This window comes from Fundulus heteroclitus, chromosome 11, assembly GCF_011125445.2.
Source record: "Fundulus heteroclitus isolate FHET01 chromosome 11, MU-UCD_Fhet_4.1, whole genome shotgun sequence".
Classification (NCBI taxonomy): domain Eukaryota; kingdom Metazoa; phylum Chordata; class Actinopteri; order Cyprinodontiformes; family Fundulidae; genus Fundulus; species Fundulus heteroclitus.
In genome coordinates, this window is record NC_046371.1 from 538,037 (window position 1) to 678,723 (window position 140,687).

At 46.9% G+C, this 140,687-nt stretch overlaps 7 protein-coding genes and 3 non-coding genes across 14 annotated transcripts in view; 7 read left to right on the forward strand and 3 right to left on the reverse strand.

Moving 5' to 3' along the window:
- Window positions 1–3,753: 3,753 nt before the first annotated feature.
- On the reverse strand, window positions 3,754–4,647 carry LOC105920832 (odorant receptor 131-2-like). The gene is made up of 3 exons (XM_036143498.1): window positions 4,612–4,647; window positions 3,907–4,495; window positions 3,754–3,770 (listed from the first exon to the last, which is right to left on the reverse strand). The coding sequence occupies exons 2-3, from the start codon at window positions 4,472–4,474 to the stop codon at window positions 3,754–3,756; spliced, it is 585 nt and encodes a 194-aa protein (XP_035999391.1). The 5' UTR covers window positions 4,475–4,495; window positions 4,612–4,647.
- Window positions 4,648–16,441: 11,794 nt separating this feature from the next.
- On the forward strand, window positions 16,442–18,416 carry LOC105920831 (odorant receptor 131-2). The gene has a single exon (XM_012856472.3). It carries the CDS (start codon window positions 16,745–16,747, stop codon window positions 17,687–17,689), a length of 945 nt encoding a protein of 314 aa, XP_012711926.2. The 5' UTR covers window positions 16,442–16,744; the 3' UTR covers window positions 17,690–18,416.
- Window positions 18,417–21,286: 2,870 nt separating this feature from the next.
- map11 (microtubule associated protein 1) lies at window positions 21,287–41,517 on the forward strand. Of its 2 annotated transcripts, none has more exons than XM_012856466.3 (13): window positions 21,287–21,577; window positions 23,145–23,470; window positions 24,639–24,734; window positions 24,817–24,946; window positions 25,148–25,234; window positions 35,613–35,733; window positions 35,863–36,010; window positions 37,057–37,139; window positions 38,051–38,202; window positions 39,178–39,314; window positions 39,764–39,842; window positions 40,749–40,863; window positions 40,937–41,517. In XM_012856466.3, exons 1-13 carry the CDS (start codon window positions 21,382–21,384, stop codon window positions 41,091–41,093), a joined length of 1,827 nt encoding a protein of 608 aa, XP_012711920.2. In that variant the 5' UTR covers window positions 21,287–21,381; the 3' UTR covers window positions 41,094–41,517. The 2 variants fall into 2 exon arrangements, with proteins under 2 accessions (XP_012711920.2, XP_012711921.2); XM_012856467.3 differs by having other exon boundaries at window positions 23,148–23,470.
- A 5,532-nt stretch (window positions 41,518–47,049) lies between these two features.
- zgc:152891 (uncharacterized protein LOC767741 homolog) lies at window positions 47,050–63,347 on the reverse strand. Its single transcript, XM_021312863.2, has 16 exons — window positions 63,275–63,347; window positions 57,364–57,453; window positions 55,349–55,502; window positions 55,030–55,249; window positions 54,817–54,898; window positions 54,397–54,486; window positions 54,206–54,321; window positions 50,857–51,029; window positions 50,639–50,782; window positions 50,370–50,573; window positions 50,000–50,086; window positions 49,560–49,729; window positions 49,361–49,476; window positions 48,946–49,046; window positions 47,391–47,561; window positions 47,050–47,255 (listed from the first exon to the last, which is right to left on the reverse strand). Exons 3-16 carry the CDS (start codon window positions 55,499–55,501, stop codon window positions 47,076–47,078), a joined length of 2,007 nt encoding a protein of 668 aa, XP_021168538.2. The 5' UTR covers window position 55,502; window positions 57,364–57,453; window positions 63,275–63,347; the 3' UTR covers window positions 47,050–47,075.
- trnav-uac lies at window positions 59,837–59,909 on the forward strand. The gene has a single exon. It is a non-coding gene; the product is annotated as a tRNA-Val (tRNA).
- Window positions 60,182–60,253, reverse strand: trnaa-cgc. The gene has a single exon. It is a non-coding gene; the product is annotated as a tRNA-Ala (tRNA).
- trnas-uga lies at window positions 62,951–63,032 on the forward strand. The gene has a single exon. It is a non-coding gene; the product is annotated as a tRNA-Ser (tRNA).
- Window positions 63,348–78,918: 15,571 nt separating the features above from the next.
- LOC105920830 (rap1 GTPase-activating protein 2) lies at window positions 78,919–115,688 on the forward strand. Its single transcript, XM_036142662.1, is given in 25 exon segments — window positions 78,919–78,981; window positions 78,984–79,036; window positions 91,231–91,315; window positions 92,039–92,074; window positions 93,030–93,077; window positions 97,963–97,995; window positions 103,431–103,679; window positions 103,749–103,852; window positions 104,550–104,628; window positions 104,935–104,988; window positions 105,080–105,163; window positions 105,924–106,024; window positions 106,212–106,341; window positions 107,575–107,730; window positions 107,908–107,979; window positions 108,057–108,143; window positions 109,119–109,265; window positions 109,651–109,755; window positions 109,832–109,923; window positions 110,864–110,968; window positions 111,039–111,126; window positions 111,960–112,005; window positions 112,085–112,155; window positions 112,885–112,926; window positions 113,751–115,688. Coding segments are annotated over 24 exon segments (2,100 nt in total). The 3' UTR covers window positions 112,897–112,926; window positions 113,751–115,688.
- A 4,057-nt stretch (window positions 115,689–119,745) lies between these two features.
- Window positions 119,746–132,878, forward strand: ncbp3 (nuclear cap binding subunit 3). 4 transcript variants are annotated; one of them, XM_036142664.1, is made up of 13 exons: window positions 119,746–120,087; window positions 120,451–120,516; window positions 121,235–121,340; window positions 121,428–121,553; window positions 122,917–123,042; window positions 123,131–123,252; window positions 123,320–123,428; window positions 123,546–123,645; window positions 124,714–124,823; window positions 124,903–125,212; window positions 125,507–125,655; window positions 125,735–125,917; window positions 131,921–132,878. In XM_036142664.1, the coding sequence occupies exons 1-13, from the start codon at window positions 119,914–119,916 to the stop codon at window positions 132,229–132,231; spliced, it is 1,992 nt and encodes a 663-aa protein (XP_035998557.1). In that variant the 5' UTR covers window positions 119,746–119,913; the 3' UTR covers window positions 132,232–132,878. The 4 variants fall into 4 exon arrangements, with proteins under 4 accessions (XP_035998557.1, XP_035998559.1, XP_035998556.1 ...); XM_036142666.1 differs by having other exon boundaries at window positions 123,131–123,237; XM_036142663.1 differs by having other exon boundaries at window positions 119,748–120,087; window positions 123,122–123,252.
- Window positions 132,879–134,759: 1,881 nt separating this feature from the next.
- The window catches only part of pcf11 (PCF11 cleavage and polyadenylation factor subunit), a 10,970-nt gene continuing 5,042 nt past the window's right edge, over window positions 134,760–140,687 (forward strand). The window contains exons 1-5 of the mRNA XM_012856470.3: window positions 134,760–135,136; window positions 137,144–137,269; window positions 137,423–137,605; window positions 138,983–139,186; window positions 139,321–140,303. Coding sequence (XP_012711924.2) covers window positions 134,894–135,136; window positions 137,144–137,269; window positions 137,423–137,605; window positions 138,983–139,186; window positions 139,321–140,303 — 1,739 coding nt within the window. The 5' untranslated portion in view covers window positions 134,760–134,893. The remainder of the gene's footprint in view (window positions 135,137–137,143; window positions 137,270–137,422; window positions 137,606–138,982; window positions 139,187–139,320; window positions 140,304–140,687) is intronic.

A 140,687-nucleotide genomic window follows, 5' to 3' on the forward strand; every position in this document is an offset into this window, starting at 1 on the left:
CGTCTCTTCGTTCAACAACGTTATGTCAGAGGTATTTTAACGTTGCGTTGCCGTCAATATGGCCGCCACGATCCCAAGCCCTATTGAGAATAATTTGTAGCGTCTTTCATATCCAATTATTTGAAGTGCGTGGTCATGTGGCCCTCCAATGGTCGTGCTGAAAAAAATGTGGCCCTCTTTATCATGGAAGTTGCCCATCCCTGCTTTAGACTATGTGCTGACATATGGCATTGATTGTGAAGAATTAACAGTATTTCGTCACAACCCTGTCCTATCTGATCATTTTTTAATAACATTTGAGTTTAATCTAACTGAGTTCTCCACCCCCGAAAGAGGGTTCCATTATAGTAGATCTTTATCGAATAATGCTGTATCAAAACTTAAAGAGTCTGTCCCCTTTTTAATATCCTCCGTATTGCAGAAATTCCCTGTAGATGGCAGCAATGTTGTTTCTTCCAATTCACAAATAGATGTCTTTGTAAACGGTATGACTTCCTCATTGCGTTCTGCATTAGATAATGTAGCTCCCTTGAAAAAGAAGGTGATTATTCACAGGAAGCTGGCTCCTTGGTTTAATTCAGAGCTGCGTTCCTTGAAGCACAATGTTAGGAAATTGGAGAGAAAATGGCGCTCTTCACACCAAGAGGAATCCTACCTAATCTGGAGGGACAGTCTATTGTTGTATAAAAAGACCCTTCGCAGACTTAGAGCAGCATATTTTTCATCATTAATTGAGGAGAATAAGAATAATCCTAGATTTCTCTTCAGCACAGTTGCCAAACTTACCCAGAGCCACAGCTCTGTTGATCCATCCATTCCCTTAGCTCTTAGCAGTAATGATTTTATGGGATTCTTCATAAATAAAATTGATTCCATTAAAAATAAAATAATTGGCATCCTCCCAAACATGATTACCTCGTCCTCAGTAAGTGAGGCAGCATTGGAAGAATCCTTAGAACCTGCGCAGTGTTTGAACTGTTTAAAAGCAGTAGAGCTTTCTGAGCTATCTAAAATTTTAGCTTCATCTAAACCTTCTACCTGTATGTTAGACCCAATCCCAACCAAGTTGTTTAAGGAGGTATTCCCTCTGATCAGTGGTCCTATTTTAGACATGATTAATCTATTCTTGGTAAATGGATATGTAAAACAGGCTTTTAAAGTAGCTGTTATTAAACCTTTACTTAAGAAACCATCTCTTGATCAAGATGAGTTAGTAAATTACAGACCTATATCTAATCTTCTTTTCTTATGTAAAATTCTTGAGAAAGTAGTTGCTAATCAACTATGTGAACATTTACAAAGTAATGACCTACTTGAGGGGTTTCAGTCAGGTTTTAGAGCTCATCATAGCACTGAAACAGCTCTGGTGAAGGTCACTAATGATATTCTCATGGCCTCAGATAATGGACTTGTGTCTATACTTGTCCTGTTAGATCTCAGTGCTGCATTTGATACAGTTGATCACAATATTCTCCTACAAAGACTTGAGCATACTGTAGGGATTAAGGGAAAAGCATTAGGCTGGTTTAAATGTTATCTGTCGGACAGATTCCAGTTTATTCATGTTAATAATAAATCTTCCTCAAACTCTAGGGTCACCTGTGGAGTACCACAGGGTTCAGTCCTTGGACCAATTCTATTTACTATATATATGCTTCCGATTGGCAAAATTATCAGACAGCATGGGATTAATTTCCACTGTTATGCTGATGACACTCAGCTATATTTATCCATAAATCCTGATGAATCCAATCAGTTACTTCGACTGCAGTCATGTCTTGATGACATCAAAAGCTGGATGACTTTAAATTTCCTGCATTTAAATTCTGACAAGACAGAAGTTGTAATCTTTGGGCCAGAGTCCTCAAAAAATAAAGTTCTTAACCAATCACTTAATCTTGATGACATTAACTTGGCCTCTGGTAATAAAGTTAAAAATCTTGGTGTTGTTTTCGACCAAGACATGTAATTTAAATCCCATTTTAAACAGGTTTCCAGAGTTTCCTTGTTTCACCTCCGGAATATCGCCAAAATTAGAAACATTCTGTCCAGGAGTGATGCTGAAAAACTAGTCCATGCATTTGTTACTTACAGGCTGGACTATTGTAATTCTTTACTATCAGGAAGTCCACAAAATGCAGTTCAAAGCCTTCAGCTGATCCAAAATGCTGCGGCAAAAGTTCTGATGAAAATCAACAAGAGGGATCATATTTCTCCAATTTCTCAGAATAGAATTTAAAATTCTCCTTCTAACGTATAAAGCCCTTAATAATCAAGCTCCATCATATATCAGAGCTCTGATTACCCCGTATGTTCCTAACAGAGCACTTCGCTCTCAGACTGCAGGTCTGCTGGTGGTTCCTAGAGTCTCTAAAAGTAGAATGGGAGGCAGATCCTTTAGCTATCAGGCTCCTCTCCTGTGGAACCAACTCCCAGTTTTGGTCCGTGAGGCCAAAACTATTTTTAAGACTAATCTTAAAACTTTCCTTTTTGACAAAGCTTATAGTTAGAGTGGCTCATGTTACCCTGAGCTACCTCTATAGTTGTGCTGTGATAGGCCTAGGCTGCTGGAGGACATCAGGGTCTAATTTTCTCACTCTACTGAGTTCTACTGTTCTCCAGTTTTGCATTGTATTACATTGAAATGACTATCATCATTTCAGCTTTTAACTTTTTGCTCTCTATCTTTTTCTTCATAGTAGGTACACCTGGTCTGGCGTTCTGTTAACTGTGACATCATCCAGAGAAGACGGCTCACCCGCTATTACCATCTAATGTAGAACAGATTACTAGATCAATGTGTGCTTCTGTGCTTTTTTGTCTCTCTTGTTGTGTCTCTGCTCTGTCCTCTGTAACCCCCAGTCGGTCGAGGCAGATGACCGTTCATATTGAGCCCGGTTCTGCCGGAGGTTTTCCTTCCCGTTAATGGGGAGTTTTTCTTCCCACTGTCGCTTCATGCTTGCTCAGTATGAGGGATTGCAGCAAAGCCATGTACAATGCAGACGACTCTCCCTGTGGCTCTACGGTTCCCCAGGAGTGAATGCTGCTTGTCGGGACTTTGATGCAATCAACTGGTTCCCTTATATAGGAAATTTTTGACCAATCTGTATAATCTGATTGATTATGACTTTGTAAAGTGCCTCGAGATGACATGTTTCATGAATTGGCGCTATATAAGTAAAATTGAATTGAATTGAATTGAATTTACTTGAATTGACATGGAAAAAGAAGCAGAATGTATGGAAGTTTAAAGAAAGCTTTTAAATTGATCCCAATGAGATTTGATCTTAACTCTGTTCAATGTGCATCATGTTCTTAAGATTTCCAATTATCCTTATGGGTTTTAAGTAAGTAAGTAAACTTTATTTATACAGCACATTTCACAGATAAAAATCACAAACTGCTTTACAGAGTGTAACAATACCAAATATCACAAGAACAGCTACCAAGGATAACATCAAAAATACATATATTTAAGTAAACGCTTGTCCAAATAAAATGTCTTCAGCTGCTGTTTAAAGGATTTAACAGATTTTAACTTAAAGTTAGAGTGGGTGATTTTTACCGAAGTTTCGGCAAAGTTTCCCAAAGTCCCTTTTGAATAACTGCGCATGCCCAAGTCCGTCTTACCTGCTCTTCGCTTCTCAGGGGGATTGCATGAAAAAAAATCTTCCAAATCCACTCTGGTCTTATTTCTTTCTACTGAGGCCTTCCTCCTCTTCTAATAAAAATGAATGTGGTTCATTACTACTCTCAGCCATGTTCAAAGTCTACGATGAGAGCAATGGAGCTACCATGAACGGCTAACACTGAAGCTAGCCGCTAAACTAGCCGCTAAGCTAGCCGCTAAGCTAGCCGCTAAGCTAGCCGCTAAGCTAGCCGCTAAGCTAGCCGCTAAGCTAGCACCAAGCACCAACGCCAGGTTAGAACAAAGGTCCTTCATGTGCCAGATCTCCATTCTGTCTAAAGTGAAGTCCACAAACAACAGAACACGAGTGAGGTTGTTCAATGAACTGACAGCCCAGATTGCAACGACCGCCACAGTTGTGTTTCTGATGGTGATGATGGCAGAGTGCCTCAGTGGGAAGCACACAGCCACGTATCTCTCTAAAGGCATCACCACCAGGGTTAGGGGAGAAATCCCAGTCGTGAGATTGGCTAGCATACTGAGAACGGTGCACAGCGAATACGCCAGTTTTACTCTGCAGACAGACAGCAGGAACTGCACCTGACTCTGCGCCAGCTGGACAGTGTCTGCCAGAAGGAGGTTGTACAGAAGAACGTAGCGACACGTGTCCCGGAACACAGCTTTGCTCCTCAGAGTGAACAGGATGGTGCCATTAATGTAGAGAAAAATGACGGACGGGACCGTAGACAGGGTGGAAATCAGAACTACCCGTAATAGATTCTGACTCTCAGTCACTGCAGTCATGTTAGACTCCGACTGGGACGCATTCAACATGCTGAAACTCATTAAAACTAGTAAAAATTGTACCTGTTGGTAAACAGAAACACTCAGTTAGAATTAAAAGGTTTAGATGCAAACGTTGATTCACACAGGAATGGCTGGTGGTGAACAGAAACCCTGTAAATGATGAATAGACCGTTTACCTGTGCAGAGCCGAGCCTTAGGTCAGGTGTGCTGCCCACCTGGCTTTGCTTTACTTTAGTGGAAATTAGTTCAGCTCAATAAATGTTCACCTGACACGTCACATGTCAGCATTGAGCCAATGAGCCAATCCCTCTGGTGCCACAGAGCTCACCTGTGCTTTTATTTCTCTATGCTTTTGGTGCTGATTTAACTCAAGTTAAAAACTAAAACATCTTTGCTAATCTGAAATTCATTCATTTTTCTATAGAAAATTGAATGAATGTAATTTTCTTCCATTCACACACAGCATCAGACAACCAGTTCAATCAAAGAAAACCATCTGAATAGATTAAGATGTTAATTAAGTTGTTAATTAATTAAAATGTTAATTTAAATGGATTAAGTTAAATCCATTTAAATTCAGTTGCACTTATATTTCCTATACTGTGGTCTACCAAACAATGGCATTATGATCTAACTTTGAGAGGTGGCAGGTTTTGGTAGACAGCCTGTTCCTGTAGTGTCTTATGAAGTCCTGAGGACCCCAAACCGCTTTACACCGGGCCCTCTGACCCCCACCAACAGGTAAAGTGGGACATGACGACTGAGACGGTCGGAGCGTGCGGTAGAACCGACAACCCGCCGGTTACAGAATGAACTTCATAGCGCTGCTGTCGACCCGTTTGGTATAAACGGATTGGGGTTGGGTGTCAGAGCCACCGGGGTCTCTTGTGTTTCCTTCACCTCTTAAATTTCATTGTGACCTTCAGGTGACTCTGCACTGCAGCACCCGTCAAGGCCAGTTAAGCCGGGCGTACACTGTACTAGTTTTTCCCCTTTTCGGGACGATTCTTAAGTCGTGCGAGCATTTTTTGAATCGGGCCGAATTTCAGCTTGATTGTACAGGGGGGGAGGAGGGGCGACTGGCTTCTCACGACTACCTCCTGATCAGGAATCGGTTGTAAATCAAACATGTTTGAAATTCAGTCGGCAGTGGTGAGGTTTTCGTGAGCGCATCCTGCTGTTCACCCACCGAAGGCGCCTCTTCCCCACGGTTCCGTCGCACAGTTTGAGATGTATATAAGTACCACGACTGAAAAACTCGTACAGTGTATGCCCGGCTTAAGGAGACACTTAAGAGGAGCAGGCTGCCCTGAGGCAGATGCCCGGTCGTTGCTACTCACAGAGTGATTGTCCTTTGTTCCCCGCTCACCTCACCTTTTAAATATCCTTGTCTACGGTCCCTGGCGTCATCCAGGATGTCTGTCCACTACCATCTTATCCTCAGAGTCCTTTAAAGAATTCACTATGAAAATCCTTTATTCCACCAACACCATTCACCTGCCAGCTCAGCCTCCAACACTCCACCACAATCATTAATCTCAGCCCTGCATCCACCTGCATTCAGCTCCCTCCTGGGTCTTCCCCATGTCCACAAACAGAAAGAATCAGTTTTCTCTTCGTTATCATCATGGTTAAGCTTCTAGTCAGAGTGGCTCATGTTACCCTGAGCTACCTATATAGTTATCAGTGGCGTAGGAATAGGGGGGGCAAGGGGGGCAAGTGCCCCCTCACTTTTTGGACAGGGGGGGCAAACGGTATGTTTAGCCCCCCCCCCCCCCACTTTTGAGTTAAAATTTCCTTTTAATCTGGCTACCTAATTAATTGATAGTGTGATAGTGTTACTGTCATTGAATTCCATTTTTATTAATAATTAATTTGTTTTCTCTTAATTCAATTTTTAATTACTTGAAGTCTACTGGTTATTTCATTATCTTTTTAATGTTCAAATTCATTATTATTATTTTGTTTAATATGGGTTAAGCTTCAGTACTCTTAGTATGTGTAAATTGTTTACATCTTGTATGACTATGTACTGTTTACTGGGACCTATAAGTAACGTGTGTGGGCATCTTCTCGGTATCCAACTTTTATGAGTCTGTCCACTTAATGACCTCTTGACTCATGCGCTATAGTCACTTCCTTTAAAACCATTAAGACAAAGAAGACAAGATTTAAACCAAGACCTAGTATAACCCACCAATTCCCAGTGTAGTAAGTTATATTATTTTTATTATCAATAATTGCACATTTGTTATGTTAAAACCATTTTACTCTGAAATCAATATTAGTAACTTTAAAGGGGAAGTCCGTTCAACAAGGAAAAATCAGGGGATCATTAGCTATACCCAAGACTAATACGTTTGTGGTTATTTAATGAATTTAGTGTTAATCAATAAGAAAAAAAAAACATAAATTGTCGTCTGGATCACTGTGTATGGGGGTGGCCATTACTGCCCAAATATGGGCAGTAATGGCCACCTGACATCACATCCTGCGACGTGGATAAGCGGAGAGCCGACGGCAGTTGGCCGCGCATTAGCAGCTGTAGGAGCTGTTGGACAGCACCTCACCACTTACCATCCAATGTCAAAGAATACTTTCGTACTCAATACTTTGAGGTCCTGGATTTGATCAAACGTGAGCTGATTGATCGCTTCCAGTGTAGAAGTTATTCTGTACTCCATGATTTGAAAAATATGATCATAGAATCTAGGGCTGCACAGTGGGGCAAGTGGGTAGCGCTGTTGCCTTGCAGCAAGAAGGTTTAGGGTTCAAATCCAACCCTGGGTATTTCTGCATGGAGTTTGCATGTTCTCCCTGTGCATGCGTGGGTTCTCTCCGGGTACTCCGGCTTCCTCCCACAGTCCAAAAACATCACTGTTAGGTTAACTGGCTTCTCTAAATTGTCCTTAGGTGTGTGAGTGTGTGCAAGAATGGTTGTTTGTCCTGTTTGTCTCTCTGTGTTGCCCTGTGACAGACTGGCGACCTGTCCAGGGTGTACCCCGCCTCTCGCCCAGTGAACACTGGAGATAGGCACCAGCAACCCCCACGACCCCATGAGGGATTAAGTGGGTCAGAAAATGGATGGATGGAATGATTGCTTCTTTAATCAGCATGCTCATTAAGCATATTAAATAGGGGTGCATTTCACTTTTCCTTGCCTATGGACCCAAAAGATTTTTTGGTTTGCTCCGCTCGCCATTTGGCTATAATACCTTATCTATCTTATTTGCCCCCCCCCCCCCCCCCCCACACACACACACACACACACACACACATTTTAAAACCTTCCTACGCCCCTGGTTATGCTGCTATAGGCTTAGGCTGCTGGAGGACATCAGGGTCTATTTCTCTCACTCTGCTGAGTTCTCCTACTGCTCTCCAATCTGCATTGCTTGTTGTTATTTCAGCTTTTAACTTTTTGTTTGAGAAAATTTTAGCTTCATCTAAAACTTCTACCTGCATGTTAAACCCAATTGTTTAAGGAGGTATTCCCTCTGATCAGTGGTCCTATTTTAGACATGATTAATCTATCCTTAGTAAATGGATATGTACCACAGGTTTTTAAAGTAGTTGTTATTAAACCTGTACTTAAGAAACCATCTCTTGATCAAGATGAGTTAGTAAATTACAGACCTATATCTAATCTTCTTTTCGTATCTAAAATTCTTGAGAAAGTAGTTGCTAATCAACTTTGTGAACATTTACAAAGTAATGACCTACTTGAGGAGTTTCAGTCAGGCTTCAGAGCTCATCATAGCACTGAAACAGCTCTGGTGAAGGTCACTAATGATATTCTCATGGCCTCAGATAATGGACTTATCTCTCTCACTCTGACTAATTTCTCTCTCTCTGCTGAGTTCTCCTACTGCTCTCCAATCTGCATTGTTTGTTGTTATTTCAGCTTTTAACTTTTGTTTGCAGTGAAATGTTAGGAGATGGTTGTGTTTAGTAAAGTGCTGAAATAAGTTGAAGGAAAGCTTAGAATCAGAAGTTCTGAAACTTATTTGCTAATCCATGAACTGATTCTATAAAAATGGTATTAAAACATTTTCTATGGACTCGTTGTCATTTGTAAGGTTTCCCTGAGATTTACGGCATTCAATAGTTGATCTTTTCTATTACTGGAATTTGTTAATCTATTTATGTGTTCCCAAAGGCTTAAACAACTCACATCGGCGCCCTCCATCATTTTAGTATAATACGTAGTTTTTTGCCTTTGTGACTTGATTTACTGTAAGAGTAGTTCTATGTGATAGAAAAGTTAAAGGTTAAATTGCTACTTTATGCTGAGGCCTGTAAGTTTAAGCGTTGTTTAAAGTTTTAGAACTGATCTGTAATTAACTTGTTTTTGTCAAAGTTTTTCCTCAGAAGTGCCCTTCATCTACGCCTCATTAGGAACACAGAGCAAGTCCGATGGGAATAATGTAGCGTGTCAATATTTACAGTCAATTAGGGTCTGAATATTTAATTAGTCTTAATGACTTCTCAGGAGGCCGGGCCTCTGTTACACCACAGGAGCATTAAATCAGAAAAGGTTTCCATAATAACAAAAACAAAGTTTAGCAGAACCTTTGACTTTTTCCCCTTTTGAAAATAAAAGAAATATTTAAAAATTAAAAATCTGTTTTTGGACAGGTTATGTAAAACGTATGTGCAAAGAAGGTTGGACCAGTTTAACACAAACGCCTCTGAACAGTTTTAAGGCTTTAGGTGAAATCAGCAGGTTTGCCGTATTTGACCCAAATAACCGCTCAGGTTTCTCAGGCAGCAACATCCAGATCACATGACACGGTAATCTCTGCTAGATCTGGGCTACATGTGGGATAAATGTGGCACGTATGTTCTGTACTCAGAAAAGTTCTTCCATTTGAAAACGGTCAGACGTATGAATAATCCTCTGGGTGCTAGAGGACCTTGGTTTATGTATAAATAGATGATACTCCGTTAACGTGTTACTAAAGCTGGACGCACACAGGAAGTTTGGGTAATTGCACATTTATACGTCAGTACTAAACACCAAGACTGCATCTGAGGTCTTTGTCCCGTGTTTACTACACACTTTAGTTAGACTTTAGATAATGTTTTAATGCTCATAAAACTGCATCAAATCAAAATGCAGCACAAATGTAAAGCCTTGAGAACAAAACCACAGAACTTCAGTACGGTGTGATTCCATGAGGCGGACTGTAAATGAACAGGTGAAATATCTTCCTTTTGTTTTCAGTCATTCTGCTTTTAAATTGCTTTTACAATTAGTATTTTAAAGCATAAAATGCTAGTAATAGTATTTTAAAGCATAAAATGCTAGTAATAGTATTTTAAAGCATAAAATGCTAGTAATAGTATTTTAAAGCATAAAATACTAGTAATAGTATTTTATGCTTTAAAATACTAATTAGTTCCTGGAGAACTTAAGGCAGCAAAAGGCCCAGTTGCTACCAAACAAGCAGAAACGCTCAGCTTGAATTCCAGCATCAGAGGTTTGCACTGATATATTTATCTTTATTTTAAACATGGTGCCGTTCTTTGGAGCCAAACATGTCTGCTAAGGTCCGTCTGCAGGACATCGTTCCGCAACTGTTTTCATTTATTCAACAGTGGGAGTTTATCCTGTACCCGGTGGGTTGCCAGTTAGAACCGCCCCTTCAGTCGTTGTGTCCTTGGGCAAGGCACTTCACCCTCTTTGCCTGCTGGCGATGGTCGCAGGTCCGGTTCTGTCAGTCTGCCCGAGGGCAGCTGTGGCTACGATGCAGCTCAGCACCATCAGTGAATGGATGAATGGATGAACGAATGAACGAACAAACAAATGAATAAATGAATGAACGAACAAACGAATGAATGAATAAACAAACAAATTAACGAACGAACGAACAAACGAACGAATGAATGAATGAATGTGAAGTGCTTCGGGATCCTCAGACTTGATAAAGCGCTTCACAAATGCAGGAGATCAGCTGAAACGGCAAAGGAAATCTGAAGCACACAAGGTAGAAAATATAAAATCCGAAAATAAAGGAGCGATAAATAAGAGACTGGTCAGTAAGGGCGAATTAACAATATAAGAAAAGTAACACTCTGCAGTTATAGTATATTCAGATTTGGAGACATTTGCAACTGTGTGGGCTGATTTAAAAGCTGTTCTAAATGTGTAAAAAACAAAAACAGCAAACTATTAATTAATAAACAGAGAAAACTGCAAAACCAGCAGGGATGTGAAAACTTGTGGAGTTTCTGAAGTCTGTCAGGCGCTGGGAGGAAGGATCTGTGATAACGCTCCTTTGCGCTGAGGATGCAGCTTCTGCAGCTCTGCAGCAGCTCCATGCATGCATGCTGGTAAATGTCATTCTACCACCATTGCTTTTTTATTTCCATTGCTTTTTTATACGCCATAACAGACGTGCTTCTGTAGTTTTTGGACCTTGTTACCGTTTTAGTTTGAACCTTATTTCATTTTATGTTTCAGCTGTTTCTCCCATGAGCCTGCTGCATCTGTCCTAGTTTAAAAATGATTTACTCTCAGCAGCAGTGTTAAAGTTAATCTGAAATAATATGGAGAAGTTCTGCAGGATGTTGGGTTTTGGTGAATTGTCCTGGTCGTGATCATCTGGGTCCATTTCCTAGAAAGTCAGACCTTTTTGATGTTTTTAATGCTTTTTAAAGGTTTTTAATCAAACAACATGTGAAAGCAGCACAACATGTAAATATTATTCTAATAGCTCTGTATAGGAGGAGTCCTAGTTCCATCCCTATTGTTGTATTTCATTCATTTTACCTTACTTCCTCTTTTAATCCCACTTTAAATCTGTCGTCTTGGTTAATAATCTGGTGTGGGAGTATGTTCACCTTTGATGTTAAATTAATTTGCTGCCTCTTGGTCAGGACTGCCTTAGAAAGAGGTTCTTAATCTCTTTCCTGGTTGAATAAAGGTTAAATAAAAAAAAATACAATAGTGTTTTATCTATATTTTAGTTTCTCCTCTTATTGGCAGGCATTAATTACTGTTTACATCTTTTTTTAAAGTTATAAAGAGAAGAGGGCACCCAAAGGGCTGTAACTGTAACATCGTGGCCATCCAGTCTTTGTGATAAAATAATAAAGGTCAAAGGTCAGGCTACAGCATCTGAACCAGAGACTTTAGGCCACGGTGCGGGACTGAGACGCTGGATTTAGTCACATTCAGTTTATTATTTCAGTTGATAAAATGATTGCATCAGGACGCTGACTTTGCAGCAATCCCTTGTCCAACGGTCCATTGCATGGTGTTGTTACTTTTAGCAGAAGAAATGTTGTTTAACTTTCCACCACAGAAACACAAACAGGCTCAGAGCTGCTGTTAATTAATCTGATGTCATCAGGTCAACATTTACTGACAACATGAAAGTGCGGGGGTTTGAATATTTAATGCATCTAAATGAGCTATCATGGGGATTGGAGGCAAAGAGCTCACCTCAGAGAATTACTTCACACTAAACACCAAACGAAACAACAACTTCAGTCTGGAAGTTTTTGTTTCAAAGTAAATCAAAATAAAGAAGAACTGATGCAACGCAGCAACGTACAGATGATATCCTGAAACACAATGAGCCAGTGGACAACTCAGGCTGAAAAATGGTTTAAACTTTGTTTTTCTGACGCTGGCAACAAGTCCAGGTGAGAGACGTCCCCGAGGTCCCATCAGGACGGCCTGGACTCACTGGAGGAGAACGTGCAGGAACATCTTCACGTCCAGCAGGAGGCAGAGCTGCAGACTAAAGCTACGTTCACACTGCAGGCCTATTCCGTTTTTTTTCACGTGTTCGTTCACACTTTATCATAAATTACTGCTGCACCTTATCCTGAAACTTACTGCAATTTATTGTGTTTTTCAAGCTGTATGCAAACTAATATCCGTTCTGTACGCGCTCTGTGCATACAAAATGACAAATAAAGTGTCTAAGTCAAATATATGCGACTTGTATGTGATCTCCTGTGTGACCTGCATTCATACGCCTAAGTGTCTCACATGCGCGATAACGTCATACGTATCAAAGCGTGGTCATTGTTTGCGGAAGTAAACATGGATCGTAACGCTGCAGCGTATCTTGCGTTCTTTACGTTATTCTCCAACCGGAGCAGCACTTTACCAATGAGATCTTTTTAAGAAGATCGAAAAGGAAGAGAGCCAAATTTATGTGCGTCTGAACGGATCTCTTTAGTGCTCTCATGTAAAACCTCTCATGTAAAAACACACATCTTAGCAGCCATAGCAGCGAGTAAACGCGTTGCTGTGGGGCTGTATGGACTTGCAACAGGTGCTTGTTACCGAACAATAGCCAACCTGTTTTTTTTTTTAGCCAACCTCTTTGGCATAGCCAGGTCCACCGTTAGTGGCGTTTGTCAAGTATAAATGACGTACAGGTCGGATGAATGCGACCCGGCCGTACAGACACAGGTCTGTCGTTCAGACTGTCATGAAAAGATCAGATCCAGGTCACATATGGGCAAAAAAATCTGAATTGGGTCACTTCAGGCTGCAGTGTGAACGTAGCCTGAGCCTGTGGAGCAGGCGCCTCCTCTGGCCGACATGACCAACTACAGGGATGCTGATTGGTCCGGCCAATCAGATGTCAGCTTTTATGCTGAGCCAGGAGCAGCTGTAGATCTCTAACTGACGTTATAACAGGGCAGTAGGAGGCTGATTTAGATGGTTTCAATACGAGGCACCAAGCCTCAGCACAGTTGGTCCTGCAACGCTGAACCCAGACGGTCAACACGTCTGTCGTAGCTACCGTCACGTTTCCTTTAAGGGAGGATTAAAGTCTGTTTCTCTGCTGGACACGTCCAAACCGTCTCAGTCTGGCCTCTCCGCCTTCATCTCCTGCACTCCTACCTGACCTGAGATTGAAAATAATTTTAATTCAGTCAAGAAGTTTGTTTCTCATTGGAAATGAGACATCTGAAAAAACACATTAAGCAATCAGTTTATTTGAGCCAGGAGTGTCCAAAGCTTCAGTTTCTAATCCCAGATGTTCAGTTAAACTGTGCATTCTAACTAGTTTTATCTTCTACATTAAGCCTGAGGCAGCGGGCAGCTCTGGCCTAACCGGAGCGGTCTGGGGTTAGGGGCCTTTCTCAGAGACCAGGCTGCAGCCTCCTCAGAGCGCTGCTCCATCCTCTGCACCTCCTCTCCTCGCAGGAAGCTCCTCTGCCCTGATGACGCTGCCTGTTATGAAAGTCTGCTGGTGGTTTTCAGGTAAGGCTGTCAACGTTTTGTTCAACAGGCAGCAGACAGCCGAGGCCGGGTGACGGCACCGAGCCCCCGGGTCACAACCAGCCCGTCTGATCTGATCAGTAGAAGCTGTGACAGCTCTGCCCCAAGCAGCAGAAAAGTGGCCGTGAAGCGGAGGTGAAGCGGAGGTGAAGATCCGCAGGAAACGACCCAGATGTTGATCCGTTCTTCCTGACTGTTCCTCTGCAGGTCCTGGTTCTGATCTGCCAGCTGTGGGCCATCCAGAACCTGCTGCTGAACAGAAGGTAAACCTGCTAATGAAGGTGCTCTGCCTTGGAGAATCGGTCCTCAACAGCGAGGAAGGTTTCCAGACGGTCCACCAGCAGAACCTTCGTCACAAAGTCCAGCCCAACGTCTGCCACTGAGGAACTGGTGGTCCATCTGCAGATGTTTGGTCCAGATGTTCAGTCAGAGGTCCTGGTGGAGATGTCACAAGCAGGAAGAAACTCATAGTCATCCTCCACTAGAGGTCAGAGCTGGTTAGGAATTATTTACTCAGTTACATTTCCTTCAGTAAGTTTTTCAACAAAATGTACTTTTAGGAGTAGTTTTACTGCACGGTACTTTTTACTTTTACTGGAGTCACATTATTTCTAAAGTATCGCTGCTCTAACTAGAGTAAAATCTCTGGCTCCTCTACCTGCTCTGAGTAACTTCATGAATAAAGAACAAACTAGTTTTTACCATAAATGCACCGCAGATAAAACCTGGAGTTTATGTTAAAGTGAGACCTCTTGTGACTATTACACGTTTGATGCATCAAAAAGTAACAAAAGTAGCAGAAAAATTAGCCCTGGAGTCCCAAAAGTTGGCCTCTTCAGTGCACATAAGTTCAGAATACCAGATACGGTATTCACTAATATTTAAAACACTATAAAGAAGAGAAAGTAGGAAAAGGAAGGACGGAGCCGAGGTGACTGGCTGCTGGCAGCGCAGCGCCATTTTAATAATAATAGCAAAAAAAAATGCAATGAGAATGAATGATATATAATATATATCACACTGAGGTTAGAACATTTTACAGGTGGCCTTCTCTCATAAACCACACTGAAGTTCTCTGAGCTCCTGAGAGCCACACATTATGTTTGTAGCAACAGTCTGCATACCTGCTGTTTCATATTAGACACATTTGGCCATGAAAATGGTTAGAACGTCTGATTTCCTTTATTTAGATGGGTGGGGGATACTTTTCGCCACATATGTCTAGTTTTTTGGCCAAATTGTGGACTCATTTGCATGTGACATCTTGACTTTTATGGTGGGCTTTTAACAGTTTTTAGTAATGTGCAAGCAGATATATCCCAAAATCATCTTTTACCCGTACTAGGCCAACTTATTAGCTGGTAATCCTGTTCAGAAACACTTTGTTATTCTGGGTGAAACGGTCCTTCCACCCTGAAAATAGTCAATACATTATGTATTCAGAAAAAGGAGGTTAAACATATTTCTCTGTGGAAGCTGCAGGCCTGTAAAATCTCTGACCGATCCCTGCCGTTCAGTATGAATAGCAGGGATTGGTCAGAGTTCTGGTTCTGCTCCCCCTGCCCCCCTCTGTCCCCCAGGTTCTGGGTTTATCACCTCATCTACTGGTTCTCCCACATACCATCATTCTGACGTGCTCATGTAACACCAGCGTGCTCGTTCCTTCTGAGTTTCTGCTTGCTGTCTGCACACTTTTAGTGTTTATGTATCTGGTTAGCTTAGCGGCTACCTTAGCAGTTAGCTTAGCGGCTACCTTAGCAGTTAGCTTAGTGGTTAGCTTAGCGGTTAGCCATTCATTGTAGCTCCACTGCTCTCTCCTAGCCTTTGAACATGGCGGAGAGTCACAAGAAGAGAACTGTGTTAATTTTTATGAGAAGAAGAGGAAGGCCTCAGTAGAAAGAAATAAGACCAGAGTGGATTTAGGAGATTTTTTTTTCATGTGACCCTCCTGAGGAGCGGAACAGCAGGTAAGACGGTCTTGTGCATGTGCCGTTATTAAAAAAGGGACCTGGGGAAACTTCAGGAAGAAATTTACGACTCTACTTTTAAGACACAAGTTCTCATTTACAAGAGAAACTTGTTACCATACCACACCATACCAATTTTATTTATAAAGCACTTTAAACAGCCACAGGACCAAAGAGCTACACAATCATAAAATACAAATGATCAATCATAAAACAATAAGCAAAATGGTGTATAAAGTCATTCCCCATATCTACCAAAAGAAGATATTAGACACTTTACAGCAGACTGGACATATTCCCTTTTCTCCTGAAATCATAAACCATCTCCTCTGTTTGGTTCACATACAGCTTAACGGAAGGCATCTGCAGGCGATGGAAGGATGACGATGAGTTTCTCCTCAATCCGCTCTCCATGTCGTCCTCATGAGGCCATGGTTTGGTCTTCTTCTTCTCTTTCTGCTGTGTGCCCACTTTACATTTGAGCTTTTGAAAAGCTGCTCCTGATTGTACAAAACAATCCAGCTGCTGTAGTTACAAATGTCCAGAAGTAAATAACAGGAAGAATCCTTCCACCGGCACAGCATCCTAAACCAAAATCTGTCATATTTCAACCAGAGAAGCAAAGAACGTTTTTGATTATTGTTTTTAACTCACAATTTAAAACAAACTTGTTGGTGATGTGCTTTTTAATGATTTTATGCTTTTTTTAAAAAAAATAATGTTTTATTAAATTTATCTATGCAATGTTACCCCTGTCTGACACAAATGTCTCCCAAATAACCAGACTTTGACTTTAAATTTAACAAAGCTACTCTTAAGGTGCTTTATTGTGGAGCAGAATTGGTAATAAAAGTAAGAAATAAAAGTCTGAGACTGAAATCAAGCTGAAAAGTGCAACACTCGAGGGAAATGAGCCGAGTGCAGCAGCATTGGCTGCTCAGCGTGTCCCAGCCAGCGGGACCCATCAGATAAATATCAGGAGAGGAGAGCCGTTCTGTTAAACACATAAACTCAGTAATAATAATAAGCTTCTGGATTCTACAGCTGTTTTCTCTCTAGGTTTCCATGTAGGTGTTTTCTCTCTTTAACATGTCGTTTGTTAATGGAAGCGAGTCAAACGGCAGCGTGGCTCTGCAGCGTCAGGGCGTTCTGGGGCTGGTCCTCTTTGGCACCGTCACCACGCTGCCCTGCTGCGTCTTCCTCTTCATCAACCTCACCATGCTGGTCACCCTGAGGAGCAAGGCGGTGTTTCGGGACACGTCCCGCTACGCGCTGCTGTTCGGCCTCCTGTGTGCGGACACCGTGCAGCTGGCCCACAGCCAGTCCATGTTCCTGCTGTCCACCCTCAGGGTGACGCTGCCGTATCCCGTCTGCGCGGCGCTCACCGTGCTCAACCACCTGACCCTCAGCGTGTCCCTCATCACGCTGGTGCTCATGTGCCTGGAGAGGTACGTGGCCGTGTGCTTCCCATTCAGGCACGGCGCTTTCATCACCGCCAAAACCACCGGCGTGGCCATTTGCATGGTCTGGTGTTTCAGCGCCATAAAGGACATCACGCAGCTGAGTCTAATTTTAAGTTTTCATTTTCAGAATGTAAAGCAGGTGCAGATGCTTGACTTCTGTGGAAGAGAGAGCGTGTTTGTGGATGCGGTGTCTGAAACCTTTAACAGAGCCTTCACCTACTTCCTGCTGGTGTTAGGAGGACTGACCGTCTCCTTCTCCTACGCCGGCATCATAGTGGCGGCTCGCTCCGCCTCCACGGACGCAGCCTCGGCCGGCAGGGCCCGCAGGACGCTGCTGCTGCACCTGCTGCAGATGGGCCTCACCTTGTCCTCCACGGTGCACAACGCGCTGCTCATAGTCATCTCCACCAGGCTGGACAGGGTGGTGGCTCTGCGTGTGCAGGTTGTCCTCTACGTCTGTGTGATCATCCTGCCTAAGTGTCTGAGCTCGCTGATCTACGGCCTCAGAGACAGAACCATCAGGCCCGTCCTCTTACTCAACCTCACCTGTCAGTGGAGACGGCCTTTCTGAGTCCTGCTGTCTGACAATTAAACCAGAACTGGGAATAATTGCTAATAAAAAGGATTTTGTTCATGATTTCTGGTAGAATCTGGATTACATTTTATAGCGTTGTCAAATAAACCTTACATCCAGTCCGTGCGTTCTCCTCAGTTTGTCACAGTTTAATGTGAAATCATTGTTTTAGAGGCTTTTACGTCTGAACGCGTCATCTGGGGGACAGAAACGTACGCAACACCAAGTCAGACGTTTAAAAATGTAAATACTTCTGTGTAAAAATGTCAAACAAACTGAAAACAGTTTATTTGTTTTACATTTTTTGAACAGCATAAATATTGTCTACTGTGCCAAATGGTTTATCAACTAAAAGATTTTCCACATGCATGTTTTTACTGCAAGGTTAGAGCTGGAATAATAGAGACGCTGTGTTTTATTATTAGTCTGGAGGAGGCGAAGCGGTTGGTTGTCTTCCTGCAGGAGAACACATTTCATCTCAATAATGCCAGCTTTTTAATAATGAATAAAGTATTCACCCTCCATTGGCTTTTTACCTACTTTATTACATTACAACCTGCATTTTAAATGTTTTTTATCTTATTTTATGTGATGGATTTGCTCAAAATAGTCGAAGTTGATGAAGTGAAATGAGAAACAGAAATATGAGTGAGCGAGGAAGACCCCCCACCTCACTCACCTGTGAACATCCAGGGGCAGGACATAGAAACTGTGGAGAGTTCCAATTGCCATCAGATTATACAATGCTGCACTATAACTGTGACCATAACTGTAATAATTAATGTGCAATAACTAATGTGCAATAATCTAATTAATACACTGGGCCACAACCCGTGCAATAATCCTGATGTAGTGACTTCTGCTGCTATCACCACCTGAACATAAGTCAGTACACATGTATGTATGTATGTATGTATGTATGTACAAATGTATACAATGTATATGCACATATATACGCGTAGGTACGTATGAATGTAGGCGTATCGATATATGTATATATATAAGTATATATATGTGTTATATAGACCACTATGAATGTAAATAAGACACCATATGCCCATTCCTATTTCTTTTTGTATTTTTATTTATTTTTTGGTATTCTTTTTGATCCATTGTATATATGAAGATTCACTGTATATAACTGAATGCACCTTCTTGTATGAGCCGATGTGACGAGTGAATTTCTCCATTGTGAGATCAATAAAGCCTATCTTATCTTATATTATCTTATCTTATCTTATGTAAAAAAGAATAAAAAAATAACCTGAAAATATGCATGTGAATATCATGTCTGCTTTGTTGTGAAGTCCCTGAAAAGTTCTGGTTCAACCCGATCCAAGGTCATATCACCTGTCGGGACAGACACACCTTTCCTGAAAGGCTCCAGAGGGCCTTAATCAGAGGAGCAGAGGAGGCCAGAGAAAAGCTGCTAGTGTTAGAATAAGAAGGCAGATTTTAAGTTTGCTTAAAGGCACGTGGGCAGCTCCCCAGATGTTTGGAGGAAGGAGCTCTTTATCATCCTCTACACATTACAATGAGCTGGGATGTGTGAACGTTGGTGATGTCGGCCATTTTTCTAACATATCAGTCTGTGTTTCAGGCCGGGGTGTTCATTTGGTCATGTGACCGTGATGCAGCAAAGCATTGTGGGGGTTTGGTTGAAGCAGAGTAGCCAGGTCATTTTCTTCATGGTGTAGAAGGAGCTGAGACTCAGAGTCCTTCTAAAAACCAGGATAAGAAAGCAGGCGCCGCCCGGAGCTTCACTAAGGCGGCCATGATGATCTTATCCACAGATTAATTCAGGTGACACATAAACGACACGCACACATTTATGAGAGAACGTTTGCCTGAGACGACACGGCCTGCTGAGCTCATCATCATCTGTCAGCTCTTCTGCAATAAATTAGCAAAACGTCTCAGTTTGTTACACCATTGCTGCTGTCTGACAGGTTCTCTAGTGATTCTATCTCCCCTCTAAGGTTCTGTGTCTGATGTCATCACTGCTTGGCAGAAGCTCAGCTCTGTTACAGAGAACTATTGTTCAACGTCTGTTCAGCTACACACGTCTAGACTCGCTTTCTAACAAATGCGTTAGAGGCAAGAAAAACAAGTTTAAATGCAATAATGAGAACCAGAGGAGAACCAGAGGAGAACCAGGGGGGTTCTGAAGATCTGTTTGGTCAGGAAGGAAAAACATGTTGAGAAAAACAGCATAGACCCCTAAGGCAGAGTAGAACTACACCTCAACGTTTTAGCTCAGTTTCAGTTAAATTTTATTTATATATCACCAATTCACATCACATCATCAAGGCTCTTTCCAAAGTCAGCTTCCATCAGATCCTCCAGGTTGGTGAGAAAGTTTCTCTCTAAGGAAACCCAGCAGGTTGCATCAAGTCTCTCCAAGCAGCATTCACTCCTCCTGAAAGAGCGTAGAGCTACAGTGGACAGTCGTCTGCATTGTTGATGGCTTTGCAGCAATCCCTCATACTGAGCATGCATGAAGCGACAGTGGAGAGGAAAACTCCCCTTTAACAGGGAGGAGAACCTCCAGCAGAGGCCTGTTCTTCACCAAAACCTTCTGAACAAGACCGGGAAGCATCACTGGGGTTTATTATGGTGCTGGGGTGTAACTGAAGTGTAAAAGATCTAATAAATAGTGAAATGGATCTATTTAAGACGTATGTGTTTATAGATTGAACACTGAATCTGTTACACACACCGTGTTAAATTACACATTCTAATGACTCATTGTTTATTGGAAGTTTGGTTTCCCGCGCCACACGCCAGCCTGATCACTGCAGACCCGGAGGATCAGAATCCCGTCTGGGAGCATCATGTAGGGTAAAACCGATTCACGTCTGGCCCGATCTCAGGGACACATGAGCAACAAAATCAGTTTAGAAAGGTTATGGGTCCATTTCTAAGGCTTTGGCCCTCCAGAGAACCAAGGTGGACCATTATCTGCTCATGGAGAGAACCTGGAACCGTGGAGAACCTTCTCAGGAGAGATCATCCTACTAAAGTTACCCCAAGACTTCAGCAACGACTCATCCAGGAGGTCAGAGAAGAACCCAGAACATCTAAAGCTCTACAGGCCTGGCTGGTTTTGGGGGGCCTAGTCAAAGTCTGGGCTGAGATGCTGCAAAGATGAGCCAGAATACATCCACATTGGTGTTAAAGCATCATTGCCCGTTACATAAAGACTTCTTGTAGTCGTTAGGTTTAGGGTAATTACTTTTTCACACATGTTCAGGTTGGTTTAGATAGATATTACATTTATGATAATGATAATAATAATAATAATAATAATAATAATAATAATAATAATAATAATAATAATAATAATAATAATAATAATAATAATAATAATAATAATAAGTATTTATTTACTCGGATTTTCTTTTCCTGCTTTAAAGCCAGCAGCGTTTGACAGAAACCCGGGATTCTGTGTGTGTGTGTGTGGGGGGGGGGGGGGGGGGGGGGTGAATACTTTCTGCTGTTGCGGTGTTTTAGTTTCCGCAGCTGTAGTTGATGGACGCGGCCGCTGGGGGCGCAGCGGAGTCAGCTTCCGGCTTCCTGTTCCGCTGACTGGGCTCTTACTCTGAAAGAACCCGGAAGCGGGCGCGTTGATTGTTCTGGACGGCCCGTTGACTCCTGGTCCCGGTCCCGCTCAGCCTCCGGTCGTCGCCATGGTGCAGATGATGGAGTCGCAGTGCGAGTACTTCATGTATTTCCCGGCGGTGCCCATCACCGACCTGTCGGACCCGGCCCGGTACCGGAGCCTGCCCCGCCGCAGCCACCTCTACCTGGGCGAGACGGTCCGCTTCCTGCTGGTGCTGCGCTGCCGGGACGCGGCGGCGGCGACACCGAGCGAGCAGGGCCCCGGTAAGCAGGGGGGGGGGGGGGCGGAACCGGTCCGGATCAGAACCCGGATCAGGACCCGGTGCTCCGCGCTGTTACCGTGTGGCCGCTTGTTCTAGAGCCGCCATGCTGCTGGTTCTGGTGTCGGTATTCAGCGCCGGACCGGACCGGTCCCCGAACCGAACCTCCCCATGGCTGATAGTGCAGAACCTCGTAGAACAACATGGAGGAGTTTCCGTGTTCCAATCAGAACCGATGCAGTCCAAGCTGCAGCGGTTCTGGCGTTACAGCTGCTGGTGACCGGTACCGGAACCGGGGGTCTCAGTAGATCAAGATAAAAAATATTAAAATTAGTTTCGGTGAATCGCTTCAGAAAGTGAAAGTTACCATAGACGTTCTGGTTCTGATGGTTCTGATGGCTCTGATGGCTCTGATGGTTCTGGTGGTTCTGATGGTTCTGGCTCTCAGCCCCAGAGAACCCAACATTCCGGGCAGGACTGCTCCGGGTCTCATGTTCTGACCCGGTTCCTGGAATAAATCAGCTTCCTGGTGAGGTTCTGGTGTCAGTCTGCTGGACAGAACCGGCTCTGTGGGTTCACGCCTCACCGCCTGCTGCCAGCGCTGAGCAAGCTCTGCACCGGTGGCAGCATGGCAGGTGGCATGCTGGACCCCCCAGAACCTCCCAGAACCACCCGGACGCCCTGCGGCTGAACCTGTGGGCCCAGGCTGGTCCGGTTCTGGGCTGTGAGGGAACCGACTCTGGATGATGTCAGCACTTCCCTGCAGGTTCTCGCACTGGTTCAGTTTCACTCTGACGGATCATGTGACCCTCAGGCTGAAAGGAAGTCACCGGGTTTGGGTCGAAACCCGGCGCCGCCGTCAGAAACATCCAGAACCAGAACCAGGAAGAGAAACTATTATTATGTCAGACGGCTTTATGTCAGAATGAAAGAGAAACTTTCAGTTTCTGTTTCAACCAGAAACTCACAGCTTGTTTCTGTGGGCTGAGCCGGTTCTGGTCCAGCTTCCGGTTCTGTTTGGTTTCATTCAGGGTTAAAGGTACATAGCCTCGTTATATACTTATTAAAAATAGACCAAAAAACGTTTGATCCTGATAAAATAAAGTTATTTATACACCAAGCCTCCATCCTGATAATGTTCTGATGGTTCTGTTTGAGCCTAAACAGAACCAGCGCCGGGTGCGATTAGCAGATATAAACAGATATAAACAGGTGTGGAGCCATTTAGTGACAGAACTACCATAATGCCGGTTTGCTTAATTAATAAATAACTTATAAATAATTACTTTTTGTTCACTGGATCTTTCTGCATCCTTTCACTGGGAGATGCTAATAGCCGTTAGCCACTTCCTGGTTTTATGCCCTGCTGCACATGCTCAGTGCGTACTTCCATTAATATCATACATAAACATAAAAGTCTTTATTTACTAACAAACTGAGATAAAAACAAAGCATAAAAGACCAAAATAACAACTAATATCTTTCATAAATAAAGAGTGATCTGCTGATTTATAAATAAATAAAACTTGATGGACCTTTAACGTTCTCCGCTCCTGCTCTCCCTCCTCCAGCAGGGGGCGCTGACGCCACAGCGGCCGCTTTCGGCACCGAGTCGCCCAGCAGCCGGGCGTGGCGGGAGCTGGCCGGCTCTCTGAGCGCCGTGGCCAGCGTGAGTCCGGGCGAGAACAGCCGTCACCGGGGCAACCACCACCAGGACTACCAGAGCAGCGGCGACGAGGACGGAGACGACGACTACATGGCGGCGGCGGAGGCGGCCATCGCGGCGCTGGGCAGCAGGGTGGACTCCCGCTGCCGCAGCTTCAGGGACTGCAAGCCGCTGCTCATCCACAACTCGTCCGGGACGGCGTCCAGGGAGTTCCGCCGCGCTCCTGTTCAGGTACCGTCTGGGACACGGGTGGGACACGGACGGGACATGTCTTGGACACGGGTGGGACACGTCTCGGACACGTCTGGCACACGGGTGGGACACGGGTGGGACACGGGTGGGACACGGGTGGGACACGTCTTGGACACGGGTGGAACTCGGGCGGGACACGTCTCGGACTCGGGCGGGACACGTCTGGGACACGGGTGGGACTCTGGCAGGACACGGGTGGGACACGTCTGGGACACGGACAGGACACGGGCGGGACACGTCTGGGACACGGACAGGACACGGGTGGGACACGTCTCGGACACGGGTGGGACATGTCTTGGACACGTATGGGACTCGGGCAGGACACGGGTGAAACACGTCTCGGACACGGACGGGACTCGGGTGGGACACGTCTTGGACACGGGTGGGACACGTCTGGGACACGGGTGGGACATGTCTTGGACACGTATGGGACTCGGGCAGGACACGGGTGAAACACGTCTCGGACACGGACGGGACTCGGGTGGGACACGTCTTGGACACGGGTGGGACAGGGGTGGAACTCGGGCGGGATACGTCTCGGACTCGGGCGGGACACGTCTGGGACACGGGTGGGACATGTCTTGGACACGTATGGGACTCGGGCAGGACACGGGTGGGACACGGGTGGGACATGTCTTGGACACGTATGGGACTCGGGCAGGACACGGGTGGGACACGTCTCGGACACGGGTGGGACATGTCTTGGACACGTATGGGACTCGGGCAGGACACGGGTGGGACACGTCTCGGACAGGGGTGGAACTCGGGTGGGACATGTCTGGGACACGTACGGGACACGGGTGGGACATGTCTGGGACACGGACGCGACTCGGGATGGACACGTCTTGGACACAGGTGGGACATGTCGGGGACTCGTCTGGGACATGGGTGGGACCTTCTGGAGAAGGTCGGCGTGGTCTGACCCGGTTCTCTGGTTCTGGTTCCGTCCAGCCTCAGCGTCCTTCGTTTTTTAGTCTCCCTCCAAACCTTTCATCTTTTCATCGGTCCTCTGATCTTATCCTTAGCAGACCGGGGAACATTTTACCTCCACAGTCCAGTTAGGACGTGAGGAGGATCATCTAAGCCAGACGGGTCTCTGCAACATCTGCTGACGTTGTCCACCTGCATGTCCTCTCTCCCTGTGCAGTCTCCTCTGGACGAGCCGGTGGTCCTGACAGAAGAGGTGATCTTCCCCCTCACCGTGTCTCTGGACAAGCTTCCCGTCAGCACCCTGAAGGTGAAGGTGAGGAGGAGCTCCAGCAGCAGGTTCCTGCCGGTGCCCAGGTTCTGCTCGGGTCGGAGCTTCATGCTGTGTTCTGCTGCAGGTCATGGTGACCGTGTGGAAGAAGGAGGCAGAGAAGGTGGAGGTGCAGGAGCTGGGATACCTGAGCGTCCTGCAGCACCGAGAACCGACGCACACCTTCAGACACGACCTGAACACCTTCAAAGCTCAGGGTAGGTCTCACACCGTGTTCTGCTTCTGGTTCTGCTTCTGGTTCTGGTGGACCTGGAGGTTACTCCATGTCTGTGAAAACTGACGCACTGCAGTACCAGGTTGAGACACAGGTGGCAGTGTCACCAGACCGCAGAACCAATCAGAACCACGATGGTTCTGATGGCTGATGATGACGTCCTGTCTGGTCCTCCTGTCCACAGTGAGCACCACCCTGACCGTCCTGCCGCCCCCCACCGTCCGCTGCAAACAGATGACCGTTTCTGGGAAGCACCTGGCCGTCCTGAAAGGTGAGGCTTCTGCACCTGTCGCCTCATTGGTCCAGACCCTGAATCTGTTGCCTCATTGGTCCAGACCCTGAATCTGTTTTCTCATTGGTCCAGACCCTGAATCTGTGTTCTCATTGGTCCAGACCCTGAATCTGTTGTCTCATTGGTCCAGACCCTGAATCTGTTTTCTCATTGGTCCAGACCCTGAATCTGTTGTCTCATTGGTCCAGACCCTAAATCTGTCACCTCATTGGTCCAGACCCTGGATCTGTTTTCTCATTGGTCCAGACCCTGAATCTGTGTTCTCATTGGTCCAGACCCTGAATCTGTTGCCTCATTGGTCCAGACCCTGAATCTGTTGCCTCATTGGTCCAGACCCTGAATCTGTGTTCTCATTGGTCCAGACCCTGAATCTGTTGCCTCATTGGTCCAGACCCTGAATCTGTCGCCTCATTGGTCCAGACCCTGAATCTGTTGTCTCATTGGTCCAGACCCTGAATCTGTGTTCTCATTGGTCCAGACCCTGAATCTGTTGCCTCATTGGTCCAGACCCTGAATCTGTTTTCTCATTGGTCCAGACCCTGAATCTGTCGCCTCATTGGTCCAGACCCTGATTCTGTTTTCTCATTGGTCCAGACCCTGAATCTGTGTTCTCATTGGTCCAGACCCTGAATCTGTTGCCTCATTGGTCCAGACCCTGAATCTGTTGCCTCATTGGTCCAGACCCTGAATCTGTGTTCTCATTGGTCCAGACCCTGAATCTGTTGCCTCATTGGTCCAGACCCTGATTCTGTTGTCTCATTGGTCCAGACCCTGAATCTGTTGCCTCATTGGTCCAGACCCTGAATCTGTGTTCTCATTGGTCCAGACCCTGAATCTGTTGTCTTATTGGTCCAGACCCTGAATCTGTCGCCTAATTGGTCCAGACCCTGATTCTGTTGTCTCATTGGTCCAGACCCTAAATCTGTGTTCTCATTGGTCCAGACCCTGAATCTGTCGCCTCATTGGTCCAGACCCTGAATCTGTTTTCTCATTGGTCCAGACCCTGATTCTGTTGTCTCATTGGTCCAGACCCTGAATCTGTTGCCTCATTGGTCCAGACCCTGATTCTGTTGTCTCATTGGTCCAGACCCTAAATCTGTGTTCTCATTGGTCCAGACCCTGAATCTGTCGCCTCATTGGTCCAGACCCTGAATCTGTTGTCTCATTGGTCCAGACCCTGAATCTGTGTTCTCATTGGTCCAGACCCTGAATCTGTTGCCTCATTGGTCCAGACCCTGAATCTGTTTTCTCATTGGTCCAGACCCTGAATCTGTCGCCTCATTGGTCCAGACCCTGATTCTGTTTTCTCATTGGTCCAGACCCTGAATCTGTTGCCTCATTGGTCCAGACCCTGAATCTGTTGCCTCATTGGTCCAGACCCTGAATCTGTGTTCTCATTGGTCCAGACCCTGAATCTGTTGCCTCATTGGTCCAGACCCTGATTCTGTTGCCTCATTGGTCCAGACCCTGATTCTGTTGTCTCATTGGTCCAGACCCTGAATCTGTTGTCTCATTGGTCCAGACCCTGATTCTGTTGCCTCATTGGTCCAGACCCTGAATCTGTGTTCTCATTGGTCCAGACCCTGAATCTGTTGCCTCATTGGTCCAGACCCTGATTCTGTTGCCTCATTGGTCCAGACCCTGAATCTGTGTTCCCATTGGTCCAGACCCTGAATCTGTTGCCTCATTGGTCCAGACCCTGATTCTGTTGCCTCATTGGTCCAGACCCTGATTCTGTTTTCTCATTGGTCCAGACCCTGAATCTGTCGCCTCATTGGTCCAGACCCTGATTCTGTTTTCTCATTGGTCCAGACCCTGAATCTGTCGCCTCATTGGTCCAGACCCTGATTCTGTTTTCTCATTGGTCCAGACCCTGAATCTGTGTTTTCATTGGTCCAGACCCTGAATCTGTTTTCTCATTGGTCCAGACCCTGAATCTGTTGCCTCATTGGTCCAGACCCTGATTCTGTTGCCTCATTGGTCCAGACCCTGATTCTGTTGTCTCATTGGTCCAGACCCTGAATCTGTGTTCTCATTGGTCCAGACCCTGAATCTGTCGCCTCATTGGTCCAGACCCTGATTCTGTTTTCTCATTGGTCCAGACCCTGAATCTGTTGCCTCATTGGTCCAGACCCTGAATCTGTTGCCTCATTGGTCCAGACCCTGAATCTGTTGTCTCATTGGTCCAGACCCTGAATCTGTGTTCTCATTGGTCCAGACCCTGAATCTGTTGCCTCATTGGTCCAGACCCTGAATCTGTTTTCTCATTGGTCCAGACCCTGAATCTGTCGCCTCATTGGTCCAGACCCTGATTCTGTTTTCTCATTGGTCCAGACCCTGAATCTGTTGCCTCATTGGTCCAGACCCTGAATCTGTTGCCTCATTGGTCCAGACCCTGAATCTGTGTTCTCATTGGTCCAGACCCTGAATCTGTTGCCTCATTGGTCCAGACCCTGATTCTGTTGTCTCATTGGTCCAGACCCTAAATCTGTGTTCTCATTGGTCCAGACCCTGAATCTGTCGCCTCATTGGTCCAGACCCTGAATCTGTTGTCTCATTGGTCCAGACCCTGAATCTGTGTTCTCATTGGTCCAGACCCTGAATCTGTTGCCTCATTGGTCCAGACCCTGAATCTGTTTTCTCATTGGTCCAGACCCTGAATCTGTCGCCTCATTGGTCCAGACCCTGATTCTGTTTTCTCATTGGTCCAGACCCTGAATCTGTTGCCTCATTGGTCCAGACCCTGAATCTGTTGCCTCATTGGTCCAGACCCTGAATCTGTGTTCTCATTGGTCCAGACCCTGAATCTGTTGCCTCATTGGTCCAGACCCTGATTCTGTTGCCTCATTGGTCCAGACCCTGATTCTGTTGTCTCATTGGTCCAGACCCTGAATCTGTTGTCTCATTGGTCCAGACCCTGATTCTGTTGCCTCATTGGTCCAGACCCTGAATCTGTGTTCTCATTGGTCCAGACCCTGAATCTGTTGCCTCATTGGTCCAGACCCTGATTCTGTTGCCTCATTGGTCCAGACCCTGAATCTGTGTTTCCATTGGTCCAGACACTGAATCTGTTGCCTCATTGGTCCAGACCCTGATTCTGTTGCCTCATTGGTCCAGACCCTGATTCTGTTTTCTCATTGGTCCAGACCCTGAATCTGTCGCCTCATTGGTCCAGACCCTGATTCTGTTTTCTCATTGGTCCAGACCCTGAATCTGTCGCCTCATTGGTCCAGACCCTGATTCTGTTTTCTCATTGGTCCAGACCCTGAATCTGTGTTTTCATTGGTCCAGACCCTGAATCTGTTTTCTCATTGGTCCAGACCCTGAATCTATGTTCTCATTGGTCCAGACCCTAAATCGGTTTTCTCATTGGTCCAGACCCTGAATCTGTGTTCTCATTGGTCCAGACCCTGAATCTGTGTTTTCATTGGTCCAGACCCTGAATCTGTTTTCTCATTGGTCCAGACCCTGAATCTATGTTCTCATTGGTCCAGACCCTGAATCGGTTTTCTCATTGGTCCAGACCCGGAATCTGTGTTCTCATTGGTCCAGACCCTGAATCTGTTGCCTCATTGGTCCAGACCCTGAATCTGTTGCCTCATTGGTCCAGACCCTGAATCTGTGTTCTCATTGGTCAAGACCCTGAATCTGTTGTCTTATTGGTCCAGATCCTGAATCTGTGTTCTCATTGGTCAAGACCCTGAATCTGTTGCCTGATTGGTCCAGACCCTGAATCTGTGTTCTCATTGGTCCAGACCCTGAATCTGTGTTCTCATTGGTCCAGACCCTGAATCTGTGTTCTCATTGGTCAAGACCCTGAATCTGTTGCCTAATTGGTCCAGACCCTGAATCTGTCGCCTCATTGGTCCAGACCCTGATTCTGTTTTCTCATTGGTCCAGACCCTGAATCTGTTGTCTCATTGGTCCAGACCCTGAATCTGTTTTCTCATTGGTCCAGACCCTGAATCTATGTTCTCATTGGTCCAGACCCTGAATCTGTTGCCTCATTGGTCCAGACCCTGAATCTGTGTTCTCATTGGTCCAGACCCTGAATCTGTTGCCTCATTGGTCCAGACCCTGAATCTGTTGCCTCATTGGTCCAGACCCTGAATCTGTGTTCTCATTGGTCCAGACCCTGAATCTGTTGCCTCATTGGTCCAGACCCTGATTCTGTTGCCTCATTGGTCCAGACCCTGATTCTGTTGTCTCATTGGTCCAGACCCTGAATCTGTTGTCTCATTGGTCCAGACCCTGATTCTGTTACCTCATTGGTCCAGACCCTGAATCTGTGTTCTCATTGGTCCAGACCCTGAATCTGTTGCCTCATTGGTCCAGACCCTGATTCTGTTGCCTCATTGGTCCAGACCCTGAATCTGTGTTCTCATTGGTCCAGACCCTGAATCTGTTGCCTCATTGGTCCAGACCCTGATTCTGTTGCCTCATTGGTCCAGACCCTGATTCTGTTTTCTCATTGGTCCAGACCCTGAATCTGTCGCCTCATTGGTCCAGACCCTGATTCTGTTTTCTCATTGGTCCAGACCCTGAATCTGTTTTCTCATTGGTCCAGACCCTGAATCTGTCGCCTCATTGGTCCAGACCCTGATTCTGTTTTCTCATTGGTCCAGACCCTGAATCTGTGTTTTCATTGGTCCAGACCCTGAATCTGTTTTCTCATTGGTCCAGACCCTGAATCTATGTTCTCATTGGTCCAGACCCTGAATCGGTTTTCTCATTGGTCCAGACCCTGAATCTGTGTTCTCATTGATCCAGACCCTGAATCTGTGTTTTCATTGGTCCAGACCCTGAATCTATGTTCTCATTGGTCCAGACCCTGAATCGGTTTTCTCATTGGTCCAGACCCTGAATCTGTGTTCTCATTGGTCCAGACCCTGAATCTGTTGCCTCATTGGTCCAGACCCTGAATCTGTTGCCTCATTTGTCCAGACCCTGAATCTGTGTTCTCATTGGTCCAGACCCTGAATCTGTTGCCTCATTGGTCCAGACCCTGATTCTGTTGCCTCATTGGTCCAGACCCTGATTCTGTTGTCTCATTGGTCCAGACCCTGATTCTGTTGCCTCATTGGTCCAGACCCTGAATCTGTGTTCTCATTGGTCCAGACCCTGAATCTGTTGCCTCATTGGTCCAGACCCTGATTCTGTTGCCTCATTGGTCCAGACCCTGAATCTGTGTTCTCATTGGTCCAGACCCTGAATCTGTTGCCTCATTGGTCCAGACCCTGATTCTGTTGCCTCATTGGTCCAGACCCTGATTCTGTTGTCTCATTGGTCCAGACCCTGAATCTGTGTTCTCATTGGTCCAGACCCTGAATCTGTGTTTTCATTGGTCCAGACCCTGAATCTGTTTTCTCATTGGTCCAGACCCTGAATCTATGTTCTCATTGGTCCAGACCCTGAATCGGTTTTCTCATTGGTCCAGACCCTGAATCTGTTGCCTCATTGGTCCAGACCCTGAATCTGTGTTCTCATTGGTCCAGACCCTGAATCTGTTGCCTCATTGGTCCAGACCCTGAATCTGTTGCCTCATTGGTCCAGACCCTGAATCTGTGTTCTCATTGGTCCAGACCCTGAATCTGTGTTCTCATTGGTCCAGACCCTGAATCTGTTGCCTCATTGGTCCAGACCCTGATTCTGTTGTCTCATTGGTCCAGACCCTGAATCTGTTGTCTCATTGGTCCAGACCCTGAATCTGTTGCCTCATTGGTCCAGACCCTGAATCTGTTTTCTCATTAGTCCCAACCCTGAATCTGTTGTCTCATTGGTCCAGACCCTGAATCTGTTATCTCATTGGTCCAGACCCTGAATCTGTTGTCTCATTGGTCCAGACCCTGAATCTGTTGTCTCATTGGTCCAGACCCTGAATCTGTTGTCTTATTGGTCCAGACCCTGAATCTGTTGCCTCATTGGTCCAGACCCTGAATCTGTGTTCTTATTGGTCCAGACCCTGAATCTGTTGCCTCATTGGTCCAGACCCTGAATCTGTTGTCTTATTGGTCCAGACCCTGAATCTGTTTTCTCATTGGTCAAGACCCTGAATCTGTTGCCTCATTGGTCCAGACCCTGAATCTGTTTTCTCATTGGTCAAGACCCTGAATCTGTTGCCTCATTGGTCCAGACCCTGAATCTGTTGTCTTATTGGTCCAGATCCTGAATCTGTGTTCTCATTGGTCAAGACCCTGAATCTGTTGCCTGATTGGTCCAGACCCTGAATCTGTGTTCTCATTGGTCCAGACCCTGAATCTGTGTTCTCATTGGTCAAGACCCTGAATCTGTTGTCTTATTGGTCCAGATCCTGAATCTGTGTTCTCATTGGTCAAGACCCTGAATCTGTTGCCTGATTGGTCCAGACCCTGAATCTGTGTTCTCATTGGTCCAGACCCTGAATCTGTGTTCTCATTGGTCCAGACCCTGAATCTGTGTTCTCATTGGTCAAGACCCTGAATCTGTTGCCTAATTGGTCCAGACCCTGAATCTGTTTTCTCATTGGTCCAGACCCTGATTCTGTGTTCTCATTGGTCAAGACCCTGAATCTGTTGCCTGATTGGTCCAGACCCTGAATCTGTTTTCTCATTGGTCCAGACCCTGATTCTGTTGTCTCATTGGTCCAGACCCTGAATCTGTTGTCTCATTGGTCCAGACCCTGAATCTGTTGCCTCATTGGTCCAGACCCTGATTCTGTTGTCTCATTGGTCCAGACCCTGAATCTGTTGTCTTATTGGTCCAGATCCTGAATCTGTGTTCTCATTGGTCAAGACCCTGAATCTGTTGCCTGATTGGTCCAGACCCTGAATCTGTGTTCTCATTGGTCCAGACCCTGAATCTGTGTTCTCATTGGTCAAGACCCTGAATCTGTTGTCTTATTGGTCCAGATCCTGAATCTGTGTTCTCATTGGTCAAGACCCTGAATCTGTTGCCTGATTGGTCCAGACCCTGAATCTGTGTTCTCATTGGTCCAGACCCTGAATCTGTGTTCTCATTGGTCCAGACCCTGAATCTGTGTTCTCATTGGTCAAGACCCTGAATCTGTTGCCTAATTGGTCCAGACCCTGAATCTGTTTTCTCATTGGTCCAGACCCTGATTCTGTGTTCTCATTGGTCAAGACCCTGAATCTGTTGCCTGATTGGTCCAGACCCTGAATCTGTTTTCTCATTGGTCCAGACCCTGATTCTGTTGTCTCATTGGTCCAGACCCTGAATCTGTTGTCTCATTGGTCCAGACCCTGAATCTGTTGCCTCATTGGTCCAGACCCTGATTCTGTTGTCTCATTGGTCCAGACCCTGAATCTGTTGTCTCATTGGTCCAGACCCTGAATCTGTTGCCTCATTGGTCCAGACCCTGAATCTTTTTTCTAATTAGTCCCAACCCTGAATCTGTTGTCTCATTGGTCCAGACCCTGAATCTGTTATCTCATTGGTCCAGACCCTGAATCTGTTGTCTCATTGGTCCAGACCCTGAATCTGTTGTCTCATTGGTCCAGACCCTGAATCTGTTGTCTTATTGGTCCAGACCCTGAATCTGTTGCCTCATTGGTCCAGACCCTGAATCTGTGTTCTTATTGGTCCAGACCCTGAATCTGTTGCCTCATTGGTCCAGACCCTGAATCTGTTGCCTCATTGGTCCAGACCCTGATTCTGTTGTCTCATTGGTCCAGACCCTGAATCTGTTGTCTCATTGGTCCAGACCCTGAATCTGTTGCCTCATTGGTCCAGACCCTGAATCTGTTTTCTCATTAGTCCCAACCCTGAATCTGTTGTCTCATTGGTCCAGACCCTGAATCTGTTATCTCATTGGTCCAGACCCTGAATCTGTTGTCTCATTGGTCCAGACCCTGAATCTGTTGTCTCATTGGTCCAGACCCTGAATCTGTTGTCTTATTGGTCCAGACCCTGAATCTGTTGCCTCATTGGTCCAGACCCTGAATCTGTGTTCTTATTGGTCCAGACCCTGAATCTGTTGCCTCATTGGTCCAGACCCTGAATCTGTTGTCTTATTGGTCCAGACCCTGAATCTGTTTTCTCATTGGTCAAGACCCTGAATCTGTTGCCTCATTGGTCCAGACCCTGAATCTGTTGTCTTATTGGTCCAGATCCTGAATCTGTGTTCTCATTGGTCAAGACCCTGAATCTGTTGCCTGATTGGTCCAGACCCTGAATCTGTGTTCTCATTGGTCCAGACCCTGAATCTGTGTTCTCATTGGTCAAGACCCTGAATCTGTTGCCTAATTGGTCCAGACCCTGAATCTGTTTTCTCATTGGTCCAGACCCTGATTCTGTGTTCTCATTGGTCAAGACCCTGAATCTGTTGCCTGATTGGTCCAGACCCTGAATCTGTGTTCTCATTGGTCCAGACCCTGAATCTGTGTTCTCATTGGTCCAGACCCTGAATCTGTTGCCTCATTGGTCCAGACCCTGATTCTGTTGCCTCATTGGTCCAGACCCTGATTCTGTTGTCTCATTGGTCCAGACCCTGATTCTGTTGCCTCATTGGTCCAGACCCTGAATCTGTGTTCTCATTGGTCCAGACCCTGAATCTGTTGCCTCATTGGTCCAGACCCTGATTCTGTTGCCTCATTGGTCCAGACCCTGAATCTGTGTTCTCATTGGTCCAGACCCTGAATCTGTTGCCTCATTGGTCCAGACCCTGATTCTGTTGCCTCATTGGTCCAGACCCTGATTCTGTTGCCTCATTGGTCCAGACCCTGATTCTGTTGTTTCATTGGTCCAGACCCTGAATCTGTGTTCTCATTGGTCCAGACCCTGAATCTGTTTTCTCATTGGTCCAGACCCTGAATCTGTGTTCTCATTGGTCCAGACCCTGAATCTGTTGCCTCATTGGTCCAGACCCTGAATCTGTGTTCTCATTGGTCCAGACCCTGAATCTGTGTTCTCATTGGTCCAGACCCTGAATCTGTTGCCTCATTGGTCCAGACCCTGATTCTGTTGTCTCATTGGTCCAGACCCTGAATCTGTTGTCTCATTGGTCCAGACCCTGAATTTGTTGCCTCATTGGTCCAGACCCTGAATCTGTTTTCTCATTAGTCCCAACCCTGAATCTGTTGTCTCATTGGTCCAGACCCTGAATCTGTTATCTCATTGGTCCAGACCCTGAATCTGTTGTCTCATTGGTCCAGACCCTGAATCTGTTGTCTCATTGGTCCAGACCCTGAATCTGTTGTCTTATTGGTCCAGACCCTGAATCTGTTGCCTCATTGGTCCAGACCCTGAATCTGTGTTCTCATTGGTCCAGACCGTGATTCTGTTTTCTCATTGGTCCAGACCCTGATTCTGTGTTCTCATTGGTCCAGACCCTGAATCTGTAATATCAGTAAGCGTTATTGTTTATCTCCTCTGGGACCGGTTCCAGGAATGTTGGGGCATTTGTGGGATCTTCAGAAGGTTTCTGTGTCTTCTGACCTGTTTCTCTTCAGCTTTGTGGAAAAGTCCTGATCCATCTTTCATTTTAGTTTCTGGGTTAAAATGAATCTAAGGCACATTGCTAAAGTATTCACCCCCTGAAGCTTTTTATATTTTGTCAAGTTCCAGCCAAAAACTATTTATTTTAAAATGATTTAGGTAAAATGGAAAAATATTTTTTTGCTAAAATGAAATCTGAAAAGTGTGGCGTGCATTTGTGTTTAGACCCCTTTACCCTCATCTCCCTAAATGAGTTCAGCTGCCATCAGAACTAATCAACCAATCAGCAACCAGGGTCAGCTGTGTGTAGGTTACCCTCAGTATGGATCCAGAGGTTCTGGTTCTGGCCTCAGACGTTCTCTAGAGAACGTTAGAGAACATCCAGCATCATAGAGACCAGGAACCCAGCAGACGGGTCAGGGAGGAGGTTCTGGTCCAGTTTCCAGCAGGTCAGGTTCTACAGAACCTCCCAGAGTTCTGATCATCATCTGGACCTGGAGAGAGGATGGACCACCTGCAGACCTACCAGGACATGGACGTCCACCTGGACTGACAGGCTGGACCAGGAGAGAAGCAGGAGGACCATGGTGGCTCTGGAGGAGCTGCAGAGACCAGCAGCTCAGGTGGAGAGCTGTCTGACCTTTATGGAAGAAAACCAGAAGAAGCCATGATGGACCAAGATGATCTGACCAGAGTAGACCAGGCTTGAACAATGTGGCTGAAGGTGGAACATTTGCTGTGTTCATCAACCTGAACACGCCGTCTCTGAGGTTCAACACGGCGGTGACAGGATGGCTGCAGCTAGAACCAGAACCCCTGTTAGAACGGCCTAGTCAAAGTCCAGACCTGAATCTAGCCGTGTTTGTAGAGGTGATGTTCTCAGATGTTCTCCATCCACCCTGACCGCTCTCTGTTCTGCTGCCAGTCCTGAACGAGTCGTCCCAGGAGGAGCTGAGCATCCGGGACGTGCGGATCCTGCCCAACCTGAACGCCTCCTACCTTCCCATGATGCCCGACGGCTCCGTGCTGCTGGTGGACAACGTCTGGTACGTCCCGCCGTCCGCGTCCCGCCGTCCGCGTCCCGCCGTCCGCGTCCCGCCGTCCGCGTCCCGCCGTCCCCGTCCTCCCTCACGCTTCCAGACGCCGCTCAGCTCTCTCCCTCTGCTCGTCTGCAGCCATCAGTCCGGCGAGGTCGGCATGGCGTCCTTCTGCCGCGTGGACAGCGGGGCCTGCCGCCTTCCCAGCATGCTCGGCGCTCTGGAGGAGCACGACTTCCTGTTCCAGCTGCACCTGAACGACGTTCCGCAGGACGACTCTAACGAGGTCTGCGTGCTCGGTGGCGCCCCCCGGTGGTTCTAGTCTGACTGCTTGTGGTTTGGTGTCCGTACATTTAGGTTCAGCATCTTTACCTCGGTCACGTTCTAAAGTGTTCAGTCAGGTTCCACGGCAGGGAACCAACGAGGTTCCCCTGGTGGGTTCTGGTTAGAACCAGGTGGTTCTGGTCGGTTCCCCTGGTGAAGATCAGAAAATAAATCTGTCGTTGCATCTTCATGAGCCCACCCTGAAGGTCCAGAACATTTACCAGAGGGGGAACCACAGGGGAACCAGAGAGGAACCAGAGAGGAACCACAGGGGAACCAGAGAGGAACCAGAGAGGGAACCAGAGAGGAACCAGAGGGGGAACCAGAGGAGAACCAAAGAGGGACCAGAGGGGGAACCAGAGAGGAACCAAAGAGGAACCAGAGAGGGAACCAGAGAGGAGCTAGAGAGGAACCGCAGGGGAACCAGAGGGGAACCAGAGAGGAACCGCAGGGGAACCAGAGATGAACCAGAGAGGAACCAGAGGGGGAACCAGAGGGGGAACCAGAGAGGAACCAGAGGGGGAACCAGAGGGGGAACCAGAGAGGAACCGCAGGGGAACCAGAGAGGAACCAGAGAGGAACCAGAGGGGGAACCAGAGAAGAACCAGAGGGGGAACCACAGGGGAACCAGAGGTCCAGATCTGTGATCCAGCGTGAGAGGAGGAGACAAACGGAACCAGCAGAGGAGCCCAGAGGTTCTGCTGCTTTTAGTAGAACAATCATCTCCAGAGTTCCCTCACTGATCTAATGTTCTCAGACTGAAAGGTTCTGCAGCGCTTCTTTAAAACACCTTCAGTCAGAATCGTGCTGCAGAGGTTCTAGAGGAAACAATTTCTTAGAACAATTTATTTATTACTGCTAGAACGTATAATAAATGATCTGGTTCCTCTGCAGGTTGGAGGACGGTTCTAGATCACAGGGAGACGATGAAGAGTCAGACCAGCAGCTTCCTCAGCTCCAGGTTCTTCAGCACGCTGACGTTCTCTCTGGGTTCCTCTGTGTTCTCAGGGCTTTGAGGTTCCTTTGGTGGCGGTGCTGCAGTGGTCCACTCCCAAGATGCCGTTCACCAACTGCATCTACACCCACTACAGGTGAGCGCCGCCTCGGTTCCACGCACCGGTTCTGTTCCTCAGAATATTGAAGAATGTGAGTCCAGGAATGTGGACCTCTGGTGCCGTCTGGACGGGTTAAACCCGGAGAACCCGGTTCCCTCGGCATCAACAAAGGATCTAAAGTGCAGTGGAAGTAATAACGCAGGGAATATGATTAAAACCTGTAAATAGAACCATATGAACATCCACATCGTCCCAGATTGTTAATCTGATAAGAAGCCTGCAGACCAGGGAGGAACGCTCCAGTTCAGGGCGGTTCTGATGGTTCTGGTTCCGGACCGCTCTGACTCCACTGGACCCCTGTGTGGGCGGGGCCTCCTGAACCGCTGCAGTCCAAACTTTGGGATCTTCAGACTTTGCTTCATGATCCGCTCAGTGCTGTAATTACTGTTCTGCTGTAGTTTTTCCTTCCACTCAACTTTCCATCAATCACTGAGTCTAAAACTGAAGAGCTGTGGCGTCTTCCCTCCCAGTGGAGCGAGTCGTGTCTGCAGAACCTCTGACGGTTCTGCCCACGACTGTGTCCACCTTAGCAGACATTTCTGTATTAAAAACTGCATTTTAATTCGTTAATCCCTGTAAATCAGAATTATCTGATTATCTGATTACTGTGTATTTATTGGCAGCTGTAATGCTCCAGCTTTACCACTAGGTGTTGCTCTTTCCAAACATGAACCAAAGCCAGATTCAGTTTATTCCTGCCAGGTTTCTGCTCTTTAATAAAATTACAGTAAGACGAAAGAGCAAACATAAACTCTCTGAAAGACAGAGCAGGATTTTATTGTAATATTATATATATTTATGTATATTTAGCACCATAACAGTCAGATGTGGGGCCTTGTGAGGGCTGGAGGTCTCAGCAGCGCCCTAACCTGCCGTCTCTCCTCCAGGCTGCCCAGCATCCGTCTGGACCGGCCCCAGTTCGTCATGACCGCCAGCTGCCCCAGCTCCGTCAAGGTCAAAGAGGACTTCAAGGTCAAATACGTCCTGATCAACAACCTGCAGGATTTCCTGGCCGTCCGGCTCCTCTGGACTCCTGAAGGTCAGGTTCTGCAGCCGGCGGTGTTGGTTCTGCGCTGAACGTTAGTCTGACTGCCGGTGACGATCCCGCTGAAGCCGTAAATCCATGTTGTTGAGTCCTTGGCGCGTCCTGAGATTTAAAGAGACGGCACCAAAACGAGTCGCTCTGAGAGGAACCTGAGATCAGGGACCAAAGCGTTGTGGTTCCACTTCCTAGAAACCACAGCTCTGTGTGAACAGAAGGCGATTTGTCTCCTTTAAATTCTTCAGGTGTCCTTAACATCTCTGTGACAAAAGAACCGTTTTCCTTCTTGATCCCAAACAGGAAAATATTAGTTTTTCCTCTCCTGCTCGTCGGATCAGAATAGAAGCCATGAAAACATTTTATCCAAATAAAATATGCGGAGAAGCTTCATGGCCTCCATCAGAGTATCAGGGAACCATGATGCTTTTCTCAAAGGTACATAGCCACGTTCTATGCTTAAAAAAAAAAGAACAAGAAACGTTTAATCGTTATAAAATAAAGTTATATCCACCAAGCCTCCATCCTGATAATGTTTGATGTGGTTAATAGAACCAGCACCAGGCGCGATTAGCAGATATAAACAGGTGTGGCGCCATCTAGTGACAGTATCACAGAACTACCATAAAGCCAGTTTGCTTAATTAATAAATCACTATTAAATAATGTCAGACTGAGCCTGAATACAACGCCTCTGCAATGAGTAAAGCAGCAGCTCAGCGTGATGAAGAAGGTTATTAATTAAATAAATGATCTACAGCAGCTTTAAGAGCCTCATATCAGAACATTTACTCCCGTCAGTCAACTCTGCGTCACATCTGAGCCTCGGCAGGTTCTGCTCCCTCTCCTCTCATGGGACGCTCCATGGTGGATCTAGACGTGTCCGCCTCTCTGGTGGAGTCAGGAACCGGCGTGTGGTTTCACCCTGCGTGTTCTGCGGTGGTTCCCTCAGTGTTCCTGTTGTTCCTGTGTTCAGGTCGCGGTCGGGGCGAGGACGCCACGCTGGCGCCGGTGGTTTGTCACACGCCGCTCAGCAACCTGGGTCACTGTCGCAAAGGCAGCACGCTGTCCTTCAGCGTGTCCTTCCAGATCCTCAAGCCGGGACTCTACGAGGTGGGTGGAACCGCCCGTCCTGGTTCTCTGAGCATCACGGGTTCTCTAAGCATCACTGGTTCTATCAGCATCACTGGTTCTATCAGCATCACTGGTTCTATCAGCATCACTGGTTCTATCAGCATCACGGGTTCTGTTCTCATGGTTCTGTTTTCAGGGAATACTCATGTTAGCTGTTAAATTTGACTTTATTCATTATTCTCTGGATTTCATGTTTTCTTACTTGTTCTTCAACAGATTTTCATTTATTTTTATTTTTAATTTATTTATATTCCTTTGATGTTTTTATTTTTAGGGCTCTTTGAGTCCTCAGACGTATAAAGTTGTCTATAGATCAGGTCGACTCCATAAATGAGGAACTTTAGGCTGTGTGACGTTCTCCTTTTCTACGTTTATAGTCTTTATAATCAGCTTCAGGGTTCCCTGACGTTCCTCTGGTTCTCTTGCAGCTGAGTCAGCACATGAAGCTAAAGCTTCAGTTCACAGCTTCAGTTTCCAACCCTCCTGCTGACGCCCGGCCGCTCTCACGTAAGAACCGCCTCTTTGTTAACAATAATAATGATAATGATAATAACAATAATAATGTTATTAATAATAATAATGTTAATAATGTTAATAATGATGATGATGATGATGATGATGATGATGATAATAATAATAATAATAACAATAATACTGATGATGATTATAATAATAATAATAATAATGATGTTATTATTAATAATAATAATGTTAATAATGTTAATAATGATGATGATGATGATGATGATGATAATAATAATAACAATAATACTGATGATGATTATAATAATAATGATAATAATAATAATAATGATGTTATTATTAATAATAATAATAATAATGTTAATAATGGTAATAATGATGATGATGATGATAATAATAATAACAATAATACTGATGATGATTATAATAATAATGATAATAATAAAAATGTTATTAATAATAATAATAATGTTAATAATAATAATAATGTTAATAACAATAATAATAGTAATAATGATGATGATGATGACGATGACGCCAATGTGGCGTCGACGAGCGATTCTCACCGAGGAGTGACGGAGCCGAGTGAGACCCTGACCCGGCAGACCGGGTCGGTCCTGGACCCGGCTGAGCGGAGCCTGTACTGTTCTATTGGTGCAAAGTTCTGTTCAGGCCCGTAAAGAACTGAATGGACTCAGTCAGGGGGTTTTATTGGAAGATGGATGGTTTTGGGTTTTCTGCAGGTCAGAATGAAGCTGCTCTGGTCTCACGATCGTTAATGAACCCAGAGGGATTAAATCCAGGGTTCTAACGACGTGTGGCGCTGCCGGTCCACTGAGCTCCCTGGTTCTGCCTCCGGTTCTGCCTCCGGTTCTGCCTCCGGTTCTGCCTCCGGTTCTGATGGAGGCGGGGCTTCTGTTGTGTCTCCAGGTAAAAACAGCCCGTCCAGCCCGGCCGTCCGTGACCTGCTGGACCGGCACCAGGCCAGTCTGGGCCGATCCCAGTCCTTCTCGCACCAGCAGCCGTCCCGCTCGCACATCATGAGGTAAAACGCTGAGTCAGCACGCCGCCGCCGCGCCCCTCAGGCAGCGCCGCTAACCACGCGTGTGTCCCTGCAGGACGGGCAGCGCCATGGAGCGGCGGGCCATCACGCCGCCGGTCGGCTCCCCGGTGGGCCGGCCGCTCTACCTGCCGCCGCAGGACAAGTCGCTGCTGGCCGTGGACAAGATCGCCAAGAGGGAATGCAAGGTTCTGGTGGTGGATCCAGTCAGCTAGGTTTCAAACCGGCAACCGAACAAAAAGATGTGAAACTACTGAAGAGACGAAACGCTGGACTGTCCTGCTGGAAGGTTTCTGGGAGGCTTAACTGTAATTTATTTATTGTTTTAAGGCGTCTGCAGGCAGCATTAGCGGTCCTGAACATTTCCTGAAAGTCACTGAGTATTACGGTTCTGCAGACGTTCTGGTTCTGATCCAGCCTGCAGAACCGAGCTGGAAACCCAGAGTTGCTTCATCAAGTGTTACCTCGTTGGTTCTGTGGTGTTTTTAACGGTGCAGCTTCAGCTTCACCAGCTTCTGTTTACAATCAGCATGGCTGTCGTTCCTCTGCAGGTTACCGAACGTCAAATAAACCCGAGAAACTGTCCTGTTCACTGGAAAACAACCTCCTGCTGAGATCCCTACAATACAGCTCCCTGCTATAAAGGTTCTCCATGTTCTGTCATTACCTGTGGAACCTCCTCCTGACAGGGCGGGTTCTAACCACACCCAGGGTCCGACCAATCAGAGCAGCCGTTGGATAAAAACAGAGAAAGAAGTGGTTTCCAGAGCGGCTGCCCTCTCCTACCCCACCTTGTGGCCGACAGGTGCAACAGCTGCTTACTGTTCATAATTTCAGAGGAAATACAAACATTCCTGCTGCTTTAAACAGAAAGATATGATGCTGAGCTCATGTGTCAGGATGAACACACACACACAACATGCTCAGTAGCCGTTAGAATGCTAACTGTAGGCTAACTACTGTAAGCAGGCTAACTACAGTTAGCCTGCTAACAGTAGGCTAAGTAACTACTGTTAGCAGACTAACTGTAGATAGTTAGCCTGCTAACAGTAGTTAGTTAGCCTGCTAACAGTAGGCTAATTACAGTTAGCTTGCTAACAGTAGTCAGTTAGCCTGCTAACAGTAGGCTAATTACAGTTAGCTTGCTAACAGTAGTTAGCCTACTTTTAGCATGCTAACATTAGTTAGTTAGCACGTGCTAACAATAGTTAGCGTGCTAACTGCTGTTAGCAACATGAAAACACAACACTCTTAATATTTTATGTGTTCAAACCACAGCAACGTGTTCAGAGGTCAGAGGCGTCACAGGTTTGGTTCTAATGAGAGAAAAATGGTTCAAACACACAAAGAAACAGTTTGTAGCTGCAAAAGATGACAGCGGTGGAAGTGATCCTGACCAACAGGAAGTTACCTGCAGCGGACAGGAAGCTACCTGACCAGCACAGGTATCCACAACAAATGACGGAGAACCAGAACCTGCTGGAGACTCTACTGGGTTTTCTTTTAGTAAAAGGATGTTTCTGAGCCGCAGCAGACAGTGAACCAGACAAAGAAACATTGACGACAGACCAGAAAAGCACAGAAGGACTAAACCACGTCCTCGTCTGCTAATAGTTCACATCAGGTTGGTCCCTCTTGGTCCAACCGCCTGCCCATGTATGCAGAGAGGATATGCTGGTAAAGGTTCTCAGTCATCCGGGTCAAAATCATTCCAAAAAAAGTTAAAAACAAGAACTGGACTGTTTCCTGAAGTTTGAAGACGTTTCCCTTCTTATCCAGGAAGATTTCTCAATTCAAAAGTCTGGAGTAGTGAGGAGTTCCAAGCTTTATATTATTGCCTAACAAAAGCCTTATTATGGTTTAGATAACATGCAGATTGAACAGAAACAGGTTCACCCCTTAGTAATGGAGAGTCGTTAAGGTCGTTGTTGGCCTGGTTTACAGGAACAATGTTTTGATCACCTGTATGGAGGTGAGGGTTGAGGTTAAAATTGGGAGGAATCAACCCTGTAGCTGTGTTATAAGTTGGAACCTAAGGCCTCCTCCTCTGTTTAAGGTTGTTTTTTTCTCTCTTAAGGTAGATGAGTTCCTTCACGCCCCTTTCAAACCATCATTTTGGACAAAGAAGACATGGTTTGAAAGCTTGGAACTCCACATTACTCCAGACATTTAGATTTCAGAAAGCTTTCTGGATGGAAGGCGAAACGTCTTTAAACTTTGGAAAACAGTCCAGTTGTTTTGGTTTTTAACTTTTTTTGGAATATGTAGAGAGGAGCCTTTATCAGAAAGGCCAAAATAAAAATAAAAAACACCAGAGGAGGTATTTCACAGTATTTGTACATTTATTGACACATCTGTCGAAAATAAAAGATGAAATGACATGAAAGCATCCATGGCAGGCTCCAGGAAGCATCGAATGCAGGATCTTAGTTAAACACACCAGGACGTCTGATCAGGCTTTTAATTAGGAGTTAATCCTGAGTCCATGCTGAACTTTACAGGTTACAGAGTTTAATTATTTTACAGATGTGATGCCGGCAGCACTGAGAGGGAAAGCCTGGTTTGTTGTAGAACAGCAGATCCCACCTTCATCTGATCGGGTCCACCGCTGCGCCTCTGCTTTAGTAAAGGATGTAAAAATGCTTCTGTTGTAGGAAAGCCAGCAGGAAGTCTAACTCTTTGGACTTTTCCCTCATTTGCATCTTTTATCCTTGAATCTTCACTGAATGAGACTCCAGGTGTTAGGACTGCTCCACATGTTACATACGTGTAGCGGCCATAACTTTAACTAGGCGATCACCAAAATGTATTTATTTATTTATTCTTAGCTCTACAGATTTGCTCCCCAGAACAGGCAGGAATCGCTATGGTAACCAGTGACTCAGCATTTCTCAGGTTCTTCCTTGAATCAGCAGAAGGTGATGGATGAGAAACCAGAGGTCTTTTTCTTGCTCTGCTGCTGTAATACGAGTCAATATTAGCTTTTAGTTTTACTTCCAGACTTTGAACTGAAGCTAAAAACAGAAAATGTTCAAATTGCTGAGAGTTTGCTGCAAAGATTTCCCTCAATTAACGAGACGATAAAGTTTAAAGTCGCCTGGAGGAAAATGAGCCCCACACGGCTGGTTGTCTTATTAGGCATAAATCATGTGAATAAACAGAAAAACAAAGACCTGATTACATTTTATATCAGTGAAAGTTATGCAATGTCAAAAACAAGTTGGTAAAGTCCTGTAAATTTAGTCACGTTTAAAGGGATCTCCTGTGGAGCCTTCAGTTCTGCTTTATAAGTGAAGATATCACCTGAAACCACACACCGACTCTTCTGTGACTAACAGAGATGAGTTCACTTTACATCATGGATGATTTAAGCTTTAACCTCTTAAAGAACTGAATAAACGCTGCTGGTAAATCCCGTCTGTGCTGACCTGATGGTGGTAGAAGCGTTTAAAGCGACCACAGAGACAAACGGCGTCTAGATGGAGGCTTTTCAGGCAAAAATGTCTTTTCTGTTGAAGAAACTATTAAAATGTTCAGCCGTGATGATACAGTTTACCTGAGCAAAGATTATGGTAATCAGGGAGGGTGTCATGAAGACCTAGGTGTACTTTCTAAACTTTATTTCAGACTAATTAGGATAATTGAACAGGAAGTAGTTCTTGCTCCAGCTGTGAACTGATGTTTAGCAGGTGAGCTGTTTACCTGGATCCGTTTGCTTATGGCTGACCTGAAGAACTAGTTCTTCTGGCTAAGGATGAACTGGACCAGCACCGGAGGACCTGACAGGAATTACATACACTGTGTGCACAATTATTAGCTAGGTTGTAGTTTTGAGGATCAATTGTATTTTTGAACAACTACAGCGGTGGTCAATCCAGAATGTCAATTAACCTCAAACCTGAATATTAAAGAGGGTACAAGTGAGATTTTGGCTTTCTTAGGAGAATGTCTATGTGCGGACAATTATTGGGCAACTATTAGTCAGCACAAATATTATGCAACTCAATTAAAAATGAACATTTTCCCATCTCACTTGTTTATTTTCATCTGTTAAAGTGAGATTAATAAACTAACAACTCGAACTTTACACCTAAATAAATAAAAAAAACATCATTAACCAATATAGCCACCCTTCGTTTCAATAACAGACCCTAACCCTGACGATCAACTTTTTGTGCAGCAGCCGCTCAGCCTCTGTTCAGAGATGTGAACCGTCCTTTTTTTTCTCAACACGTTTCTGGCGACCCTGTTGACTATTTGCAGCAAAACGTTTGATCGTTCTGTGATCACGCCCCAACTTCTTGGCAATTTCAAGAGTGCCACATCCTTCTGAAAGTCTTTTTACAATTTTGGACTTTTCAGAGTTACTTAAATCTCTTGTCTGGCCCATTTTGTCTGAGGAAAATAAGCTGCCTAATAATTATGCACACTTTGTTGATCTCCTTAGGCCCAACCCTCCCTCATTACGCAAATACACATCAGCTGATTTGCTTAAATCCAATAAGCATTGGAAAATATGCATATAAATGATGATATGCTCAAAAATACAGCTTGCCTAATAATTGTGCACACAGTGTAGTTCTGACACATCTGAAACAAAAGTGATCCTTGGAGCCATGTTGGTAGACAGCCACAGCGCTAGGCAGCGCTAGGCAGCGCTAGGCAGCGCTAGGCAGCGCTAGGCAGCGCTAGGCAGCGCTAGGCAGCCACGGTCGTCATGGCTTCCAGACAAACAAAAAGAAAGTGTATTGATACTCTTGACCAATGTGCAAGAGAATGATACTTCCATAAAATCGCTGCAGTCAGGATTGATCTGCATGAAATAGAAAACTGAAAAATGTCAGACAACGCAGACAAACTGCCCCGATATCTCACTATCTCAGTGAAATACTCAGAGAACACAATGAGTGCCGATGCAACAGGAGAAACCTGATGGACGCATGCAAACAGCATCTTAACAGCTTTGTAAAGGACGTCTGAACTCCTCATGTGAATAATGAGGTTCTGGCAGAGTAAATATTTACAATAATGTTCTGTACATATCTATCCTAGCTTGCAGGCACAGGCTACATTAGCTAAGCTAATGTTGCTAATGCTACAGTAAATGTCGCTGGTATTTCTCTCAGTGTAGTATACTCATTGTGAACATATTTATAAACCTGGAGCTAGAACCCAGGACATTGCTGTGAGGCGACGGTATAAACCACTAAGCCGTCGTGACGCCAGTAACTCATTACCGACATTTTCTGATGACATTCTGAAGCGTGCCGATGGAGCTAATCCCCAAAATGGCAACACAGCGTAGGGGACAAACTTTTCCAACCAGGTGATTGCAGCATTTTTATTTTTTAAATGTCTCATTAAAGGTGGGAAAAACTTGTCAAATTATTAATTATAGTGTCATTTTTTACATCACAAACAGTATAAACACAGTTGTTTGGACCTTTTGGATCCGCCCTGTGTTAGAACAGAGACGGACTGATTGGTGGGTGCTGGTAGGAGGACAGAGGACCTGCTTCACCTTCAGGAGACACGTCCACCTGGACCAACAGGTTCACTGCAGCAGCGTCACAACGTTCCACGTGACATTACAGTGATGTGAGGCTAGCGCTGATATTAGCTCAAACAGTCCAACCTGATGATGATGATGATGATGATGATGAGAGGAATGTCTGTTTGTAAGAATCCTTTGACGTTGACTTTGTCCCAGATTTGAAACAGCCGTCAGGTTTTTCTGCAGAGAAAGCGTCTCCTGGTCGCCTGTAGGAATGACCATCCTCCTTAATCCTCCGTAGAGATCAGTATTTATCCATGTTGGTCATAGTTTTCCTTATACGAGCCCAGATCTCACCAAGGAGGATATCAACATGGCTGACCCTGATATTAGGAACATTGGTCGTGCAGGATGGGGTTTACTGTGCAAGCTGCTCCAAGATGAAGCTTTAGAAAGCAGAAACTGAAAACCTTGATTTATATGTGAAGCCAGAAAATGACGTTATGTCAGAAGTTAATCAGACAGAACCTGAACACCAGGATCTGTGTGATTCAGCACGAAAATGATACCAAAGAACTTATTTAGTGATGCAGCCCAGAACCAACAGGATGAATAATTCATTTTGATCTCCACCCAAGATTTAAAGAACAGCAATAAATATGCAGAGAAGGTGAAGACCAGGAGAAGGTTGATGGATGCGGAGTTAAATGGCGACGCTGTTCTCGATGCCAGACGGACTGAGGTACGTATACGGCAGCTCCAGGTGCCTGTTGCGTTCTGTGATGTCATCATTAATGGCCTTGAGCTCTGCCTGCACTTCCTCCACCAGCCTCCGGTGGGCGCCAGCTCTGAAGATGGCCTCTCTGTAGTGACACAGAGGAATCTGTAGAGGGAGACACATCGTCAGTGTGTTGTTTTATGCTAATTAAAGGTGAACTTGATGGAAAATGATCCCAGTCTGAGTCCTGCAGTGTTCTGAGGCGTGTTCTCCTGCAGAACCTGCTGGGGGGAACCTCACAAAGTCAACGCCGGGCTGCGAGAGCATTTTCAGCGTCATCAGGACGCGCTGGGTGGAGTTAATGTCCGGCAGGTAGGACAGGATGTCCTGGTCCGTGACGGCACCTTTAACCTGAGGAGGAGGACGCAGCATGGCGGGGGGGCAGTTGGGCATCCAGAGAGCAAAGTCCAGCTGCAAGGAGACAGATTACAGAGACGCTGTAGTTTTACTGCAGCCGTGATGGAAAGAAACAGACAGCTTTCCCTCAGTTTAGCAAAGACATTTAAATTATTTACTTTACAGAACAGCCGGATCCGGCCCGCCGAACAATTTAGTCCAGCCCGGTGGCTAAATGCATTATCATTATTATTATATAAATAAAAAAAAGCATATTTTTTTCCCCCCAGTGTCCTGTCTGGCAATGTGGCAATAATAATTGTTGTCTTAATGCCAGAAAGAGCTCATCAGATTTGACTTTCACAAGTGGAGCAGTACTGCTTTGCCATAGTGCTCTGCTTGATTTATGAATGTGAATAGTTTTATTATTATTCATGTGGGGAATATCTCAAATGATATGGACTCTACAATGGGAAAGTAGGAGAGAAAAGGAAGAACAAGAAGAAACAAAGAAAAGGTGAAAGAAAGAAAGATGAGATAAAAGGAAGAGAATGATAAAACAATTATTGAAAAAAACATGTACTTCATTTAATTGAAAATCTGCAGTTACTATATTGTCCACGGGTGGCGCTGTTTTAATTAGCAGATTAAGCTTCAGGTGTGGAAAAATTTAAATAATTTTTATCTGTTTGATGTATTTTGTCATGTAGGACAGTGTTTTTAAGTTCCAAAAAATGTGAATAAATGTTTTTCAACATTGTATAATCACTGTGATCAGTTCTTATGCATAATGCACTTAAGTAAATGTTTTACTGAGTAAAAGTATTGTTGAAATTGCACATACTTTTCTTAAAAAAGCTGAGGTTATTCATAATATATTGTGTAAAAGTGAAATTAACTTAATATAAAAATCAACAACAAGTCCACATTTATTAGTTCTATTTAATCTTGCAATGAGTTTACTCGTGTGGCCCTCTTGAGATCAGATTAAGCTGAATGCGGCCCCTAAACCAAAATGAGTTTGACACCCCTGGCTTACAGCCTTCATGTCGACACAAAACTTCTCAGACAGAATGGATTTATTTGCAGCCTTCATCCCGAGTCGTGGCGGAGAAACCAGCCCAGAGCTGCGGCCTCCATGTCCTCCTGGTGCCGCTGTGATGCATCCCTGCTCCATCACACCGCAGCACCATCAGCTCTCTGCTGAACTTACTGACGCACCAAGGAGGTAATTCAGTTTATTCTGCCGTGTTGGAACAAGAATGCAAGCAGGAGGATCAGGACCGGACATGGAGAGCCGTGTCCCACAGCCAGATGCTGCCACCGCCGTGCTTTTCTTTAACATCGCGTTATTTCTTACATTACTCAGCTGAAATACCAACATCTTAACGAAGTTCATGTTTTTAATATTTCCAGGTAGTAGCTCTTCTGAAAGTTACTTTACTGTCTTTGGTCTGACCTGGGAGAAGTTGACGGCGGCGTGCAGAGCGGAGCAGGAGTAGATGAACATGGTCAGACACTGGGACACTTCTGCTTTGGTCTGGAAACGCTGAGGGAAACCTGGAAATGACAGCAGGAGGGTCAGCACAGAGGAGATCTGGGGAAATGTTCCTGTCTCTTCACGAGGCTCCATGACTGATGCACCAACAGCAAATATTCCTGTTTTAATTAATAGTTTCAGGAGATCTGAGCAGGTTTCCCTCCTCTCTATATTCAGCAGTGAGACTTTATCGTCCTCTTGGTCCTCTGCAGGTTCTCTCTGTAGACACGGTCCGTCCAGATGTCTGCAGAACCTGATGAGCGTCTCTGCTGGGCGGTTCCTCCTTTAAAGCAGCACAGCGGACCTCCACCTGTTCCACCTGTAAAGAACCCACCTGAGTTCTGCGTGAAGCCGTGTGTGTTGATGTCAGTGATCCAGTTCTGGAGCTCGGAGTCGTTCTGGACGTCTTCGTCTCCTCTGTAGAACAGGTGGACCCAGCCCAACACAAACCTGCCGCCAGGACCGACACAAAGATCTCAGAGGAGCAGAGCTCGGCGTTCCTCGCCTCGCCTCGCCGCGGCGCGTCTGTTTACCTGTGCAGCGCCTCCCAGACCCGCAGCGCGTCCTGAGCGTAGAAGCTGTGAGGCAGGTTGTCCACGCCGCGGTCCGACAGGTCGTCAGGAACGCACATGGACCGGTACTGGATGGTGGCTGACGCTCTGCGCAGGATCTCTGGGATGGTCTTCAGACCAGAACCCACCGCCTGCAGGAACCAGGTAGTTTCAGATCGCTCAGCTGCAGAGGGCCAGGTTTTACTTTTAAACTTTAAGGGTTCCAATTAAAAAAACATGATTTCTTTTTTAGTATTTTCAGAAAAAATCATGAATATAAGGGTGTTAAAGGGACCCTCCAGGTCATACGTGACCCTTGGTGCTTTCAGCAAAGCCGATCTAAAGCTTCCCCACGCAGCGAGGCGCCCTGGGCAAAGAGCCATGCTGCACACGTCTAAAATCACCGGCAGGTAAGTTTCTACCTGATCAAAGACTCCGTTGACCGCCAGCAGCGACGCTCGAGCCTGCAGGTTTATCTGCATAGACGTCCTGATGTGAGGCATCAGCAGCTGGAGAAACAGAAGATAAACAGGAACAAACTAATAATACGTGGTTCCACAAACTGAATGATTCAGACGTGAGTCGTCAGGATGAAGGGATCAGGACGGCTTTAATTTGTTTAATCTAACCAAGCTGTCTGTAAATGTTCTTTATGACTTCTGTTTTTATCATTTAGTTCTGTTTAATGGACCTCTTTTATAAAAGATCTTTGTGTTGCCTGAGTGAGTGGCGGTGATCACCTGGTAATCATCAGGTGTCATCACTGTCTCAGGTGTGTCAGCTGCTTGTTACCTGGTGCAGCGGGTGATGCTCTGGAAACTGCCGCAGCGTGGCCACGCAGCACAGCTCTGCCATCATATGGGTCCGCAGGTAATGGGAGACCAGCTGGTGACCCTGGAAGTCTGCGCTGTGGACCCAGATCTTAGCCAGCAGCCAATCACAGCTGGAGTCAGAGGGCAGGAAGACCGGGTTCTCAGGACCAGGAGTCTGCTGGAGCTGAAGCAGGAGAGCGTTACCGACATCATTTCAGTCTGAGCCACAGCACCTGGGTCAGAGCTCACCTGGATGGCGATGGGGACCACCTGTCCCTGCCGGTTCAGGTGGAGGAGGCACACTGGGGCGGACAGGTACGTCTGCTTTCCGTTGATCTGGTTACCTTCGAGCCCGTCCAACAGCTTATAGTCCAACAGGTAAATCTTTCCGTTCTGTCACATCAAGAAGCATCAAGTTTCTGAGATTAAATCCCACAAGAGCCACAAACCAGAGAATTAAAATTTACCTGAAGCTCCTCTTCGAGGGAGGAGCCTGCAGGTAGGAAGGGGCGGAGCATGTGGGAGGTGACGGCCAGGTTTGGAGGGACGGTGTGTGTCCGACGCAGGAGCAGAGGGTTGCAGCCGTTCAGACACTGATAGCCGAAATACCAGTCCTCCTTCCAGTGAGCCTTCACAAACCCTGGGAGACAAAATCAAACATTTCTGATCGTCCTGCAGGAGACGGCTGAGCTGGAGCCTGAAGCTTCAGTCAGAGACGCAGCGAGCAACAAATGGAGAGCAGGAAACACAAAAAACAGAGGAAAACACAACACAGAGGAAACGGGTTTGTCTGGAAAAGAAACTCAAAAGAAATGAGAGAAATATACCCGAAATACTGTGAAAAGGACTCAAAGTAACCGCACTATACTGTCAATGTAGAGTAAAGGAACCTGAATAACATCCTGTTCTTCATCCTCTGTGTAATGAGATGTTGATCCATTTAGCAGCTAGAACAGCTTCAGCGTATCTGGAAACGTTTCCCAGGAGTCTGTTGATGGGAATATTTGACCATTCTTCCAGTTAGACACTGATGTTGATGTTGTAGAAGACTAGGCAGTCAGTCTCTGCTCTACTTCCTCCTGAAGGTGCTCCATGGTGGTGAGGTCCGGACTCTGTGCTTTGTGCTCTGCTGCTGTCATGTTGGGACAGACAAACTGCTCTGGTTGTTGTCTGGTTGCTCTCCGGTCGTGTCTTAGCAGAGAAAATTACTCTGGGATAAAATCATCTTAATAATGTTCATTTTGTGGTGTTTTTCTTTGATTAATCTGTCGGGCCGGAGCAGATCTAGAGCGAGCTGGAACTGAGACTTCCTGGGACTCAAACTTTATCTCAATGAGTGAACATTGATGGTCCAGTAAAATTACTTTGTTCAGTTTTATCTGGGCTTCCCCTTCATCTCCTTTCACTAACCTGCATAAAATATGTCCACATAGTACCTGTATACATGCTGAATTTCCTCTACGTTATCCCAGCAGCTAATGCTAAAGCTAAAGCTCTGTTAATGTATTTACCACACAGCTCGTTCTGACCACTGAGCTATATTATACACTGGAGTGCTAATAGCCGCTGTTAGAACGAGTCGCTGTGAAGCCACCAGCCGCCATATTGGTACTCCTTATTTTCCCCCAGTAACTAGGAAATATGTGCGCTACAGCATCGAATAACGAGGATTTTCTCATGTTCAGGGGGGCTTAAAACTTTTAAAATGTCAAATGCCATATACTTTTATGTTCTAAAACTGTTAAGTACTGAGAAAGTCATGTGCTGAAATATTTTGCATTTTATTTATGTAAATATATATATATATATATATATATATATATATATATATATATATATATATATATATATATATATATATATATATATATAATAGATATATAGATATATATATATATATAGATAGATATATAGATATATATATATATATATAGATATATATGACATTTATAAATATACAAATAACAATATACAAAAACATATATTTACATATGTGTATACATATATACATAAACACATACTTATACATACATATAAATTTAATATGAATAACATGTAAAATATTTCAGCACCTAATTTCCTAGTAGTTAATAGTGTTAGTACATCCACTGACTGTAGAATTACCTGTGAAACGTTTTCACTCAGCCAGAAAACTGCTTGTTGTTGCAACCAAATCCTGTGGGATTCTGGGAGAGTAGGGAGTAGCAAGATGGCGGCCAGTTATGGTGGATTTCATCTTTTAATATTGTCAAGGTGGAACCCTGTTTGTCTTAATAACTGCAATCACTGCCCAAAGAATGATTAGTTCTAGAATGTTTCACTGAATCACAACAAGTAAGGCCAAAGGAACTTTAGTTGAACTACTCTTGGCTCCTACTGTCTTTTTCCAAAGATCTGTTTATAAGACTTCCTAGAAATGGAAGAGCAGCACACACACCATTTCACACGCACACCCCTCCAACTAGGGAGGGAGGGCTTTTGGTCCAGAGCAGCGCCTGTACACAGTAAGATATCATGTTCCCATTTACGTCATACTGTATCCCTATAAAGGCTGAAAGTTACCCCATATTGTTGGGATTGTTGGGACTTCTGTGAAATGAAGATGATTGTAAGTCCAGAATAAACGAATCCCCCTGCTGGTCACTGAGGAGAAGCTGTGGTGTCTGGTCTCGTCTGTCTGTTTTTTAAGGTTAAATCCTCTCCCACACAGTGACTTCAGTTTTTCAGCAAAATCAGCACTCCAGTGTATTATATAGCTCAGTGGTTCTGTCTGTACAAATGGTTCTTAAAGAAACATGTGGGATTTAGGGGATGCTATTTTCTTTGTTGTTAGCTTAGCCGCTAATTCCTGACGTCACAAAATCACCCTTGCTATCTGTCTGCCATCTTGTGAGTCCATCTATGTTGATATTCGTAAAACAATAACTGACAGAGAATGATAGCTGATTGGCTGTTATTTCCTGATGATCAAGTGGATCAAAGTCACTTACCCTGTTAATAATTACCTTTGGCACTTAGTTATTCATAGCAAAACCAAATCTGTTTTTGCACAACATTGTCTTGTTCTGCAGCTGCTTTAACTCCTGAAAAACAGACTCGTACCGTCATCCTACCTTCACCAAACATTTGACACAATGAGCCAGGAAGGTTGTTCCACAGGTCACCGCCACACCCAGACTTCCTCTGGACCAGACAGAGCAGCACGCTGCGTTTAACTTTATAAAGTTTGGGTGAAACTGCCTGGCTGTGGACCCATTATTACTATTAAGCTCTTTATTTATAGTTATTGAGCTAATCTGATAGGTAAGGCAAGTTTAAGCAAGTTTATCAAGCACTTTTCAGTAACAACACAATTCAGGCTACATGAAGTTTGGAGGTCTGCAGCTAACTGTGGGATATTTAATAGTGATGACATTTCATGACTGGATGTTCCATCACTGACCTCCTGGGAGCGAGCCGCTCTATCACTAATGCTTGTAGAAGCAGTCTGCACGACTACATGCTGACTTTTATACAGCTGTGGTGATGGAAATGGTTGGAAAACCTGCGTTGAAGGTTTTGGGGGAATGACCCATTGATATATGTGACATAGTGTCCAAAGCAAAACATCTACTGACATTAAAGTTACACAGACCTTCAGAGAGACACAGCGTAGCTATAGAGACCCAGAAAGCTATTTTACAAAACAAATACAGAGACAGACACATTTCTCTCCCAGCAGACTCAGATGTGCCTTAAACATGTAAACTTTAGATTTGTTTATTCGTGTTACATGCCAGGCTGTTGGCTTTTCTAACACAAGGTTCTGGTTCTTACTGGCAGCGCTGTTCTGATGTCCAGTGTGTGCAAAGACCGTCTCCATCTCAGAGAAACTGGTCCAGGGCTCAGCCCGGCCTGCAAAGCCCCTCAGGTAGTGCATGTTGATGGCTGGACTGAGGACCAGGAAGAGGAGACTCATTTCTGGCTCATAGACAGAACATTTCAGGAAGAGACAAACTGGGTTCTACCTCTGATGGGTGTAGCTGAGGTTGGGCCCGAGTTCGGCCAAACTCTTGAGATCGACACACTGAGGAGCTCCTTCAACGAACAGCCGCCACCTGTTAACACCGGCCCACACAGAAGAAGGAGACAGTTCTGCTCAGACACAGTTAAGATCTCTGAACACAGTTCTAACACCAGCCCTGGTTCTAGAACTGAGAGTTTAAAGTCAGCTCTGAGTTCATGTGTGTGATGTTGCTTTAATGTCTCCTTAGGAGCATCGATTGAGTCTTTTTGTTCTGCGCTCAGTTAGATTTACTTTGGTCACATTTCTTACAATGTATTTTTTACAGAACTGGTCCAACTAAAGGAACCAGACATGAATTCCCACGTTACTGACAAACCAAACAGAGAACCAGGTGAATGATGGGGATCAGCGTCTGTTTTACCTGATGACTTCCTGCTGGTGCTGCAGCTGACTGAGTCGGTGCTGCTTCAGCTGCTCTTCAGTTTCTTCTGCCAGCAAACACACTGGAGGAACACCACAATAAGAGCCAGAAGAACCAGGGTCAGTTCTCCGTGGTTCTGAGGCAGATCTGAAGTGAATGTTTACAGCTGGAACAGCTGCTCTACTGTTTCTAAAGGACTAAAATTAATCTCACGCTTTCCACTGCGGAGCTCCACGTCTCCATCTGATGTCCGCAGCCACTTGTCACACAGGAAGACCTGAGCTTCTGAATCCTCAGCTATGGTCCGCTGGCGGACCTCCACTCTGTTGCAGTGCCAGTCCACATTGGGGAATCCAATCTGAGCCTCCAGTCGGAGCCGAACCAGAACCACCGGACCTAGTGGACCATTGGCCCGGACCAGGACCAGACATGTCTGAGAGGAAAGGGAAGATAGTCCGATAGGATAAACCTGAACAGTGCAGCAGGATTTCTCCCATCGGGACTTTATCCACTCATTTCTGATGAAACTCACAGATCCAGCCAGTAGATGATGTTTGTCGTTCACTGTGACCGGTGGAGTTTCTCCTTGTGAACCGATTAGGCTGAGATACAGGCGGCTGTAGGTTCCACAGGTGGTACCAGGTGAGGTGTGAACAGTCACTTCAAACTCCTGACAGGAACCCATCCTGTGGACATTATGGAGACAGAGTTACTAGAGACAGAGAGCAATCCGACCGTTCTTCTAGCATTTTTAATGTGTAAAACTACCAGAATGTTTGCTGCTAAGAGGTGAAGAAGTTTAGGGAACCGCTGCAATAAATCACCGCAGGAAACGTGAAACTGAAAGAATTTTGGGAAGTAAACTAGAGTATCATCAGCATACAGTCTGATGAGCCAAAACAAATTCAGAAAGTTAACATTATGGAGCATATTCAATTATTTAAGTATAAGAGAAGCATATTATTCTCTATTCAAATCAGCCGATGATGTATCTCAGACACATTTAGGGTTTTGTTGCTGAGGTGGGGGAGACTCTGCTGTCAGCAAACAGACTCTTAGAAACACCACCTCCACATTACACATGTCAGCTTACATAATAATATATATGATTTAGTAATGGCATCTAGGTGTTATTAGAGTGTATCTGCTGCTTTATGTCTGTTGGTTGTGCTGTTCTTTTTGTGTCTCTTTCCAGCTGATGGAGCAGACAGAGGACATTTTATCATTCTCTTCCTTTTATCTCCTCTTTCTTTCACCTCTACTCTTTTTTTTTTTCTTTTCTTTCACTTTTTGTTCTTCCTTTACTCTCCCATTGTCATGTCCATATAATTTGAAATTCTCCTTGCAGGAATCATAATAAAGCTATTTACAAGCATAAATCAAGTGGAGCACTATGGCGGAAGCTGTTTGCTCCACTTGTAAAAGCAAAATCTGTCGAGCTCCATCTGGCATTGAGACATCAATTCCTATTGCCATATTGCTAGACAGGACACTGGGAAAAAAAAAAAAAAAAAAAAAAAAAAAGAAGAAACACCTCCGGACCCAAATTTACTGTACCTTGGACATGCACACCTGCAGTTATACCAACATTTCATCATAACAGAGACACAAATACACTGGCAGGACAAGGATGGGGAGATGTATGTTCTTCCTTTGTTGCTGCCTCAGCACTGGCTCAGCTGTCCAGGTACCCCAAACCAGCGGGTTACCCATCTGCAGATTCGGCTGCTTCCTCATTCAGGGCTCCCCACAGCAAGGCATTACAACTTCCACATGGAGTTAGCAGTTTTCACGGCAGATGCCCTTCTTGACATAACCGGGATTCAAACCCGGGTCTCTTGTTTTGAAGACATGGACCTAGCCGGGTTCTAATCAAAACAGAAGAGATGAAAACTCTCAGCTGCTGTGAAACTGAGCTGGAACTGAATTGGGATTTTTATTGCCTCCAGATCTCGTGGGGTTTCTGCTGCCTCTGATAAGCCTTCCTTTGTTTACCACGCTTACATTTGAATTGGAAATAAGCGACAGTTAATGTGGGTGTTGAGCAGAGGCATTCTGAGAGCTGAAAACACTGAACTCTTTGATGTTCCAGGTGACTTCCTTGTTTTTGTTGTACCTGTTGGGGAAGTTTCCTTCTCCTTGAGGACAGATCAGTTACCTGTTTGGCTCACATTCATTGTTAGGGAGAATAATCACATTTTCTGCGGGACATTTCTGACACTTCAATATGTCAGAAGCAAAAGACCACGATGCTCACAGATACTTCTTCAGAAGTTCCTACTAGCATGACTGGAGATTATTCAGGTCAGATAGACGAAGAGTTTATGCATACATAAGATTCAATAAATATACATACCAATTGACCTTATTTCTACTAAAAAAAACTAAATATTTCACATGTAGAACCAGAACATAGAAACGTCTGGACATGGCCTTAATATTAAAAGCTGTACATGAAAATAGAAAAAAAGCCCAACAAGTGAAAAATGTACAGGAATGTAACATTAAGGCAGTTATAGAGAGAATCTGATGGCCAGGTGAACATACCTGCTGAGCAGCAGCTCCTCTCCTCTGGGTTTGCCGAGCAGGTGTTTGGTACCTGCCGCTGCAGGTGGTTTTCATACTCCGCCCACTCACCTACACATAATTTTGGAGCACAAAGGATCACTTCTCAGGGTCATATAAGGCCTGCGTCAATGAAAACATTCACTACTGGACCAAAAGATGATTTTAAGGCCAATAAAACAAATACACTGCAGTCTTTTGCTGCTGTAACGCACTGAGGTATCACAAAAGCATCTCACTCCCTGTTTTACCATGTACGACTTTCTATGTGACAAATAAACCTGGATTTGATTTGAATGTGCTGGAATGTGTCGTGAAGTAGATTTGCTGGATCTGCCAGGATGTTGATGTGAGTTTTTGAGGCTGAGAACAGACTAGTAGATCTCAGCAAACTTGATCTTGGTTCAAAAAAGTTGAGCACCTCTGCTCTAACCACCAGCCCCCCCACCCCCAAAATGAAGGTAAATGGCCTGCAATTAAATTCTGACAAGACAGAAGTTGTAATCTTTGGACCAGAGTCCTCAAAAAATAAACTTCTTAACCAATCACTTAATCTGGATGGCATTAACTTGGCCTCTGGTAATAGTTTCCTTTTTTCACCTCAGGATTATCAGCAAAATTAGAAACATTCTGTCCAGGAGTGATGCTGAAAAACTAGTCCATGCATTTGTTACTTCAAGGCTGAACTATTGTAATTCTTTACTATCAGGAAGTCCACAAAATGCAGTTCAAAGCCTTCAGCTGATCCAAAATGCTGCAGCAAGAGTTCTGATGAAAATCAACAAGAGGGATCATATTTCTCCAATTTTAGCTTCCCTTCATTGGCTTCCTGTTAAATCAAGAATAGAATTTAAAATTCTCCTTCTAACGTATAAAGCCCTTAATAATCAAGCTCCATCATATATCAGAGCTCTGATTACCCCGTATGTTCCTAACAGAGCACTTCGCTCTCAGACTGCAGGTCTGCTGGTGGTTCCTAGAGTCTCTAAAAGTAGAATGGGAGGCAGATCCTTTAGCTATTAGGCTGCTCTCCTGTGGAACCAACTCCCAGTTTTGGTCCGTGAGGCAGACACCCCGTCTACTTTTAAGACTAATCTTAAAACTTTTCTTTGTGACAAAGCTTCTAGTCAGAGTGGCTCATACCCTGAGCTACCTCTATAGTTATGCTGCTATAGGCTTAGGCTGCTGGAGGACATCAGGGTCTATTTCTCTCTGCTGAGTTCTCCTACTGCTCTCCAATCTGCATTGTTTGTTGTTATTTCAGTTTTTAACTTTTTGTTCTCTGTCATTTTTCTCTTCATAGAAGGTACACCTGGTCTGGTGTTCTGTTAGCTGTGACATCATCAGGGGAGGCAGATCATCCTCTATTACCATCTAACAGATGGTAATAGACCATCTAACCATCTAACAGATAGAAAGTACTCCTGGGTCAATGTGAGCTTCTGAGCTTTCTGTGTCTCTGCTCTGTCTTCTCTAAGCCCCAGTGGGTGGAGGCAGATGAGCGTTCACACTGAGCCTGGTTCTGGTTCTGCTGGAGGTTCTCCTCCCTGTTAAAGGGGAGTTTTCCTCTCCACTGTCGCTTCATGCATGCTCAGTATAAGGGATTGCTGCAAAGCCATCAACGCAGACGACTGTCCACTGTGGCTCTACGCTCTTTCAGGAGGAGTGAATGCTGCTTGGAGAGACTTGATGCAATCAACTGGTTCCCTTATATAGGACATTTTTTACCAATCTGTATAATCTGATTGATTTTGACTTTGTAAAGTGCCTTGAGATGACATGTTTCATGAATTGGCGCTATATAAATAAAATTGAATTGAATTGAATTGAATCAGTTGCCAGTCGTACAGGAGCTGTCTTATTCCCGAGAACCTTACTGTTGAAATGAATTTATCAGACATGAGGAGGTGCTTTGCATAATTTGGATTTACAGACGTGTAAGCTGCTCCTGTATCGACCAGCATCGGTGTTTTTTTTTTTTCTTCAATTAGAATTTTTATCATAGGTTCATTTTCAGCACCGTCGCTTACGATTGGGCACTGGTTCTCCCCTGTAAGGTTCTCTGGGCCCCCCTAGTAACTAAAATTTGGTGGGTTTACAGGAAATGTTGAAATCCCAAACCAATCTCATTTAGGAAATATTGAAAATGTTCAAATCATTAATGAATCGATTTTAAGGAACGTTACAGCAATCCGCTGCAGTGCATCAACAGTATAGTTACGCAATGAGTCGATGTTGACAAGAGAAGTTGGTCTTTTTAGCGATATGGTAGCTATCTGCACCTTTATTACAATGCAGTGTTATATTATCATGATTATAAGATAACTTTTTAACTGTAACACCACCGTAGCACAGCCTTAGCAAAGCTAGTGGTGAGGAACTGCGTGAGTTAGCGCAGAGATAATGGTGTTCGTACAGATGAAATTGACAACATGTCACCGTTTCGGGACGTAATGGTTCCATAGTGTAGCGGTTATCACGTCTGCTTTACACGCAGAAGGTCCTGGGTTCGAGCCCCAGTGGAACCATCTCATTTTCTTTTTGAGTTCAGTCAGATCGCGACAGAAAGCGAAGCAGGAATGTTTTATTTTAAAGCGATATGTAAAAAAAATTATTGACATGCCATTTCCGGCTTGATTCATGAGCTTCAGAATAGAATCTACTGTTTTCCCTCCTACTATGGCGTATCGGTATTTTCCATTTCTAACGAACGTTTCCGATAGAAATAGGCCTAAAAATGCTGATAAGATCCTCTTTGTTCGTTGTTTTCAGTGTTTTCCGCTCCACAGCAAAAAGCAGATGGAGATGCCGGGGATTGAACCCGGGACCTCATACATGCGAAGCATGCGCTCTACCACTGAGCTACATCCCCACATAACTCACCGCAGGGCGGGGAAACAGCAGAAGAAGAAAGATATGTCTGCAGCTCATCTGTTTACTCGACGTTGTAATTTACTTTAAATCATTGTGAACACGTGAATATGCCTCCTATACTTCAGTGAGCAAGTCTGTCCCCACACAGAATACTTTAAATCCAGTCAGGATGGCCAAGCTCTCATTTTGTTCCCGACACAAAGACAATAATTATGATATAATTATTATGTTCATGTTAGTATAGCAGAATACCGACTTGGTCAGGATTAGAGCAACGTGGCTGCAGCTCTGATCACATTTGGAAATCGGCTCCTCGCTGCAAATCAAAACCACACTTTAGGGGACATTCATGTCTCTGGACAACAAAGACGAAGGTCCCAGGAGGGACTGTCAGCTCCCTCAGCTGTCAGCTGTCCTCTGGTTGCCGTAGATTATTTTTCCTCATTCATAAAACACTGAAATCTGAGACATTTCCAAGGGATAAAAAAAAGCTCTGCGGGAAATAATTTATAGACATCATCAAGCTCAAAATCAGAATTTTCTGTGGTGAAAATGCTTTAAAGAAGTTGATAGGCAGCATGATTTCAGGCTGCAGGCCTCTTTAACAGTCTGTCCTTTGTCTGGCGTCTTTGTTAACAAACAATAGGCCCGTTTACACTACACTTTTTTAACCGAGCCGAGACTAGTCCGAGCTCGGTAACCGAGATAACTCTTGTGTGTAAACGGTCAGCAGACTGAACCAGACCGCGCTAACGATAACCGGACCGCGCTAACTGCAGACCAGTTCCCCACCAGGTCTCGGACTGGTTTTTTTTAGCCCGGTTCCCTGATAACGAGGAGCGCATGAGCAGACCGCGTCATCCCCTTACAGTCCGCTGACTGTCAGCGGGTTTTCCGGCGTGTCTGGCTGCACGTCCCGATTCACACTCCATTCAGACAAATTTCAGACATTCATAATAATACTAGCTTCCTTACCGTGCCACACAGTTTCCAGTGATGATTCTGCTTAGCAGTGTGATGAACCTCAGTGTCTGTCGTTGTTTCCTGCGTCTGTAAATCCTTATTAGACGTTCATTTGTCTTATCCACGTCCCAAAAGCCGACTCTATGTCTAACAATAACATCCTGAATATTACGGGTGCCGCCATTTTGATTTGCTCGGTCCCGCCTTCAATCCCAGAGAGCGGTAGTACCGCAGATCGCCACTAGGGGGCGAGGAGCAACCAAGGAACAAATAACCGAGATAACTCTTGTGTGTAAACGGCTGCATTTATCTCAGTTAACTGGACCAAGCTTGGACCGGTCTCGGCATGGCTCGGTTTTTAGGTGTAGTGTAAACGGGCCTAGAGTGCACTTTGGCGAAAGATACTCGTTTACCGCCTGCAAAAATCCCTTTTAACAGCCAACAGCACCCTCTGCTGGTTGTCTTGGGTCAATACATCACATTTTAACCAGGGGTTGTCATCTGTTTACCGCGGGCCCAGGCACCTGAATGCCCCCCCCCCCCCCCAGCCCCCCGTCCTCCCAGGTCTGATCAAACTCATGAAAAAACATCAGGTTACAAAAACTTTATATTTTTGTGTATTTGGGAGAGTTTTATCATTTTGTAGTTTATTATTATTGTCATGGCAGGTCAAAAATTTCGCAATGTTAATTTTTGTAAATGCCGAGTTGTGTGTTAAACATTACACTATAAGTTGTTGTTTTTTTGTGTGGGTGCACACACTTTGTCCATAAGGCCCATGGTCGGGATTAATGTGTTGCTGAGTAGAAACCTGACATGTGCTCCATAGATCAGTAGATAAAATATTTTGAGAGGGCCAACAGCAATGTAACTCAGAATTACTGCAGATTGCAGTTTGTCTTTGCGCTTCGCCCACATGGCTGAGAGGGTTTTCTCTCTGATGAAAGTGACCAAGGAGAGGAACCAGCTGTCTGTTGAGTCACTGAAGGGGATTCTGCTTGAGCAACATGGTTTCACACACTTCTGCTTATTTATGGAGAGCAACCAAAAACTGATCAGTAAAATCAGTTCTACTGTAAAATGTGGCTGAGGAGATGAGGGAGCATATGGGTTTTTGTTTGTTAAAGAAGTGTCTTTGTAAGACCCCTGCTTTTAATTTTTATTATTACATTGACAAGAAAATACTTGTTTTCCCAGGAAATTATTTCAGATTGTTATTAATTCATTTGTCCCGCATGTCTCAAACAGTGAGCTATTATTATTATTACAGGTTAATTTTCTAAATCAGAAGAGTCATTATTTCATTGTTTATTATCATAGATTTTAAAAATATTTTTGTATTTGTCGACTTATGAAAAGCCTATCTGAAGTTTGTAATTAAAGAGAGGTGCAAATAAATAGATGGCCACTAGGTGGTGCTCGCAGATTGAAGAACAATAACGTGGCCTCAGCTCGACGCTGCAATGTGTCTACTATTATATAATTATATTATGATAAATGTGTTGTGAGTTGGCGCTATATAAATCAAATTAAATGTAAATTGTGCTAATAGTCGGTCTCCCGGTGCAAACACTACATGTCCAACAGCTCGTTTCCGAGTTAAAGCGTGCAGTATCGAGTTTGGTGTAGATTGTACGCACGCAGGACACCGTGAACCTCACGTCACGATGACGTAATGTCGTCCTGGTTTGTTGAGCAATATTTTGTGCTATCGACACACTGTACGGCATAAGCTGCGATGGCCGAGTGGTTAAGGCGTTGGACTTGAAATCCAATGGGGTCTCCCCGCGCAGGTTCGAACCCTGCTCGCAGCGAAGGGATGTACAATTTTTATTTTTTTTGTTTTGTTTCTTAATCCAAGCATTTATGGATAAAAGTCCCATTTTTAAAGTTTAGGAGGACAAACCACAAGAAGAAGGACTGATTATACCAGCATTTGTATGCGGCTCGCCAAGTCTAAAAATCTGACGTTGCCTGTACGTTGAGAAGTCGTTTTCTCTGTAACCTATATTAGAACCTGTTAAATCCATTAGAACGCGTCAGAACCTGTCAGAACCTGTTAGGATCTCCTTGAATCTTGCAGGACTTCCCGGGTGTCTTTCCTCTTTCCTGTGCTTGGTGAGTCTTTGGAGGAATGTGGCGAAATGTTGGTAGGAATAAATGTTCTCTGCTGCGACTTCCTGACATAACACCTGGTGTAGCGCCCTCTACAGGAGGTGGTCAGGTAGAACCAGGCTCTGGGTTTGAGCAACAATCGCTTATAAATAAACAATCTCTGACCACAGGATCCAATTTAAATGCTGGTTTGTTTAATTAAGACAATAGAGACAGTAATAAACATGTGACCAGACGGTGGAACCAGAATGCATGAATTGCCATAAATATAAAACTAAGAGCTTAAATCAGCTGTGCTATAGATGTCCAGAGTGTTTTATTGTCACCGCCTGTTACCATGAACACATTTCTCCTTCACATCGCAGATATGAAGGCAAACTGACAAACAAGCAGGCAGTTTTTTTAGTTATTGGACGGCCTCTGAGGTCCTAACACATTACAAAAGGTCCGAACCAGATCCGAACACATTCCTAACCAGATTAAGGAGATGGATGTGTATCTCCTTTTGGCAGAGTGGTTTCGGCGTTGCGCAGGTTCGAACCCTGCTCGCAGCAAGGGAAATATAAGATAAGATAAGATAACATAGGCTTTATTGATCTCACATTGGAGAAATTCACATGTCTCATCGGCTCAGTAATCAGAAGAAGGTGCCAAAAGTAGGACAAGGTGCATCGGGTATATACAGTGTGTCCTCGTATAAGAATAAAAAAATGCAAAATAGGCAAGGCAAGTTTATTTATATAGCACAATTCAGTACAGAGACAATGCAAAGTGCTTTACATGATTAGAATATAGGAATAAAAGCAAGTAGGGATAGAATGTAGTAACAAAAAAGAACATTTAAAAACAGTAAAACAGTTTAACTTGAACATTCAAAGGCAATTTTAAACAAATGTGTTTTTAATCTCGATTTAAAGGAACTCAGGCTTTCCGCACTTTTACAGTTTTCTGGAAGTTTGTTCCAGATCAGCGGAGCATAGGAACTAAATGCTGCTTCTCCATGTCTGGTTCTGGTTCTGGTTCTGGTTCTAGGTATGCAGAGTAGGCTGGAGCCAGAAGACCTGAGTGGTCTGGAGGGTTGATGCCCTGATAACAAGTCTGTGATGGATTTAGGTGCTAATTCAGGGATTTATAGACTAACAGAAGGATTTTAAAGTCTATTCTCTGAGATACAGGGAGCCAGTGTAATAATTTTAGAACTGGGGTGATGTGCTCTACTTTCTTAGTCTTAGTGAGGACGCGGGCAGCAGCATTCTAATAAGACAAAAAGAATTAAAGCAGAGGATATCTTATGTACATTCACGGTGAAAATATAATAAATATAATATAATTTTCTATTTTTGGTTTCGTAATTCATGCATGTCGATAAAAACCCTATTTTCAAAGCTTGGGAGGACAAATGTCTGATTATACCAGCATGTTTATCTGGCTCGCCAAGTCTACTGGTAAAAAGCTGATGATGCCTCATGCTGTAATTTTCTGTTGTAGGTTGAGAAAACGGTAAACAGCTTGTTCCTCGTTTTTTCTGAAACCTGAATTCATACCTGATGTACTCTCATTAATCAGAATCAGAATCAGAAATACTTTAATAATCCCAGAGGGAAATTACTGTTTCAGTACAACCGCCATCACAAAGGATCTGTTAGAACCTGTGAAATTCATTAGAACACTTCAGAACTTGGGAGGACCTCCTTGAGTCTTGCAGGACTTCTCAGGTGTCTTTCCTCTTTCCAGGTCTTGCTGTATGGCAAGTTGTTTTAACATAAATTCGGTTGTACCGCCCTTACATTCCAGATATCTCTAATTGTTTTATGACTAGACGTTTTAGCGATTTAAGATATCTCTAATTACATTCTGACTAGTCGAAATGACATCATATTTACCATTGAGTTGTATGGAGACGTCAATTCAACATATCTACAATGAATTACTGACTATCTGAAATACCCATTTCACATATCTACGATTAAATTACGACTAGTCATAAAGTAAATTCAAGATATCTCAATTTTAGTTTTGACTAGTCATAATTCTAATTAAAGATTTCTCAAATGCCACCATAATTCAAGATATCTTAAATGTATTTTTGGATAGGGGATATGCAGTTTTGACTAGTGAAAACTAAATTGTGGATATATTAAAAGCAAATAATGACTATGGACACATTTCTCCTTCACATCACAGATATGAAGGCAAACTGACAAACAATCAGGCAATGAACAAGAGTTACAGTGATTTGTTTGGTTTTTAGTGGTCACCATATTGAGGGAGGAGGTCTGATCTCCTGACCTCTGGTTGGCCTGGTCCGACTAAAACGCCAAACATGACAGTATCTACCTCAGTGCAGGACCTTTTATCCATGAAACTAACGCCCCCGCAATCTGAAATTACTCAAGTAATTTTGTATCGAAATACCGTTGTATCGGGCTTTTGACATGCAATGAAAGAGCGGGTTAATAATGTAATGTTGTTATTTCTTAAATAAATTCAGATTTTATGGTATTTTCTGGAAGCTCTGTTGCCTTGCAGCAGGGTTCAAATCCCAGCTGGAGGTCTTTCTGCATGGAGGCTGCGTGTTCTTGTAATACGAGTCTCTGCCACTGTTTAGTTTTCTGTTTTGGGTTCTTTCTTAGTTTCTGTCTCAGGTTGGTTTTTGAGTTATTCTGTTTTGCACTTTACTTCTCAGTCATCAGCTCAGTTCACCTGCATCAGTTAGCCTGCCACGCCCCTATCATCAGTCACTAACCAATCAGTTCACTTCATTTCAGTCACCACCTTCCCTTTGATTATTTCCACCTGTCTCTGGTAATTAGCATTCTGCTCTGTTCACCTCCTTTAACCCGTTTGAGTTCACGTCACTTTGCCAGATCATTTTTCCGTGCCTTGGGTAAGTCAGAGCCGGTTCTGATTCTGGTTCTGATTCTGACTGTTGCTTGGATAATTTGACCTGTTCTGCCTTTTTGTTATTAAGCCAGCCTGACTCCTGACCAGTTTTATTTTAGGTTGTTGGCTGTGGACTGTTTTTTTAGTTCTGGACTAATTTTTGTTTTCTGTCTGTCAAGCTTTTGTTAATAAATCGCCGTTTTATTTCAACCTCAGCTTGTCTGGCTGAATTCAGGGTCTTCTGTCTCTGATTCCTGACAGTTCTCCCTGTGCATGTGTGGGTTCTCTCCAGGTACTCCAGCTTCCTCCCACAGTCCAACAACACGACTCCTGGATTCTTCTGGCCTGAAGACTCAGATCTGCGTCTTCAGGCTCAAACCAGGTGGTTCTGATTGTGCTTTTTGCAGGAACCTGTCTGAGTGTTGGTCAGTTTAGCTCCTTTTCTGTAGTTTCCTTTGTGATGGACCCAGGTCCGGATGTGTGACGTGGCGTCCGTCCTCAGAACAAAATGTTCTGGGTCATTTATGCTCTGGGTCGGAGCAGGCCGGACTTTCACAGACTGCTGAGTGGATTTCACATAATTAGTGATCTGTGCCGGGTCTCAGCTGCCATCAGCGTCTGTCCTGAGGCACAGAAGGTATTTATAATTTTCCCAGGAATAACTCTGGGACCTTCAAGCAGAAGATGTAATTGTGGCCGTCCAATCAGCAGCTGTATTTTCATCCATGTTTATTGGTACCACGCTCTAGGAAGAGCTGATAGAAAGGTGGGTTTCCTGTGTCTTCAGGAGGTTTTACTCAGTTTCTAAATGAAATAATGATTTTAAAGCAGGAAACAGCTTTTGTGAATCTTTTCTGACTTTCATCCCCACAATCGCCTGGATCAGAGACTGACAATCAGACCAGATTGACTAGAACCTCAGGAGAAGATTGTCCAAATAATTCTTCATAAAATGACATGAAATAACATTTCCATTTGGAATTAATAAAGTATTTTTGCATTTAATTTGTTTTCCAGTGGGTAAAATCCTTCCACACTGTGACTTTAACAGATCCTAAAGAAATGTGGGACTTTGACCCTCAGCTGCGTGGAGGGAATAAATGTTGCCGTCGTCATAAGTTGACGGTTTTAGTTTGGTTATTAGCTTCTGTTAGTTTTTGTTTGTAGTTCTAGTTTCTGCTCGGCCCGCTTCTCTCTTTGTGTTTTAGACTTTATTTTTTGGTCGTTATTTTTAAACCAGATCTACCTCGGTCCTGCCAGCATCTGGGGTTTGTAGCACAATGTCAGAACCCGATATTCCAACCAGACACAGTTGCACTTTAAAAGGTTTAATAGAAGGATGATCAGAAATCTGGCACAGGTAGGTAAACCCTCTGCAGGAGAAGCCTGAGGAGGCAGAGATGGGCAGGACTACGGATCCCCAGAGGCTTGATCCGTTCCGTAGGACAGGCTTGGGTCATGAGCCGGAGAACGGAGGTCAGTCCAGAACACAGAAGGCAGCGTAGAAGTCCAACAAGGAAGCAGACAGGAAATAATTCTGGACATGAACCAGTTCAAGGCTTTCAGTAATCTGGTACTCTCTAGTTGTCTGGGGAGACTTTATGAGCAGCGTGAACAGGTGAAGGAGATGATCTTGATTGCAGGGGCTGAGAGGCAGCCGTGGTGAACGATCCTAATGACTACATGAGGAGGAAAGACAGGATGCAGACAGCGGGCTGGATAAAGTGAAATAAAAAGAGCCAGAGCCAAACAGGAATTAATTTCCCTCATAGATTTAATATTCTATCACTTGGTGTTACTGTCTGAGCCTGTGTTCCACATAGTTGGTTTGTTTATTAAAATGGCTTACTGTTCCTTTGGTTAGAGGATAGATTTCTCCTCAGGTATCTGAAACACCTGTTTTCCTTCTAAGTTATTAACAAAATGGAGGAAAAGGGAAACAGCAATCCAAGGACAAAGCACACAGTTAATTTAATGGCTATGACATACAGTCTCTGGAGCAGTCGACAGCCAGACCATCGCTGAGAATGCAGGGATTGTCTGAGCAGGAAGAAAAATGTGCTGTCCAAGTATGCTCGTTACTTTTTAAGGGCTTCAGGTGTCAGTGGGTCACATTAACCAATCAACCAACCAATAAATCAATCATACAACCAATAGATGAGTCAGTCAGTGAATGAATGAATGAATTAATTAATTAATGGGAGCTTTACACATCATGATTAGCTGCATAAATCAGCTCATAAACTAAATATCAGAAATATTTAGTGATCAGTGGAGCTGCTGATTAATTTTCTTTAAATTGAGTTATTGAAAATAATTTATTGCTCTTGGTGGTTATTTGACTGAATATAATCTGCGCTGAGCATAACTGAACCGCGTGTTAATCTGAAGGTAAAACAGGTAAATGCTGACTGCAGCTCACTCTGTGGGAACCTTGTTCTCTGTCATCCCTGCAGTGGTAATTAGACGTAGATGAATTCAGCTGCCGGAGGATTAAAGCCCAGAGTTCCACATTAGGAGAACGCTGCTCTGCTCTCTGACAGCCGTTTGTTGTCTCTCTCCCAAAGCAATAGTTCTTTCTCAGTGGAAACCAGTTTCCTTTCGTTTGCTGGAACAGAAACTTTCCGTCTCAGTGACTCATTAACCGTCTTTACAGACTGAAACTTCTAACTGATTGATTTCAGAGCAGCTTACATTTTACCAGAACATTTAGAAATCCTCAGGTCACAAGTCCAAACCTGAGAGGAACACCTCTGGAAAAGAAGAAGCAAACATTTACTCTCAGCTTTTTACAAGTTATTTATCAGCAGAAGTAAACCGAGGACTCCTCCAGGAGGAAACTCACTTCCAGTGACTATGGCTCCATCCCAAGACTTTAACAACAGCTCCTAACTCCTGCCTCCTAGCTCCTATCTCCTAGCTCCTACCTCCTGCTCCTATCTCCTTGACCTTTCCTGGGTCAGCAGAACTCCATCAGGGAGGAAAGGAGCTTCACCTGCTGAGATGATTCCAGACGCCATTAATGACGGAAACATGGAGGATGGAGTCAGATCTGGCCCTACAGTCTTCTGGACATGAAGGGGGGGGGGTTGTAAAACATGGGTGCCTATTGGAGTCAGAGGGAGAGCTGGCGTCCAGAGAGCGCATGTTACTCATGTTACTTTCATTATATATTTTAGAGACTTTCTTTAATAACATTCTCACAACACATATATATAGGGCATTAATTGATGGGGGGGGGAATTGTGTAGGCCTTTTCTCTGATCGTTGTAATTTATTCTAAACCAATGGCGTCGTACAATATTTAGATTTTTATCGTTATTCGTTGGCTTGTAGTTCTTATTTTCTCTGGGAGCCTTCAGGGTCAACAGGAAGCTGCAATAAGTCGACCTTCTCACTCACTGCAGAAAATCAAACCTAAGGGATTCACCTGGGGGTCTGGAGATGGCTCACCTGCCTCCTCCTCCTCCTCCTCCTCCTCTTCATCATGAGAGCCTGACGCCTCTGACTGCAGCGCCAAAGCGTCGAGTCCAGTTACACCTGGTTTGTAATAATCTCACAACCTCTTTTCTCCTGTCAATTAAATTAGCGTCAGAAATAAGTCACTTCTGACGCTGGTCCAGACGGCTCCATCACTCCCAGCCGGACCCTTCGGTTCTGATGGGAGAACCGCCGAGGGTCCGAGCCCCAGAAAACCAGCCTTCCTCCGTCATCAGGTTCATCATCATCATCATCCTCCTTCAGGTAAGCACTGCTTTGAGCTGTCTTATAAAATCCTCACAATAAACACAGAAATTTGTCACAAAGATGTGAAAAAGTTCAAAGAGTAGCTTTGAAGTCCTCCTGCGCTGAGATCAGCGTCTCCTGACCAGATGATGGTGGAAAGATGGAAAATCTCCGTTTTTCATTGGATGGATGATGCAAACTTCTCCTCCTGATTACTAATATTGTCTTTGAGACGTTTGGTGAAAATCTGTGAGCTGAGGCTGCAGTCTGACTTACGTAAGGAAACATCCAGGAACCTGACGTCTTTCTTCCCTTTTAACTCCATCCATTATGGATAAGTTTGCCTCTCCATCAGGGCTGATGCGTCCCTCCTCCCCTCCTCTCCTCTCCTCCTCTCCTCTCCTCCTCCTCTCCTGCTCCCTTTCTGCCTCTGCTGTCAACTCAAGTGTGAGATGGAGAGGAGGAAGAGAGAGAAACATTAACGGCAGGAGGAGCGTCTGGCCGAGGAAGAGTATTTATAGGAGGAGAGATAAGGAGGTAGAGCAGCAGCGAGGAGAGCAGGAGGGAACCAGAGCTCCTGAGACGGAGGGAGGAGGATCCCGACACAATAAGACGAGCAGGGAGACAAAGGAGGAAGAGGAGGAGGAGGAGGAGAGGGAACCATGCTGCGGAGGAAGAGGAGCGTCTCCTTTGGAGGCTTCGGATGGTGAGAGTCTGCTGGTTTCATTGTTCCATAAAGACCTCCATGATCTCATTCAGCCACACTTTCAACGCTTTTCAGTCTGATTGCTTCATCTGCATGAAAGTGACATCAGCGTGACATCACAGTGTCATCAGAGCCTAAATCACGCCGTTTAGACCCGTGCAGCAGCGTTTCCTGTTCCTGCAGACCCACGCTGATAACTTCTTCTGGGTCAGTCTCTGCTCAGCGGAGAAGCCGGCGCCGGTTAATCAACAACTTTCTGTGTTCTCAGGAATTTAAAGCAGGTTTCTGCAGACAAAGAGCTGAGAGGCAGCAGCGCGTGGATTAGAGCCGGCTTCAGCGTCTGACCATCACCTGGAAAACGTTCGGAAACCTTTAGATTTAGAGCTATTATAGAAACTGCAGAGTATTTATAGTGCCTTTTAAAATGTAAAACTAGTTTATAGAAATTTAAACTAAAATGTTTAAGTTGCACAGATGGAGATTTTGATAGAAGGACGTAGAGGAACCAATTTAGTTAAAACTGAACAGATTCAATCAGGTAATCTTCTCAGTGGAAAACTATCTGACGTCCATGGGGGGGGGGGGGGGGGGGGGTGTAGGGGTCATAGCTGTGAGTGTGTGTGTGTGTGTGTGGGGGGGGGGCTGTCATGTCTTTGAAGCTTGTTTGTCACTTTTGCTCCTCCTCTCTGAATAGTGCGTCAGGACAGGGATCAGGAGCGTGGCATCAGCCGTTCTGATGCGTCAGGATAAATACGGCAGATTTAACCCTAATGCTGCCATCTTGTTTCTTTTTTCTCATATTTTATCAGCAATTCATGGGTGAAGAATTAAATAAATGTTCTATGAAGGCTCCTAAGTGGTCCAATAATTATTAGCCAAATGAATCACAAAGTAGGGAAAGATGTGAATTACTCTTTTTACACGGTTTCATGCAACTGGCATGTCGAGGTGAGTGAATCCTCATCAGTTCAACGATAAAACGTAGCCTGGCATGAATTATTGTTACTGAATAATTGCTGCGTTGGTGAGTTACATGTAGCTCCATGCATGTATGGGAGAGTTTTGGTGCCTGAGCACAGCGTCGCCAGAGATCAGCTTTCAACGTCTTGGAAGTTTTTTCTGTGGTGTGATTTTACTTCGTTGCCTTTCTGCTCCTCTGCCATCAGCGCTTATATCACGGCTTCATCAGAGAGTTTTTCAGACTGCCGCTCCTTCCTGGTCCTGCCGGTTGTTTTTCCTGCTTTTAGAAATGGTCGCGTATTCAACACTCTGAATATTTGATCTGGAGACAATCGTTCGGCTCATCTTGAACACGGGACATAAGGAAACACACTAAAGTCAAAGACCGGAGGACTGGAAACCAGCTTGAATGTTTGCAGCTCGTGGCGGAGCGGTCTCCACAAAACCTGGAATGTCACTTGATCATCACGGAGGGTTCATCCTCATCCAGGCGTCACTTAAAGAGTTCACCGTTTTCTTAAAGAGGCCATCTGTGATCCAGTGGGAGGGAGAGTACGTAGCAGAATAGTTTTTACTGATAAATGGGAACAGTGTTTATCCAGCAAAAGCAAAACTTTCTTCTGAGGAATGACTTTAGTGTGTTGCCTGTGAAGCTCTGCCATCTACTGCTCATCCTGTTTGTGGGAGCCTGACTTCATACGACGCTGTAAACGGACAAGCCAACCCTGTGACCCGTGAGAGGATTAAAAGCCAAAGCACTGAAACATGAACAGCCATCCATGCTAGCTTCCTCTGGCGCGCCTATCATCGTCTCGCCTCAGTAATCCAGGTCTGCTCCTCACAGAAAGCCTCGGTGCTGCTCTGGTAACCAACATTAGAAAAATCACCGGATCCCTGCTCTCTCATTGTCTGCAATGATTTCCAGTTACCGCTCAGTGAAACATGGCAGACGCTACGATGTGTCGCCTCAGATCTGACTGGTTTACCCTCCTGTGGATCAGAGGCTTTCTGTTCCACTGCCTAGGCATTAAAATTAATAAAATAAACATTGTTTCCTGTAAGGGATGGTTGGACGCCCACCCAATAGTGTCCGCTATTGTTTGGCTAGCTGCATTAGCCTAGCGCTTTGACAGTAGCAAATCCTGCTAAACATTACATAACTAAGTTATATGACTGTACTTGCAGTTGTATTGAACAAAGTTTAGTGTTGGTCTGTTATTGCTCAATAAAATGAACCACGATGTGAGATGGAGCAGAAGGACACTGACATGATCATGTGACTCCTATCTTATCTTTGATTGGTGGAATCGGTGGAGTTACGACTTTCCCCATTCATCCCCAAGTTCATGTTGCGATTCCCGTAACCCGCATGGAAAGGCCTTCAGGTTTATACTTTATACAAAACTTATAAACCAGAAACTTTTTAAAAGCAGAACAGAAGGTGTCCCCAAAATCAAGATTTTAGCTGTGAAGGTGTTGTAGAGAAACTGAACCTTCATCTGTCGTTACCGTTTACATTTAAGCTCATATTGTTCTCGCTGCAGCACAGCCAGCTGCTGCAGGAAGTTAGAAAAGTAGGCATTTATTGATTTTTATTTATTATTTGTTGCAGTTCAAACAGATATTTATTAGTGAGTGTGTTTTAAAGCTCTAAACATGTGTGAGTTTGTTGCTTTAGCTTCTCAGTGATGACTCTCATGCTATTAGAGCTTGATTGGAAAGACGGTAAAAAGACAAATCAGAGCCTCACACCTGTCACATCATCTCCTGGATAAACATTGAGCATCTTTCCCAGGGGGCTGATAAAAGATGTCTAGCCTGAGAAAAAGGTCATTAGGCGTCCTGATGATCTCACATGAGGTATTGAATCGATCCTAAAAGCCGATTCAGTGAAGCTAAAACCAGTGAAGAGGGTCGTATCTCCTGAATTCTCCTCAGACGTCTAACAGCTCTGACCTGCCTGAACAATCAAGTCACGGACGTAAGAGAAGTCACAACGTCTACAGCGATGAGATGAGCTTCATCTCTGCAGCCCCTGTAATGTGCATCATGTTGATTGGTAACATGGTGGTTAAAATGTCCCATAATCTCATTAACATGCTGTTTTAGTACACAGCAGGCGGTCAGTCTGCCTCAGGTGGAGCAAGCTGAGTAAATCTTGTTGACCAGTGATGGTAGGGTGCAGCAGGAGATGGACACATGAATCTGGACTTCTTCTGTTGCATTGTGGGTGCTGCTCCAGCCTGTTGTGGTGAAGGAAGAGCTGAACCAAAAAACAAAGCTCTTGCTTAACGGGTCCGTCTACGTTCCAACCCTCACCTGTGGTCAGCAGGTCTGGACCCAAAGACAAGATCCTGGATAGAAGCAGCTAAAAGGAGCTTCCTCTGGAGGGTGGCCTCAGGGGAGGAGCTCTGTGGTCCAGGAGGAGATCAGAGGAGAGCTTCTCTGCATTCAAAGGAGTCAGTGGAGGTGGTGTGGAGAACTGATCAGGACTCCCCCTGGACGCCGGCCTTTGAAGGTTCTCTGGGCACGTTCCACTAGCAGGAGATTCTGGGTAAGAACCAGCATTCCCTGGAGGAACTGTATATCCCGTCTGTCCTGGAAACACCTTGAGATCCCACAGAACGAGCTGGAGGTTCCTGGAGAGAGAAGACTGGGGTTCCCTCCTGTTGCCTCTGTGAAGCGTAGGATGGATGCTTCACACAAATGTTTTACTGTTTTAATAAAAACGGACGTTAGAGTAGTTTGTGAAGAACGTTTGAAGGTCAAGGTTCTCCAGAGAAACATCCAGTGTCAGCTGTAATTTCACAGTCATTGATTTAAAGTCTTCTACCGGTCAGACTAACGAACACATGAAGTTCCCCGTACCTCCAGCACTGAAAACGGATGTTCTCAGGTAGAACGTTTCAGTCAACGGGGTCTCAGACACGGTAACCTGTCAGCGCATGGTGGGACGTATCGCCAGGCGAGGAACTTCATCAGAACACCAGCTGGGTTGGACACTAACCGTGACAAAGATGTCGGTCCTTCATTCTAACGCCTGAAATGAGACCGGCTCTTTTCTCAGAAGAGCTTCAGTCCTTTTTCAGGAGCCAACACTTCTCTGGTGGACTGTCACAGGTAAGGTGCAACGTGAGGAGAAGATCAGTCTGCAGGTGTAAAGATCTGTCAGGCTTTTAAATGTACATACTTTGGCCATAATGGTCTTGTTGCTGGTCTGATAACAACCAGGAGAAAATAAAGCGCTGATGGAGCAAAGATCCAGTTTTCCAGTGAAGTCCAGAGAGCGACGCACACCCAGCATCAGAACCACGGCCCAGTGGAGGATCGTTACAGAGAAACAGAAGAAACTCAGGTGGTACAGCTCACAGGGTGTGGTACGGTACCAGGTGGTACCAGGTGGTACCAGGAGGTACCAGGTGGTACCAGGACGTACCAGGAGGTATCAGGCGCTACCAGGCGGTACCAGGAGGTACCAGGAGGTACCAGGCGCTACCAGGAGGTGTCAGGAGGTACCAGGCGGTACCAGGAGGTACCAGGCGGTACCAGGAGGTGTCAGGAGGTACCAGGCGGTACCAGGAGGTACCAGGAGGTACCAGGCGGTACCAGGAGGTGTCAGGAGGTACCAGGCGGTACCAGGAGGTGTCAGGAGGTACCAGGAGGTGTCAGGAGGTACCAGGCGGTACCAGGAGGTGTCAGGAGGTACCAGGAGGTGTCAGGAGGTACCAGGCGGTACCAGGCGGTACCAGGAGGTACCAGGCAAACTATTCTGCTGTGGCTGTGAAACCAGGAGAGGCTGACAGGAAGCAGCAGGAACCACCTGCACCTCCTTCTGAGGATGAACGCCTCCCAGCTCAGCCTCGCTGGTGATGTTCCTCACCGACCGCTGGTCATGACTGCTGCCATCTAGTGGTCAGGGTTATACCCAGCATACGCTCCTTTGTTCCAATGAACAGCTTCAGTGTAATTAACATCTGTTTGTCTGATAAAACACGATGACTGTTGTTAGGCAGGAGATCCAGTGACCAGGATGTTCCCCTGAATCTGAGGTCCACCTCTGTGGAGCAGATCTTCTGGTCCATCTCTGTACCCTCAGACAGTCCATCTCTTGTTAGTGTTTAGGACTTGATGTTCTCCTGGTGTCCCTCCATGGTGTCTGGAAGCCTCCACACTCTGTAACGCTGTGAAGCATCAGGCTGAGGATGACTGGAGACGAGGAAGAGGAGGAATTTAAAGCAGCTCTCAGTAAATCTGTGAGCAGAATACGCAGCGCTGTCTGCAGACCTTCAATCATTCTGCCCACCTCCTTCATGCCCTCTCCTCCCTCCACTCCTCTTTCCTGCTCGCCCTCCCTCCTTCTGTCATTGCCTCAATTTCTCCTCACCTCCATCAGTCCGTCTGTAAATCCTTTATTACATCCTTTCCTTCCTTTATTCCCTCCTTTCCTTTCTTTATTCCCTCCTTTCCTTCCTTTATTCCCTCCTTTCCTTCCTTTATTCCCTCATTTCCTTCTGCAGTGAAATCAAGTTTTTGTCTATTATCCATCCATCCATCCATCCATCTATTATCCATTAGTACATCCGTCCGTCCGTCCATCCATCCATCCATCCATCCATCCATCCATCCATCCATCCATCCATCCATCCATCCATCCATCCATTCATCCATCCATCCATCTATTATCCATCCGTCCATCCATCCGTCCGTCCATCCATCCATCCATCCATCCATCCATCCATCTATCTATTATCCATCATCCATCCATCCATCCATCCATCCATCATCCATCCATCTATCCATCCGTCCATCCATCCAGCCATCCATCTATTATCCATCCATCCGTCCGTCCATCCATCATCCATCATCCATCCATCCATCCATCCATCTATCCATCCATCCATCCATCCATCTATTATCCATCCATCCATCCAGCCATCCATCTATTATCCATCCATCCGTCTGTCCATCCATCATCCATCATCCATCCATCCATCCATCCATCTATCCATCCATCCATCCATCCATCTATTATCCATCCATCCATCCAGCCATCCATCTATTATCCATCCATCCGTCCGTCCATCCATCATCCATCATCCATCCATCCATCTATCATCCATCCATCTATCCATCCATCCATCCATCTATTATCCATCCATCCATCCGTCCATCCATCCATCTATTATCCATCCATCCGTCCATCCATCCGTCCATCCATCCATCCATCCATCCATCCATACATCTATTATCCATCTGTCCATCTGTTCGTCCGTCCGTCCGTCCATCCACATGTCCATCCATCCATCCATCCATCCATCATCCATCCATCCATCCATCCATCATCCGTCCATCCTCTCTGTTTCCACAGTTTATCGTCCCTCCATCTTCGCTGAGTTCAGACCCAGCCCATAATAGAGTTGCCGTCTTTAATAATGCAGGAGGAGCCTGAGGGCAGAACAGTTTATATGAAGCCCTCCACCAGTGATGCTGCTCGCTTAAAGTGAGTCAGGAATTGTCCACTCAGCTGAGGCGAAAGTCTAAACAGCGGCTCATCCTCTGGTTCCTGAAGAAATGAGAAATCCCAAGCTGATGACATTTAAAATCAATTAGCATCATATTTTGTGATAAGTGCTGCGAACTGATGCCTCTGTGTTACAAAACCCAGAAAGAACGGACGATAAAAGTCTTACTCCCATTTTTACAGACGGCGTTTTGTGGCTGTGAGAACTCATGATCACAGCATCACCTCCCATCTCCTACTGCAGCACGCCCCACTGCCCCAGATTTATGGTCTTAGCAGGAATTTAACAACTCTATGTCACATACGTGCTGCAATGAAGGCAAAGCTGCACTGATCCGTTCTGATGCTTCAGCTACACACAAAGATTCACCCCACACCAAAGCCCAGAGGCGGCTGACGCTGCTGGAGACTCTAACTGGTCCTCCTCAGCTTTTGGTGCTGGTTCTGGATGTTTTTCAGGGTCAGAATAGTTGGAGCTGATAGCTGGGCCCCTAGGGAGGACACACACCTCCAGATCGCGTCCTCGACTGTGCTGGTCACTCAGAGACAGAAGGATGCAGTGAGTCTCTGAATAAAGCATGTACCTACATTCACCGTTGAAAAATAAGTTCATATCTTTTAAATTTTAGGGCTTTACATGTTTTATATGCATCTAAAGGTATTTTTTACCAAACTAACAACTGTGCATGCAGGCTTTTATGTCAACATTGATGTCTCTTCCTATTTCTTCCTCCTTAGTCAACATTAGGTTAGAGGTCCAATCTCTGATTTGGGTCACAGTTTGTTCCCTGATGCAGAATTTCATTAGACTCACAAGTCTAGTGGATCAACTCAATTCTGGATCTTTGTCTGTTCTGTTCAGTTCCTCTTCTTTAGGTAGTGAAAAAATGTCATCTCAAGGTTCTGTCCCAACAGAACCAATTTGGTCCAAATATTATTCAATTTACTGAAAGATAATTCATAGATATTGTCAAATTTAGGTCCAATTTAAACCTAAAGGAAAGGAAGATGAGGAAGCTCAGCTGATTGTAGCCAATCACTGACTTTGCAGCAATTCCTTCTCCTGAGCAAGCAGGTGGTGACAGTGGAGAGAAATGATTCCCCTTTAACAGGAAGAGACTTTTAGCAGAACTTGCCCTATCTGTATCTGGGTTTGTTTCATGGAGGTAAAAGATCCAGGAGGGAAACTGAGATGTTGCTCTTGACAGCGACCCAAGGCAGAAGAGCTCAAAGGTTCCCCCAAAGTTCTGGGTTTGTCCTGAGGTTTCCAATCAGACCTTCAGGACGCATCCTGAAAAGATGATTTTCCTCATCAGCTAAATTGTGAGCTCCCCTTACAGCGAGTCTCCTTATCTCGCCTTCATCTCCTGTCCTTTTCTCCTGGTTTGTGTTTCTTCATTTTTTTTTATTTCATCCAGAGCAGAAATGACTGCTGGATGTAAATATTGAGAACTTCTTTCCATGTCTGATATCAAACCAAAGTATTTGTGGAGCATCAGCAGAACTCTTTTAAAGATGGCAGTCTGGAGATGTTCATGGACAGAAACCAACATTCATGTTCTCTCCATGGTGAAGCAGCTCTCTGGAGCGTAAACATTGTTCAGTTCATTGTGTTTTATGGCGTCTTCGCGCTCCAGAAGCACATGTGTGATGTATCGTTGCGGCGGTGCTTTAATAAACGGGTGTTTTATTGCTGTGAAGCTCTGGGATCACACCTCCCTCCGTCACTCTGTCAGGTCACTAAGGTTAATGGAGAACGCAGCTGTAAATCTCGTCCTTCTCCTCGGTGATGCTGTTCTGTTCTGCCCGCTATCAGGACGGGTGGAGTGCAGCATCCATTAACATCACGTCCTCTCTCTGTGTCTCTGCAGGATTGATAAGTCTACAGTCAGCGCCCTGAGAGCCCGGTGAGTACCAGCATGCAGGCAATCACAGAAAAGCAGCAAAAATGTTTGTCTTTACATCATTAATGAGGAAACCTAAAAAACAAAACCTTCAGATTTGATCTCTGACCAAACTGGTCCAACTTTAAGACTTGCTGTTCTGCTGAATGGACTCCAGGCGTCTTCACAGACTAGACAGACTGGTTTCCTTCTCCATGAGGCGTTCTCTGATGCCGCAGTAAAAGACAATCGTCTACATGTACGTGGTTTATTTTTAATTCAGGGATTCTTTATATCTCTGTGTTGGAGCCCCTATAATACCTGCTTCTTGTCCCTGGATTCGCTCATTTTCTCACTCGGTTTGGTCCCTGAAGAAATCCAGAGCCTCAGTCCAGCAGTAAAGCCCAGAAAATACACCATGACCCAACCAGCACCCTTTAGTCCAGGGGTTCTGCAACCTGAGTGGCCCATTGGTCCTTCCACTGTGGCTCTTTATAACCAACCAATGGTTTGACATATAGACATAATAACAAATGAAGGTATAATTTGTTGTTTTTTTGGTGGAGTAATTACACTGATTTTCCACAAAAGAATGACACTAAAAGTACCTGTAATTTTTTTCTTGTCATAAGATTGAAAACTTTGTAGTTTTTTTGTTTTTGTTGCATTTTACTGAATTTTCTACAAATAACCCATTGACGAAATTGTATCTGTCCTCTTTTTGTTAAAGCGTTTATATTTTTCTTTGTTTTAAAACAGAGATAAAAATAAAATGGTTCTTTAAAAATGACAAAGTTCTCTTTTTGCCAAAATTCTTGTAAGACGTGCAGCTCTAAACAAGTTTTCTTCAGCTGGACTGAGGGTATAAATGGCTCTTTTGTAAAGGTTGCTTCTGTCATCAGGAAGGAGAGAAAATTTCACAATCTCATAGAGCTGAGGAGCTGTTTTGCCATTTCATCTCAAAGTGAAGCTTGTTCTGGGTACAGTGGACTCCACCCGGGCCGCCCTAACCCAGGGTCAGGATCTCACGTCTCTGGGCTGAGAACCTCAGGGTGACGCTGTTTGCAGATGATGTGGTTCTGTTGGTATCAGTTTCAATGGAGAATTTAAAAGCAGTTGGAAGTATAGGAGTTGATAATCAGGTCTTCTCAGTCTCAGTCTCTTCTTCATGGATGATGACTGGATGGAGCATGAGATTCATAGATGGATTAGAAGCTTCTGTTTTGTTCTGGTTGGTGAAGAAGCGGAGGTCAAAAGTGAAGCTCTGGATTTCTTGCTCCATCTTTCTCCCATACCTCTGCTATGGATCTGAGACGCGGGTCATGAACAAAAGAATGAGATGCTTGCTGCAAACAAAAATGAGCCACCTCTGCAGGGCGGCTGGACTCAGTCTGGGTGTTAAGTGGTAAATGGACTTAATTTAAATTGTGCTTTTCCAGTCATACCGACCCGTCAAAGCACTTTCCACTTTAGCCTCCCTCACTAACACACATTCATGCATCAGTACACAGATCAGTAGGAAACTTAGGGGTAAGTGAGACAGAATGGAAATACCGCTTTTGAATTACAAGACAACTAATGAGCTGCAGTCACCTCCGTCCATTTGGACACAAACATCATGCTGCTGTTATCTGGAGACAAACACTGTTATCCATATCATAGTTAAAGGTTCAAGGTTAATTTATTAATACTTAAAGGTAGATTTGTTCTGCAATGGTTCTCAACATTCATACAAGCATCTTAACTCAACCAGAACCGTTCACATAAATATAACGGTCCTCAAAGTTCTCCAGGCTTCCTGGAATATCAGTGAAGACGATGCTTAAAGGGACCATTGATGAAGGCGGCATCCTCACAGGAGGCCTAATGAACCTTCCCACTTCCTGTTCTCTGTTTCCAGATGATACAGAACCAACATGTTAAACTCAGAACCTCCTACATCTATTACTGTCCTCAGTAAGGAACCCGTCTGATCTCATCTTGTCCAATAATGTCGGTTATTATGAGCATACAAACCCGCTCTTCATAATATCCAGAATTCTCAAATTTGACGAGCTTGTAGAATTTAAAATGGCTCAATTTATGTTCAAGGTATCAAAAAAGTTGTTACCTGAGCACATACAGAGCACGTTTTCTGAAAGAGAAGGGGGGTATAACTTAAGGGGTCACTCAATCTTCAAGATCCGCAATTTTAGAACAACAAGGAAAGGCTTCTGTATTTCAATTAAAGGTGTAAAGTTATGGAATAAGTTACATGAAGATTTAAAACAAAGCAATAGTTTAACACAATTCAAAAGAAGGTACAAAGAGGTAATTTTCAATAGATATACACATGGGGACAGAAAGCAATAAGGTGTGTACTGAAGATAATAACTTGGTGTAAGGGTTTAGAAAGATAAACCAGCATAAAATGGGAAAATGTATAGGTAAATATTAGTAACTGTTACTTCTAACTGCCACTTTGATTTTGATTTTTTTTTCTTTAATGACAGTAGGACTCTAAAGTCTCAAGTGTTTAGGGGTAGGAGTTTATAAGTTCTCACTTCTTCCTACCCCATTTTGAGCATGATATGTTAACTGAAACAAAAAAAAATCTGTATTTTCTCTTCTTTCTTATGCACTTCTTGCTACTGTGCACTATTTTATTTTTATATTTGTATCATGTTCGAATAAATTTCATTTCAAATTTCAAATTTCAAAATTTCAAATTTCAAATCTTAGTCTCATGTTCAGGTTTGCTCTGTTTATTTCATTGTTGCCTTACTGATATTATTTTCTCTTTGGTAAACAGTAAATTCTCAGAGCGCTGCAGCATTTTTTAATAGATGATATTTAAAAACCATCGTCCTCAGTAGAGGAACTAACCACCAGGCGGATGAACGTTCTGTGTTAGAAATGCTTCATTCACTGATCTCCTCTGGTCTCTGAGCACACGTCGCTGCATCATGTGGGCCTTTAAAGCTCTGACCCTCCTCACATCCTCCATGAAAGCAGAGGACATGTGACACATCTGTGGGGAAGGTCACGTCTGCTAGCACCACAGCCGGCTCTCCTCCCTCCAGCAGTTTTATCAGCTGTCCATCAGACAGATGCTGAATCCGCCTCAGAACCTGCTGTGAGCTGGTTTGGGTCGGGCTCATTACCTGAACATAGCTGTTGATTGATGTCCTGATGATGGATTATTTTGGGGGATGTGTTCTCCTCCCTGTTTCTGTCCGCCTCATTAGAACAGACATAAAGAAATGCTGCTTAGACTCCAGAGCCTCGAGTTATTTCCTTCAACTCTAATTATTATAAATATAGTGAATAAATCACAGATATAAGTCGCCGTCAGCGTTGGCCTTTTTACTGTAATTTTATGTGATAATTTGTGTGAAGCTGCAGGGAAAGCATTCATAAATTTTAAGTTTTTCTGCCTTTTTATTTCACCACCCTGACACTGGAGCTCAGGCTGCAGGTTCAGGCTGGTTCTCTTGCTGGAACGTGAACCTCCACCTCAGTCTCAGGTTCTCCTGCTGGAACGTGAACCTCCACCTCAGTCTCAGGTTCTCCTGCTGGAACGTGAACCTCCACCTCAGTCTCAGGTTCTCCTGCTGGAACGTGAACCTCCACCTCAGTCTCAGGTTCTCCTGCTGGAACGTGAACCTCCACCTCAGTCTCAGGTTCTCCTGCAGCCTCCAACAGGTTCAGCTCCATCCATCTTCCCCTCAGCTCTGACCTGGTTCCCACAGCATGATGCTGCCTCCACCATGTTTCACAGTGGGGATGGTGCGTGGTCTCCTCAGACCAGACCACCATCTTCCACATGTTTCAAACAGGACTTCTACTCATTCTTTTCCAGAGTGCATTTCTTCTTCCCCTCTTCAATAAAAAGAGAGATTTGTGGAGTGCCCAGCTGATAGATCTCCCACCTGAGCTGTGGATCTCTGCAGCTCCTCCGGTTACATGTTTCTTGATTTAATCAGTTTAGGTCACAGGGATCCAACTCCAGTCAACAAACCATGAATCAAATAATTGGGTCTCTAGCAGAACTCTGTAGTCCGTGATGGTTTCAGTGATTGTTCCAGGTGTGTTGGACTTGGGACACATCTGGCTGAGTGGACGGCCGTCTCCTGGTTGTCGTGTCATCCTCTCTCCATGTTCAGATGATGGATGGATGCATGATAAAGTAAATGCAGTAACTCTGATCCTGGCTTCTCACTGGATGTAAAACCTGCTGCAGAGGTCCGTCCAGTCGGCACCATTCCCTCTCACTTCTTCCATTTAATGAGACATTTGTGTGGACTTCTTTCACCAAAGAGATGGTAAATGTCTCTGTGTCTCAACAGGCTAGCCTGTCTGCAGAGAGACGCATTATTACAGTGAACAGCGTTAAAGATAGAAAAGCTGCACCCTTTAAAATATTCCACCATGAATTATAAAAATTTGTAGCAGAAACCAAACGACCGTTTGCTCAGAGAAGTTGCTCATTTGCATCCATGTTACATATAATTAATTAATGTGTAAAGAGCTGCAATTGACCCTGACTTCTTTCTTTATTCACATTAAGAACAAAACATAGGCCAACTGTGTTTTTGTGTAAAATGATTGTGAATTATGCCGTCAGCCTGAGAAGGAAAGATTGATTCATTTGTCATTCATGAGTCATTTATTATTCTGCAAAACAGTTTCAGAGTTCAATAGATAACTCAATAAGTACCAATTAAAAGATAATAAAGTGAATACATTTGATTGGGAAAAAAATAAGGAAAAATTATTGCATAAATGATTAATACATTATTTATTAATACGACATATTTCAAAAGCTCAGTTCAATGAAAATCTAATAGGAACGAACAAATAAATGAATAAAATAAATGGTGTCACAATGATGCAATTCCACCAAAAGCTTTCCATCGGTGCCGTAACATGAATTAGTGACTGTAGGAGCATCTTCCTCCTCCTCCTCCTCCTGCTCTCCTTCATCCCTCTCGTCAGTTTTCCATTTTTCCTCCATCTGCCTTTCTCTAAGTGATTAAGGCTCTGTAATCCTGCCGGTCTCTGACATTACGGCAGAGAGGAAGAGGAGGAGGAGGAGGAGGAGGAGGAGCGGCGCTGCTCTGTTAGATCTCAGAGAGATGCTCAGTAACCGACGGCAACGCTGCGATGCCACACCGCCAGTGGTGAGTCTGACATTTCCTCCATCTACTCACATGTGTTTACATTGTTGTCAGAGTGTTTGTGATGTTTCTCCAGCCGGGATCATCAGGTTTAGGATCCATTAGTGTTAAGGAGGAGACGCGGTGTGTTGGTGTGTGTGTGGACGTGTCCTCTGACAACATGAGTGGACGACTGAGGGTAGTTGTGTCCCCCAAAGGTAAACAGAGACACCAGTGATGTGGGTCCGTGAGGGAGAAGATCTCTGCAGAGCAACGTGTTGACAGGAGAGAAAACACTAAATATAGAAAACCCAAAATTAGAGCAAAACCTTTTAAGATGTATTAAAAAGACTCATTTACACATTAAAGTGCAGAATTTTACGTTTTTATCCTTGTTGCCGCTCATTAGTCGGATCACGTTTCCTTAAAAGAGCCTGAGCCTGGTGACTGGGTCTGGGTTGGTGTGTGTTGCTCATGTTCTGGGTCAGTTTTAGACCTGAGGACATCATGCAGAGCGAGGACGGCAGTGGACGGACCCTCACAGGCTGTTTGTCCCGGGTTTGGTGCTAAGGTCCCCGTTAAGACTCTGTTTTAGCACGGACCCCACGCTGGCAGGTTTACACGTGTGTGTGTGTGTGTGTGTGTGTGTGTGTGTGTGTGTGTGTGTGTGTGTGTGTGTGTGTGTGTGTGTGTGTGCGTGTGTGTGTGTGTGTGTGTGTGTGTGTGTGTGTGTGTGTGTGTGTGTAATTAAAGGACAGGCGGTCCGTCTGTTTGAGAGCAGCAGCCAGCAGCGTCCCGCCTCTCCCACTGCTGTTTACGATGTTTTTCTTTTTTCCTGTAATGATGACAGCAGGGAACCACTTTCTACTGATATAATGACAGACCCCCCCCCCCCGACCATCAACCCAAAAGCCAAAAAATAAAGCAGCTCGGTGACAGACTACCTGCAGGCGGCAGAAACAGATTTCTGAGAACGTCAGATATTTATTTTTGCTCCTCTGCTCAAAATAACAAAAATCCTCCTCAAACGCCAAGTTACCCTCCAGGTTGAGCAGCGCCCCCTGTGGTCGCAGCGTTTACTGCGCCTGCATTATTGTAAGCGGTTCTATAAAAACAACAAACGTATGACTGTGAGAGGCAGCGCGGCCATCTGTCCGGCCAGCTCCATGCGGTCGTTGCTGAGTCGTGTATCTCTGCATAAATGTGTCCAACGCGCTCGTCTCCTGCAGTGAAGGCTTGTTCCGCTTCAGATGTTTGTTGTCGTGTTTATTCGTCTGGTTCTATTAGTGAGAATGACGTAATGAACAAATGTTTATGTTCAACGGAGTGGTTCTGAGCAGTCAGTATCTTCCCTGCAGGAGTCAGAGTGAACTCTGGAGAACCGGGGAACGTCTGATAGAGTCAAGCTAACAGCTAAAGGAGTCAGGTTGTACCACCAGGTCAGACCCAAACCTTTCTGAGCTTAATGAGGAACCGCTACTTAGAAGTGTTTTTAGTTGTTCTCACTTTGGAATGAGATGATTTTTTTATTACAATTTCCTCAACCAAAGCACAGACACATCCTGCCCCTAATCAGCTGAGTCCATCGGGTTGGTTCTTACATATCCTCTTCTATGTGAGAGAAAATCATTGAGTTAATTAAAAACAATGTTACTAAAATTAGAAGGAATCTAAAGATTTCTCCATCTAGAAAACAGAAGGTCAAGATGCCAACCAGGGACTGTAGAGGAATTGACGTGACGGCGGCTGTGAGATTGCTCCGCCCACATGTAGCAGAATTTAACCCCGACAACAAAGACGTTAATGACGCTGACAGTGAAGCTCACAGCGTTAACATTAAGGCAAAGAAGATTCAAACGAGTTGTGGATCGTGTTATTTCAAGGTAACCCTGATAAATTTACAGTAAATCCCAAGTTTAAATACTCAATGTAATTAGTAAGTTAGAATAGTTACTGCAGATGCTTTGCATGCTGCCATCCAGCGATCCATGGCAAGAATTTACAGTGAAATTCTGAGTAAGGAAGGGAGCAAATTTGACCTTTTACTATCTTTATAAATGCTTTGTGCTTTGAGTCCTGATAACTGGTCATAGCTGACAGAGATTCAACCAGAAGTTGCAACAAGCCAATATCCAGAGCAGAACCAGCATATTATTTAACCACTAAAGATACAGTTATGAACAAACATTGGGTTACCTTCGTTCAGACAAACTAGTTTCCCGTAGATCACTGTTGAGTTCAGCTGCGTTTCCAACTTTTACATTTTTCTAGATGCTTTGGGAAAAGAATAAACACCCTTTAACCCAGAGGAGTCAAACTCATTTCTATGTTAGGCCACTTTGGCATCATGAAATCATTAAAAGGGTTGCATGTTTATAGATGATACATTTGATTTGATTTCAGTTCACATAGAAATATAAAAAAACTGCACAGTAACATAAAAAAAAGCCCCTTAGGCCCGGTTTATACAGTTATCTGCAAAAAGGGCTGATTTACCCTTTAAACTCATCATTCTGCATCTCTTCTTCTCTTTCTGGACATTTCTGGGTTGTTTTAATGTGTTGTGGGAAAACTGACATCTAGTGGCAGGATGCTGTTACTACACAGTTAAAAAATAAATTAACATTCACTACAATAGGCACAGTTTTAGCCATTTTATACCATTTAAAAGGATATATGCCTCTCTTAGCCAGTTTACTACTGCACTAGTGAAGCGTTGATGCGTTGCTGCTTAGTTATAACGCACTGAGCGGCTAACGTTGTACCTGTTGATCGGATGTCATTTATTCTATTTTACATGGCAACATTTGCCAGTCTGAAGCTCCTGGCGTCACGGTGGAAACCTCTGCAGGTCATACGTCTGCTCCACCAGCAACAGAACCAGCTCAGGTCTAAACAAAGTGATAAACTGGGTCATAAGCGTCTGATGCCGGCGTCCCGTCTTCACGCTTCCTGCAGGAAACGTTTAAAGAAACATTTAAACCAGCGGTTCCAACGCTGGACCTGATTCCAGCTGATCTCCTCCTCAGCTGCCTGTAGTGCTGCAGGAGCCTCTTCATGTCCATGTAGGCCCTGTTTGCAGCAGCAGGGAGACATCCAGGTGACCAGGTGACCAGGTGAACCAGGTGACCAGGTGAACCAGGTGACCAGGTGAATCAGGTGAAGCAGGTGACCCAGGTTGATTTGGCCTGAGATGACCTCAGCCACACATGTTCCTTCCTCTTTTAACGGCTGCATGTTTTCTGATCTGCTGTCATGTGACCTGCTGTGAAGCAGCAATTCCCCGGAGGCGGCCGTCGCTCTTCATCACTTCAGCTCTACAGACGTTCCTGAAAGATCTCAGCTGCTGAAGATCAGCTCATCCTGAGGGACGTAGTGAAGACGAGAAGTTTTGCTGATGATAGAGAAATATCATCACCTTTAGTATCGCTGATGCTTTTCTTCATCAAACCTCCAAATAACATTTTCTAGCTTCTCTGCAGTTTTCATGGCAGACTGAGGAGACAAAGCTGTGAAAACTTTCTGATTGTTTCATAATTAATTCCCCGCCCGCTGGTTTTAATTAGTTCGCTAAGAAGAGTCAAGCCCTCGATTATCTAAGCGTGAAACATCCGCTGCAGGAATTAAACCACTTTGTTTCCCCCTGTTGACCTTTGACCCGGGACACTGGAGCCTGAGAGGAGGAACATCTCAGCTCTCCTGCCTGAGCTCCTGAGCTATTTAATGATTCTACCTGTTTATGGAGGAGAAACATTTACCTGCAGCTGCTGAGCCGAAGCAAAGCGACGGTCCACCTGGTGAGGCGCTGCAGGTAGATCCCTGATCTGGTCTACAGGTGAGATCTTCAGGAGATTCAGATGAGAGCATCAGGTGTGGGATGATGGACGGCAGGTCGCCTTTCCAGAAACGAGCTGGAGGAGGTGGAGCTGAACCGGAGGTCCCCTCTGGGTGGAGGAAACTTCTAGGAAGATCTGAGGAGGGAATGTGAAGATGTGAGAGGCCATCAGGCTGAGCATGACGTCAGAACCTCAGAACCAGAAGGAGCAGCAGAACCCGATCACCTGGGATTCACTGCAGCTTCATGCTCGTTCAGCCAGACCTCCACAGGTAACCGCCTCACCTGTGTGAGTAGAACCCACGGGGGAACATCTGGGTTCCTGCTCCAGTTGCCTCCCCCCGGGCTCACCCAGATGTTTCTCACCCTGACCCACCGGGCCCGTCTGTGCCCCCCCCCCCTTCCTTCCTGGCGTTGCATTGACACACCTGGATGATCAGGTGATCTCTTATCAAAGCAGTGAGGGAGCACTAACTGTTCCACGACTAACAGGGTAAAGTTTCCTCTGAGTGATTCTTCTCGGTTCTAGCTGTGGGATCCAAACTGGACCTCGGTGTCGTTGCGTAACTGAGATCCGGTCCAAATGCCACGGCGCCTCGCTGGGTGACCTTTTCTCTCCCAGCAGGACTCCCCCCCCCCCCCCCCCCCCCCCCGCCTCCTTCTGACCTTTGAGTCCGCTCGGGCACACAGGATTCAGACCGTCGACCTGTTGGCGGTAAAACGCGACAGTGAGGAGCGAGAGCAAAGATCTGTTGTCGTTCTGGACCCGAGTGTTCTGGATCAGTAGAACCTGAGGCAGCACAGAGACCCAAACATCTGCTCACTGCTGCATCCAGAGCGTTAGCAGGCGGCGCTTCTCCACAGTCAGAGGAAAATTAAATTAGAACAATATCTGGAAAAGGTCACAAATAAACCGATTCACACGGAACCACAGATACAGCCAGTCTGAAGACAGCCGGTTCTGATCCAACCCATGGACTTAAAGAAGCAGCTGCTTCAATAAGCTGTCCTGAGCTGGACCCGTTTCTCACGCCATGATGGCTGGAGACAAGAACCAGAACCCCGACCTGCAGAGAGACGATGCAAAGACGGTTAAAGCAGCGCCTCACTGCTGCTCTCTGGATTCTTCAATGTTCTGGTTCTGTTATTCATGCTGAGTCAGCAGCATTTAGACCCAGGTCAGCCGGGTCACTAGGTCTGAACGGTACCATCAGAACTTAAAATGACTCATCAGATTCTAGTTCTGGTGTTGGACCTTCCGCCCATATCCTGATTTTCCTATTATAGTATAAGGCTTTCCATGTATTCAGTTAAATAGTTTTTCTATAGCACGAATTCACATGTCATCATCCCAAGTCTCTTTCGAAGTCTTTTTTCTGCCACATACAATATGGCGGTGACATTGACGTGCGAACCTGCGCCCTATGACGCGTCTACGTATATATGTCTGTGAGCAGAACGCCAGACCAGGTGTACCTTCTATGAAGAGAAAAATGACAGAGAACAAAAAGTTAAAAGTTGAAATAACAACAAACAATGCAGATTGGAGAGCAGTAGGAGAACTCAGCAGAGTGAGAGAAATAGACCCTGATGTCCTCCAGCAGCCTAAGCCTATAGCAGCATAACTATAGAGGTAGCTCAGGGTAACATGAGCCACTCTAACTAGAAGCTTTGTCACAAAGGAAAGTTTTAAGATTAGTCTTAAAAGTAGACGGGGTGTCTGCCTCACGGACCAAAACTGGGAGTTGGTTCCACAGGAGAGGAGCCTGATAGCTGAAGGATCTGCCTCCCATTCTACTTTTAGAGGCTTAGGCTTTACCTTCCAGCTTCTGGTACCGGTCTGTTTTGCTTCGGACTCTTTCAGGGACATCTTTGCTTAGCCTCCATCTTGGATTCTGGTAGAACCGGGTCGCTGTCGTTCTGGTGCTGAGATGTGTTCCTGTGCTGCCATGATTAATGCTCCTCCTCACTTCAGCCTGACCAGGACTTTATGTATCAATCCATCCATCCATCCCTCCATCCATCCATCCATCCATCCATCCATCCATCCATCCATCCATCCCTCCATCCATCCATCCATCCATCCATCCCTCCATCCATCCATCCATCCATCCATCCATCCATCCATTCATCATCCATCATCCATCCATCCATCCCTCCATCCATCCATCCATCATCCATCCATCCATCCATCCATCCATCCATCCATCCATTCATCATCCGTCATCCATCCATCCATCCATCCATCCATCCATCATCCATCCATCCATCCATCCATCCATCCCTCCATCCATCCATCCATCCATCCATCCATCCATCCATCATCCATTCATCATCCATCATCCATCCATCCATCCATCCATCATCCATCCATCCATCCATCCATCCATCATCCATCCATCCATCATCCATCCATCCATCCATCCATCCATCATCCATCATCCCTCCATCCATCCATCCATCCATCATCCATCCATCCATCCATCAACACTCTCATCTCAGCTGCTTTATGAACTCCTGACTCTAACAGAACCACGGCATCAGTGATGAATATATTATAAACAGTTTAGTCACTCATTAATATTCACACGTCATGACTTATTATTTTAGAACAAATGTGTTTGTCATTAACCTTAAATGATAAATATTTAGGGACAGCATCAGGTTAGCGGGTGTGAACCATGACTCCTGGTTATCAGGGTGAAGCTGCAGACTCTGTCAGGTCAGGCTGCCCTCCGCCTCCAACCAGCTGATGAAACACGGTGAGCCGCCTGAAGGCCGAGGAAATGGATCTTCTTCTGGCTCGTTAGTCCTGCTCGGCTGGACGGAGGCTGGAGACAGATGGAGGCTTCAGGTCTGGAGACGCTCATCCGTCCTCTGAGACGGGTCAGACGGACCAGCAGCCGGCTGTGGTTCAGATGGAGGGAGGAGGACGGGTTGTTAGAAGAGAAAAGTTTTTATTCATCCCACTCTGGGGAACAGCAGCATCTAAACACAAAATACACACAATTATAGACATAAAATGAAGATATTGGTATAAAAGGAAAAACAGAGCCAGAATTTTAAAAGAGACATACAGTAGATAATGGATGCTGAAAAACGACAACAATTCCAGAAACATCCTAACTTTCTACAGGTAAACGGTTAAAGAGTGTTAGAGTTTAATGTCTGGTAAAGTGGTGATGGCAGAACGCATGAAGCTGCATCTTTGTTCTGTTTGCTGACGAGTTCTTCCTTTGTTGCAGTAAGCAGGACCTGCTGAACGTCACTAATGTTCCTGATGAAGAGTGTCCCCCGTCTCCGCCCCGCACGGCCCCCCCCACCATGAAGGTGAGCCTCATAGGAACAGGAGAACAGGAGAACAGGAGAACCGTTCTCACTGCGCTGCATGTGTTAATCACAGCAATATGCACCGTAATACAGGGAAAGATTTAAATCTTTTTAAACAATACAACACACATTTGAATCGGGTAAATACGACATATTTAGATGTTTCCAATTAAGACGTTTTTATTATTCAGAAACATTCTACTCTAGAGGGCAGCGAATTAGTAGAAATCATAGAAAAAATAAACAAAGAGCAACATATTGCAATATAAATTCAGACAGAAGTAAAACTTACAACTTTAATGCAATACTTACATCAGTTAATATATATATAGTATGTCAGAACAGAGCAAAGTGCTTCCAGTGACAATATCTACTGTTTACTGAACGTTCATCTGACCTCCAGATGTCTCAATAATCTCAGCAGATAGAAAATAACATTAAAATAATAAAGATTGTGTAAAAATAGGAAATCTCACATCAACATAAATTCAGGTTTTTGTCTCTCTGGTGCATTTTGGGTAAAAACAAGTTTGTATCTAAAGTTTCTCACAGCAGGAAGTTCCCAGAACATCAGAGGTTCTGACTGCAGCAGCAAATAATAATATAATAATAATAATAATAATAATAATAATAATAATAATAATAATAATAATAATAATAATAATAATAATAATAATAATAATAATAATTATAACAATAACGCTGGTTTCTCTCTGTCTGCAGTCGGCCCATTTCTTTGACACCATGGACAGGATGGAGGTAAGAAGTGATTCAGAGAGCAGCTGTTTCTCTCTGCTTGTTGCTCGTCTCAGCAGAGGAACGTTTTCCTCCAGCTGGAGTTTGCAGACTTGTTCAAACATCAAACCATCTGCAGAAGGAGAACATGTCTGAGTTTCTGCAGGAGACGCAGAAATGAGAACAACCAGAAGTTTAGCCTTTAAGTTTCACTTTAATGCAGGTAGCTTCAACACGTCTGCTGTTTGCTCTGTTGGCTCTATTTCTACAAACATTCCTTCATGTAAGATGGATCCTGTTCAGAAAGTCCTGCTGCAGCATCCTGAACAGGCCACAGAGGTTCCTGAGACCAAGGATCTGCATGATTGTCCCTCAGCAGAGCAGGAACCTGGAGGACCATCAGCAGAAGGTCTCAGGTCCATCAGGTCCAGTTCTGCATCAGCAGCCATGGTTCACCATCAGAACCACACAACCATACTTCAGGAGACCTTGGTCCATTCCCAGCCTTCACTGAGCAGAGATGGAGCCTGATGTCCACCTGAGAGGAGCTCAGCTTCTCTGGGATCATCCATGATGTCCTCCAGATGCTTGGTGGAGGTCCGGTCCATGCAGGCAGGCTCGGTGTCGGTGGGAAGTCGGATCATTTCCACTTCTTTGCTGCAGCATCAGTGCAGAAACGTCCAGCGGAGACTTCAGAGCAACATCTGCTGCCTTCAGGACCAGAACTTGTCCTTGGACCCTGCAGCTGCTGGAGCACTCCTGGTCCACAAGGAGAGGAAGGGGAACATCTGCTTCCTGCTGTCCTGCAGGAACGGAGGTGGACGTGTTGGACCTGCAGCTTCTAGGCTTCAGCAGATTTAGTCCCACTGGTTTTCTGTTCTGGTCACAAAAATCTGTTTTCTTCATCATTCAGTGACCAGGAATCATTTTAGAGACACAAGGAGCTCATCTCTCTTTTCTCTCCTCGACTCTGGAGCAGCAGGTCCCTGAAGCCGCTGAGATGAAGACGGTCCCCCAGAGACAGAAGGCACGTCTGTCCCTCCGTCTGTCCCTCCGTCTGTCCCTCTGTCTGTCCTCATTTCAGCTCATGTTCATGTGAAACCTCATGACAGCTGGTTCCACCACAGTTCCCCGTCCTTCTCCTCACGTTTAACTCCAAAACTAAAGGAGCTGCTGCCGGGATAAATACTCTGATCCCGCCTCCACCGTCCTCCACCGTCCTCCACCATCCGTCACCATCCTCCACCGTCCTCCACCATCCTCCACCGTCCTCCACCATCCTCCACCGTCCTCCACCATCCGTCACCATCCTCCACCGTCCTCCATCGTCCTCCATCGTCCTCCACCGTCCTCCATCATCCTCCACCGTCCTCCATCGTCCTCCACCGTCCTCCACCGTCCTCCACCATCCGTCACCGTCCTCCACCGTCCTCCACCGTCCGTCACCATCCTCCACCGTCCGTCACCATCCTCCACCGTCCTCCATCGTCCTCCACCGTCCTCCACCGTCCTCCACCGTCCTCCATCATCCTCCATCATCCTCCATCGTCCTCCACCGTCCTCCACCGTCCTCCACCATCCGTCACCATCCTCCATCATCCTCCACCGTCCTCCATCATCCTCCACCGTCCTCCATCGTCCTCCACCGTCCTCCATCGTCCTCCACCGTCCTCCATCGTCCTCCACCATCCTCCACCGTCCGTCACCATCCTCCACCGTCCGTCACCATCCTCCACCGTCCTCCATCGTCCTCCACCGTCCTCCACCGTCCTCCATCATCCTCCACCGTCCTCCACCGTCCTCCACCATCCTCCACCGTCCTCCATCATCCTCCACCATCTGTCACCATCCTCCACCGTCCTCCACCATCCGTCACCGTCCTCCACCGTCCTCCACCATCCGTCACCATCCGTCACCATCCTCCACCGTCCTCCACCGTCCTCCACCGTCCTCCACCATCCGTCACCATCCGTCACCGTCCTCCACCGTCCTCCACCGTCCTCCACCGTCCTCCACCATCCGTCACCATCCTCCACCATCCTCCGTCACCGTCCTCCACCGTCCTCCACCGTCCTCCACCATCCGTCACCATCCGTCACCGTCCTCCACCGTCCTCCACCATCCGTCACCATCCGTCACCATCCTCCACCGTCCTCCACCGTCCTCCACCGTCCTCCACCGTCACCATCCTCCACCATCCGTCACCATCCGTCACCGTCCTCCACCGTCCTCCACCATCCTCCATCGTCCTCCACCATCCGTCACCATCCGTCACCATCCTCCACCATCCTCCACCATCCGTCACCATCCTCCACCGTCCTCCACCGTCCTCCACCGTCCTCCACCGTCCTCCACCATCCGTCACCATCCTCCACCGTCCTCCATCGTCCTCCACCGTCCTCCATCATCCTCCACCGTCCTCCACCGTCCTCCATCATCCTCCACCGTCCTCCACCGTCCTCCACCATCCTCCACCGTCCTCCATCATCCTCCACCATCTGTCACCATCCTCCACCGTCCTCCACCATCCGTCACCGTCCTCCACCGTCCTCCACCATCCGTCACCATCCGTCACCATCCTCCACCGTCCTCCACCGTCCTCCACCATCCGTCACCATCCGTCACCATCCTCCACCGTCCTCCACCGTCCTCCACCATCCGTCACCATCCTCCACCATCCTCCACCATCCTCCACCATCCGTCACCGTCCTCCACCGTCCTCCACCATCCGTCACCATCCGTCACCGTCCTCCACCGTCCTCCACCATCCGTCACCATCCGTCACCATCCTCCACCGTCCTCCACCGTCACCATCCTCCACCATCCTCCACCATCCTCCACCATCCTCCACCGTCCTCCACCATCCTCCACCGTCCTCCACCATCCGTCACCATCCTCCACCATCCGTCACCGTCCTCCACCGTCCTCCACCGTCCTCCATCATCCTCCACCGTCCTCCACCATCCGTCACCATCCGTCACCATCCTCCACCATCCGTCACCATCCTCCACCGTCCTCCACCGTCCTCCATCATCCTCCACCGTCCTCCACCATCCGTCACCATCCGTCACCGTCCTCCATCATCCTCCATCATCCTCCACCGTCCTCCACCATCCGTCACCATCCTCCATCATCCTCCACCCTCCTCCACCGTCCTCCACCATCCGTCACCATCCTCCACCATCCGTCACCATCCTCCACCGTCCTCCACCGTCCGTCACCATCCTCCACCATCCGTCACCATCCTCCACCGTCCTCCACCGTCCTCCACTGTCCTCCACCATCCTCCATCGTCCTCCACCGTCCTCCACCATCCTCCACCGTCCTCCACCGTCCTCCATCGTCCTCCACCATCCTCCACCGTCCTCCACCATCCTCCACCATCCTCCACCGTCCTCCACCATCCGTCACCTTCCTCCATCGTCCTCCACCGTCCTCCACCATCCGACACCATCCGTCACCGTCCTCCACCGTCCTCCACCATCCGTCACCATCCGTCACCATCCTCCACCGTCCTCCACCATCCGTCACCATCCTCCACCATCCGTCACCATCCTCCACCATCCTCCACCATCCGTCACCATCCTCCACCATCCGTCACCATCCTCCACCGTCCTCCACCATCCGTCACCATCCTCCACCGTCCTCCACCATCCGTCACCATCCTCCACCATCCTCCACCGTCCTCCACCGTCCTCCACCGTCCGTCACCATCCTCCACCATCCGTCACCGTCCTCCATCATCCTCCACCGTCCTCCACCATCCGTCACCGTCCTCCACCGTCCTCCACCGTCCTCCACCGTCCTCCATCATCCTCCACCGTCCTCCACCATCCGTCACCCTCCTCCATCATCCTCCACCCTCCTCCACCTTCCTCCACCGTCCTCCACCATCCGTCACCATCCTCCACCATCCGTCACCATCCTCCACCATCCTCCACCATCCGTCACCATCCTCCACCGTCCTCCACCGTCCTCCATCCTCCACCGTCCTCCACCATCCGTCACCGTCCTCCACCGTCCTCCACCGTCCTCCATCGTCCTCCACCGTCCTCCACCATCCGTCACCCTCCTCCATCATCCTCCACCCTCCTCCACCTTCCTCCACCGTCCTCCACCATCCGTCACCATCCTCCACCATCCTCCACCATCCGTCACCATCCTCCATCGTCCTCCACCGTCCTCCATCATCCTCCATCATCCTCCACCGTCCTCCACCATCCTCCACCGTCCTCCACCATCCTCCACCGTCCTCCACCGTCCTCCATCATCCTCCATCATCCCCCACCATCCGTCACCGTCCTCCATCGTCCTCCACCGTCCTCCACCGTCCTCCACCATCCGTCACCATCCTCCACCATCCTCCACCGTCCTCCACCATCCGTCACCATCCGTCACCATCCTCCACCATCCGTCACCATCCTCCACCGTCCTCCACCATCCGTCACCATCCTCCACCATCCGTCACCGTCCTCCACCGTCCTCCACCATCCGTCACCATCCGTCACCATCCTCCACCATCCTCCACCGTCCTCCATCATCCTCCATCGTCCTCCACCGTCCTCCACCATCCTCCACCGTCCTCCACCATCCGTCACCGTCCTCCACCATCCGTCACCGTCCTCCACCATCCTCCACCATCCTCCACCGTCCTCCACCATCCTCCACCATCCTCCACCATCCGTCACCATCCGTCACCGTCCTCCACCATCCGTCACCGTCCTCCACCGTCCTCCATCATCCTCCACCGTCCTCCACCATCCGTCACCGTCCGTCACCGTCCTCCACCGTCCTCCATCATCCTCCACCGTCCTCCACCATCCGTCACCATCCTCCACCGTCCGTCACCGTCCGTCACCGTCCTCCATCGTCCTCCATCGTCCTCCATCGTCCTCCACCATCCGTCACCGTCCTCCACCATCCTCCACCATCCTCCACCATCCGTCACCATCCTCCACCGTCCTCCACCGTCCTCCACCGTCCTCCACCATCCGTCACCGTCCTCCACCGTCCTCCACCATCCGTCACCATCCTCCATCGTCCTCCATCATCCTCCACCCTCCTCCACCATCCGTCACCATCCTCCACCATCCGTCACCATCCTCCACCTTCCTCCACCTTCCTCCACCGTCCTCCATCGTCCTCCACCGTCCTCCACCGTCCTCCATCGTCCTCCACCGTCCTCCACCATCCGTCACCGTCCTCCACCTTCCTCCACCGTCCTCCACCATCCGTCACCATCCTCCACCATCCGTCACCATCCTCCACCGTCCTCCACCGTCCTCCACCATCCGTCACCATCCTCCACCGTCCTCCACCGTCCTCCACCGTCCTCCACCATCCGTCACCATCCTCCTCCACCGTCCTCCACCGTCCTCCACCATCCGTCACCCTCCTCCACCGTCCTCCACCCTCCTCCACCGTCCTCCACCATCCGTCACCGTCCTCCACCGTCCTCCACCATCCTCCACCCTCCTCCACCCTCCTCCACCGTCCTCCACCATCCGTCACCGTCCTCCACCGTCCTCCACCCTCCTCCACCCTCCTCCACCGTCCTCCACCGTCCTCCATCGTCCTCCACCGTCCTCCACCATCCGTCACCGTCCTCCACCGTCCTCCACCATCCGTCACCATCCTCCACCTTCCTCCACCGTCCTCCACCATCCGTCACCGTCCTCCACCGTCCTCCACCGTCCTCCACCATCCTCCACCGTCCGCATGTTTGCATGTTTGTCTCTGTGGATCTGCTGCTTGCTGCACTTTAACGCTCAGCTTAGAGTTTGTTCTGCGACCAAAGGAGAAAAACCTGCTGGCGTTTTAATTTAAGTGACGTTTCACGCTGTAGAAACGCCTGTTTTAGTTTGATTCAGCTGTAAGGAGTTGTTTAACAGACGTCTGTGTCTCTGTTTCAGGACGATTACATTCCTTACCCGAGGATCGAGGAGGTGAGACACAAACATCTGAACGTCGTCATATCCGTTTAAAACATGTCAGGCACAGTTTGACCTGCTTTAGAAATATTCTGCTGGTTTCTTAAATACCTGGCTTTTAGTTGAAGGTCTGATCAGAATCACCTGATGCGACCCAAAATGCTTCCTCCAGCGGTGAGGATGCGCCTCAGACCAGGGAGGGAACCAGCAGCGTCTCCTCAGCCAGCAGAACCAGGCGGCACCGCCTAAAAACCCAGAATCCTAAAAACCCAGAATCCTAGAATACTGCACCAGCAGAACCTTGCTACTTCCCACATGTTTGTCCTGTGGATGTCAGTTATTAGCGGGGATTCAAACCGACGCACAGAGCAGCCCCAGCATCACTGTCCTAAAACTCGTCTATGGTATTAAATTAGATTAAATACTCTTTTTTAATGCTACCATATAAAGAGATGAAGAGAAACCCAGAGGACACAAAGGCCCGACCCGGCCGTGCCCGTCTGGGTTGGGTCGGCACCAGAACCACCCACAGGTTATTTCTCTCATGCTCAGCTGTAAACTGTCTGCACAGACATGCACCGAGTGCAACAAGCCAGACAGGAAGTGATGTAACACGCTGCAAAACGGAACTTAAAGTAGGTGAAAATGTTTGTAGAATTAGTGTATTTATCCTTGATATGAGCAGGTGAATCAGATTATCTGCCAATGGAATAAGATTTTTGCACTTAAAATAAGAACAACTAATCTCCGTTGTCTTATTTCAAGTGCAGTTTATCTAATTATCTTATTTTAGGGATAAAAACACTCCTTCCATTGGCAGATCATCTTATTTTTCTGCTCCAATCAAGGACAAATTCACTCATTTCAAGAAAGGTTTACTGATTTTTAGTTCTGTCTTTGCAGTGGACATCTTACCCACAATGCAGCTGGTCTTCCAGGAGTTCTGCCCGTCACAGTTAATATATTAAAATCTGTGCTGGTGTCGGCCGGCTGAAGGACGGAGTGACGCTTCCTCTGCGGTCCTGAGGAGCATCGTCTGAGCCTCTGACATCACTTCCTCCACGCCCGTTTCCTCCATCTTTAATTCGTCCTCACATGTTAAGTTCTGATTACTTAACATGTCCTACAGATGGGAACCGAGCACTGGACTTTAGAAACCTCAGGCCGGACTGGACTGGTACCTTTAGAACTTTCTCCAGAACATCTTTGGTCTCATAAGTTCCTCTTAAAATCACAGAGTTTCAGATAAAGTGTCATGAACCAGAAACAGAGGACCCTGAATTCAGCCAGACAAGCAAAAGGTTGTAATAAAAAGGTGATTTATTAACAAAGCCAAAAAACCAAAAGAGGGCACCAAGCCAAAAAGCAAAGAGGCAGTGTCCAAAAAACTTAAACAGTCCACAGCCAACAACCTAAAATAAACTGGTCAGAAGTCAGGCTGGTCTATTAACAAAAGAGCAGAACAGGTCAAATAATCCAGGTAAAAACTAACAGAATCAGGTTGGGTACAGGCAGACAGGATCAGACTTACCCCAGGCAGGAAACACAAACACAATGATCGGGCAGAGTGCAAGGAACAGAGGCAGGCATAAGTAGGGGAGTGAGCAGGTGAAAGGAATCAAACTAATTACCAGACTAAGTGGAGCTGATCAGGGAAGTGGCTGGAGGTGGAACTGAACTGACTGAATAACTACCATGTGAAAACAGGTTAAACTAAAACAGTTCAAGAACCAATCTGAAACACAAAATAAATTACAAGACCCAACCTAAGATGGAACTCAAACCAAGACTGAAACAGGACACAAGCTAAAATAGAAAACAATAACCTAAAAACAGAAATTAAAACTAAGGCAGGAACTCAAACTATGACAGAACCCCTCCCTCAAGGGCGGATCCCAGACGCCCCTAGAAAATCTGATACAAAAATAAAACCACCCAGACCGGGTGGGTGGAAGGGGGTACTGGACGGAGGGCCAGAGTCCTAACAAAAAGTCCAAACAGAAAACAACCCTCAAAAAGCAGCCCCAGTCCATGGGATGTCCCGACGAACAGACTCCAAACAGTCAGGATGTCCGGAGGGCGTCCTGGAGGACGGCCCCAGCGTGGCAGGGTCCCTAAAGGAAGATTATGCGTCTTTCGGCGGCCGGCGACGGAGCAGGACTGGAGGCGGCCGGCGACGGAGCAGGACTGGAGGCGGCCGGCGACGGAGCAGGACTGGAGGCGGGTCCCCCTGGACCGCTTCCTCGCAGGACTGAGGAACGCCGGCTGGAGGCGGGTCCCCCTGGACCGCCCCCTCGCAGGACTGAGGAGCGCCGGCTGGAGGCGGGTCCCCCTGGACCGCCCCCTCGCAGGACTGAGGAGCGCCGGCTGGAGGCGGGTCCCCCTGGACCGCCCCCGTCGCAGGACTGAGGAGCGCCGGCTGGAGTGCGGGTCCCCCTGGACCGCCCCCTCGCAGGACTGAGGGAGCGCCGGCTGGATGCGGGTCCCCCTGGACCGCCCCCTCGCAGGACTGAGGAGCGCCGGCTGGAGGCGGGTCCCCCTGGACCGCCCCCTCCGCAGGACTGAGGAGCGCCGGCTGGAGGCGGTGTCCCCCTGGACCCCGCCCCTCGCAGGACTGAGGATCGCCGGCTGGAGGCGGGTCCCCCTGGACCGCCCCCTCTCATGACTGAGGAGCGCCGGCTGGAGGCGGGTCCCCCTGGACCGCCCCCTCGCAGGACTGAGGAGCGCCGGCTTGGAGGCGGGTCCCCCTGGACCGCCCCCGTCGCATGACTGAGGAGCGCCGCTGGAGGCGGGTCCCCCTGGACCGCCCCTCGCAGGACTGAGGAGCGCCGGCTGGAGGCGGGTCCCCCTGGACCGCCCCCTCGCAGGACTGAGGAGCGCCGGCTGGAGGCGGGTCCTCCTGGACCGCCCCCTCGCAGGATTGAGGAGCGCCGGCTGGAGGCGGGTCCCCCTGGACCGCCTCCTCGCAGGACTGAGGTGTGGGGGCCAGTGCTGGACCCTCGGCAGCCGGAGCAGCAACGCCAGTCAGGCCTCCGGCGACAGAAGACCAGGGGAAACCACCCTCAATAAAGACCTCGGTGGCTGGCATGGCAGGACCCTCTGATGCCAGTAAAGTGGGAGGGCTCTGAGTGACTAGCAGAGCAGCAGCAGGACCCAAGCAGGTTTGGGCCGTGGTGTGCGCCGCACCCTCGTTGGACGCCGGGCTGGCGTGCGCCGCACCTCGTTGGACGCCGGGCTGGCGTGCGCCGCACCCTCGGTTGGACGCGGGCTGGCGTGCGCCGCACCCTCGTTGGACGCCGGGTGCTGGCGTTGCGCCGAACCTCGTTGGACGCCGGGCTGGCGTGCGCCGCACCCTCCTCAGCAGCGGGTGCAGGGGCAGAGGCAGAGGGCCGACCCCCCTCGGCAGCAGGTGCAGGGGCAGAGGCCGGACCCCCCTCGGCAGCAGGTGCAGGGGCCGAGGCGTCAGCCGGACCCCCCTCGGCAGCAGGAGCCGAGGCGTCGGCCGGACCCCCCTCGGCAGCAGGGGCCGAGGCGTCGGCCGGACCCCCCTCGGCAGCAGGGGCCGAGGCGTCGGCGGACCCTCGGAGACAGAGGCAGGAACAGAATACTGAGGCCCCAGCTGGTCTCTCAGAAACAGGGACAGAGTTATGATTGTGGCTTAGGAGCAGCGGGGTGATTGAGGGGTGATGTGTTAGAATGCCTGGAGGGTCCTAACCTGTAATTTCTCCTCTAGCTCCTTTAATTTAGCCTCTAATTCAGGTGTAATAATGGTAAATTAAAGTCTCTCTCAGCTTCTTAATGATAGGAGCAAAAGTCCTTATTTTGTCCTCCAGTGATCTATAGTCAGCATCTGGAGTGACACAAGGAGTTGCTGTAGGTGACTCAGCTCCAGAAAAGAGAGAGCTCCGGTCTTCTGGGCATGAAGGCGGGCAGAAAGCGGCAGCAGAGGAGACAGAAGCAGTGCCCGAGGTGACAGCCAGACCGGCCGCTCTGTGTTTTCGACAGGGGTGTGCTGCTGCTAAAGAGGTGCCGTCTAGGACCGACACCAGGAGGACAGATAGCGAGCCGGGAACCTTCCAGTGATGCTGCCAGCATCATGGATCTGCCAGAGAGTAAGCTCCGGGCTTGTGGCGGGCTCATGTCCAAAAATTAAGAGGGGGAAAAAAAATACAAAAATATCCCCAGCAAAAAATATATAAAAAAAAAAAAAAAAAGTGCTTGTCTGGCGAAGGGTCTGATTATGGCCCGATCATTCTGTCATGAACCAGAAACAGAGGACCCTGAATTCAGCCAGACAAGCAAAAGGTTGTAATAAAAAGGTGATTTATTAACAAGGCCAAAAAACCAAAAGAGGGCACCAAGCCAAAAAGCAAAGAGGCAGTGTCCAAAAAACTTAAACAGTCCACAGCCAACAACCTAAAATAAACTGGTCAGAAGTCAGGCTGGTCTATTAACAAAAGAGCAGAACAGGTCAAATAATCCAGGTAAAAACTAACAGAATCAGGTTGGGTACAGGCAGACAGGATCAGACTTACCCCAGGCAGGAAACACAAACACAATGATCGGGCAGAGTGCAAGGAACAGAGGCAGGCATAAGTAGGGGAGTGAGCAGGTGAAAGGAATCAAACTAATTACCAGACTAAGTGGAGCTGATCAGGGAAGTGGCTGGAGGTGGAACTGAACTGACTGAATAACTACCATGTGAAAACAGGTTAAACTAAAACAGTTCAAGAACCAATCTGAAACACAAAATAAATTACAAGACCCAACCTAAGATGGAACTCAAACCAAGACTGAAACAGGACACAAGCTAAAATAGAAAACAATAACCTAAAAACAGAAATTAAAACTAAGGCAGGAACTCAAACTATGACATAAAGACGATAAAAATGAACCTTTTCTCTTCTTCTCGCTGTTATATTGTAAAAAAAAAAAATCACTGAGCTGATGCAGGAATGAGAAAACCAGAGAGGAGAGTTTGGACCAGTGTTGAAGGTTAAAGCTTCAGGAAAGCACAGGAACCAGAGGACATGCGGCAGCAGCATGATCTCACCATGCTACATCTCTACAAACACGGTTAGCTCAGCAGAGGAAGCTTTTAGGCGTCGTGATACCGCCTCGGCAGAATTCACATAACTGCCTTCAGGACCTTCTGCCCATTGATGCTAATTTAAAGCTACATACATGTCGGCTCTGGGGATGATTCACTCACCGCAGCATGCTGGGGGCTCGAAACTAAAAGATGAATCTGTCTCATAATTATTTGAACTCTGAGGGACATAAAGGGATGAAGATCCAGGCGAGGGTGGACAGGGCTGGAGGCAGGAGAGCCGTGAGGAGGACAGATCGGTTAGAGAACAGAGGAGAAATGTCTCCATCACACGTTCATGACTCCATCAGGTCTCCGTGTGGCGTCCTTTAGGCGTGACAGAAGCGTGTTGATGTTGCAGGTGCTGGAGAGGGGGGCGCCGTACCCGCAGGTCATCCTGCCTCAGTTTGGAGGGTACTGGATCGAGGATCCTGAGGCTCCAGCTCCTCCTGTGCCTCCTCCAGCATCCCTGGAGAGCAGCGGTGAGGAGGTGGAGGAGGGAGGAGGAGGAGGAGGAGGAGAGGAAGGTCCTGCCCCAGGGGATTATGGGTACCAGCTCGAGGAGATCAACGAAGCAGCACGAGCGTACAGGAAGCACTTCCTGGGCCGGGTGAGGATCTGAGTGAGTCCAGCTTCAGGGTTTGATCCTCAGCGTTTCTGACGTCTTCCTGCCTTTCAGGAACATCTGAACTTCTTCTGCTCAGCCGGCAGTTTGGGAAACCTGCTGCTGTCGGTGAGACACGAGGAGGAGAAGGAGCAGGAATACCTGCACGTCATCATCAGGTAACTTCAGGAGCACATTTCACGCCTGCTGTAAACCTGTTCACTCTCATCAGGACGTTTCATCGTTCTGTGTTAAACGATGCTTAGAACCGAATAAGTTAATTAATATAGCTCCACTGAACCACTGCTGACAAAAGCCTGGTGGACTCCAGCAGATCATGGTGCCTTCAGGTGTCTCTGTGGTGCCTTCAGGTGTCTCTGTGGTGTCTCTGTGGTGCCTTCAGGTGTCTCTGTGTTGCCTTCAGGTGTCTGTGTGTTGCCTTCAGGTGTCTCTGTTGCCTTCAGGTGTCTCTGTGTTTCCTTCAGGTGTCTGTGTGTTGCCTTCAGGTGTCTGTGTGTTCCCTTCAGGTGTCTCTGTGAAGCCTTCAGGTGTTTCTGTGTTGCCTTCAGGTGTCTCTGTTGCCTTCAGGTGTCTCTGTGAAGCCTTCAGGTGTTTCTGTGTTGCCTTCAGGTGTCTCTGTTGCCTTCAGGTGTCTCTGTGTTCCCTTCAGGTGTCTCTGTGGTGCCTTCAGGTGTCTCTGTTGCCTTCAGGTGTCTCTGTGGTGCCTTCAGGTGTCTCTGTGTTCCCTTCAGGTGTCTCTGTGGTGCCTTCAGGTGTCTCTGTTGCCTTCAGGTGTCTCTGTGGTGCCTTCAGGTGTCTCTGTGTTGCCTTCAGGTGTCTCTCCGTTGCCTTCAGGTGTCTCTGTGTTGCCTTCAGGTGCCGTCTGAAAACCGTCCACCACAGGTTGGCCCTGGCGGAGCTGCCGGACATCCCCAGCGTGCCGGATCTGGCCAAGGTGCTCATCTCTTCTTTGACTTCTCATAAAACTGAAAATAGATTTTAAGCCGTTTCAAACTTCAGCAGCTGCTCTGGAAATTAAAGCGTCTAAAACTAGAAGTGTTGGTTTTATTGAAGAATCTAAATTAAGCCAAACAGATAAATAATATGTTGTATGTGTCATTATTTAGAATTTAAATTTAGTTTTAACTTTAATGGATGTTTTACTGAACAGAAACTAGTTGGTGAATTTATGCTGATACTTCATGGAAAGTGATTTCAGAAACCTTTAACGCTGGCTGTGCCCTCTGTCTTCCTCCTGAAGCTTCTGTGTGATGAAGCAGCGTCTCTGCGCTTCAGTCCCGTCCTCTACCCCAAGGTGAGCTCGTTAACGTCTCAGAGGCCCTGCTGCTGAAGCCCTCGTTAACTCGTTAACTCGTTAACTGATCCTGGTCCTTTCCCGCCTCCAGGCCTCTCAGCTGATTGTGAACTACGACGAGCATGAGGTCAACGACACCTTCAAGTTTGGAGTCGTCTACCAAAGGTTTGGGCAGGTGAGCGCCGACATATAATTAATAATATAGTCAGTCTGGTTAGGACATTAAATAATAGAAAAGGCTGTTTTTATTGGGATATTCAGCACTGATTGATACTGAAAGGAAATCAAACTGAAAAATGCAACAAGAGACGAGCCTTTAGTCTGGCTGTTGCATATTTAAATATATAAACATTAAATTATCTATAAACTCCACAGAGACACTTTTATCTCTGAGGTTTGTTTCTTCAGCCAGACACCAGGAGGCGCTGCACAGCGACTGAAATCAGATCAGTTTAAAAAGGATAAATCAACTTTTCTGGTCCTTATTCTGATTTATGACGTCAAAAATATGTGAAAATGTTTCTGGGCCGTGTTTGATCTTCAGGCAGCATTGAGCTGATTGGTGGATCAGGGACCAATTAGTGACCTTAACGACCTCGTTAGGCTGATTGTCCTGACTACACCCCACAGGCCTGTTTCCTCCAAGCCTTTTGGATGAAGCATCATTAAGAAACAAGAGAAGAAGTCCAGTTGTGTCCTGCTGAAGCATTTAGGATGGGAGAGAAGTTAAAATGCAACCAGCCAGCAGCTGCAATCCGACACTCCTTCCTTCATTTGGCTCAGACACGCAGAAAGAAACTATTTCACCTTTTTCTGACTGAATGTGACGATGTTTAGTTTTAATAACCAGGAAGCATTCAGACGCCTCACTCAGCCGTTACCTGTGAATGTGTGACTGAGGGGGGGGGGGGGTGCTGGGTGTCACCTGTCGGCAGGTGTCCGAGGAGGAGCTGTTCACCAACAACGAGGAGACGCCGGGCTTCACAGAGTTCCTGCAGCTGCTGGGAGACACGGTGGAGCTGCAGGACTTCAGGGGGTGAGGAGAGCAAATTCAGAAACCTTCAATCATGTTTGGATTCATTAAGGATCTTAAAGAATAAAAACCAAAGTAAAATAATTCAGTAAAGTCTTGCAGCTCTTCAGATGGATGTGCTGACAGCGTAGAGCTCTCTCTGTGAGGAACACGGAGGTCCAATCACAGCGGTTCTGCTCCCCCTCTGCAGGTTCCGGGGGGGTCTGGACGTGTCTCACGGTCAGACGGGTTCTCAGTCCGTCTACACTGTCCACAGAGGACACGAGATCATGTTCCACGTCTCCACCAAGCTGCCGTTCACTGAGGGAGACTCGCAGCAGGTAGACGGCGGGCCGTAAACCTGCAGAACCCCGGAGGGTTCTGTTCGGTCCGGTTTACCACATTTTAACCATAAATAGTCCTGAGTTTCTATCAGACTGACTGTAAAATGAAATGTGTGACATCAGCTAACTGATTTTAATTAGCAGAGAACAACTATTGTTATTCCTACAGTCGCCATAAGAATGAAATGTTTAGATAATTCTGCTCTAATAAAGGCAGTAGCCCAGGGCAGCATGAGAAGGGGGCGGCTCAGCGTCACAATGATAAAATTAAACTCTGTTCTGTTGGTTCCACCATGAGTTAGTAGTTCTAACTGGTTAATTAGTCAGGCTAGCCTGCAGTCGGCTGCAGCCTCGTAACAAGCCACTGATCCGGGTCTGGGACAGGATTAAAAACTGCTGCTAAAAGCTGATAATTCACACAGCCACATGTAACGGTGTGACGTCTGCAGCAGACATGATGACAGCGTGTTAGCCGGTCTTTAAACGTTACAGATGATCTACCTGTAACTCTGTGACGTCCTCCTCTGCTCTCACCTGGGGTCCCACAGGGCTCTGCTTTTGGCCCCCTCCTTTTTCTGCTTACAGGAACATGGAATCTCTTCTCATTGTTACGCAGATGATCCCCAGATTTATGTCACACTGAAGAAAAATGAGCCCCCTGTTTTCATGTTTGGATAAAATAAAAGCCTGAACTTTATTAAGTTTGAGAAAAAGGCCGAGGTGATGGTCTGCAGCTCCGGTGTAAATCCAGATCCTTGACCAAATGCATGAATTGTTACAAATTACTAAAATTACAAATTATTAAAGTGGAGCCAGTTCATTGTTACAACTCGGTTGGTTTACCGTGATAAATTCATAAAGAAGTGATTCTCTCAGAGGGTGAAACGTCTTTTAACCGGCATACAGGCGTTTGACCACATTTCTATTTAATCCTCCATGATTTATAGTCCTGCTATTTTAATATAGATCTGTTTTATTTATTTCAAGTCTTATTGTTTATAATATTGATATGATTTGACGCCACATGTTTATCAATCACGTTGGGCTGTAGGTGCTTAAAGTGTTGTATAAATAAAGCCAGTATGGTATCTACGTAGTTAGTAAATGAAATGACCTTTTTTCTGTCAGACAGAGAATGCCTTAGAAATGGAGCAGATAGAGTTTTATTCAGTGTTTATAGGACAGTTCAGCATGTTTTAACCGGAGGCTTCACCTGATGATGTCCCTCAGCTGCAGAGGAAGCGCCACATAGGAAATGACATCGTGGCGGTGGTGTTCCAAGAGGAGGCCACGCCCTTCGTCCCCGACATGATCGCCTCCAACTTCCTGCACGCCTTCATCCTGGTGCAGGTGGAGGAGCCGTGCTCGGACAACACCCGCTATAAGGTACAGGTGATGAGCCGAGAGTCAGCTGCAGACAAAAATAACATAATGTGAGATAAAACCTCACAGATCTGAGGTCACAGTGAAGATCAGAGTCATGGAAAAGCAAAGCAGAGCTCCTCAGCAGTCACAGCTTCATCTTAAAGTCCACCAACCTAACGGCGTCTAAATCTCTGACAGGTGTCCGTCACGGCCCGAGAAGACGTTCCCCCGTTTGGGCCACCGCTCCCGCATCCCGCCGTCTTCACAAAGGTGAGAATTTGGACCTGAATGAGCCGAAAACCTGACTTTAGCTGCTCTGAGCTCACATCAGTGTTTTTATTGCTCAGGGTCCAGAGTTCAGGCAGTTCCTTCTCACCAAACTCATCAACGCCGAGCTGGCCTCCTACAAGAGCGACCGCTTTGCCCGGCTGGAGGTAACACAACACAATGATGCTAAAAGTGGCTTTTTTCATTATGTTGGAAACTATGATTTTTTTTACATCATTATCCACAAATATCAACATCCCATCCATCCTCTTTTTTGAAACCTCAAAATAGACATAAAGGGCGTTTCTTTAACGATGACATCATATTTCCTACAGTAGATCTTTATCAAAAATAATAACTTGTCTTTTTTCATAAGGCCAGGCAACATTTGTGGCTCTGAACCAGTTGGACTGAAGGAAAAATGACTCTTTAGACGGTAAACGCTGCAGAGCCCTGGTATAGAAAATGGTTTCTTGTAGCATTTAAATCAGCGTCCCAACCTTTGAGATTAGATCTCAGTGTTGCAGTACTCGAGTCTGAGACTCGATCTATATTCAGATCATTCTGACTTGGAAATTGAGAAAAAGACTCAACCTTTTTTTATATTATTAGGCTTTTAATATGTCATTAGAATATTATTTGGTGTATGATTTTAATATCTAAATTATTAGTGCAATGTGGTGGAGTGTGTTTTTTTTTTTTAGTTTGAAAACATGTAGGCTATGCTTACTTTAGTGCGGAACTTGGACTCGACTCGGATTTTTTTTTAATGACTTGGACTTGAACACTGGAGACTCGAACCTGGACTCAGACTCGAGGCATGGTGACTTGACTACAACACTGTTAGATCCTAATGGAGTGGTGGGGGGGGGGGGGTAACTTGTTACTCCTGTTCTCTGCCAATCTTTCTCCTCTTTTTCTCTTTCGTTTCCGTCTCCATATTTACTACGACTGAATAAATCCCACAGTAATTTCTAATGGTGTTCTCTGCATCATGAGGTGGAGCGTTGCTGTGAAGGTGAACCCGCTGAGCGTCCCTCTGGGGGGGGGGGGTCTGCGCTGCTGGACGGGTCACATGACCAAAGATCAGGTCCTGATCTTCCCATGAAGAAGAGCTTCTGAGATCTCCTGATTGTTTGCAGGAGCGGACGCGCTCCGCCCTGCTGGACGGCCTCCTGGATGAGCTCCACAGACGCTCCCAGTGCATGCTGGGATTGAGCCCAGGTCTGGAGGAAGAGGCACGAGGCGAGAACGGCCACGCCCACGGAGGGCTGCTGGAGTCCATCAAGGTCAGTGCGAGGGCGTCTTCACCTTTCACCGTTACTCCCCCCCCTCTGTGTGTTTCAGTACCATCTAACAGCAACACGCTGAGTTTTCAGCCACATTTCATTAATGTTCCTAATTCAGGTAATGTCAGAATTCACTTTGGGACAACTGTTAGTTTTCACTCTTTAACCAACGGGTGTATTATAACAGAGAGCTGTGGTTATAACGGTGCTATTGTTCCTGCTCCAGCACACCTGCAGCTAACGGAGGCCTGCAGAATGAGAGCAGGTGATGCTGCTCAGGTGTGATGGAGCAGAGCGTCTACAGGTGATGCTGCTCAGGTGTGATGGAGCAGAGCGTCTACAGGTGATGCTGCAGAGCAGATTTAAAGATGCTGTTTCCCTTCAGAGAGCCATGAAGGGCCGCAGCATGTCCATGGAGGCCATGTCGCGGGGAGGGGCGGGGCTTCCCACCAGTCTGAGCGGCGGAGGTCTGGCCCACCTGAGCGTGGAGGTGAGCAGAGCCGCTCTGGACTTGATGCTGAAGGTTTCCTGCTGTTAGCAGCTGATTGGTTTGTTTCTGTTCCCAGAACAACGTGAAGTCTCCGGTGAAGAGGCGCTCCGGTCTGTTCCCCCGCCTGCTCAGCGTCGACAGCCAGACAGACAAACACAGCCACAGGAGGTAACGCCCACCTGTGCAGGTTCCCACCACCTGTTAGAGCAGGCGTGGCCAAAGGGCCGCCCGGGGGCCATTTATGGCCCCTGTACTGATTCTGCCCTCCTCCCTCCATCTGCATTTCAAGAAAGATCTGGTCCACCAGCACAGGTGGCTAAATGCAGATGGAAGATTTTATCTGTTAATTAGGACAAAATTATTACAGAAAAGTTAAAATCCTACAACTATAAATGTTAAGTATAACAAAGTATTCAGCTTTTAATAAACACACTTTAGACATTCTCTTTAATTTCATAGTAACATCTATCCAACATTTAATTACTCAAACACAGACTTCGGTGCATTAAAATCTGCTTTGAATTAAATTATTAAAATTGGCTGATTAGTGTTTTTGAGTTACGACCCTAATACTGTACTTATGTTGCTAGACCAAAAAGAGTTCAGTTTATTATTGTTAATGAGTCAAATTAAATTATTCAAAGTAAACTGGATGAATACAACAAATGAGAAAACCCCTTTTTAAAATTTAGGATCTATAAAAATTACACGTTCATTTCCTACAAGAAATCTAATTTATTTATTTTAAATGGTCATATTTTGTAGAGTGTTTTGTTAATTTTTCAGACCTAGAGTTCCTTTCACTTGACGATTTTACCCATGTAATGAAAAGTTTTGACACCCCTGTTAGAGGGAGAACCAAAAGGCTTTTTGATTTTATTTTAATGCAGTTAGAGGAGAATATTATCACATCGTCTGCGAACCGATTGATTTTTTTACAGTCTGGCATCTGAAAACAAGACAAGCCTGCACTTATATTTAGTCCAGAGTTCCTGTCAGCTCAACCCAGCTGGGACCAGAACCTTTGTGGTTAACTGGGCTCGGTTCTGCTGTGGTTCTGCTCTGTTTACCTGTCGGTTCTGCTCCGGTTCTGCTCTGTCACTGTCAGCCTCCTGAGCGAGCAGCGCAGCTTCGACTGCTGCCACCCGATGCTGGAGGTGAAGGCGGAGCTGCCGTCCAATCCCAGCTCTCCGGAGGCGGGACAACGGGACAGGTGAGCTTCACTCTGTCTCTGTCTTACTGTAACCGATGCAGCAGTAGCAGGAACGTTCCTGTGTTCCCAGGGTTCAACCAAAGAAGGAGAGCAGCAAGATTTCCAGATCTACATCCAGCTCCTGCAGCTTCAGCGTTCCTGCTGACGACGCACACCTGGTGAGACGGACACCTTCAGCCTGGTGGCTGTTACACCTTCACGGTGAAAGGTTTGAGCTGTAGTTCTCAGTCTGGCCTGTAGATGGCGTCAGGGCGGTTCCTGACTTCCACCATCCCTGGATGGAGAGCTCAGATCTGAGGTTGTTGGACCATCTGCAGGTCCGATGGTCAGGATGCAGAATCTGTTTTTAATAAATGTCAGGTCTAAATACCTAAAACATCATACAACACAGGGAAAGAAAGGCACAAAGACAATTAGTTTGGTTCCATTCTCGAGGAGAGTAGGAAGACATCGCACAGTTACAATCTCCAACCCACTCTGCCGGTCTCAGCGTTCTCCTCGGTTTTATTAAGTTTGGGGCGTTTCCCTAGTTACAGGACTGAGGCTGTACTGAAGGGTGGGGGAACAGGTAGTTTACAGCCTCAGTTGTCAACAAAGATACACAGCTGAGTAATCACGTCCAGTCAGCACATAATCTTGTAGCTGAGTCTTCTAGTTTCAGGAAGGGAAGAAACAGAGTGTCTTCTGTTTCTTCACACAGACATGATTAAGCTATAATGTGAGTAATATGATTATATCAGAAGCTTACATTACTACATCATAACAAGATAAATTGGTTAATGAAGTATAAACATTAATCCCAACAATAAACTAAAGGATTTTAAACTCACCTTGAGGTCGGGTGCAGTGGTTTCCGTCATGGTGGATCCTCAGGTTCTCAGGTTTACCTGTAAGGTTCTGTGTTTAGAGGAGGATTCAGGGTCAGAATAGTTCAGAACCTTTCTGCTGTGGTTCTGATCTGTGATCCTGAAGCTTCCTCTCTCCGCCTCAGACTGCAGAGGCGTCCTTCCCGCTGATCATCTGCCGCAGCCCCACAGGTTGGCTTCACCGCTCCTACCTCCATCATGTCCTCCTGCTTCCTGCACCTCGTCTCACTCCTTCATGTTCCTCTTCCAGAGCTGAAGAACAAGAACTCTCCCAGATCCAACCTGAAGTTCCGATTCGACAAGCTGACCCACTCTGCTGCTGTACGTCGGTTTGTCTGGACCAATCAGCAGCTCCGTGTGGCTCAGAACATCGCTGACACTAACGAACCTTTACTCTCCTTCCTGTGATCCAGAGTTCATTTCTGAGCTGGTCCTCATGGTTCTCCTGGGTTCTGGAGGTCTTTTTGAGTCTCATCTTTAGACTTTAGCTGATTCTGGTTCTGGTTCTGTCCTGGTGAGACAAATGTCTGGGTTTCCATCCTGGACCTGCTGCCTCTGGGACTGAAGCACTGATTCTGCTGAAGTCATTCAGTCATTAAAACCCTCCTCAGATCATTAGAACTGATATTTAGTTTCTTCTTTACTTGAATCTAAAAAGAATCTAAGAGAGTCAGACAGAAAATAGGATTCTACCTCCAGTTTTAAGCTGTTAGCTTAAAACTTAAAACAGTTTTAAGCTGTTATCTTAAAACTCGGCTCAGAATGAATGATGGATCTCTCGGGTCCTGAACCGGGTCTTTGATTGGTTGATTCTGGGTCCTTTCACATGGAGAGGGCTCTTCTTCTTCTGTCCTGAAGCTTTTTTTTTACAGCCAGATGGGACTGGTGAGTGTTCTGGAGGACCTCCAGACACCTGGAGAACTGAGGATCCAGACCGGTTCAGCAGCAGAACCGGATCACAGGAAGGGAAACAGGAACTACTGAACAACCTGAAACGTTTGATAGGAGTCGCTCTGATTTCTGACGGCTGCTCTGTCTGCTTTCTGCCAGCAGGGGAACTGAAGCTGAGGAGGTTCTGGGAGGTTCTGGGAGGTTCTGGGAGGTACGTACGGTTCTGCTCCACCCTAGAAGTTCAGCCTGTGAGACGAAGAGCAGGACCACCGAGGTCCTCAGGCTGGGCTGCTTCAGGCTGAGCTGCAGACAACATCAGCAGTTTTCACTGTTTCCTCTGCAGATTTTATCCATGTTTAGTTTTAAATGTGTAACAGCGAACAGAAAAGGTTAAAAAAATAAGTAGAAGAAGAAAAAGACAGAGAACATAAAGATTGTTGCAGATATTGAAGTCTGCTTTCTTCAGTAAACCTGGAACCTCATGAGCTCCACTTTCCTGGAGTGTTTCTGTCTTTGGAAACAATTAGAGTCGTTTGTAGATCAACGGTGAATTTATATCATTTAGACCGTTAAGATTTAGCGGTAATGTGTTTCAGTGTGTCAGCAACACCCAGACATTTGCTTTCATGGATCATCTGAATATTCACCTCATTAATCTGTATTTATGCTCCAGGTTCAGTCCACAGTTTATAAATAACTTTATTTGTTTTGGTCAGATTTAAGATTTTAAGACAATGATTTTAATGCATTAATTTCTGCAATAGCATCCTTTAACACTTGTTCTAAGTTACAAATGTCTGTGCCACTAGAAAACACAAACTTCATAGTTTTGCATATTTTGCAGATGTAATTAATATTTTTATGAAGAACTGAGGCTCTGATCCCTGAGGAGCAACAGAACCAACGTCTGCCTCTTAATGACCTTTAACTGCACTTTAACTCCACGCTCCTGATTCTGTAGTTAGAAAACTGCTTTTCCACGTTTTGTGTCGTCATGTTTCAGCTTTAATTCTTCTGTTTTGCAGAGAAGCAGGCGGAGGTCCAGCCGTCACACCACCAGGACCAGGAGACGCACCAAACTCCACCACCGTGTTCCCCGGTTCCTCCTGGGTCCGCCTGATGTCACAAAAACCCGTGGAACCGGCCCGGTTCTGCCGCAGAGACATTCTGTTGTTTTAATTGCTGAGCGTCTGAATTTAAACTGGTTCTGTGGTTCTGCTGGTGAAGGTTCTGTGGTTCTGCTGGTGAAGGTTCTGCTGGTGAAGGTTCTGTGGTTCTGGTTCGCTTCTGGAATGAAGCTGGAAGAGTTTCACAGCAGGAGGGGAAAAATAGTCAGCAGTGTTCCACAACGATCAGTGAAATGGTTCTGACCCGTTCTGAGATCGAGTCCAACAGGTTCTGATCCAGTTCTGCCCAGAGCAGCTGGTTGATCTTCTCCACCCTCCTCTTCCTCAGCGCCAGACTCCCAGCAGAAAGCGCTGAAGGAGGAGAGCTCAGACCGGCCCACAGCGAACCGACGGTTCCCTGGGCCAGAAGTTCTGGTCATCAGAACCGCTTTGTGCCGTGAGAGGACACACTGGACCTAAAACAGGCGGGAAACAGCAGGACCGACCCGGTCTGACCTGAAATGTGATGATGGAGCTCCAGAGACCCAAACCAGGCAGAACCCAAACTACCGGGTCGGGCCACATGAAACAGCAGCTGCTTGGTTCTGGAAGTTTATTTATACAGCACCAACGAATGTCACCTTACGGGTCCAGTTCTACAGAACCAGAGTCAGACATGCGGTCCGGTTCAGATTCTCTCACAGTCAGATTCAGAACTCAACAGCAACCCTTCCAGAACCAGAACCAGAACCAGGCTCCCTGGCCGTGTAGTGGGACAGAGCGGCCACAGGGCCAGGTGTACTTTCTACAGCGAGAATTAAAAAACTAAACGCAGCAAATAATCTGAGACTAAACGAGATGAAAGACGAACCTTAGAGGCTCCACACAGAAGGTCCTAAAAGCTTTCATCTGATCTGACTTCAGACACAGCACAGTTCCCCTGTCCCACGGTCAGTGAATGCATCGTGGCTGCAGGTCACAGAGGAGGGCTCCGTGTCACCTGGTCCACCTGGAGAGGAATCCTCCGTTCTCAGTCGGCATGCAGAGAACTGATTCACGTGTTAAAGCATCAAAAAGCTCCAAGTCCACATGTAGCCTGAGTGCAAAACATGTTTCACACGTGATCTTAGCATGTCACGATTCACACGCCTGAACTTCATGTGTTTTCCTCTGTGAACGCTGAAGGAGGCGTAATCTGACAGGGATCTGATGGAGACGCTGCAGCTTCATAAATATTCTGTCTTTAACGGATAGAAAAGAGGATCTCCTGGTTCTTCTGCTGCCTCAGAACCACCGGTTCTCTGAACGTCTCCGTTCAGCAGATTTATCTCTTTAAAAGCTCTGAGGACCAGAACGCTTCCAGGTCAGGTCGCCTTTCAGGCCGCTTCCTCTCTCTGTGTGATGAGACCTCAGCCAGAAGACGCTGGTTCTCCTCTGTTCTGGTTGTTCTGTTTTCAGAGGTGGGTAGAGCAGCCCAACATTTACTCAACTAAGAGTAAAAGGTAGTCAGCAGAAGAAATTAACCAAGAGTAAAAAAGTATTCAGTGAGGAGGCGACTCAATTACTGAGTAACTAATAACAGCTGATGATTTATTAGTTAAAAAATTATATAATCAGGCTGACAAAGGTTATCTGCTAATGCTGGTATTTTAAAGACAAAAGAAACAATTTTCAAAATCATTTGTTTCTCAACATTAAACTTGAAAGTAACACTTCCAGCAGTTAACGTATATCCAGAATATTAGAACAGAGCAAAGTACTTCTAATAATAATATCTACTGTTTACTGAACGTTCATCTGACCTCCAAACGGCTCAATGAGCTCAGCAGATAGATAATAACATTAAAATAACAAAGATTGTGAACAAACTAGAGGTCTCACTTTAACATAAACTCCAGGTTTTTGTCTCTCTGGAGCATTTTTGGTTAAAATAAGTTTGTTCTTTATTCATGAAATTACTCACAGCAGGTAGAGGAGCCAGAAACTTTACTTGTGTAATAATATGACTCAAGTAAAAGTAAAAAGTACAGTGCGTTAAAACTACTCCTAAAAGTACAGTTTGCTCAAAAAGTTACTAAAGTAAATGTATCTGAGTAAATGTAACTAGTTACTGCCCACCTCTGGGTTTCTTTTATCTGAGGATTAAATCCAGAAATGAACGGATCATTTTCAGACAGGAAATGTGAAACATCAGCGATCTTCATTCAAACATCTTCCCTTCATAAGACCTTGAACTCATCGTGTTGCGTTTAAGGTCTCAGGAAAGCGGCAGAAATCAGGTTTCTCTTCATGCTTTTCAGTGGATGTTAGGGTTACCAGAGGACAATAAATCTTCACTGCCATTTGAAGCAAAAAGACGTTTTTCACTGATGTCACTCAGCTGTGTGTGAACGCTGTATGAAGAACTAACATTTACCGGATTAATGCTAAAATCAGTATTTGCACTAAAACTATTCCATGTTGTATCAAGTCTTGTTGCAGGTTTTCTGAATAAAAGCTGCATTTTATGTTGTCAGGGAGCAGGTGGTGATGCAGAAACACAAAGATGTCCGTCAGCTGTGTTCGCATCGATCGTCATGAAGGAAAACTGTGAAGCGATAAACTTTCTGAGTCGTTTGCACTTTGATTGGTGTGTGATTATTTCTCCAGCAGCTCCTTTTCAGGCTTGTTAGGGTTTTAGGTGCAGACCTGAGTCTGCAGACGTAATATCTCTGCCAGGGAGCGTAGATATGATCAGCGCAGCATCCAGTCAGCTAAAGGAGAAAAACTGGATTCTAAAGAGGATTTAAATGCTGCTGCTGTGTCAGGGGCTGTAATGTGTGTTATTTGACCTCAGAAGGTCTATTTCAATTCAGTTTTATTTACACAGCAACAAATTCACAACATGTCATCACAGGGACCTTTACAAAGTCAGTTCAGTTAAATCCTGCAGACGGGTTGGTTAAACGTTTAATCTTCTAATTACTCCGAATCATTCGCTCCTCCTAGAAGAGCGCGGGGTTTTGCTTTAAAAATAACCTTTTACAGACACTAAATGATCACATTCTGGTTTTACATCCTATAAAAAGCAAAGATAAAGAGGCACTGTGACCATATGACACTAAAGGCTGGTAGAAAAACGGTTTTAGTCGTTTTTTAAAGGCATCAAACAGCAAAGCTGCTCCACAGACTAGGAGCAGCAGATTGGTTAAAGGTTGGCCATTTGGAGGCTGGTGCATGAATCCTCTGCAGGGAGGAGAAGAGCAGGAGGCGATTTGATTATCAGATTTACTAAGAAATCAGGCTGCTGCTTTCTGAAGAGCCTGCAGCCGTGAAAACGTTTCTCTGTCCAGACCGGTAAAAAAAAAATTACAGTGAGGAAACGAGACATGAATAATATTCTCTAGAGCTGCATCTTTTAGAAATATCTGATAAATAATAGTGACAGGAACGAGGAGAAAGCTCCATTTTACATCCATGAGCTTTTGGTTAAATAACCCAAGATATATTAAAAAGTCTGTCTGTACGTTACAAGCTAAGGGTCCAGTTCACTAAAGGTTTCAGTGAGTTTTTGGTTTTTCTCTCAGGTTCAGCTTCATCAACTGTGAAGAAAGTGATTCTTTTTCTAAGATTCAAATGAAGTTGATTTAAAGTGACAATCATGGGACTGAGAACACGACTCTTAAAAGCATTACAGACACAGGCTGTACATTTTCCATGCTTTTCTCTATTCTATTTTCTCTATTTTTACTTTTACTTTTCAGCATCAGCTCTCGAATAATCCCTATTAATTCCAGGTTGTGAGGCAATGAACATGAAAAATGCCAGAGGAGTGAATATTTTGTGAGGTACTACAGTTTTAGTTGAGCTGGTAATAAAAAAGCTGAATACGCAGAATTAAGTATGACATAAATCGTCCAATTATTCAAACATTCCTTTTGGGCTCTTTATTAACCCATTTCTATATTGTTGCTTGTATAAATTAATTAAAAATAAGAAAAAACATGTTCCAGAATGGTTTATTATACAAGATTATTTCAATAAACAAATTTCTGACAAACTTTTATTATTTACTGTTGACCCATAATCAGGACATAGTGGAGCAGCAGTTTACATCCCTCACCACATTATAGGATAATAACTATGGATCATTTATCGTACAGCAGAATAATTAGCATTACTCTTGAGATTAGATTGGGTTGAAGAACAGAATAGTCAAAAATATGTGACAGCCTCTGATATTTTATCAATTTTATTAAGCATTAAATCAGATCACTCAACAAAGAAAGATGCAATTAATCAGATTCATCATGTTCTGTACAAACTTCACAACAAAATGCATTTTACGATTTGTTTGGAATCCAGCACATGAGGGAACGGAGGGAAAAGACGCAGACATTCTTGGTAAACAGCAATTACGATCTAAGAACATAGAACTTCAGACTGCATTGAGTAAAGCTGTGAAAGATGTAACAGGAATATTAGGAAATAAAGGACGCAGGTGGAGACATGCATTCAAATATTTGTAAGACGGGAAAAGCAAAAAAACATCAGTAAATTATTACACATTTGAGATTAGATCAAAACACAAAACACAAAGTTATTGAAGGCAAACATCAGAGTTGTGTAACCACAGTTATTTGCCTTAATGTGTGCAGCATCCATGTAAAGCGAGAGCTATTGGGGCATTTGAGGGAGACCCGAGTAAAAAGTGTTCCAGTTAGCAGTCGGAGAAGTCGGGATAATACGGAGCCCTGAGGGGGACAATGGAGGGAAATAAAAAAAAATTAAAAAAGTACTTTCATGTGCGCAGCAGAAAGTAATTATTTTTTATTTCCCTTTAGGTACTGAGCACTGAAAGTGACACTGAAGGGAAATAAAAAATAATTACTTTCTGGTGCGCATGAGAAAGTAAAAGCAAAAGAAATTAAAAAAAATTAGGATTCCAATAAGATGATGGCCAGGAAAGCTGTTGTTTTGTTCATAGAGCCTCTTATAAACATCTATTAAAACTCTTATTTTCCACATGCAAACATCACTTTTAATTCGGTCCAGAGCTGCAGCCGCCACCTCACACGTGTCAAACTCAAGGCCTGCGGGCCAAATCCGGCCGGTAAAGGCAATTTATCCGGCCATCAAGAGCCAAAAAGGCACATCATGTCATAAAGTAGAGGCAGAAATCCTTTTAAATTGTATAACGTGCCTGAAACTGAGCCTCCTGTAGCAAATGTTGATTTTTTTTAACTGTGTAGTAACAGCATCCTGCCACTAGATGTTTTCCCACAACACATTAAAACAACCCAGAAATGTCCAGAAAGAGAAGAAGTGATGCAGAATGATGAGTTTAAAATGTAACTCACCCCCAATATCAACTTTTTTTGCAGATAAACTGTATAAACTGGGCCTAAAGGGCTACTTTCATGTTACTGTGAAATGTCTTTACATTTTTAGGTAAAATGTAATGAAATTCTGAAATCAAAAGTATCATCTATAGAGGTGCAACCTTCATGGTGCCAAAGTGTCCCCGTATAGAAATGAGTCTGACTCCCCTGCTCTGCGTGTAACATTGATTTTAGACTCACTCTAACAGCTGTGCCTGTAAAATAAAGATGTTTTATCACAGCTTACTGTCGATAATGCGATAATCGGCCTTAAAAAATGTATCCAAAGTTCCGAGAGGAAAGTCCGACTATTGCGGCCGTTACAGTAGATTTTTCCGATCGGAAGGCGGGATTTCCGACTGAAATGGAAATGAATGCAACATTTGAACCAGAAAGGAGACCGCTCAAAGAAACCCTGAAAAACCTAAATGTTAACGACACGATAGAACATTTTTTGGAGTTAAAAGAACTTAAGTAAAAGCTGAAATCATGACATCTAAAGAACACAAACGCCTGAAACTAGTTTGTTTTCTGTTAATTCCCTGCCTGTACAACTCCAGTCCAGCTGGTGGCGGTAATGCGTCTTTATGGTTTGTGTGAACCTGCCATAAAACAGCAGAAGAAGAAGAAGAAGAGAAACCTGGAAGCAGAAGAAGAAGAGGTAAAGCGGGCGGCGGATCCCAGCGCAGCTCCCTCTGCTGTTGTCCGCTGAGGTTAGCTTCATGGCGGCGGTGCGCAGCTTACGGGTCTCGGTGAAATCCGACAGCGGCTCGGAGTCGGACTCTGACTCCGAGTCGGACAGAGATGCGCGGGAGGCGGAACCCATGGAGGTGGAGGAGGGAGAGCTGGAGGCGGAGGACGTGTCGGTGAACCGCTCCCTGAAGGAGCTGCTGCCGGTGAGTGTCCGCGCTGTAGGCCGCAGGCAGGCCGGGGGCTGGAGTTAGCCGCCGCCCGGCGGAGCTGTGCGCAGAGGCGGCGTGCGGGGCCACGGCGCCCCGGCTCTGTCCCGGAGTCGGTGAGACGTTAACCGGCAGGTTGGTTCGGTTTACCGGTGGAGACGCGGTTGTCATTCCGTCGCTTCTGGCTCGGTCTCCAGATTTTTGCGATAATTGCGGCCAAAATGTAGAAAATAGCGCAGAGGCTGAAAGTCTGCGGCCGCCTGGAGCCTCCCTGCAGGTGGAGCCCACCTGAGGCCCGCGGCAGGCAGCCAGGGCCCGGATGTGAAGTAACCCCGCTGCCGGTGTGCTCTGCCCCCCCAGGACACCAGCCGGAGGTACGAGAACAAGGCTGGAGCCTTCATCACCGGGATCGACGTCAACTCCAAGGTAAAAACGTCCCTCCTCCCGGCCGCTGATGGACCGCAGCCGCTTCAGACGACATGTGGGCCCGCAGAGGGCCTGGAGGAGGACGGCCTCTCCAGTTCCGCTGGAGCTCCGTGGTTCTACTGCAGGGTTCTACTCCGGTTCTTCCTGCAGATGAACGTTGGTTTGGGATAAACTGAGAGATTAAAAACAGATAATTTATCTCCTCCAGTCCTGCATGGCCGCGCGGTCACATGACCAAACAATCCGCACACGGCCACGCCCCTTATGGGGTTTGTTTACCTGGATTAGACCCATATGCACCTGCTGCAGGTGTTTCACTCTCCACAGGTTGGTTCCTCCAGCGATCAGACCCTCTGGTGTCCTGCGCTACGCTGCCAGGTGATCCACCGTCTGACTGCCCTGCAGGGCTCACCTGTGCACACCTGTAGCTGCAAAATTAAACCAGCAACAACACGTCTGCATGTAGCCTGATTTATGATCAGATTAATGAGATTAACCACACGCCCTGACAATATTTACACATATTATACTCTGATCATCAGTTTACTCAGAAAACAACTTCACCTGCAGGCGTTTAGTGAACAGAACTTTATCAGCAGCACCTGTAGATAAACTGTAGCTCTATGGTCTTATCTCAGGTTTAGATGTTAACAGAGGTCACCTGTCTGCTGCTGGATTAGCAATAAGAGACGAGCTCTGATCGTCTGTTTGCTCCCAGGAGGCGATCGAGAGGAAGGAGAAGCGAGCGAGACGTTTCCATTTCCGCTGCGAGGAGAACGTCGGTCAGAGGAACGTCCTCCTGGATAAAGACGCCATGAAGAAAGGTGCGGCGCCGTCTGCGTGTGGCCGTGGCCCGCCGGCACACGGCTCTCTGGTTCTTAACCGTCTTCTTCTTCTTCTGTGGTGCCCAGCCATCCCCAGACTGCGGATGGAGGCCATCCATGTGACGGGCGTGGACGACATGAGCACCCAGGACGTCTTTGGGTATTTTAAGGAGTATCCTCCAGCGCACATCGAGTGGATCAATGACACGGCCTGTGAGTCTAGAACCCGGTCAGAACCAGGGCTGGGAATTAAACATAAACATTATATAAAATATAAAGATTAATATCGATGTTTTTAAAAACAATTTATTATCCATATTCTGGCTTTCAGTATCGTATACCTCTCAGCCCCTAGGGGGCGCTGTTATTGTTCACAGCGAGGAAGTGAGACAAAACGACAGAGGATTTTATTTTATTAGGACCTTCGTCCCTAAAATCAGACTTTTGGCACATTTTTGGTTTCTTTGAACCAAATGCTCTTTATTTTCTTGTTTAAAATATCACTGTTCAATAAATTAAACATAAACATAATATTTGGCTGGTTTTGGTGATTGAATGACTTTAATTTGAAGTAATAAATATCGATATTGGAGTCAAATCAAGCTGAGCTGTATGGAGAATCTTTCGGCTCATCTTAGATGATAGCAGCCCTGATCAGAACCAGCCTCCTAGTTGTCTATAATCCTTAAACTGGTCGGGTTCTGTGGTTCTGTGGTCCGTTTCTCAGCCAACGGACCGGTACACCTCCCTCCATCAGCGCTGTTAGCGGCGCTGATGGAGGGAGGAACCTGTAGGAACCCATAGGAACCAGGCCTGCTGCTCTGGTTACTCACTGAAGAAAATATGCTGAATACGTTCCACTGGAATAACGTGGAGTTGGTATAAAATGCTTTATTTGTTCCTCAGCAGTTAAATTAGTTTAAATCATCAGCAGGTTGACAGGTACCCAGTGGCACATTAAAGATAAGTAGTTAATAAAATAAACATATGACTAAATTAAAGGTGGATAACTTCTATAAAATATATTATTAGTGTTTTCTGGTCTGAAGCAGGCCTGAAGTATGGAGGACCAACACTGACAGAATAAAAAGAAAAGAAGCTGATTTATTTATTTGTCTATTAAATAAATAAATACGCCTAAAATGTACCGATTAATGTAATTTTATTTACCTTTTACAATGGACTTTCATATGTTGCTTTTCTGTATTTTCTAAATATTTCAGCATTTTTAAATCACTGAGAACAACCTAGCAGTGATTTATTTATTTGCCATTTATATATTTGTTTTATTTTTAATCCGGTCAGTTTCAGTCCTCCATAGTGTCGTCCTTATTTCTGATGCTGCCCTAAGCAGGAAATCAAAGTTATGTTTTTACTTTATTTCTGATAATTTATACACATTATTTTGTGTAATTCTGACCCAGTTCTGATGGGAGAACGCCCACAGTGGGTCAGACTGCGTGTTCTAATGGTCCCGGTTCTGATAATCCTTAAAGTCCCATTCCTTCCTCTGATTGGATGGTTGGATAACCCTGACCTGTTCTGAGCCAGACTCACCTGTGCGCTCGTTCTCCAGGTAACGTGGTGTGGCTGGACGACGACACCTGCATCAGAGCGCTGATCAACAGCAGCAGGATGCCTTGCTCAGAGGCTGCTGCCACGCAGACGGAGTCCGGCAGTCGTCCCGACGACCCCAGCAAAGGTGAGTGGGTTCAGACGCTGCGGCGCTGCTTCCTGCTGCTGCAGTGCACTCTGGGTAAATGGGTGTGTCTGAACGGCAGTTCTTCCAGACGGGGGATCCGAAGATGAGGATGATGAAGAGGAGAAGGGCGAGGTGGACGAAGAGGAAGAGGAGGAGGTGGAGGAGGTGAAGAAGAGCGGCGACGATGAGACGAAGGTGGATGTTGGACAGGTAGAGGCGTTGAGGTGAGGACAGGAAGTGGTGGGTGTGACGGAGGAGTGACTCAGGTGTGTCTCAGGTGGACGACCTGTCGCGCGCTGAGAGAGAGTCTCTGCTGAGGAACGAGCTGCGGCCCGTCATCAGGCCCTTCAAAGGCAACAAGCTGCGGCTGCGCTTCGCCACGCAGGGTAACACACACACACACACACACACACACACACACACACACACGGCCAGGTGTGGTGCTGCTGAGCCAGGTGACGGCCTTCTGGTGTCTCACCGTTTACTTCCTGTTTCCTGCTCAGATGACAGGAAGGAGCTGGGAGCCGCTCGCCGCAGCAGGTACTACATGAAGTACGGCAACCCCAACTACGGCGGCATGAAGGGCATCCTCAGCAACTCCTGGTGAGACGCAGCTTCAGCCTTCAGCTTCTAAACGTCCGTCAGACATCAGAGAGTTAATACTCAGAGGGTTACCTGAGCTCAGGTAACAGACCCACTGGGTCCCAGTAAAGTTTCTGATCACAGACTCAGGAGCAGGTCAGAGGTCACCAGGTGAGACATGCAGGAGAAACGAGAACATTCCCAGAAAGAAATAACATTTCCCAGATTCCTGCTAAAACCCAAACAGTCCAAGTCTGGATGAAAACAGGAGAACGTCGTCATCTAATTAGCATATTTAATGTGCTAATTAGACCCAGGCTGTAGGAGAGCTTAAACCAGGACAAGAAAAGTTATTAAAAATAGTGATTAGATGTGTTTGGAACTAAAATTGACCTTTTTTATAGAATGATTTATGAATTTTAATACATTCTTTGAATCTGTACCAAAGAGACGGAGGCAGAGAGTGAATTAAAAATTATTTTAGAGCAACAGCTTCAGAGACATAAAAACTAGATTAATGTGACGAGGCAGCAGCTGTGTGCCTGTCAGACGGCGCTGAGGGAAGCAGGAACCTCATAGCAGCGACTCCAGAACCGCCAGAACGTTCAGGAAAGCGTTTACAACAATAAAGTCACTAAACGTTGTTTCTAGTCGTGTTTTGAAAGAAAGACGCTAAATGTAGAAACACAGGAACGTTATCTTCCTGAGGTCAGCAGCTCAGCAGCTGCTAGACAGGAAACAGCAGGCTGTTGGTTTTTCAAAATAAAGTACACTTTAACCTTTCATGATATTTAAATAAATTTCAGACTCAGATCATGGTTAGTATAGGTGCCTAAATATAGGCTTTACATAATATATACGGTATATTATATATCATATACTTTACATAGTTTTAACATATATTCTAACTAAAATATGAATATGAGAAATGTTCAGGCGTTTAAAATAAAACGTCATCCTGAGGGAGTGGCAGACGAGAGAACCTTCTTTACCTGAAGCCAGGCTGCTTTGATGATGATGATGATGATGTAATAACGTTGCTGCTCTCTGATTGGCTCCTGAACCACATCCTGTTTCCTGTCTGACCAGGAAGAGGAGGTTCCACACGCGCCGCATCCAGAGGGACGTCATCAAGAGCAAGAAGCCTCTGATTGGAGACAGCATGGGACACACGCCGCCCTACACCCACCGTCACTCTGGTAACACCCCCCCCCCCTCCAGGAAACCCCGCCCCTACGTCTGTTCTGTTACCCACAATCCTCTGCTTCACGTCCTCAGCCGACCTGGTCAACCTTCCCGAGGAGCCCATCAAAGAGGAGGAGGAGGAGGATGAAGAGGAGGACGACGAGGCCGATGAGGACATGGAGGAGGACGATAGGGTGGTGGAGTACAAGGAGAAGGGCGGCGGACCACGCCCCCTGGGGGCGGGGCTTCGCGCCCGCATGGAGCGCTCACCTTCGCCGTGGTCGGAGTCGGACGAGATGGACTACGACCTGGAGCTGAAGATGATCTCCACGCCGTCGCCCAAGAAGAGCAAGAAGATGACCATGTACGCCGACGAGATCGAGGGTCACCTGAAGAACATCCGGTGAGCTCACCTGTGCACACCTGACCTCACCTGGTCCACGCCCAGGTTCTTCTGAAGGAACCTGGGTTCTGTTCCTTTAGAGGAACCTGGGTTGGGAGACGTCAGCATCAGAACCCAAACCTCCTAGTTTCTGTAATTCTGCCAGAATGCTGGTTTGAAACCAGCAGAACCTGCAGCTTTCAGCCGGGTCCACTTGGGTCTCGCTGCGCTCTACAGAATGGAATCCAGAAACATCGTGAGTCTGAACATTTTTGTTGCTCCTTAAATGAGGAAAGCTGTTTTTTTCTGGATCAGGAACCGGATCGGCGCTTCTGGGTCACAGAACCGGGCCAAGGCCTCGTCGCCCCCCAAGGTGACGGACGTGCGGCAGCTGCTGGAGGAGAAGCGGCAGGGCGGGTCCCAGCGCAGACAGCGCTCCCCTATGGCTGGGGGTGGGAAGACAGGTGAGCTGGCAGGTCCAGGTGTTCCAGGTGTTCCAGGTGTTGCTCCTGGGGGGGGGACTGACTCTGGCTCCGCCCACAGACGTCCGGCAGCGGCTGGGAAAGAGGCGCTACTCCCCGGACAGACGGCGCTCCCCTTCCCCCGTCTCTCCCAGAGCCACGCCTCCCGCCAGGGAGCCAATCAGAGACGTGCACCGCCGACTGGGCGTGGCCAGCCAGGACGGCAGAGGAGGCTTCGCCAAGGCGTCCACAGACAGGAAGTCAGGTGAGGAAGAACGCCGCCACGGCCCGCTGGTCCGGTTCTGTTCATGGCTGAAAGGTTCTGAAAGGTTCTGAATGTCCACCAGGTCCAAAGTTCTGGAGTTTATTTTCCAAAGACAACTCTGTCCTCCCTTCCTTCCTTCCTAGCCTCCTTTGTTCATCTCCTCATTCCATCCCTCCTTTATATTCTTCCTTTCTTCACTTCCTTCCTTTTGTTCTTACTTCCTTCCTCCTCTTCTTGTGTCCTTCCTTCCTCCTCTCCTTGTGTCCTTCCTTCCCTCCTCCTCTCCATGTGTCCTTCCTTCCCTCCTCTTCTCCTTGTGTCCTTCCTTCCTCCTCTCCTTGTGTCCTTCCTTCCTTCCTCTTCTCCTTGTGTCCTTCCTTCCTCCTCTCCTTGTGTCCTTCCTTCCTTCCTCCTCTTCTTGTGTCCTTCCTTCCTTCCTTCCCTCCTCTTCTCCTTGTGTCCTTCCTTCCTTCCTCCTCTCCTTGTGTCCTTCCTTCCTTCCTCCTCTTCTTGTGTCCTTCCTTCCCTCCTCCTCTCCTTGTGTCCTTCCTTCCTTCCTCCTCTCCTTGTGTCCTTCCTTCCTTCCTCCTCTTCTTGTGTCCTTCCTTCCTTCCTTCCTTCCCTCCTCTTCTCCTTGTGTCCTTCCTTCCTTCCTCCTCTCCTTGTGTCCTTCCTTCCTTCCTCCTCTTCTTGTGTCCTTCCTTCCCTCCTCCTCTCCTTGTGTCCTTCCTTCCTTCCTCCTCTCCTTGTGTCCTTCCTTCCCTCCTCCTCTCCTTGTGTCCTTCCTTCCCTCCTCCTCTCCTTGTGTCCTTCCTTCCTTCCTCCTCTCCTTGTGTCCTTCCTTCCCTCCTCCTCTCCTTGTGTCCTTCCTTCCTTCCTCCTCTCCTTTTGCCCTTCCTTCCTTCCTCCTCTCCTTGTGTCCTTCCTTCCCTCCTCCTCTCGTTGTGTCCTTCCTTCCCTCCTCCTCTCCTTGTGTCCTTCCTTCCCTCCTCCTCTCCTTGTGTCCTTCCTTCCCTCCTCCTCTCCTTGTGTCCTTCATTCCCTCCTCCTCCCTTGTGTCCTTCCTTCCCTCCTCCTCTCCTTGTGTCCTTCCTTCCCTCCTCCTCTCCTTGTGTCCTTCCTTCCCTCCTCCTCTCCTGTGGTCTCCTTCCTCCCTCCTCCTCTCCTTCCTTCCTCCTCCTCTCCTTCCTTCCTCCTCTCCTTGTGTCCTTCCTTCCTTCCTTCCTCCTCTTCTTGTGTCCTTCCTTCCCTCCTCCTCTCCCTGTGTCCTTCCTTCCTTCCTCCTCTCCTTGTGTCCTTCCTTCCCTCCTCCTCTCCATGTGTCCTTCCTTCCCTCCTCTTCTCCTTGTGTCCTTCCTTCCTCCTCTCCATGTGTCCTTCCTTCCCTCCTCTTCTCCTTGTGTCCTTCCTTCCTCCTCTCCTTGTGTCCTTCCTTCCTTCCTCTTCTCCTTGTGTCCTTCCTTCCTTCCTCTTCTCCTTGTGTCCTTCCTTCCTCCTCTCCTTGTGTCCTTCCTTCCTTCCTCCTCTTCTTGTGTCCTTCCTTCCTTCCTTCCCTCCTCTTCTCCTTGTGTCCTTCCTTCCTTCCTCCTCTCCTTGTGTCCTTCCTTCCTTCCTCCTCTTCTTGTGTCCTTCCTTCCCTCCTCCTCTCCCTCTGTCCTTCCTTCCTTCCTCCTCTCCTTGTGTCCTTCCTTCCTTCCTCCTCTTCTTGTGTCCTTCCTTCCTTCCTTCCTTCCCTCCTCTTCTCCTTGTGTCCTTCCTTCCTTCCTCTCTCTCCTTGTGTCCTTCCTTCCTTCCTCCTCTTCTTGTGTCCCTTCTTCCTTCCCCTCCTCCTCTTCCATTGTGTCCTTCCTTCCTTCCTCCTCTCCTTGTGTCCTTCCTTCCCTCCTCCTCTCCTTGTGTCCTTCCTTCCTTCCTCCTCTCCTTTTGCCCTTCCTTCCTTCCTCCTCTCCTTGTGTCCTTCCTTCCCTCCTCCTCTCGTTGTGTCCTTCCTTCCCTCCTCCTCTCCTTGTGTCCTTCCTTCCCTCCTCCTCTCCTTGTGTCCTTCCTTCCCTCCTCCTCTCCTTCCTTCCTCCTCCTCTCCTTCCTTCCTCCTCTCCTTGTGTCCTTCCTTCCTTCCTTCCTCCTCTTCTTGTGTCCTTCCTTCCCTCCTCCTCTCCTTGTGTCCTTCCTTCCCTCCTCCTCTCCTTGTGTCCTTCCTTCCCTCCTCCTCTCCTTCCTTCCTCCTCCTCTCCTTCCTTCCTCCTCTCCTTGTGTCCTTCCTTCCTTCCTTCCTCCTCTTCTTGTGTCCTTCCTTCCCTCCTCCTCTCCTTGTGTCCTTCCTTCCTTCCTCCTCTCCTTGTGTCCTTCATTCCCTCCTCCTCCCGTTGTGTCCTTCCTTCCCTCCTCCTCTCCTTGTGTCCTTCCTTCCCTCCTCCTCTCCTTGTGTCCTTCCTTCCCTCCTCCTCTCCTTGTGTCCTTCCTTCCCTCCTCCTCTCCTTCCTTCCTCCTCCTCTCCTTCCTTCCTCCTCTCCTTGTGTCCTTCCTTCCTTCCTTCCTCCTCTTCTTGTGTCCTTCCTTCCCTCCTCCTCTCCTTGTGTCCTTCCTTCCCTCCTCCTCTCCTTGTGTCCTTCCTTCCCTCCTCCTCTCCTTGTGTCCTTCCTTCCTTCCTCCTCTCCTTGTGTCCTTCCTTCCCTCCTCCTCTCCTTGTGTCCTTCCTTCCTTCCTCCTCTCCTTGTGTCCTTCCTTCCCTCCTCCTCTCCTTGTGTCCTTCCTTCCTTCCTCCTCTCCTTTTGCCCTTCCTTCCTTCCTCCTCTCCTTGTGTCCTTCCTTCCCTCCTCCTCTCCTTGTGTCCTTCCTTCCCTCCTCCTCTCCTTGTGTCCTTCCTTCCCTCCTCCTCTCCTTGTGTCCTTCCTTCCCTCCTCCTCTCCTTCCTTCCTCCTCCTCTCCTTCCTTCCTCCTCTCCTTGTGTCCTTCCTTCCTTCCTTCCTCCTCTCCTTGTGTCCTTCCTTCCCTCCTCCTCTCCTTGTGTCCTTCCTTCCCTCCTCCTCTCCTTGTGTCCTTCCTTCCTCCTCTCCTTGTGTCCTTCCTTCCTCCTCTCCTTGTGTCCTTCCTTCCTTCCTCCTCTCCTTGTGTCCTTCCTTCCTTCCTCCTCTCCTTGTGTCCTTCCTTCCTTCCCTCCTCTCCTTGTGTCCTTCCTTCCTCCTCTCCTTGTGTCATTCCTTCCCTCCTCCTCTCCTTGTGTCCTTCCTTCCTCCTCTCCTTGTGTCCTTCCTTCCTTCCTCCTCTTCCTATGTCCTTCCCTCCTCCTCTCCATGTGTCCTTCCTTCCCTCCTCTCCATGTGTCCTTCCTTCCCTCCTCTTCTCCTTGTGTCCTTCCTTCCCTCCTCTCCTTGTGTCCTTCCTTCCTCCTCTCCATGTGTCCTTCCTTCCCTCCTCCTCTCCATGTGTCCTTCCTTCCCTCCTCCTCTCCTTGTGTCCTTCCTTCCCTCCTCCTCTCCTTGTGTCCTTCCTTCCCTCCTCCTCTCCTTGTGTCCTTCCTTCCCTCCTCCTCTCCTTGTGTCCTTCCTTCCCTCCTCCTCTCCTTGTGTCCTTCCTTCCCTCCTCCTCTCCTTGTGTCCTTCCTTCCCTCCTCCTCTCCTTGTGTCCTTCCTTCCCTCCTCCTCTCCATGTGTCCTTCCTTCCCTCCTCCTCTCCATGTGTCCTTCCTTCCCTCCTCCTCTCCATGTGTCCTTCCTTCCCTCCTCCTCTCCATGTGTCCTTCCTTCCTTCCTCCTCTCCTTGTGTCCTTCCTTCCCTCCTCCTCTCCATGTGTCCTTCCTTCCCTCCTCCTCTCCTTGTGTCCTTCCTTCCCTCCTCCTCTCCTTGTGTCCTTCCTTCCCTCCTCCTCTCCTTGTGTCCTTCATTCCCTCCTCTCCATGTGTCCTTCCTTCCCTCCTCTCCATGTGTCCTTCCTTCCCTCCTCTCCATGTGTCCTTCCTTCCCTCCTTCTCTCCTTGTGTCCTTCCTTCCCTCCTCCTCTCCTTGTGTCCTTCCTTCCCTCCTCCTCATCCTTGTGTCCTTCCTTCCCTCCTCCTCTCCTTGTGTCCTTTCTTCCCTCCTCTTCTCCATGTGTCCTTCCTTCCTTCCTCCTCTCCTTGTGTCCTTCCTTCCCTCCTCCTCTCCTTGTGTCCTTCCTTCCCTCCTCTTCTCCTTGTGTCCTTCCTTCCCTCCTCCTCTCCTTGTGTCCTTCCTTCCCTCCTCCTCTCCTTGTGTCCTTCCTTCCCTCCTCTTCCTCCATGTGTCCCTTCCTTCCCTCCTCCTCATCCTTGTGTCCTTCCTTCCTCCTCCCTTCCTTCCTCCTCCTCTCCTTGTGTCCTTCCTTCCCTCCTCCCTTCCTTCCCTCCTCCTCTCCTTGTGTCCTTCCTTCCCTCCTCCTCTCCTTGTGTCCTTCCTTCCCTCCTCCTCTCCTTGTGTCCTTCCTTCCCTCCTCTCCATGTGTCCTTCCTTCCCTCCTCCTCTCCTTGTGTCCTTCCTTCCCTCCTCTCCATGTGTCCTTCCTTCCCTCCTCCTCTCCTTGTGTCCTTCCTTCCCTCCTCTTCTCCATGTGTCCTTCCTTCCCTCCTCTTCTCCTTGTGTCCTTCCTTCCTTCCTCCTCTCCTTGTGTCCTTTCTTCCCTCCTCTTCTCCTTGTGTCCTTCCTTCCCTCCTCCTCTCCTTGTGTCCTTCCTTCCCTCCTCCCTTCCTTCCCTCCTCCCTTCCTTCCCTCCTCCCCTCCTTCTGTCCTTCCTTCCCTCCTCCTCTCCTTGTGTCCTTTCTTCCCTCCTCTTCTCCTTGTGTCCTTCCTTCCCTCCTCCTCTCCTTGTGTCCTTCCTTCCCTCCTCCCTTCCTTCCCTCCTCCCTTCCTTCCCTCCTCCTCTCCTTGTGTCCTTCCTTCCCTCCTCCCTCCCTTCCCTCCCTCCTCTTCTCCTTGTGTCCTTCCTTCCCTCCTCTTCTCCATGTGTCCTTCCTTCCTTCCTCCTCTCCTTGTGTCCTTCCTTCCCTCCTCTTCTCCATGTGTCCTTCCTTCCCTCCTCCTCTCCTTGTGTCCTTCCTTCCCTCCTCCTCTCCATGTGTCCTTCCCTCCCTCCTCCTCTCCATGTGTCCTTCCCTCCCTCCTCCTCTCCATGTGTCCTTCCTTCCCTCCTCCTCTCCTTGTGTCCTTCCTTCCCTCCTCCTCTCCTTGTGTCCTTTCTTCCCTCCTCTTCTCCATGTGTCCTTCCTTCCTTCCTCCTCTCCTTGTGTCCTTCCTTCCCTCCTCCTCTCCTTGTGTCCTTCCTTCCCTCCTCTTCTCCTTGTGTCCTTCCTTCCCTCCTCCTCTCCTTGTGTCCTTCCTTCCCTCCTCCTCTCCTTGTGTCCTTCCTTCCCTCCTCTTCTCCATGTGTCCTTCCTTCCCTCCTCCTCTCCTTGTGTCCTTCCTTCCCTCCTCCCTTCCTTCCCTCCTCCTCTCCTTGTGTCCTTCCTTCCCTCCTCCCTTCCTTCCCTCCTCCTCTCCTTGTGTCCTTCCTTCCCCCCTCCTCTCCTTGTGTCCTTCCTTCCCTCCTCCTCTCCTTGTGTCCTTCCTTCCCTCCTCTCCATGTGTCCTTCCTTCCCTCCTCCTCTCCTTGTGTCCTTCCTTCCCTCCTCTCCATGTGTCCTTCCTTCCCTCCTCTCCATGTGTCCTTCCTTCCCTCCTCCTCTCCATGTGTCCTTCCTTCCCTCCTCCTCTCCATGTGTCCTTCCCTCCCTCCTCCTCTCCATGTGTCCTTCCCTCCCTCCTCTTCTCCTTGTGTCCTTCCTTCCCTCCTCCTCTGCTTGTTTCTGGTGACCTTCAGTGTCTGGACTGGAACTAAGAATTCTGGGAAATGGAGTCCAGAATAATCTGCAGGAAGCCAGTTTACCTGAAGCTGCTTTAAGCTAAACTTCTGAGCTGATCTGTGTTGTAGCGCGAGAAACTTGACTTCCTGTCTGACCCCCCTGACTTCCTGTCTGCCCCCCCCCCTCCCCCCCCTCACTTCCTGTCTGTCTGCAGGCGCTCTATGGAGCAGGCTCGGTTCCGGCGTCGGTGACGACAGCAGCGTTGGCCGCCACGACCGCCGGTCAGGCGAACGTTCGGCCCGGCATGATGTCAGCAAGAGTAGACGGGGTGACGGGGAGGGGGAGGAGGAGGAGGAGGAGGAGCGGGAGGAGGAAGACGACTCGACGCTGCAGAAGGTCTGGGGCGCCATGATCAAACAGAAGCAGGAGCGCCGCGGCCACAAGATAAAGAAGAGCCGTCTGGACAACCTGCCGTCGCTGCAGATCGAGATCAGCCGCGACAGCAGCGACGACTCGGACGCCTGATCCCACGGAGCCGGCTGTCCCCCGCTGCCGACCCGGTTCTGTTCCCCGCTGTCCGGCCCGGTTCTGTCCCCCGCTGTCCGGCCCGGTTCTGTTCCCGCTGCCGACCCGGCTGCCAGGAGCGTCACCCAAACCATTCCTGTTACCGGCGAGGAGCTGAACTCTAGGAGGAGCCGCCTCCCCGCCGGGAACACCGTTAGGCGTCCCACCAGAACCGCCGGCTGCCTCCGCTTAGCAGAGGACGGAGGGACGGGTCGGGTCAGAACCTTGGTCCTGGAAACTGGGCCTCTGGACCTATCCCTGTGATTCCTTTGCTGTTTTATTGCTTTCTCTGGTTTGTGTGTAACTGGTCCGCCTCCATCGCTCCCTCAGCCTGACGGGACAGTGGGCCGGCGCCGCCCTGACACTAACATGGATCTGGAGCGGTTCTCCTTCGGTGTGCCGACCCGGTTCCGTTACGCTGCATGTGGGCGGCTCCTGGTACCAGAATAAAGCCGTTTAAAGCAGGTTTATTTCACCTTTTGGTTTAACTTCATGCTCTCATGAACGTCAGCGTCTTCACTCATGCTGACCCGGTCCAAGCACAAGTAGAGGCAGGAAGGTCCATCATGGTTCTGAACATTTTCTATTAATAAAAGCCTGAAACGTTTGATGTGCGTTTGTGTGCAGTCCTCTGGGTCAGAACTCTGTAGAACCTCCTTTCTCTGCAGGTCGTTGGTCTCCAGCAGCGCTGAAGCTCAGTCAGGATGGACTTCTAGATGTGGGTCTGGACTTTGACTAGGCCATTCTAACCTATGAGTCTGATCTGAACTGGACTCTGGTTACTGATGAGGGGACTTCTTCAGTCAGGAGAACTTAAGATCATTACAGGTAATCTTTGAGGCTGTAACTAGTGCAGACTCAGCATAATTTGACCATTTGAAGGCGTCAGGAATGACGTCTAACATCTGAGTAAAGATTCCAGGAGTTTTCCTCAGACTACGGTTCATTTCACAAGTGGAGCTTCTGACATTGCTGCTTTCGGTCCAAGAAGAATTTTTAATTCTAAGGCTTTGAACACAAAAAACACCCTTCAGTGAAATGGGCAGAATATTAGCAGTAAAATCTACAGTTTGGTACTTTGTGAGTAAAACAGAAGCTGCTGTGAGCTCAGCAGAGGAGACCCTGATGGATCGTCTCTGTAAAGCATCCAGCCGGACGAAGATCCAGCAGGTAACCTCGTTAATGTCTGCCATGAACGAGCTTCAGTGTGAGGAGCAAACCGTGAAGCTGGAAGAGTCCAGCAAAATAAACGGCGAGACAAGTGGAGCGGCTGATGGTCCAAAGCCCACTTCCTCGTCTGTAGAACAGGGCAGAGGCAGCGTGATGCTGTGGGCCTCCCTGGCCAGAAAGAAGCAGCCGGGTGATTTCTGAGGTGAACAGAAACGTTTCAGACACAACGACTGTAACCCAAACCACAAAGAGGACCGGAATGATGCCCAAAGGCCGAGGCAGCCGCGGTTCACTTCCTGCACAATAAGAGCTGAAGGCAGCAGCGCACCCTGACACCCGCCTGACGCTTCAGAGGACTGTAGAAGATTTTTAAACAAGTATTAAAAACCAATAATTTACCATCAGTGGATTTCTTTGGCCCCTGAAATGAAACTTTAATTCCTAACATTTATGCAATTGATGTAAGATGGCTATTTAGAACAAAAATTAGGAAAAGTTTTATCACTGCCTAACTGTAATTGTTTTTAGATTTGAATGTTTTTATATTTTCTGAAAATTTAAAATAATGAATTAAAGCTGAAGAGACCAAACCTTTCTGGAAATGTCCTGGTTTTGTGACTGAATGAGAAATGCTCTGTAGGTACATCTAAATAAATTATGAACATCATGAAGTTCACACAGTGAAACTCTTATAGATGCATTATAGTGAAACATCTGAAGCCTTTATTTCTTGTGATTTTAAGGATTATTAGCCTGTAAGTCAATCTGGCTGGCCAGGCCAGATGATTATGGCCACACAGAATGAAAAATCTAACACATTTAAAATGTGTAAATGTTTTAGGTAAGACATATAAATACTTTAATTTTTCCTACATTTGTTATTTTCAGTTTAATAAATTGTGTTCTCTTAATGTTATTTTTGTTACTTTTCAAGAAGTTTTGAATTTTTTATTATTATTTTGCACCACTTTGAGTTGATGTTTCAGTGTATTTACTTTAAATTGTTCAAATCTAATTTAATATTTAGGCCTTTTCTGTTTAGATTTAAGTTTAACCTCATAATCATAAATAGAAAGTATGCTAAGGCCTCTTTCTGAGCGCGTCCGCTGAGGCTCCACGCTGCGGCCGCATGTTTCCACCTTAGCCAATCATCTGCCTTTCATAACCGTCAAACCAAGCTGCCTCACGCTGATTGGCTCAGCCCTGCGTCTGTTCTCCTCGCAGACCAATCGAACAGCAGGGCTCGGAAAGCACATCGTGTTCCTGGCCAATGAGGCGCTCCTGACGTCACGCCGACTACAAGGGAATTTGATGTGACGTATGAGGCCTGTAGCTGCAGTCGCCATTTTGTTGTCAGCGAAAACGAACCGAGAGCAAGTGACGGCGGCGGAAAAGCTCGAAGCGGGCCGTGTTTGTCGCCGGTTGTCGGCCCGACGGTTGTCCCGGTGAATTAATGGACTGTCTGCTGCTGCGGGGTAATGGTTTCGGTCCGGCCGCTGTAGGTTTGTCCGGGTCTCGCAGCTGGAAGATGGAGGAGCAGGCGGCCCGGGACGACGCCTGCAGGGAGTACCAGTCGTCGCTGGAGGACCTGACGTTCAACAGCAAACCGCACATCAACATGCTCACCATCCTGGCCGAAGAGAACATCCAGTTCGCCAAGGATATCGTCGCTATTATTGAAGCTCAAATCATGAAGGTTTTTATGATCATAGAATACTTTACTTCCAGTCTGTGTATGTGGGGCAAACATGGCGCCGCGCTGCTTCTGGCTGCGGAGGCCCAGCAGCGGCTCCTTCCTCTGTAACGGCTCGGTGAACAAGTCCTGCCTCCGGCTGGAGCTCCGCGGCGAGCTTGATGTGGTCCAGGCTTCACCAGAACCCGGCTTTTTAAATAAAACCCGCTACAACAATCTATATAACGGATACATAAATAACAATAAACGGTTTAAAGGAACGCAGCCGTTGGTTCCAGCGCCGTTTAGACGCGTTGCTTGGCAGCTTTGGCCCGAGCGGGAACGGCTGGTCCGGAACGTTCTTTAGAGGCTTAAACCCGAAAATGATTTATTATTATTATATTAATGTGGCAACAGCGCTAACATAGGAAAGCGGGGCAGGAAGCGGCTGCCAGGCGGACCTGGCCGGTTCCTGTCAGCGGGAACTGGGCCGCAAACATGGCGGCAGAACACGGTGAGAAGCACCGGGTGGCGGTGAGTCAGATCACCGCTAAAAAACACAAACATCCAGTCAGCAGCGAGAGGAAAACGTTATTTATGATCATATAAATCCCTGTTCTGCTCAGCTGAGCCGCTGAAATGGACCTGAGACCCGAACCCAGCCAGAACTAAACCCGGAAGTCTGGCAGCCTGGTAAATGTTGTGGTTCCTGAGCTGCCCTGGGATCTGGACCCGGTTTGGTTCCGGTTCTGACTGCAGTCCTCCGTCTCTAGATGAGCCTCAGTGGTTCTGGTCCAGGTTGTTAAATGTCTACACAGTACCGGCCCAACAGGTGTTTAGTTCCTGTGGTTCTGGACTCATCCGCCTCCACAGGGCGACAGGTTCTGCTCAGCAGGTCCAACAGCTGTTGTTCTGGTAGAACCGCTGCTGTAGGAAAATATTAAACGTAAAATCCAGGCAGTGAATCTGAAATAGAGTAAATGAATGTTTCCTGACTGGATCAGAACCATTAGGGTTGGCCCGGCCTCACAGCCCACCAGAACACTAGTCCCAGAAACGAGACCAGAAACTCGTTGGTTCTGAGTCCTTTTAGGTTTGTGTTTCCTGAACACTTTTAATGTCACAAAGCTGAACATGAGCAGAACTTTTGGTTCTGCTCCGGACTCCTGGGGTTCTGCTCGTCTGGTTCATTAAACCGGCCCGGTTTGAGTCTGAAACGCATTAAGGCGGTAATAGAAAACGGATCAGAACCGGTAGGGCAGTTTAAACGCAGCTCCTCCTCTCCTGGAGGTGATCCGGACCCCCGGGGGCCCGGGGTCGGTACCGCGGGGTTCTGGTCGGAGCGGGACCACATCAACGCCTGCGGTCGGTCTGTGTTGTTACTGAAGGGATTGTGGGGGCCGGCGGGGGGGGCCCCGGGCCCCCGGGTGTTTGCATGTCCTGCTGAACATGGCGCTGAGCGTCTCTGCATGAATTCACTGGTTTTCTCCTGAAATGTGACTGACTGGTTAAAGCTGATAATAAAAAATGTGAAATGTGCTTTTTGTCATTTTTTCTGTGTGGTATGACTCTGGTTTCACTGCGGCTCTGAGCCGCGTTCAGACTAAAAGTCAATAAGTGACGGGTTACGGTCTAAAAGCACGCTGAGCCTGAAGGCTGAAGGCCGGAGCGTCTGGGTAACGTACAAAGAGGGCGGAGGAGGAGGAGACGCCCTCTTTGGAGGTAACGCTTCCTGAGGAGAGCATCCCGGACTGCCCCCCCCTCCTCCTGAGGATGGACTAATGTTCTCCAGACTCATGAACAGAACTCCTGACCCTCTGGTTTTTTGGACCTTTTGTTCCTGAATGAAGAACCGGCTGTGGACGCCGCCCTTTTTCTCTGTTTTTCCACATTTTTACCGTTTTTTTTTTTCTTTTCTTCCCCCATAAAGCGGGTGTTGTTGGGCAGACTTGTGCTTTTTCTGGTTTGTTCTGAAATGTTGCTTTAACCCCTGTTGTTTTCTAAACTTGTTGAGTTCTCTTATTGCTCCAGGCCCCGGCCGCCGAGAAGCTGCCAGTTTTGTACTTAGTGGACTCCATAGTGAAGAATGTTGGAGGAGAATACCTTGCAGTGTTTGCTAAAAACCTAATCGCTTCATTTATTTGTGTCTTTGAAAAGGTACAGTTGTCTTTGCTGCCGTTGTCTTTACTGTTGTTGTTGTCGCTCTCAGTGCAGCCGCTGCTCCTCCGCTCCGGCGGTGGAGGCCTGCTGTGGTTGCTGTGCTGAAAGTGGCGTGTTGGCCGCGCACCAAGCCCTCTGCTCTGTCTCTAGGTGGACGAGAACACCAGGAAGAGCCTCTTCAAGCTGCGCTCCACCTGGGACGAGGTCTTCCCGCTCAAGAAGCTCTACGCGCTCGACGTCCGGGTCAACTCCCACGACCCGGCGTGGCCCATCAAGCCGCTGCCGCCCAACGTCAACTCCAGCATCCACGTCAACCCCCGCTTCCTGAAGCAGGTGTGTGCCGCCACCGGCGCCGGCCCGGTCCGCCCGGTGCCGACCGCAGGCAGTTTGTCTAAGACTCGCAGGGAAGACGTCTGCAGAATCTAATGGGTCTGAACGGGTTGGTTCTGGTGCTGGAAGGAGCTGAAGCTGCAGGTTTGACTTCTCATCTGAGAGCTTCCTGTTGGTTCTGGACCTAGTTCATTAAATCAGACCCGGTACCGGCGCTGGTTCCGTATCTGTCAGACTTCTTGGATCAGGAGGCTGGAGCTTTAATCAGGAGTTGGGAGTAAATTTATTTAATAAATGTTTTAAATTCCAGTTTTAGGAAGAAAATTAAACGTCCGCCCGACTCGGATCAGTTTAATTGTTCTTGGTAATTTTTTTCTTATTTCTGCTGATTTACGGACCGAGGAGTTAAAGTTTCACCTGCAGACGATCAGAAAACTGAACCACAACCTTTGGTCTCATTAAAAGCTCCTAAAACATTAAAATGCTTTCAAACACAATTAACTGCTGTAACCACTGTTCCATCTGAGGATCTCATTTAAACCTTTAAATGGACTTAAATATGTCCAGAGTCCCTAAATTAGAGTTAAAACATATTAATAGATGAATGTTATAATTATCCCAGGGTTGTTAACATGTTGGTCGATTGAGGGAATAAAAAGATTTTATGGTCTGGAATAAACCATAGAAGAGAAAAACATGATGCTGAGAATTATTACGATAAATAGTAAATCTAAAATTGTTACAAGCTGTGAGTAGCAGGAATAAATAAAGTGTTCATTAATGACTTAATGGTCCATTTTGGCTGCGCTGCCGGCAGCAGGATGGCTGCTGGGTTCTGGAGCAGAACTCCGGGTCGCACGGCGCCGGACCGGCGGCTGATGGTCGTCCAGATCGTAACGACCTGAACTTCAGACATTTTGGGAACTTTGAGCTGATTTAGTGAGATTAAACCAGAAATAAACCGGGTTCCCTGGAGTCCAAAGGGCCGAGGACTCGGTACCGGACTGAGTCCTGATCCGAGGGGAACGGATCAAAATGGCAGAAAAAATGTTGATTTAAATGCTGGTGAAGATTCTCAGTCATCAGGTCATGGTCATTCAAAAAAAAAGTAGAAAAACAAAACAACTGGACTTGTTTTTCGTAGTTGAAGACGTTTCGCTTTCCATCCAGGAAAAAGTCTGGAGTAACGTGGGGCAATGGTATAAAGCTTGGTACTCATCATTACTCCAGACTTTCTGAATTGAGAAAGCTTCCGGGAGAGGAAGTGAAACATCTTCAATTACGGAAAACAAGTCCAGTTGCTTTGTTTTTCCAATTTTTTATTTTTTTTTGGAAAGTTGATTTAAATCCACCAAACTGAAACTTCCTCTTCCTTTCCAGCCTGAGGAGAAGGCCTCGCCACAGCCGGCCCCGGCCAAGCCTGCGGCGGTGGCCCCGGGCCCCCAGGCGGCCCCCGCCGCCCCCCCGTCCAGCCTGACCCAGGAGCAGCTGATCCGGCAGCAGCTGCTGGCCAAGCAGAAGCAGCTGCTGGAGCTCCAACAGAAGAAGATTGAGCTGGAGCTGGAGCAGACCAAAGCTCAGCTGGTAGGACCCGTCCATGTTCCCCTACCCCCCCCCCCCATCTGCCCCCCCCCCCCATCTGTCCCCCCCCCCAGACTGATTATTGCTTCAGAGCTAAAATGATTTGCAGCGGGTCTGATCAGCGTTTCTGTCTGCAGGGAGGATTGGTGCTGCCGTCTTCGTCCACAGCGCCCCCTCTGGCTGAATCCAGCACGACGCCGAGGCCCGCCAACCAATCGGCTCCGGCTGTCCGGCCCTGGATCCCCCCCCAGCCCCCCACCGACTCCAAACCATCAACCAGAGACCCCCGTCTGAACCGCGGCGTCCCCTCCGCTGCGCCCCAGCTCAAAGAGCACCCGGCGGCCAAGAGGGAGAGCCCCCATCCACCGGGGGGCGCCGCTGTCACCCCAGAGAAGAGGGTCCCTGAGAAACCCCCCCGGCTGGACAAAGCCCGGCCCCCCAGAAAAGACGCTTCTGAGGACAAGTTAAAGTCCAAATCTCCGTCTCCTCTGACCAAAAGCCTGCAGAGCAAAAGCAAACCGCTGGAGGCCGACGCCCCAAAGCCCGGCGAGGCCTCCAAGAAAGACCCCAGACCCAAGAAGCGTCTGCCGGAGAAACCCGGCGAGGTGCGAGACGAGGAGCTGAAGGAGAAGAAGCGCTGCCTGGACAAGAAGGAGCGGGAGGAGGCGGCGAGGAGGTCTGAGCCTCCCAGGCCCAACAAGGCCAAGCTGGCCAACGGCCTGGCCGCCAAACACGACCACCTGGACCCCGCCGATAAGATGGAGCTGAAGCCCGGCAGCAACGCCCGCCGCAAACGCACCCGCTCACGCTCCCCCCCCGCCTCCCCCAAGAGGAAGGACCGCCGCTCCCCCAAGAGCCACGCCCGCAGCAGCTCCCTGTCCCCGTCCCACAAGCCCCCCAAACCCCGGCGGGTCCGCGCCGACGACCCGCCGCACGGCAAGCCGGGCCGAGAAGACCGGCTGGGCCCCAAAAAGGCCCCGTCAGAGAGCAGGAGGGCCAAGAGGCTGCTGGAGGACCGCCACGCAGAACCCAGGGACTCCCCACGGGGCCACGACGCCGGGGCCAAGGAGTCCAAGGAGTCCCTGCACCGCTGGAGGAGCGGCTGGGAGGAGAACAAGCAGTGAGTCCGGGATTCTGACCGTCAACCCGTTCAGGGTCACCAGAGTAATTAGCCAAATGTCGGTTAAATTAGTTTAATGAGGAACTAAAGGTGAAGCAGTGCCGTCAGAGCAGAGTAGTAGGAGAAAGAAGGCGGAGAGACGGCAGCAGATCAGGATTCAGTAGACGTAGGGCTGGACAATATATAACAAAAAACTTTTAGATGAAGTAGAAATCATATGGATCAAAACATATATTTTAAGTCCTGACCATTTTATGCTGTTGCTTAGCAACCTATTTTTAGATAGACACACTGAATTCAAATTCAACCTTTATTCAACCAACTTTTTACCAAAACTGCAAGGTTTTAAGACATAAAAAAGAACAATGAAGGGGGCGGGGCTTG

What these genes read in the sequence shown, in the direction of transcription:
- LOC105920832 (XM_036143498.1), bottom strand. Translation starts at nt 4,474, where the DNA reads ATGAGTTTCAGCATGTTGAATGCGTCCCAGTCGGAGTCTAACATGACT.
- LOC105920831 (XM_012856472.3), top strand. Translation starts at nt 16,745, where the DNA reads ATGTCGTTTGTTAATGGAAGCGAGTCAAACGGCAGCGTGGCTCTGCAG.
- map11 (XM_012856466.3), top strand. Translation starts at nt 21,382, where the DNA reads ATGGTGCAGATGATGGAGTCGCAGTGCGAGTACTTCATGTATTTCCCG. An exon ending in ACCGAGCGAGCAGGGCCCCG is followed by an intron (nt 21,578 to 23,144) that starts GTAAGCAGGGGG and finishes TCCCTCCTCCAG; the next exon opens with CAGGGGGCGCTGACGCCACA. An exon ending in TGACGCCCGGCCGCTCTCAC is followed by an intron (nt 39,843 to 40,748) that starts GTAAGAACCGCC and finishes TTGTGTCTCCAG; the next exon opens with GTAAAAACAGCCCGTCCAGC.
- zgc:152891 (XM_021312863.2), bottom strand. Translation starts at nt 55,501, where the DNA reads ATGGGTTCCTGTCAGGAGTTTGAAGTGACTGTTCACACCTCACCTGGT. An exon ending in ACATCAGAACAGCGCTGCCA is followed by an intron (nt 51,030 to 54,205) that starts GTAAGAACCAGA and finishes TTTGTCTCCCAG; the next exon opens with GGTTTGTGAAGGCTCACTGG. An exon ending in TCAACGGAGTCTTTGATCAG is followed by an intron (nt 49,730 to 49,999) that starts GTAGAAACTTAC and finishes TGGTTCCTGCAG; the next exon opens with GCGGTGGGTTCTGGTCTGAA.
- ncbp3 (XM_036142663.1), top strand. Translation starts at nt 119,914, where the DNA reads ATGGCGGCGGTGCGCAGCTTACGGGTCTCGGTGAAATCCGACAGCGGC. An exon ending in TCCCGACGACCCCAGCAAAG is followed by an intron (nt 123,043 to 123,121) that starts GTGAGTGGGTTC and finishes TCTGAACGGCAG; the next exon opens with TTCTTCCAGACGGGGGATCC. An exon ending in GGCTGGGGGTGGGAAGACAG is followed by an intron (nt 125,656 to 125,734) that starts GTGAGCTGGCAG and finishes CTCCGCCCACAG; the next exon opens with ACGTCCGGCAGCGGCTGGGA.